The following is a 144,179-nucleotide window of genomic DNA, read 5'->3' as shown; positions in this document are numbered from 1 at the left end:
AAGTAGAATGCAATTAGATGGTGTGGAGATCGTGACTTATAATAAGAAATGCGTATTTGGTCTTTGACCGTGTTTCTGGCACAGAGATCCTAAAACCCTTGGAATTTCTTGTGAGGGGAGCGGTAAAGGTGTCTCTTGTTAGGTTAATGAGGTGACTTTTAGACCTCACCTAAGGATGGGGACTGCTTGCCAGGAAAACTAACCAGGTGAGCAGAGGGCAGGAACTTTCAGTGCCACCCCCAACCTCTGGGAAGGGAAAAGCAGCTGGCAGTTGAATCAATCACCAATGGCCAATGATTTAATCAATCATGCCTGTGTAATGAAGCCTCCATAAAACCCAACAGGATAGGGTTCCAGGAGCTTCCAGGTTGGTGAACACGTGGAGATCTGGGGAGAGTGGTGCACTCAGAGAGCGTGGAAGCTCTGTGCCCTCCCCCATACCTTGCCCTATGGGTCTCTTCCATCTGGCTGTTTCTGAGTTATATCCTTTTTATAATAAGCCAGTAATCAAGTAAGTAAATGTGTTTCCTGAGTTCTGAGAGCTGCAAATTAATCGGACCCAAGGAGAGGATCATGGAAACCTCTTACGTACAGCCAAGCCAGTCGGTCAGAAGGGTAAGTGATAACCTGGACTTGGGACTGGCCTCTGAAGCAGTAGGGGCTGAGTGCCGGCCTGCAGGGCGGAAGCCTTCACCTGTGGGCTCTGATGCTCTCTCGCTCAGGCGAGAGAGCATCAGAATCGAGTTGAATTGTAGGACACCCAGCTGTTATTTGGGAATTGCTTGGTCATGTGGGAACACCCCTCCCCTGATACACACTCAAACATGTTGAAATGAGGTCCTGACTATTAGATGGGGGAAAAAATGTCTGAGCACTTCTGCAATGGAGAATTATACAGCACAGCTCAGCCTTCAACACTGTAGAATGAGGAACCCCAGCTGAAAATTGGCACATCTCTGCAAAAAAACCGAAGGCCCTCTGTCTCTTTGAAAATTCCTACTGGTGAGATGGCCAACGAGGAGCCGAGAAGGTGGGAGGCAGCAGCTAGACACCCTGAACTCCAGCACACTAGCTGATCTGGAACTGAAGGAAGGAAGGAAACTATTTTTGGAAGCTGGTTAAATGTAAAAGTCAGAGGCACAGATGGAAACTCTATCTGACAGCATCCACGGTGTTCTCAGGAAAGTTCCCACTGGCCACGACAGCCAACTGTTGAATATTTAGGAACTTTTATGAACCTGTTGTTAAACTGTTGGCAGCTTAAACTCAGCCATGGTGGAAGTATTTATACCACAGAAATAGGCAGAAGCCACAGACCAAGGCTTTGTGATTTTTTTGTTCCAGAGATCTAATTTATCTACACACCACTGGGCATGGGGAGTAAAGGAATGGAAGAGAGTCTGTTAGAATGAAGGCAATGTTCCAGCAGGGAAAAAGCCTCAACTCAGAGGAGGACAAGCAGCAAAAAGGGGGTGCAGGGGCTGGCCCAGTGATATATGGTTAGTGGTATAGTGGTTAAGTTCACGTGCTCCACTTCAGCAGGCGGCCTGGGGTTTGGGGTTCAGTTCCTGGGTGCAGACCTACACACTGCTCATCGAGCCATGCAGTGGCAGTGTCCTACATACAAAAAAAAAAAAATAGAGGAAGATTGGCACAGATGTTAGCTCAGCAACAATCTTCCTCAAGTAAAAAGAGGAAGATTGGCAATAGATCTTAGCTCAGGGCCAAACTTCCTCACCAAAAAAAAAGGAAGTGTAAAAACAACCTTACGAGGTAGATATTTTTCCCTTAGGGAAATTTTTCAGCTATGGCTCAGACAGGTTATGTAACTTGCCCAAAGACATACAGCTAATAAGTGCCAGAGTTAGAGTTTGAAACCAAGTGTTTCTGGTTGTAATACTTGTTTTGTGTTTTTTTTTCACTCTGCCAATAACAGATGAATGAATAATTGAAATGGAATTACCTGTTCGAAAGTATCTTTGTAGGCTCAGTTCTATTGGCTACCTAAAAAGTTCAGAATTCGTGAGTTAAAATCACATCTTGCTTTTGGCTTGAGATCCAATGGCTTTGTTTTCACAAACCAAATACACCCTCAACAGACGCAAATTTGCTATCGTGAAGGGTTTTCTAGTATGTCTAACTCTGCGTGTACGATCCTGGAAGCCAATTCCAAAGATGGGGTTTGAGAACACTTTGATGTTGTGCCTGGCGTGGCGCCTAACTTCTCAAGGAGGCCCACTTTCAAAAGCAACGCTCATTTAGGGGCAAAAATCCTGGTACAGTCAGTACCTCCAGGGACAGGATGGTGACTTTGATGGGGACGCCTGGCACTGGGAGTCTGAGTGCTGCCATCTGTCTGTCACTCCCAGGGAAGCCTTGGCAGGTGTCTCCAGGGGGCAGGGAGGCGGGGAGGCTGGAAACTCACCAAACTTCTGTTTGCGTTTCTTTGACCAGGGACAGCACTTGTGGGACAAGTATTATTAGGATGACCTACCTGGATTTAGCTAGTTGGAATAAATGAAAAACCTCCTCGGCTCTCATAAACACCTCTGAATTTTGTACTAAAGACTCTGCACTTCATCTGTAATCAACATTCAAACACCAAAACCCAGTAGATGGAAGTGATGACTCATTTAAACAGCACACTCACTGATTTCGAAATAGAGCACGGGCCTCTCTGCCCACATAAAACTCACTTTATTTCCCCGTTCAGGATTGAGAGGCATCAGGTAACCGAGGCCTGAATGTCAGCTCGTTCTGGTCCCTGCTCAGGGTTTCACTTGTGTTGAAGTGAGGAGTGGGGTGTCACTTGCTGGTAGCACTGCTGGCTCATTCTCTTCACGGGCGGCGTCTCCAGCTGGCTTGACTCTTGACTGCAAATAGTTCCCCCCATTTGGGCAGGGCCTTTCTTCTGCAAGGTTTATTAGGGCCAATTAGCTCCGCAGAGGGCATTACAAAAATACCCACAGTGTAAATTCAGGAGACACTTCCCTTCAAATGGACGATGTTCTACCAACAAGCTGTAACTCACCCGGAGCTATGACGGGAAATTCTCAGGCTTCAGGATGCAGCCTGCAGCCCTCCTTCTTTTCCCCAGCTGCCTCTGGATGCATCCCCGCCACATGGATGCGGGGCAGACAGGCAGACGGACTGGAAAGCAGTGGGGCACTGTGCCCTATGGGAAGGGGATAAGTGGCCTGGAATTACCCACTTCTTGGGTCTAATCTAACCTAGATAGTTGTGAGGCTTTCCACAATCCTATTTACATATTGAAACTGTCTCAATAATTTGTGGATACTCATCTCTTCTGGAACGTTCATGACTAATTTGTCTCGGTATCTCTATGTAACCGAGACGGAAGGCTTGGCTTTACCCATGAAAGGATTAGTCACTTCTAGAAATAAGGATACAAACAGCTTGAGGAAATAGATTCTGTGACACTCAAAACAAGATCACTGAGAACTGAAACGTACACCAGTGAAGCACATCACGCCACATGGCACACGCCATCTAAGTGTCATTCCATCCGCCCACCTCCCTACCAGCAATATCAACAATGAACAATGGAGAAGAATGCATGTGGTGTGGTATCATTGACGTGTCCTCTTTCCAGCTAACCAAGATGGCATCACTCACGGATTCTTTCACTCAAGATTCATTCATTCATTCATTCATTCCTTAATCTGACCCAACTCCCCATTCCTCCCCACCCCAAACCCCTTGCCAGGCTCTCTGGAATTCCCCATCTCCTCAGTGTCTTCTCTAAATCTTCCCTTAACTCTTCGACTTAACTGGAACCTGGCTGCCCCTCCCGAAAGGACGTCTTGAGTCCTGTGGCCTCTGGGGGAGGGGCAGGGCACGGGCGCAAGAGAAAGTTGGAGGTGAGTCAGCAGGCAGGGGATCTCGCACTGCTGCTTCCACATCACTCTTTCTTCCTCCCACGCTGTCATTTCTCTCTCTTCACTGCTGTTGTCCACCAGCCCTCATTCATGGAGGACCTGAGTCAGCTTACCACCTTCGTCCCCTGTCACCCATGTGGATGACCGGCTACCCAATGGCCAATCAGATACTGACCTCCCCACCACTAGGGACCTCTCCCTCCCCTCCACCTCACCCAGCACTCCCACAGCCCCACCCTGTAATTGCTAATAACTGCCCCACATTGCAAGTCTCCATTTCTAGCATCTTCTTCATGGCCGCCACACCCTGTCCTCCCAGCTCATTTACTCAGCATCCCCACTGATGCAATTCACTCCCCTCCTAACACCTCCCCTCCCCTAGCCTCAGCACTTTCTCGTGCCGTCTCTTCATGCCCCTCCTTCATCATTCTAACCCTGAATTCTCTGCCCACCCCTGGCACTGTGGTACTGTACCCACCTGGCTGAACCCCAACCTTGCATGGATCCAGCCGTTTGCCTGCTCCACATATTTGTCATTGCCAGAGAAAATCTCTGACCCAAGCCAACTAGTTTCACCCCAGTCCTTTAGGACCAGCCTCAGGGACTCCCTGCTGCTCAGCACCTGGCCTCGTTCTCTTGGGGTTGGTTTTCATGCTCGCGAAGCAATTTCATGCTCTTTCCCATCCCACGTCCCACTGTCAGGGATGCCTTTACCTCATATTTTACATGTGAAACATGGAAGCCATCAGAGGGAGCCTCCCCCAACTTCCCACCACCCCATGGAAACGTGTACCTGCACAGCCCATCCTGCTGTCCTTTCCCCGGTGCACTGGGCCACGTGTCTCACTCGCTTCCTCATCCTCGCATGGCATCCTGCTTCCCCACCCTCTGACTGGCCCCTCTCCCTCACCGCCGCCTTCTCCCTCACTGCTGGATCATTCCTTGCAGCGTAAAAACACAGTCTATCACCTGCCAAGCTGAAAAAACACTCACCCAGGACACCAAGTACCTCTGCCTCATTTCTTCTGTCTCATTTCTCTGTTCCCCTTCACAGCAGAATGTCTCCAAGTTGCTGTCTCTACTCACTGTCTACATTTTGGCACCCTTGCCCCTCAATCCACACCTCTTCCACTCACTTCAGCCTGACTATTGTCCCCCAGCTTCACCAAAACTGCCCTTAGGGTCACCAATATCTCCATATGAACAAATCCAATAGACACATCCTCCTCCCCATCAGTGTTGCACACATCTGTCCATTCCCTCCTAATTGAAACACCCTCCTTCCTTGACTTCCTGTCTTCCTCCTGCTGCATCTCCCACCAATGTCTTCACGGTGTTTTCTGGCTTCTCCTCTACTGACCAACACTCAACATTGCATCACACATGGGCTTGGCCTGGGCTCTCGCCTCTTCTCCAGCTACACTCTCTTCCTCGGTGATCACATCTGGTCTCTTGGTTTTAAATACCTTCTATACGTCAGGGACTCCAAGAAGACGTCTCTAGCACTTGCCTCTGGTCTCCATATTCGTATATCCAGCTATCTCTTTGGAATTCCCACTTTGGTGACTAGGAGGCATCTGAAATGGAATATGACCAAAATGGAGCTGTTAATCTCCTCTCCTCTCTGGGAAAACAAAGCAAGACAGACAAACACATTTATTCTCTGGCCTCTACAATCCCACTCTCAGGTCTGAGTGTCCACGGGTGCCTGCTGCCAAGAGGACATCCTGGATGCTCAGCTCAACTGATCTCAAGTGGTTACAGCTTTTGAAGGGAGAGGTTGAGAGGAAAAGCACTTGTGGTCCACTAAGGTGCCATGCTCAGCTTTACTCTCATCCAAGCCTTCAGTATCTCTCTGGTCTCCTGGACTCTAGCTACCTATCCTCTGCCGTGCAGATCTAATATGTTTGCCTGCCCTGCAACCCCCCACCCTTCTCTGTCAGCAGCACCCCCATTTCCCTATGGGGAATAAGCTTAGTCTGCCTGTCCCAGCTCAGGGTGACTCTACTCCCCAGCTACATGACAATGGGCAGATGACGTAAGTATGGCCAACCAATCTATTCCATTTCCTTGGGAACATGACCCAAGCCAGAATAAAAAGACAAAACTCTGGGACTTTGGAGTTACTGGAAAAGTAAAGTTCTCCAGCTGAGAGTCCTGATGACATCGTTTGAGCCCCTGGATGCAGTTAGGCCCCAAGTTATTTCTGCACCTGTGTGTTACGGGAGGCAATAAATGCCCCACCTTTATTTTTACCTAGACCAGTTTGAGTTGGGATGATTTTGTTCACAGCCCAAAGAGCTCTATCAATTCATCAATTCTTTCATTAATTCATTCACTCACCTACCTACCAGGTACTACAGAGCAATCTATCTGCTAGTGACTTGTCTAAATCATGTCACTGAAACCACAAATGCTCCCCTCTCCCTACCCTGTTGCCTATGGGATCAAGCTCTGGGATTTATAATCTCATAATTGGGCCCCATCTGATCTCATTTCTCACGACTCTCCTTAAATGAACCCACTACACCAAGCACACCAATTATAATCCCCTTCAAAAAGCATAGTTATTCCACTTTCAACCCCTTCTTTGCACACTCCCCATTTGATCTATCTTGACACCTCTTTGTTGAGGAAGGAGCAGAAGAGACTTTCAAGGAAGATGCATTTCTGAGGCCACCTCTTCCCACCCAGTGCTTCCCACCATTTGTGGTGAAAGACCAGGTTGAATCGATCTATGCCCTTTGGTTCAAGAAGTCCACGGATTGCTTGTTTGGACCATGCAGCAATGTCAAACTGCTCTAAACGTTTCTAAACTCTTGCTCTCAACATCGGTACGTGTAGCCTCACAGCCCAGTAACAAGTAGCAGAGCACACTCTGAGTAGCAAATCTAGCCAACTGCTTTCCCAGGAGCATGGTGCCTTTCTCTCCAACCTGTCTTTCTCAACCCTGTCCTATGTGGGTAGCCACATCTGATCTTGGAGTCCACATGACTGGAGAAATGAACAGGGAAGCAGGGAGCCAGCCCAGAGGAGACGCCAGACTGACCAGAAGCCTGGCAGGGGCACTGCCAAAACAGTGGGAAAGCAACACTCTGCTGTGCAGCCTCTTGCTCCCAGAGCCAGTGGCCACTGGCCAGGTCAGCTCTGTCACCGACCAGCAAGAAACCGCTGATTCAGTGCCAAGGGCCATTGGATCTCCTCAGAAGGATGGATCAGACCACTTGACGACAGAGGTCAGACCAATGGACCTTGAACCAGGGGTTAATAGCCTCTGTCCAGTAAACACTTCAAGTTTCATTAGTTCTTTCAACAAATGTTTATTGATTGCCAGGCCCTGTGCCAGCAAGCAAGATAGAACCAGGCCCTGTCTCCTGCTAGTCGGGAGACAGATGCCTAAACAAGAGTTCACATGGACAGTAGAGGGTGGGTAGACAGAGAAGAAGAGGGAGACAGAGAGCCCAGTGGGCTGTTTCCCATGCTTGTGTGGTTGGACGCTGCAAGGGAGGTCCTTTGCCCCAAGCTGGCCTGGCCCATTTCTTGGCATCAGGGCAGCTGATCCTTCCAGGTGCCCCTGGGTTAAGAAGCAAAGGAAAACCTGTGGGTCGGCACAGAGTTCTGCACCTAAGGAACTGGAACTGGGGCAAGCGGCAGCATGGGCACAAGAGCCCTCTCCCCACTAAATCCTCCTCCTGCCCCCTTTCCACCTGCCATTCTGTCCTGTAGCAGGAAGCTGATACTCTGAGCTGGGATCTGTCACTTCCCCAGCAAACGTCGGGAGGCCACAAGGAAGACAATGTTCCTTCTCCATTTTGAGAGGCAGCATGGTGGGATAGAAAATACCTAAAGATCTGGGTTCAAATCCCAGCCTGGCCACTTGGTGAGGATGACATGAGGTGGTTGAGAGCTTAGACTCTGAGCCAGACTGCCCGAGGCCAAATTCCAGTGCTACCACATACTAGCTGTGTCACATTATGTCACTTAACATTTCTGTGCCTCAGTTTCCTTCCCCATAAAGTGAGGAATCACCTAAGTACCTGCCATGAGTTTGTCAAGAGGACTGAGGAAGTGAATTCACAAAAAGTACTTAAAACAGAGCTCAGACAACTGTAAGCACTTGATTATTGTTAGCTATGTTAATTACTGCGTGTTAGTTATTGTTAGCTATTGTTAGGTTATTATCCTGACTCACAGGGATACTGAAAGAATTAAGTGGGCTAATCAGTGAAAAATGTTGAGCAGGTGCCTGACAAATACTGTTGTCCTTTCTTCCACATTTTTCTGATAAGATCCAGAACATGTGGAAGGCAGACTCTGCCATCCCCATCATCCCAGTGGGCACAGGTTTGCAGTAGAGGAGACTGTCCAGGGCTGCTCCTGTTGCCCCTTGGGTGGACATCCCCCAGTCCTCTAGAGGGGTTGTGAAATTCTTGAGAAAATATCCATTTAATTTCACCTTCATGTTTACACACGACTTTTAAAAGGGAGCTTTTTGAAAAAGCAGCAGGATGGCAGAGAAGTAGAAGTTGACAGCGGTGGCCAGCCAGTCATGGGCCCAGAGGAGTGCCAAGGAAGCACCCCGGGACACCCCTGCCAGTGACCCTGGGGGCAGGTGCCAGAGGCCCCTTCTCCCTGGAACAGAACCTCCACCTTTTTCTGGGAGGGAAGCTGAATGCTGCCCAGAAAAAAACAAGGCTTAAAAATGTCTATTCCTCCTAGAATGAGAGCTTTTCTTGTTGCCTTTTCCTGGGCATTTTTGTGAAGGAAGGAGGAAAACCATCGAGGACCCCTAAGTTGAAGCCTCAAGGTTTACTGTGAGAATGAGAAGGCAAGAGGGAGAACTCCCTGGCACAACCTCCCACTGGAAAGTTCTGCCCTGCCATCTGATGGACGGCTCTGCGAGGGGGGCTGGCCGGTGTGAGGGGTCTGCAGAGGCCTCCTCTGCAGCCATCATAGCACTAGTGGGGAGGGGAAGCCCCACTGAGGGCCTTTCTCCACACAGACCCTGGAGTCACCCCCATGTGCTCCTAGGAGGGCTACGATGGACCTGGCCGTAAATCCCTCTTCATGAACCCAGATGGGCACCCCATTGTGCTGACTGGACAGTCCATTTGGGTCCGTAGGCCAGAAAAGCTCCTCAGAAGTCATTTGTTCATGCCAGCCCTCCCCTGAGCTGCCCTGCCGTAACTTGGGCTGATGTGTCCATTTAAATAGTGACCCAGCCCCTGATCTGAGCCTCACAGTGGGACTTGGTTTCCCCTCACCATCTGTCTCTGACCCCTGGCATCTGTCTGCCTCTCTAGCTGGCAGAATCCTATCACGCCTGGGCCGAGGACACCAACAGGCACCCCTGGGCTGGGCCAGCTGAGGTGAGACCAGGGGAGCCTGGGCCAGATGCCCACAGGTGAGGCAGGTAGCGGGTGATGAGGTATCCTTGGGAGAGCTATGTGGCAGGTGAGTCACTCCCGCGGAATCTTCTGGGTTATAAATAGGCCTGGCTGGCAATGATGGGAGGGAGAACAATAAAAGACCATTGTCCTTCCTGATAGGCTGTTACTAAACCATGAATAACCCCTTTGAGGGAATTCGAGTCTACAGACAGCTTCCCAGCCCCTTTCGTGCCAGGCATCAGCATTGTGAGGACACTGGTGCCTGGGAACGTGTCGGGGCTGTACCCATAGGATGACATTTAATGAATCAGCACACGAACCTGCAAGATAAGGATGCTCATCCCTGATTTAGTGATGGGTCAAAAGCCGGAGAGGTTCCCTGCCCCGGCTCTTGGCTCAGTTAGTGTTGGAACCCAGGTGCATCTACAGTGAGGCCTCTGCTCCTTCAGCCAGGCCATGGGGCTTCCCAGCCTGACACGGGGCAGGAGGGGTCAAGGAACCCCAAAGTCATCAAGCCTGGTAGTTATCCAAGGCTAACTACCATAGTCTCACCAACCAAAGAATCCACTGAGACTCGAGTACAAGGCTGGCTGTGGGAAATTCTACCCATGGAGACAAGTGGTTGGAAATCATTTAAGTAGGAATGGCTATATTAAGCTTTCTTCATCTTTATTTCCCTTTAAAACATTAAATAAAGGCTAGAGCCAAGAGAAGCTTCCAATGGGAACTAAGCAAAAGCCTGTTCTCAGCAACAAGGTCATCCTGCTTCCATTTGCCAGTGAGGGTCAGGGCTCTGTCTCCACAAGCGTTCTGGAGACCATTCTAGCAATTCCCCGGCCCACACCACCACACCCATGCCTGCTGGTCCCAAGCAGGCCTGGGATCCAGCAAGGCTGGGCCTGGCTGGGTGGGCATCAGAGGCCTCAGGAAACAGGGATGTGGTTTGACTGAGACCCCACCCTGTTCCTTGGGCCTCAGGCCCAACATGCAGGGCTGTGCAAATTCTGGAGCTGCCTTGGTCCTGGACACTGGGGACAAGCGTCGTCAGAGCCTGAGGAGAGCCTCCTCCTGGCTGGCTGGGGACTCCTGGGTCTGCTGGGCACAGATCTGGGAAAGTTTTGCCTGCTGCCTCAGGCACAGCAGGCACAGAGCCGGAGCAGGCCAAACCCCAGCTACACTGGCAAGGTTAGAAGGGCACATGATGGCCCTGCTGATACAAACTAGGGGGAGGTTGGTTTGCATGTTTTGGTTTTTTGCATAAACACTAAGCAGCTGTCTCTCCCTCCCTTCCCTAAACCAGCAGCTACATTGTGAAAGCTCTCAGTGGGGATGCTGATTCCCCTCAGGGAAGAGGGAAAGGGAACCAAGTCTGCCTGGGTGTCTGCAGGTCTGGGAAAGGGGTTTCTAAACAGGATGTCTGGGAAGGTCCTTCGTATAGCGGAGATCCCAGAGGGAGCTGGCAGCTGCTGGGACCCACAGGCTTCCTCCACAGACACCACTGGAAGCCCTCACCTTTTCCCCAATACCAAGGGATGATATGATCCCTAAGCCAGGCCTTAGGGCTGCTTCCTACCAGGGATTTTTCAAGACCTGTGGCTTCCTTGAACTCTGGATATCTTCACAAGTTAGAACCAAGTACAATTGCTTTTAGGTTAAAATGGACTTTAATCTCAACAAGTAAATCTCAATGAAATGGCTCTATTTCAGTGAATATTTCAATGAAATACCTGTGTAATGTCTGTGCACATGGGGGCTTGTCCTATGATGACTCCAAGAACAGGAACCCAGTCTCACAAGCCAAATAGCCCACAGCAAGGATCCCCCCACCCACCGCAGGCTTTCCTCTCCATGTTGGCACCTACGGCTAGAGTGAAATGTGGGCACTTTATCAAAGTTTAAAGAGGCCAAATAGGTGCCAGGCACCCTGCTGGCGCTTCTGGCCTCAGCTCCACTCGAGTTGCCAAGACAGACATTTGTCCAACAACCCAAGATGGCAGAGGACACTGACACCATGCTGAGGTCAGTGCAGTGTGAAGGGCTTGGAGGAAAGGAATCAGTGTGACCCGAACACACGCCCAGCTGGCATGCAAGCGAGACACCCATCTGCCGAGCCACTGTTTGCTCCTATGCCAAGGCCACCCCTCTTACCCTGCCAACCTGAGTCCAGCCAGGGGAATTGAGATGTGGGACCTGTCACTTCCAAATGGCACATACATTCTTCCCTGCCAACTGTCTGCTTACGAGCAACTGGGCCAAAAGCATGAACCTAATCCCTTAGGTCCCTGACAAACAGGGTGCGGCACGGCAGGCCCGTCCTAGTTCAAATGGAGCTGAATTGGGTTCAAATGGAGCTGAGTTGGCACTCCTTCTGCTGGGTTGGCTCTTGCAGGGCCTGCCTGGACCACTGGATCTTATGCTCAGGAGTTTTCTGGGAGATGCAGCACTCAAGAGACACGGCTGCCCCTTCCCACTAGTGCTTATCTAGGAGACCATGACCTGAGCCACTCATCAACTAACCCCCTTGTCTTTCCTTCTGCTTGCTTTCCCTGCAGTTCCATCCACTCCTGTGGCTGTTGACCCAAATCTGTACCTGCAGCACAGAGCCCTCTCCTGCGCCCCGGCTCGCACAGTGGCCGTTCTTCAGGACACTCTGTATCTGCTCTGCAGATGCCTCAGACTCACTAAATTCCAAAATGAGCTGACTTTATTTTCCCACATTCCATCCTGGCCCCACACCTACCCTCCTTCTACATCCTCTTATCTTGATAAATCCATCTACCCACAAGGTCAGAAATATCTACTATTCCCTACCATTACCACCTCCACCTCCACCACAACCACTGTCATCACCATCACCACCACCACCTTCACATCCACCTCTACCACTACCTCCATCACCTCTACCTCCTCCACCATCACCTCCACCACAACTACCACCTCCACCACCACCTCCCAACCAAACACTGCTTGAGCTTAGGACTAGTCCACATTAATCTTGTCATAACTGGCTCTCCATTCTTCATCTTCTCCTCTTCCCAACTGCCTACACACAGCTTTTAGAGGAACATTCTAGAATGTTCAAAACCCCGTGATGGCTCCCTACCACCTGCTCCCTGACTTACCCAAATGTGTCCCAAAAAAAGAGAGTCGATCAAATTTGGAAAATGCTGGGCTAAGAGTTTAAGTTTCAGTGAATATTTAAATCAATTTTCTTTATTGCAAGGTTTATCAGCGCTTTTAATATGAATGAGCGTCGAGGCTTTTCAAGGGGAAGAAAGCAGATACAATATGTAGAGTTTCCCGAATTTCTTTAATCACATAACTTTTGCTGGGGTTTCTCAGCAGGAAGAAGAGAAACTGAGGCACCTATTTGGCTCTGGCTTCCTCTTCTCACAAACCCCTCCCTGCTATTAAGTCTCAGCACAAAGGTCCCTCCTTCCCTTACACATCTTCCAAGGTAAACATAATCACTTCCCCCCTCCACTCCTTCCTTACTCCCTTTCTAATATTATAATTGTCTACATTTCTCCTTCCCCCACTGGTCTAGGAGCTTTCTAAGGGCAGGGAACAGTAGGGATCCCCTGAGTCAACATAGTGCCTGAGAAATGGTGGTACCGGATCAGTGTTTATGCAATAACTCTTGGATGCTTACTGATCCGGGCGTGAAAAGCTGAAGCAAACCGCATGGAGTCTTTGTGTAATTTGCCCATCTCATTCCCTCTCTTCTCTCCCGCTCCTCGACCCACTGCCCCTGGAATCTGCCCCCGCCCCTCCATCAATGGAGCTCTTACTCACTTCACTAATGATCCAAATCACGACACTCGCCCTGGTATGTTTCAGTTTTCAACTGACTCACCCTCTGGGCAGAATTCTACAGAGCTGCCCCTCTGTCTTTCTGAAACACTTTCACCCACAGCCCCACCTGGTTTTCCTCCCAGTGGCTGCTCTGTCCTGGTCTCCCTTAGTGGCCCAGCCTTCTCCGCCCATCCAGTCAGTGCTGGCATTCCTTTAGGCATCGCCTGATTCTTGTCTCCTGCTCTCGGCTTTCTCCCTCAGCAGTTTCCCCTTACAACTCCCATGGCTTTGGCCACTCCATACTCTCTAATAATTCCCTCCTGATGCACCTACCCCAGTCCTTTCCTGAGCTTCCCGTCTGACCTCACCAACTACCCACTTGACGAATACACTGTGATATCTCACTGGTGCCTCGGACTCGGTATAGCCAAAATATTGACTCTTGATCTTCCCACTCAAACCTAACCTGCCCCCAGGATTTTCCAGTCTCCATAGATGGCACCACCATCCGCTGCCAGCCACCTGGCTCCCTCACCTCTACTGCTCTGCCAACAGTTAGTCCCCTTAAATATGTCCTTGTTTTTAGCTCTTTAAAAATTTTATTCTACTGTGATAAGAACATTTAACGTGAGATCTATCCTCTTAAATTTTAAAGTGCACAACACAGTGTTGTTAACTAAAGGCACAATGTTGTACAGCAGGTCTCCAGAACTTCTCCATCTTGCATAATTGAGACTTTGTGTCCACTGATTCCATTTCTGCCCCCCGCAGCCCCTGGAAACCACCATTCTACTCTCTGCTTCTATGAATTTGCCTGTTTTAGATCCCTCATATAAGCAGAATCAGACAGTATTTGTCCTTCTGTGACTGGATTATTTTACTTAGCACAATGTCTTCCAGGTTCATCCATATCGTCACATATTACAGGATTTCCTTCTTTTTTAAAGCTGAATAATATTCCATATATCCATATATAGCTCACATTTTCTTTAGCCATTCTATCCTTCAATGGACGTTGAGATGGTTTCCACATTTTGGCTACTGTGAATAGTGCTGCAATGAACATTGGAGAGCTACTATCTCTTCAAGATCCTCATTTCAACTCTTTTGGGTATACACCCAGAAGTGGGGTCACTGGATCGCATAGGAATTCTATGTTTAATTTTTTGTGGAACCACCATCCTGCCTTCCACAGCAGCTGCATCATTTTACTTTCCCACCAACAGTGTATAAGTGTTCCAAATTCTCCACAACCTCACCAACACTTGTTTTCTTCTGTGTTTTGATAACAGCCATCCTGACAGGTGTGAGGTGCTATCTCATTGTGGTTTGAATTTGCATTTCTCTGATGACTAGTGACACTGAGCATCTTTTTTGGTCCACCCATTTCTCTTGGTCCCCACTGCTGCCACCCAATCCAGACGCCCCAATCCAGATGCCATCCTCTCTTACTCAGATTCTTGCAGGAGCTTCCAAACAGGTCTCCTCTCACCCACCTTCACCTACGCACATCTCCACCCACTCTCTACACAAGCAGAGAAATCTTTCCAGACACAAGCCATCACCTTGCTGAAACCCTCCATTTCCCCCATTACTCTCAGGGTAAAAGTGAACATCCCTGGTGTGGTCCTGCCACCTCATCAGCAGTGTTTACAGGTGCGTCTCTGGCTTCCTGCCATACCAGCCTTTGTGGAACATTCTCCCGACCCCTTCCTGTTTCTTGCATGACTTACCCAAACTCCTATCTAACTCCCTAACTCCTGTGGAACTCAGTTCAAATATCACTTCACAGGGCTGGCCTGATAACACAGTGGTTGGGTGCACATGTTCTGCTTTGGTGGCCCAGGGCTCACAGGTTTGAATCCCGGGTGCGGACCCACAGACTGCTCGTCAAGCCACGCTGTGGCAGCATCCCACATACATAGTAGAGGAAGATGGGCACAGACCTTAGCTCAGGGACAATCTTCCTCAAGCAAAAAGGACAAGATTGGCAATGGATGTTAGCTCCGTGCCCATCTTCCTCACCAAAAAAAACCAAATATCACTTCACACCAAACACCTTCCTCTGACCCTTCCGTATATACATTCTTGTGACACCATGTGCTTCTCCTTCCTAAACTCACCGTGATTGTGATTAAATCCATAACTGTATTTAGAGTCTGTTTCTGCTGTCAGAATGCAAACTGCCAGAGGGTGGGGAACACATGCATCTTGTTCTCGCTGTGTTCCCAGGGCCCAGAAAGAGCCTGGCACACGGGTGGACTCGGCTGACACGACTTGAATTAACGCAAGATGAACTTCGCTTATTCAGAGGCAGCTTATCTAGACGTGTAAAAAGCAAAGCTCTTGGAGTCAGACAAACACGGCTCTACTTCTCACCAGCTTCGAGACCTTGTGACTCAGTTTCCTCATTGGTAAAACAGGGACAACGGTGCACGGGGCCTGGCACAGTGCATGAGCTCAGGGAACATCAGCCACTTTTCCTGTCAGGCAAGGCAGCAGCCTCCCCCTTTTTTGGCAGAGCAACACAAATTTATTCCTGCCTCCTGAAGGTTCAGCACTTTTAGGTCTTTCACACACGTCTCACAGAATGGAGCTTGTGCTAAGTGGTTTCCTAGGGCCCCCACAACAAAGTACCATAGACTGGGGGCTTAAACAACAGAAATGTGCTGCCTCACAGTTCCAGAGGCTGGAAGTCCAAAACCAAGGTGTCAGCAGGGTTGGTTCCCTCTGAGGGCCGTGAGAAACAATCTGTTCCAGGCCCCTCCTCTAGCTGCTGGTGGTTTCCTGGCAATCTTTGCTGTTCCTTGGTTTGTCGAAGTGTCACTGCCATCTCTGCCTCCATTTTCACAAGGCGTTCTCCCTGTGCGTATGTGTCCAAATTTCTCCTTTTATAAAGATACCAGCCATACAGGATTAGGGGGGCCCACCCTCTCCAGTAGGATGTCGACTAATTACATCTGCCACAATCCTATGTCCAAAGACAGTCACATTCTAAGGTATTGGGGGTTAGGGCATCAACTTCAGTTTTGGAGGCATACAGTCAACCCACAACAGAGCCTGTCCATGGGGTCTGAAGAGGAGCCGCGGGAGCCCTGGGGAGGCTGATTTGGCATGGCTGGCGGTCCCTCTGTGTTCAGAAGCATGCAGGCAGTGTGAGCACCCAGCGCGGCAGGTGTGAGACTGCGTGGCCAGCGTGAGGAGGTCCTCAGACCCTGCCCGGCCTAGGAAAGGCACTTTCCAACGAAGGGAACTGCACACACCTCCAGAGCAGGCAGGGAGCCCCACTACACCTCCAGTGAGGGAGCTGAGAAGGGGCCTCTCCAGGGCTCTTCTGAGACCCCCTTGCCCACTGTTCCACAAGGTGGTTCAGCCCCAGGCACTGCCCCTGCCCAGCAGGCTCCCAGCTGCCCCGGCAGGCACTCCCCTGAGGGAGGCCGTGGCTCCCACAGCTGGCCTTGTCTGCTGACAGAGCAAAGCGCTGGCCCTCCCCTCCCCTTTCACCCTGTTACCAAGATCTGAGATGAGCCAGAGCCTTCCCAGAACTTGCAAGACAAATGGGAGTGAGCAAATATTTCTGTGGCTCAGCTCAGTTCCTGCTTCAGGGTCCGCAGTCTCCACTTGGAAAGGCTCCTCCTGACTCAGAGGGGTGCCCGAGGATACACCCACGACAATCACACTGAGTTGTCAAGGCCCCACAGTCTATGTGACCTTCACTTATGGCATTTTGTCTACACTGAGGCAGCACAGGGATGCCCCTGAGGCCATCCCTTGGGGTTAGCTCATCACAATCATGACTTCCCCTTCCCCTCCCACACACGTCCAGGCTCCTCAGATTTACACTGGTGCCTACAGCCGGTGAGCAACACCCCGGGCACACAGCAGGTGCTCGATAAGCATTTCCTGAATGCCAACCAAGCTCCCAATGGGCATGTCCAGCTTCAGGCTGGAATTATCTTTAGCTGGCCTCTCTCCCCAACTCCCCGTCAGTGTCCCCCACCAGGGTGCCTGCAGTGCAGCTGTGCAGTCACCTCAGCTGGAATCCCTGACCCCTCTCACAGCCCATCCACTAAAGGCCTCTGGGGTCTGTACCCCAGTCTCCCTCAACCCCACCTCATCTCTCCATCCACACAACCTCCAGTCTGGCCCCACTTGTCTTGCCCCCAGCTTGATGACTGTCTTCAGTCTCCTTTCCACTCCAGTGGGCTCTCTCCATCGTATCTATCCTCCCCTCTTCCTCCACAGCCCCAGGGCAGCTCTGATCCCTGCATCTGATACCCTGTTTGGATGTACACAGTCTGGCCTCCACCTGTCTGGCCATCTTCCCCCGCAGCCTTCCCCATGCTCTTCTCTCTCTGCCTCAGCCACACCAGTCCGCTTCCAAGTCCCAGATCATGCTGTGCAGTTTCCACCATTGTGCCTGTCCCCATGCTGTTCCTTCTCTATGGAACCCTCTTTCCCCAGTTCTCCAGCGGGTGAAACTCCTATTCACACTGCAAGACCCAACTCCAACGTCACTCCCTGTTAATTGGCCCTGATCACCCCATTCCTTTATCTCTCCTCCCAGAATGAGTTGGACACACGTCCACTGTGGCATTTGTCACTCCACGTTGTGATTCTTTGTCAGTCACTCCCTCCCATAAGAGTCCCAAAGTTTCTCAAACTCCAATGTGCACAGTCACCTGGCAGCATCATAGAAAGGCAGGTTGCCTGGCTCCATGCCCAAGATTCTGAGCTGGGGGCCCAGGAACGTGCCTTTTCACAAACACATCAGGTAGTCTTGTTGCAGGTGGTCCTTGGGCCCTGCCATGATACTCATGGGTTCCAGGAGGGGGGACGCTGTCTTATTCAAGGGTGAGTGTCCCCAGCTCTGGCTTAGCACCTCTCACATGGAATGACAGGAGAGCTGAGTAGGGGGTCCTTGGCTCACATGGTGACTGTCCCCCTTCTACCAACCCAGGGACTATGACAAGCCCCTCAGCCCCCCTGAGGCTGACTCCAAGCTCCACCTGGAAACAGGAGACCACCAGGCCCAGCTCACAGAGCTGTGGGGAGAACTGAAGAACATAAAAACCTCAAGCACAGCTTTTGGACCCAGTGCATCCTCAGTGAACATAGCTGAACCTACAGCAACCAGTGCTTCTTATGAGTTTCCAGAAGTGCTCAGGCCTTACTCCAGTCCTGTCATGGGGTATCTACTTGCAACCAATCCTGGGAGGAAAAACCTCCTTCCTTCTTTGGAGTCGATGGAGTTTAAAACTTGTCCTGCGTTCCCCTAGGTCTCTTGCCAAGTTTTAGGAGGGCGGGCGTTAATGCATAGAGATGAAGGCAGCAACAGTTCCCAAGAAGACAAAAGGTAGGAAGTGTTTCCAGCACACTGCGTGTCTCTGTGATGGGGACAGGCCATGGGGTGAGGACCACAGGAAGCAGCAATGGCCCTGGGCCTGAAACGCTGGCCAGTGGAAGTGCAGGTGGTCAAGAGCCAGGGCCTGCCTGGAACTCGGCACTTTTGTCCCTGATTAAGCAACCCCAGTTGGATTTGGCCCTGCATGCATCTTTGGGCTGTCTCACTCATATACTAAGTCATTCATTTGTTCATTGACGCTGCAAATATTTAGTGAGTGCCTGCTACATGCTATTACTGTGCTAAGCCTGGGGATACAGGGGAGACAAGACGAGCCTCTACACAAGAGAATTTACAATATTTGGGGGGACAGATAAGCAAGCAGGAGCAAGGCAAGATGGTAATTTCTGGGATGAAAGTAAATAGAAAGTTCTAGAAGGACTTGAGAGAAGGCCTACCAAGATGGAGTCTCGCCTTTGCCTGTAAACTGGGATAGAAGGGGCCAATGCTGCAGAAGCCCTCATTTCAGAATCTAGGCTTGTCTGGGCACCATATGCTGCCCTACCTCTCCCAGAGCAGACCAAGCTCTCTGCAAGCTTATCCACTGGTCCCTGAGTCCATGGGCCTGTGGCGGGTGGGGCTGGCCAGGCCTGCTCAGAGAGGGCAGAAAAAGCACAGAGGAACTGAAGTGCCAAGAATTGGAGATGGGGACCCTTGCCCCTCTGACACAGACTCAGAGGCAGCTACCCTGGTTACTAACCAATTTCTTGAACTAGTTCTTGCAACACCCACTGTCTGGGAAGGGCTTCCTCTTGGATTCCCGCAAGCACTTTGTAATCTGTCTTTAAGAAACATTTTACCTGAGCTGGTTCTGTTCATTCATTTACTCAACAAAGTATGTATTGAGCATCTGCTGGGTGCCTGGCACAATTCTAGGTGCTTGGGATGTGTGAGGGGACAACTTTAACAACAAAGACCCTGTTTGCACGGAGCATGCATTCTAGCAGGGGGAAACAAACAATAAACAATAAACATAATAAACAGGTCAATTATACTGTTTGCAGAAAGTTACAGGTGCTAGGAGGAAGAGAGTGGAATAAAGTGAGGGACTGGGGGCCTAGAGAGTGGGGAGCCAGTTACAATATTCAATAGGGTGGTCAGCAAGGCCTTGTCGTGCCGCTGAAATGGGAACGAGGACTTTAAGGGGTCTCCGTGCAGATATGTGAGGGCGGGGAGGGTACGACTGGCAGAGGGCACAGCAAATGCAAAACCCTCACGAGGGAGCACTCCTGGGATGTTTGAGGGAAACGTTTGAGGAAGAGCAATGTGACGGGCTAGAGCAGGGTGAGGGAAGGGCAGGGCTGCGGGGAAGGAGACAGAGGAGGTAGGAGGCCTGAGGCCGCGGCAGCCACTAGAGGGCGTGAGCAGAAGAATGTCCCTGTGTGACCCGTCTCTAACACAATGGCTCTGGCTGTTTTTTGAGACTGGATGGGGGAGTAGAAATAAGGAGGCTGGTTGGACGCTATTGCACAGTTCGGATGTGAATTGACGATGCTTCAACGAAGAGGGGAGCAGCAAGCCTGGGGAGCAGTGGGCATTTCTGGGTCTACCCTGCAGGCAGACCCACAGGGTTTCCTGACAGATTGGACATGGGATGTGAGAGAAGAGAAAAGCTGAGTGCGAATGGGTTTCTGTTGCTTGCAGCTGAAAGAGCTGAGTCCTAAAACTCGTTTCCTGTGTTCTCATCAGAACTTCAAGGTGGGCCTCCCTAAGCCTGACTCTCCGCTGGGCTCAAGGCCTCACAAGACACTTCCTCAGAAACCACCCACTGCCCCAAGAGGAATTAGAGGTGATGACTAAGCCAAGGGATTGAGTGAGCTCGGCCGTGTTTACACACAGAAACCTAGAATCAGAAAGAACAAAGGGTGTGAATGAGAAATCCAGGAAATCGACTGTGGACCCAGGAGCGTGTTTGGGTTCAGCACACTTTCCCATACACTGTCAGCAGCTGCTAAGCCAGCCCTCAACTCCGTGGCTGAAACATCTAAGACCACACACATCAGTCTATTTGCCACAACTGTGCTGGTGTCATGGAAACAGTTGATACTCACCTCTCTACTGTCCGTGAGCTCCCCTACATTTCCCAGCCTCCCTTGCTATTAGCTGAGGTCACATGACTAACTCTGGCCAATAGACTGTGAGCATTAGTGATGTGCTTTCCTTGGAGGATGAGCTATAAGAAGCAGTGTGTATCCTCCATCCCTCTCGTCTCTGGCTACAGTGACTCGGGAGAAAATGGAGAGAGCATGGACCCCTGAGTCCCTGAGTGCAAAGAGCTCCTGCCAGCTCTCATTGGACCTTATATGAGCAAGAAATAAACTTTTGCTTAGAACAGAGTTCACTTATTGCCACGGTGTGGCATAGCCTTCTCTGATGAATACAACTGGCCAAGGACTTTAGAAGCAATTTAGACAATGACAAGAATAAGTAATGTTCACATACTACTTCACAGTTTAAAAGAGCTGTTGCTCACTCATTTGATCCCCACCTATTCCACGAACTAGGGAGTTCTGTTTGAATATCTTCACACGTTCAGCTTCTGACCAGCTGATAAAACAGTCATAGCAAAATCAATAGCTTTCTTTTGTAGGAAACAAAGCGGAAGAGAAGACTATTTTACCACACTATCAAAAATTAACATACACATAGGAACAAACTTACCAGGAAAAAGCAGGACCTGCTGAGAAAGCTATGCACTACTGAGGAAAATACGATAAAATTTTAAAAATGGAGAAAGACACCAAGTTTTTGATTGGGAAGATCAATGTTGGAAAGATGAAAACTCTTCCCAAATTAACTTATGTGTATAAAATACTCTCAATCAAAATCCCAAGATGACTTTCTGAGAGACTTGACGGCATTAATATAAAGTTCTTCCTGAAGAATGAAAAGGTTATAGTAGTGGAGAAAATTTTGAAAAAACAAGTATAATGCACTACCGGATATTAACACAAAGCCTATCTTTTTTTTTCTTTTTGAGGAAGATTAGCCCTGAGCTAACATCTGCTACCAATCCTCCTCTTTTCACTGAGGAAGACTGGCCCTGAGCTAACATCCATGCCTATCTTGCTCTGCTTTATATGTGGGACACCTACCACAGCATGGCTTGCTGAGCGGTGCCACATCTGTACCCAGGATCCGAACCAGCGAACCCCGGGCCGCTGAAGTGGAACATGCAAACTTAACCGCTGCACCAGTGGGCCGGCCCCACAAAGCCTATCTTAAAGCCACAGCCATCAAGAAAGTTTGGCACTGGTGGAGAAATAAATACATCAAAGAAATAGAATAAAAAGCCTAAAACGAAACCCAAGCGCATCAGTAATATAAGATAAACTCCAAAGGGATTAGTGGCAAACCCCCAAACTCCAGGTTACTCCACACATTCCCAGGGTAACAGTGGCTCATTACAGCAACATCCTCACTGGAAGGGTATGAGATGGAAGATGAAGCATCTAGAATGTGTGTGTGTGTGTGCGTGCACGTGCAAGCGCATGACTTTGAAAAATTGCCCCCATGCATACATATGTAATAAAGTGATGATAAAATGCAAGAGAATGATAAGCAGTGCAAGATATTCCTTACTTCTTCAAGGGAAGGAAGAGAGTGAGATCAGAAAGAACTTCAAAGGGCTGCCAAAGATTTGGTGATGTTCTGCTTATTAAGCTGAGTGGTGGGTAGATGAGGCTTCATTATATTGTCTTTTATCCCTTATATAGTCATTATACATATTCTTTGTATATATGAAATAACTCCTAATACATATTAAAGTATACCCTGAGGTGTATCCACTCCATCTCCAGCTATGAATCACTGAATTAATAAATGAGTAATACAACAATAAAAGAACTCAAAGCAGTATAAGTAGTATCCAGGACTCATCATATTTTGCAAAGGAGTAGTGGCAAAGACTAGGTCTATGTGCATCCAGGAAAGCAAACGAGGACATAACCTTCAGCGCCATCCCTTCTCCCCCCAGCACGTCTCCCTCCCCACCCCACCGTACAAAAAGGCAGAGACTTCCTATCCATCAGCAATCACCCCTAACAACTGTCATGGAGGAAAAGGACCATTCAAAAGAACACCAAACAATATTTTTTAAAACTCCCATAGGAAAAAAATTATAAATTCCATACGAAAAAATATATACAAATTCATTGAAGAACATTTTTAAAAGCCTGAATAACTCCACGATCCTCGTTGGAAATGCTCAGTTATATAAAGGGATAGAGACTCCCCCAAATGATGCACAAATTAAATAAAACCCCATGCCAAATCCTATAGGAAGCCTATGGAATGTGAAAAACAATTCTATTTAAAATAGATCTGATAGAATAGCCAGAAATGTTTGAAAAATAAGAAAAAGGAAAGGTTCTTGATGTAATAAGATATCAAAATATTCTATAAAGTTATAGCAATTAAAACATTGTGCTATTGGTACCAGAATAGACAAATAGATGGATGGACAAGAACAGCAAGTCTTGGAAGAGACGCATGATTATTTGGGAATTTAGTACGTGATAGAGGTGTCATTTCAAACCAGCAGAGACAGACTAGAATGTGCAATAAATGAAGGTGGGATGACTAATAGTATTTAAAAATAAACTGCTTAGGGGCTGGCTCCGAGGCCGAGTGGTTAAGTTCACGCGCTCTGCTGCGGCAGCCCAGGGTTCAGATCCTGGGCGCGGACATGGCACCGCTCGTCAGGCCACGTTGAGGCGGCGTCCCACATCCCACGACTGGAAGGACCTGCAACTAGGATATACATCTGCGTACTGGCGGGGTTTGGGGAAATAAAGCAGAAAATAAATAAATAAATAAATAAACTGCTTAGATCCCTAATAAACCACTATATATAAAAATAGAATCCAGTGGATTAAAGAATCAAATGCAGAAAAATCAAATTATGAAAATATTAGAAAAATAAATAGGGACTTATCTTCATATTTCATATGGAAAAAGTCTTTCTAAGCAGGATGCCAAATCCGTTAGCCATAAAAGAAAACACTAACAGATTTAACCACCTACAATTTTTAAAACTTCTATACATTGATGACATCATTTGTAAAGTTTAATGATGAGGGAGACTCAGGGAGAAAATATTTATAACATGTATGGAAGACAATGTTCAAGTTACAAACTATAATGAATTTCTAAATGTTGATAAAAGAGAAAAAAACAGCCTGGTAGAATAAATAGGCAAAAGATATTTAAAAACAATTTACAGAAGAAATACAAATGGTCGGTAAACCACGGAAGTGCTGCGCATGGAAATGCAAATTCAGACAATGAGATGACATTTTAAAATCTGCGAGATTGGCAAAAATTTTAAAAGGTTGAAAATAGCTCTTGTGGGTTAGAGTGTGAGAAAGGGACCTATCATACGATGTTGGTGGAGTGCGGAGGAAGGACTGTCTTGTGGAGGGCCTGAGTGGTGCTCATCAAGGGACCACTCTCTGACCCAAACTCTCAGTTAGGGACACAGCTGACCCGAATCCTCACGCCATGCACAAGGCCACACGTTCAGGAAGGTTCCTTGCAGCATCGCTGGTAATAGCTAAAACTGAAAAAATTTAAATGTCTTTTGGGATGAGACTGGAAAAATAAATGATGGTGTATTCCTACTATGACATATCATGCCACCCTTCACAAGAATGAGTTGCTTCTAGACGTAGAAAAGTGGGTAGAGACCAAAGATCTATTCTTTATTATTATGATTATTATAAATAATAATTTATTTAAATTTTAAAAAGGTCACTTGTTTCAAGTTATTTAAACTAAAAAGGAAATCATTCATTTCAAAGATCTATTCTTAAATGCAAAAAATACAGCATCAAAATAATACATTTATTATGACCCTTTTGCGCAAGTGCAAAAAAAATGTATTATACAACAATGAACTTGAATGGTTCTCACCAAACTATTACTCTGGCAAGAGAAATGAGATTGGGGATGAGGTGGGGATATTAGATCTGCAATGAAGAACTTTTACATGTATTAATCTATACTGCTGCTAAATTTGACAGTTTTAAAAGATTATATTTAAAATATTAAAGATCAAGAAGTACAGAATTATTTCATTTTAGTTTTTAAAAGACAAGGCTTAGGCACACATAAAAGAATGAAAATTGACCATTCTTTTTCACCATTCACAAAAATAAACTCAAAATCGATCAAAGGCCTAAAGGTAAGACCTGAAACCATAAGGCTTCTAGAAGAAAATACAGGCAGTACACTCTTTGACATCAATCTTAAAAGGATCTTTTCAGACACCATGTCTTCTCCAACAAGGGAAACAGTAGAAAGAATAAACAAATGGGACTTCATCAGACTTTTCAAGGCAAGGGAAAACAGGATTGAAACAAAAAAACAACCCACTAATTGGGAAAAAATATTTGCAAGTCATATATCTGACAAAGGGTTAATCTCCATAATATAGAAAGAACTCACACAACTGAACAACAAAAAATCAAACAACCAGATCAAAAAATGGGCAGCAGGGGCCGGCCCCATGGCCAAGTGGTTAAGTTCAAGTGCTCCGCTTCGGCGGCCCAGGATTTTGCCAGTTCGGATCCTGGGTGTGGATGTGGCAACGCCCGTCAGGCCATGCTGAGGCAGCATCCCACATAGCACAACTAGAAAGACCCACAACTGAGATATACAACTATGTACCGGGGGGCTTTGGGGAGAAAAAGGAGAAATAAAATCTTAAAAAAAAAATGGGCAGGAGACATGAACAGACATTTCTCCAAAGAAGATACATGGATGCCCAACAGGTACATGAAAAGATGTTCATCATCACTGATCATCAGGGAAATGCAAATCAAAGCTACACTAAGACATCACCTTACACCCATTAGAATGGCAAAAATAACCCCAACAAAAAGTAACAAATGTTGGAGAGGTTGAGGAGGAAAAGGAACCCTCACACACTGCTGGTGGGAATGCAAACTGGTGCAGCCACTATGGGAAACAAAAAATTAAAAATAGAAATACCATATGACCCAGCCATCCCACTACTGGGTATCTATCCAAAGAACTTGAAATTTCACAAGGTTGTAAACTATCATAAACTCAATAAAAATTAAAAAAAAAAAAAAAGACAAGGCCTAGGGCCTGGCCCTGTGGCGTAGTGGTTAAATTCGGTGTGCTCCACTTTGGCAGCCTGGTTCATGGTTTCAGATCCTGGGCACGGACATATACCACTTCTTAGTCATGCTCTGGCGGTGACCCACATATAAAGTGAAGGAAGACTGGCACAGATGTTAGCTCAGGGCTAATCTTCCTTAGAAAAGAAAAAAAAAGACAAATACTCAAATACATATACAGCAGTCCTCACTTTGTATAGTAGCATGGGACCATAAAAATGACTGGGCTGAAACCATGCAAAGCAACCTTAATAACCAAAGGAGAGAATACACTCTACACTTCCTCTGGGGAAGGAGCAGGGACTGAGTCTTAAAGAGGGCCTAATACATTTTTCTCAATATACTGCTGTGTTATTGGATATTTGACAGTGATCCTTGGAATCTTAAAAAGAAGAAAAACACATGCAGAAAAAAGGAAAGTCATCTGACAAAAATACCATTGTTTTTCCAAAGAGATATTAAAAACATATATAAACAAAAATATTTCATTATATTGTTATTTAATTATCTTTATTAGATTTTTTAAAATTATGAAGTAATACATGTCTGTAATAAGTGAAACAAGCCAAAGATGATAAAGAAAATGTTAATATTCCTGGACTTTATTTTGTTTCATTTGTTTCTGATTTACTTGATTTCTTTACGCCAACTGTTAAAGCAGTTTTAAAGTAAATTGTAATAAACTGGTGAGGCAAACCACTCCCCCCACACCATTCTTTTATGAAACGTTTTGGGATGTTCTCGGATTTTGTTCTTTTATGTTCCTTATAAAATATATTTGCTCAGTCCCAAGGTGTACCATTGGAACTCCATTTAGAACTGCACTTGATTTTTGTTGCTATACAGTTTTGTGTTCATATCTAGGAACATAGTAGGTCTCTCCAACAACTCCAAGGTGTTATATCCTTTTTTCTAGATTCATTTCTATGAATTTTTATCACTAATATGAGTAGGAGTTTTCCATTTTCATTTCTAACTAAATTTTGTTAATTCAGAGAAAGGTTATTGATTTATATATATTTACCTTGTATCCAGTGAGCTCATTAAATTTTCTTATCAATACTAATTTTTTAATTAATCTTTTGGATTTTCCAGACATCCAATCAATCACAACTGTACATAAAGATAACTTTATTTCTAATATTTATATTTTTAAAATTGTTTTCTTTTTCATCCTAGTAATAAAAGCACTTAGTTTAAAAAATTAAATGATACTAAAAGATTTATAATTAAACACAGAATTTTTTTGCAACACTCACTTTTGATTCTGAATCCTCAGATGCAGCCACTTTTCTCTCTTTTAGCTATTTCTTCTGACATTTTCACAATACCGTATTTCTAAATGACATGTTTGTCATTTAGACAAGCATTAGACAAGTCATTGACAAGCATAAATGACTACTACCTTCTTTTTTTCTTGGTTTATATACTATCTTTTGACTTCTCATAATGGAAAATAAGAATTTAGCTCTCTTACATGACTCTTCACCCACATGTATATTCCCCATTATCCTAATAATAATTTTGTCACGATAAATCAATTTTCATATTCATAAAGTCAAGGCTATATAAATATTTTCTATAGATGAGCCATACACATAATGATTATGACCGTCTTTCCTTTACTGCACAGCTTTTCTTTTCCCTAGAGTTTATAATGGCTTTAGTTTTTTCTTTGTTTCTTTTATATGTGTGTGCATGTGTGTTGTCGTTATTATTTTGTTTTGCTCAGTTATTCACTACTATCACTTATGGATACGTTCTCCTCTAAATACATTTAAAGACACCCAATAATCTATCAATTTTATTTCTTTTTTAGAGATCTCTTTCCTGTGGCGCTTTTTCTTCCTGCTCTGAATGGGCCGGCTTCTCTGAGAGCCAATCATATGGCTGTAATCCCGGACCTCCATTCACATTAGCCTTTCACAACAGCCCTTTGCCTCTCAACTGTGTTTTCTGTCCATTTATTTCCAGTTGTTCATTGTCTTTCTCTTTCCTGCTTTACTCCCTATAGTAGATAGAAGGTAAATTGTGAGAAATAGAAGGTCATTCCCACTTGCTTGAAAAGTTTTCCAGCGAAGAAAGACACATGAACCATTAGCCAAAAGTGGCAGAAGAGAAGGAATTGGCTGAAAGAGAGAAACTGTGGTCACCGAAGATAAGGAGACAATACACAGGAACAAGTTCCCAGAGATCATGCGTGGCCGAGGTGGCTTTGGAAAGGGAAGTCTTGCCGCAACCACTCACATGGCGAGCGGAAAGATAGTCTCCGTTTCTGGGAATTTGGCAGATTAGATTTGGGCCAATGCTCCCGCAGAACAGTTAAAACTGCTGGCTAAAATAGAAGAAGCATTTCTTTAAGCATTGAAAAGTTGGCTAAATACTAGATTTATTAGATTTGCCTTTTGACAGCCAAAAAGGTCAATTAATAACAATTTCTTATGTTTCAATCTAACAGTAAAGAATTAACAGGACAAAAATCTAGGGGAAAGAGGGAACCCCCCCCCCCCCCACACACACACAGAAAGGTAAGAGCAATACTAAAGTTGCTTTTGCTCCAAGAGCTTTTGTTGATCCAGGCAAACTTGAACTTTGATTGGTCCCCTAATGGTAAGAGGGGCAAAAGTCAAAGGTGAGGAGATAATAGGAGAATCTCCTCACATTAAGCTATGAACCTGAAAAGCTGTACCCTCAGAATCAAGAGGAATAACTAAACGAGAGTTGCTGAGGCACTGAGCAGACTGCGAGGGGAGATTCCCCTGAGAATTTGTAATCATAACTAGGCCTTTAATGGAGATTTGCATCCCAAGTTCACATTTCTAGGATGGTGCCAAAATAATCTCAAATGTGAGCTTAGTTTAAAGTGGTTTTGGCTGGTAGTGACCCCAGGCAACTTGCAGAAACAGATGCAAATCCTGAAGGAAAGCACTTCACCCACAAATAGTTCCTCAAGGACAATGCGCAGCACACAATAAAAAAGACCTAACCTCATTCTTTTGCATGTGGATATCCAGTTTTCCCAGCTCCATTTGTTGAAAGGATGATCCTTTCCTCAATGAATGGTTTTGGCACCCTTGTCAAAAATCACTTGAGCAGGGGCCGGCCTGGTGGCATAGTGGTTAAGTTCGCATGCTCCACTTTGGTGGCCTGGGGTTTGCAGGTTAGGATCCTGGAGATGCATCTAGCGCCGCTCATCAAGACACAATGTGGCAGCATCCCACATAAAACAGAGGAAGATGGCACAGACGTTAGCTCAGTGATAATCTTCCTCAAGCAAAAGGGGGAAGATTGGCAAGAGATGTTAGCTCAGGGCCAATCTTCCTCACACACACTCATAAAAGTAAAAAAATAATTTGATCATATAACTGAGGGTTTATTTCTGGGCTCTCTGTTTGATTCTATTTGTTTATATGTCTGTATTTATGCCAATACCACGCTGTTTTGATTACTGTAGCTTTGTAGTAAATTTTGAAATCAGCAAGCGTGAGTCTACCATTTTTCTTCTTCTTTATCAAGATTGTTTTCGTTATTAGAGGTCCCTGGAGATTCCACATGAAATTTAAGCTGGGTTTTTCTATTTCTGCAAAAAAACATCATTTGAATTTTGATAGGAATTGCATTGAATCTGTAGATTGCTTTTCAGTAATATTGACATGTTTATAATATTTAGTGCTCCAATCCATAAACATGGGATGTGTTTCCATTTATTCATGTATTCTTTAATTTCTTTCAGCAGTGTTTTGTAGTTTTCGTTGTACAAGTCTTTCATCTCTTTGGTTAAGCTAATTCCTAAATATTTTATTTTTTTGAACTGTTGTAAATGGAATTGTTTTTGTAATATATTTTTCAGATTGTTCATTGTTTATGTATACAAATGCAACTGATTTTTGTGTATTGACTTTGTATCCTGCTACTTTGTTGAATTCATTTATTAGTTCTAACAATTTTTTTGTGGATTCTTCAGGGTTTTTTTTTTTACATATAAGATCTTGTCACCTGCAAACTGAGATAATTTTACTTCTTCCTTTCCAATTTGGATGCCTTTTATTTCTTTTTCTTGCCTAATTGCTCTGGCTAGGACTTCCAGTACTCTGTTAAATAGAAGTGGTGAAAGCAGGCATCCTTGCCTTGTTCCTGATCATAGAGGAAAAGCTTTCAGTCTTTCACCATTGAGTACAATATTTATTGTGGGTTTTTCATATATGGCTTTTACGATGTTGAGGTAGTTTTCTTCTACTCCTAGTTTGTTGAGTGTTTTTATCATGAAAGGGTGTTGAATTTTGCTGAATGCTTTTTCTGAATCAGTTGAGATGATTATATGATTTTTGTCCTTCCTTCTGTTGATGCGACATGCTATATTGATTGAGTTTTATATGTTAAACCATCTTTGCATTTCAAGAATAAATTCCACTTTTTCATGGTGTATAATCCTTTCAATATGCTGCTGAGTTCTGTTTGCTAGTATTTTGTTGAGGATTTTTGCACAAATGTTTGTAAGGGATATTGGTCAGTAGTTTTCTTTTCCTGTAGTGTCTTTGTCTGCCTTTGCTATCAAGGTTATGCTAGCCTCAGAGAATGAGTTAGCAAGTGTTCCCTCCCCTTCAATTTTTTGGAAAAGTTTAAGAAGGATTGGTATTAGTTCTTCTCTGAGCATTTGGTAGAATTCACCAGTGAAGCCATAAGATTCAGAATTTTTTGTTGTTGGGATAGTTTTGATTACTGATTCAATCTCCTTAATAATTATAGATCTATTCAGATTTTCTATTTCTTCATGTTTTAGTCTTGGTAGGTTTTGTGTTTCTAGGAATTTGTCTTTTGCATCTAGGTTATCCAATTTCTTGGCACACAGTTGTTCACAGTCATCTTTTATAATCCTTTGTATTCTTGTAGAATTGGTAATAATGCCCCCACTTTCATCTCTAATTTTAGTAATTTGAGTTTTCTATCTTTTTTTCTTAGTCCATCTAACTAAAGGTTTGTCAATTTTATTGATTTTTTTTTTGAAGAACCAACTTTTGGTTTCATTGATTTTTCTCTATTGTTTTTCTGTTCACTATTTCCTTTATCTCTGCTCTAATTTTTATTATTTCCTTCCTTCTGCCAGCTTTAGGTTTAATTTATTCTTCTATTTCTAGTTCCTTAAGTTATAAAATTAGGTTGTTGATTTGAGATCTTTCTTGTTTTCCAAGGTAGGTGCTTATAGCCATAAATTTTCCCCCTTAGCACCACTTTCACTTTATACCATAAGCTCTGGCATTTTGTATTTTCATGTCCATTCATCTCTAAGTATTTTCTAATTTTCCTTGTGATTTCTTCTTTGATCCATTGGTTGTTCACAAGTGTTGTTTAATTTCCACAATTTTGTGAATTGTCAAGTTTTCCTTTTATAATTTATTCCTAACTTCATCTTGTTGTGGTCAGAGAAGATACTTTATATGATATTTATCTTTCAAAATCTATTGAGACTTAATTTGTGGCCAAACATATGGTCTATCCTGGAAAATGTCCCATGTGCAAGTGAGAAGAATAGCTGTTGGACGGAGTGTTCTGTATATGTCTATTAGACCTAGTTGGTTTAATGTGTTGTTTAAATCCTCTATTTCCTTACTTACCTTCTATCTGGTTGCTGTATCCATCACTGTGAGTAGGGTATTGAAATCTCCAACTATTATTGTAGAACTGTCTATTGTTCCTTCAATTCTGTCAGGTTTTGCCTCACATATTTTGACTGTCTGTCATTAGGTACGTAAATGTTTGTACTTATCATAACTTTTTGCTGTAAAACACTTTTATTAACGTGTAATGTCCTTCTTTGTCTCTTGTAACTTTTAAAAATTTTTTCTGACGTTAGTATAGCCACACTTGCTCTTTTTTGGTTACTATTTTCAAGGAATATCTTTCTCTTCCTTTCACTTTCAACTTGTTTGTATCTTTCGATCTCAAAAGAGAATGTTGTAGAAAGCATGTCATTGGATCATATGTTTTATCCATTCTGCCAATCTCTGTTTTGATTGAAGAGTTTAATTCATTTGCATTTAAAGTAATTATTGATAAGAAGAGACTTCTGTCATTTTGCTATTTGTTTCCATAATGCCTTATAGCTTCCCCCCCTTCATTTCCCATGTTACTGTCTTCTTGTGTTTAGTTGTGTGTGTGTGTGGGGGGGGGGGATAGTTTTTGTTTGTAGTGAAATGTTTAAATTCCTTTCTTATTTCCATTTGTGGATTTCTATAGCTATTTGCTTTGTCATTATCATGGGGATTACATTTAACATCCTAAATTTATAACTCTCTAATTTGAATTTATACCAGCTTAATTTCAATAACATACAAAAAGTCTGCTACTTTACAGCCCTATCCCTGTCTCTTTTGGTTGTTGATGTCACAGAATTACATCTTTATACAATGTGTACCCAAAAAGGATAAACTAGTAATTCATTTAAATGCATTGGTCTCTTAAATTATGTAGAAAGCAAGATTTTAGGTTACAAACAAAAGTTATAGTAATACAAGCTTCTACACTGGTGATTTTTTTCTTTAAATGTATTAGTCTCTAAAATCATGTAGAAAACAAAAAGTGCAATTACAAACCATTGTTACAATAATACTAGCTTTTATAATTGCCCCTGTATTTACCTTTATTGAAATCTTTATTTCTCCATATTGCTTCAAGTTACCGTCTAGCTGTCTTTTTATTTTGCTTTGCAGGACTCCTTTGAGCAATTTTTGTAGGGAAGTTCTAGTGGTCACAAGCTCCCTCAGCTTTTGTTTATCTGGGAATGTCTTAATTTCTCCTTCACTTTTGAAGGACAGTTTTGCCAGATGTAGAAGTCTTGGTTGACAGTTTTTTCTTTTAGCATTTGAATATATTGGCATACTGTTTTCTGGCCTCCAAAGTTTCTAATGAGAAATCTGCTGATAGTCTTATTGAGGATCTCTCATACGTGAGGATTCACTTCTCTCTTGCTGCTTTCAACATTATCTCTTTGTCTTTGACTTTTGAAAGTTTGATTATGTGTCTTGGTGTGGGTCTCTTTGAGTTCTTCTTACTGGGAGTTCATTGAGCTTCTAGGATGTTTATATTCATGTGTTTCATCAAATTGGGGAGGTTTTCGCCATTATTTCTTTCAAATATTCTCTCTGCCCTTTTCTCTCTCTTCTCCTTCTGGGATGCCCATGATGCACATATTGGTCTACTTGATAGTGTCCCACAGGTCCTTTAGGCTCTGTTCTCTTCTCTTCAATCTTTTGCCTTTCTGTTTGTCAGACTCCATCATTTCCATTGCCATATTTTCTAGTTTGCTGATTCTTTCTTCTGCCTGCTCAAATCTGCCTTTGACTCTCTCTAGTGAATTTTTCATTTCAGTTATTTTACGCTTTGCTCCAGAATTTCTTTTTGGTTACTTTTTAAGTTTCCTTTATTTTTATCGATATTTCCATTTTGTTCACACATAGTTTTCTTGACTTTCTCCACACCTTCCTTTAGTTCTTTGAGCATTTTTAAGACAGTTGTTTTAAAATTCTTGTCTAGTATATCTGTCATTAGGTCTTTTACAGGAACAGTTTCTGTTGATTCATTTTTCCTTTGAATGGGCCGTACTTTCCTGTTTCTTTGTATGTCTTGTAATTTTTTGTTGAACAATGAACATTTGAATCTAATAATATGGTAACTCTGGAGATCAGATTCCCCCCTTCCCCAGTAATTGCTGCTCTTTATTATTGTTTTTGCTTATTATTTTTGGCTTTATGCTTGCTGTAGGCTGTGTCTGTGTGGAGGATCAGCCTGAGTTGTAAACTTAAGCTTTTCTCAGGTCTTCTATGAGACTTTCCCTGGGCATTATGGTCACTTTTTAATTTTCCCCATATATGCAGTTGTTTTTAAATGTCCTAGTCTTTAATGTCTGGCTCCCAAAAGTGGGGAAAGCAAAAAGTGAACAGGGAGGAAAGGGCACTAGCTTTTTAAATCTTCTGGAAGTCACTTCACCCAGAGGGGGGAGGGGCTTCCAACAATGGGGGAGGTGCAACACCAACAGCTGCCCACCTGTGACTGCCCCTTTATGATCAGCAGCAATCAGTGATCAGAGCACAGATCCCTGATATTTGGAGGACAGTGTCTTTTTTGCTGACCCTGGCTCCTGCAAGCTTTATGCAAACTATTCCAGAAACACATGCACAGCTGCCTGACACATGGTTGGGGGTGAAGGAGAGGTAGCTGTCACTGTGCTAAGAGATGAAATTGATCAAAATTAACTGCAATTTACCATCCAAGTCTTCCTCTGGACATTGTAAGTCTTCAACAGACACAGACTCCAGAGTTCCAGAATAGTTACATCAGACAGATTCTGCCAGCGTAATTGTTGTCTGGGTGGTGACACAGATTCCTGGTGGTTCCTACTCTGCCATTTTCCCAGAATCCTCCCCTAAACTCATATCTTTTAACAAAGGGTCAGAAAAAGCCAAAGAAAGAATTTTGGAACTGGAAGTTAAGTCAGTAAAAATTATCCAGAATGAAACACAGAGACACATAAAAAATGGAAAATATGAAAGAGAGGTTAAGACATATGGAAGATGGAGTTAGAAGACCAACAAGCATTTAATTCGAGTCAGAGGAAAGAAGAGAAAGAGTGGGGAAAAGTCAGCATTTGAAGAGATAACTGCCAAAAATTTTAGGAACTGATGAAAATTTGGAATATGTTCGTGGGTGGTGTTCCTCAATAAATACATAACAAAATTTGTTCTGCTGTCATATTATTGTGGGTGTTAGCAGGACTTGGGAATTTTTAACTTTCATTAAGCCAGGATCACATCACCCCACCCCATGAGTTAAAATCCAGTATCAGTGTGATAATGTACTGCAAAATCAGGCCCGGCTCTGGATAGGAAATGATGATTTACAGCCCAGCTGAAATGGAGCAGATGAGGTTCTTTAGAACACTGATCTCAGGTTAGGATTCCTTTGAATTCTCCCAAAAGAGCGATGAAGTTTCATTTTTAAAAATCAGTATTATTGATGAAAAAGCATAACTTCCTCAGAGGATGAAAAACAAAATCCCACAAGGTTCTACATCAATAACCTAGGCCAAGACTCCAGAAAAAATTCACATGCTCTGTCTCATCATGAGTTACAATCATTGTTCTGGGAATTTTCTCAGGGGCTTGGCATCTTTCCTTATAAACAAAACTACATATCATTCTTGGAGCTGTCCAAGAACTGGAATGCAAGCAATTGCAGCATCTTTTCCAGGCCAAAGAGTGATGCCCAGTGGTCCCAAAGGACAACTAGGGATTTGGGTTTGACTTTGCACTCCCCAGTGGAGCTGCCCCTGTTCAGGACACGTATGGAGAGAGCTATCTTCTCAGACCTCTCCAATCTGGCCCCAGGTATCTCATGCATGGACCTCAGAGGGCTTCCTCCTCTACCTCAAACAGCCTGGTATTTTCACTGCCTGGAGAAACAGGCTAAGGTTTCTGAGGACCTATTAGTTTGGACATGAGATCCTTGAGATCTCTGGATCAAGTACCCAGGGCTGGTAGAGCGTGTTCCTTGTTCATAAATTAATTCTGGGATGAAGTTTACAAGATAAAGTTTGATGACCTCTTGGATAAAAGATTGTAGGCTCAGAGATAGTTTAAATAAATCAGGCTAAAACAGAAAAGAAATAATCATCTGCAAACCTCCCAGTCATCTTTCTTCTAGTTTTCCTCACTCCCTTTCTTCTTTCCGCTCTGTTAATAATATTAGGGTAGGGGCCGGCCTACCCTGAGCACAGAGCCCTGATCCCTCTGGAGATGGATTAGGGAGCACCCTACACCTCTGTCTTGTTATCATCTCTGCTGGTTGTGGCATTGGATCCTTTCTCATGTGCAAACAAGACTGACCACAATCTGATAGGCAGCAGGTAACGCACAGGTGTTCTCAGCTCCCTTGACAGTCTTCTCTCATTTGAGTTTGAGATCTCCCCCTTCTCAGTTTCTCCTCCACTCTAGTTCTTCCTCCTTACTGCCCCCCACACTCTTCTTTGCTCATAAACCTTCATTGATTTCTCGTTGTCTTGAGGATCAAGGCCAAACTTGTTCCTCTGGCTTTCAAGGCCTTCCCCAGTCTGATCCTAAATCCCACTCTGATTTTCAACTCTCATTTGCTCGAGTTGTTCTTAACCAGGGTTGCCCTAGAGAGTGTTTGGAAATGTGTGGAAGTATTTTGGTTGTCACAAGGATGGGGTGGTGACTGACATTTAGTGCACAGGGTCCAGGCATGCAAATTTCCTCCAATGCCCAGGACAGTCCCATATACTGAACAATTGCCCCATCTTGATGCCAGCGGTGCCCCTGTTGAGAAATGTTGCTTGATTCTGGCAAGACTTGTTCACTTTCCAACCATCAAACCAGTGATGTGTGTTTGTCCCTGCTGTTCCATCCCACCTGGAATTTCCCTCCTTTCCTCTCTGTTTATTTGAGTTCTGCTTATTTTTAAGGTCTGACTTGCTTGGATGTCCCCCTGAAGCCATTGTGCCCTCTGAACCTTCAAAGCCACCATCATCATCTTTCACTGAGAGGCTGACAGGGTCTTGTGAAGGACGTGGACCCAGGAATCTCACCAATCAGAGTTTGAGTCTCATTTCACCACTTTACTCATGTGGCCTTGGAAGAATCATTTCCCCGGCCGAGTCTAGTTTCCTCACGTCTAAAGTAGAGGCGAAAACAGCACCTACCTTAGAAGGTTTTATGCAGATTAGATGCTTGCTACATGGTAGGGTAAGCTGCCTGCAGCGTCTGGCATGTGGTAGGAGCTCCATTAATGCTATATATTTTTTAATTCCTTTCGATACCATATGCATATTCAGTAAACACGTGTGGAGTTGACATTCACCCTAAGACTGTGGAGTTAAAGCACTAGGTCCCATCATTCTAGACAAAGACTGTGTAGGCAGAGATTCATTTTTATTCAGCCACATAAAGAGACTTAATACGTGAGCAACGGAGAAGTAGCAGAGGAAGAGAGGCCCTAGGAGCCAGCATCCCCGAATCCTGACTTTTCGCTGATGCTGAGTGCAGAGCTGAAGCATGGGCTTACAGAAGCCCACTGCCTGAGGTTTGTGCACAGCCTGAAGGAGAGCTAAGAGCAGAAACAGAGACCTATACATCTCAAGAGGGCAGTGCCTACTCAGAAGTCCTGGGCACCACAGAATGGGAGTGAGACGCTGCCCCTCTGACACGGAATGCCACTGCCAAGACGCCTCCCAGCTTCTCTCAGCTGCTCTCTCCTTGCTCTGGTTCTGCACTATGAAACCCTCAGTTTCCTGGGAGTTTCCCAGCTTGGCTTTGCTCTATGGCCTGAGAAACATCATTGTCTCCTAGTCAAGGAACAGCAGATGTGGAGTCAGATTACAGCTTGGCCACATTTATCTCATGACGTAGGGTGTCACAGATATCCAGGGAGGTGTGTGAGGGTGGAGGCCAGGCTGGCCCGGGCTCTCCGACTTGACTCTGAAGCCCAAGTCCCCACAAGCTGTGCACTGTTTCTCAGTGAGCACTCGGGGGCTAGCTGATGAAAGCTGAGGATGTGACTCACTCAGTAACCGTTAAGAAACGAAAGTTGATGAAATTCCTGGTAAGGGATAATGAAGAGTGATCTTGCAAGAGAGGGAGCCCTATCCAATCCCTCCTGAAGATTCCCTACTTCAAAGTTAGCAACATCCCAAAAGTCTAAGAAGATTCATCAAAAGGATTCCAAACCTCCTAGAGAAATAGTTCATGCACGAGACACTCAATTTGTTGTGCTTTAAAAACAAGAAATTGGTCCCAAGAGACATGCGTCAATAGACTGATGGAGCAGACTGCACTGTCCTGTGTGGGGGAAGGAGAGAGAAGGACTGGACCTGAGGCCTGGCTCTGCCACACTGAGTGACCAGAGGGTTCTAGGTACCTCACACAGCTTCTCTGGGTGTCTGTCTCCGTATCTATTCCAGTGAGAACACTGGCCTACAAAAACTGCTTCTGTGATGGTGATGATCCAATTACTCAATGGACTTTTACCCCAGGGATTGATAAGTAGTTGGAACGATCATGTTGGTTGCTTATTTTGCTGCTGGCCCTTCCCACAGAAGACTTCCCACCCATCATCCACAAAGCCACCTTGAGGATACCCAGCTCTCTTTGGTCACCCAGATCCACCTGAGGGTCCTCCATCTACCCGGGTTAAATGTTATTGGCCCTGGGCTCTGCCTCAAGCTCCGCTTCTGACTCTTGTTGTCCGTCAATTAACCCTCTGGATTGCCCCTTTTTTGTGTCTCCACTGATTCCGCTCCAAGGCCCTGGCGCAGGGCCAGCTCTATCAGGCTCTGGGTTGGGGGCCTCAGATGGCACCTGTGACCCAAAGGCCAGAAACAAGGAGCTGCAATGACTTCTGCTGCCCACACTCCATCTGGCAGTGGCTGGTGTTCAGCCAGAACGCCCAGGTGAGAAGTGACAAGCAACTTGGGTTCCTGTACTTGGAGGGAAGGTGCTGTGACCTCCTCAAGCAGAGCTGGGAATAGAGACATGATTGTGCAGTGTGCAACAGAGGGGCCCATCAGAGGCTATGGACCGAGAACCACAATCATTTGCACTCCTGGGAAAGATATCCAAAAGCGAAAGGCTGAGTAGACTTCCCTGGTCAAGCACAAACACACAGCCTCCCTCCCTAGGAGCGGGAGAAGCTCCAGCTTCAGTGTGGAAAAACATGAGTCCTTCTCAAATGCATCTCTAGCAACACAGGCAAGTGTGCTCCTGTCAAGTGCTAGCTAGACACTTCCTGCAGGCCCTCAAACTTCTTGCCTCTTTAATTCAGAGGTTTCACTACAGGGAAAAAACCTTAACAAACTGGAGCATAATCAAAACGTTAAACTCATCAGGTCATTTTTGTAAGGCTCTCCTGTAACAGGAAGAGAAATCACACTAAAATCAACTCAGGTCAAGGATATACTTAGAGCACAGCAATGACAACCATCACAAACCAGAATGGTCCTAGCTCTTGTCTCCACTGGGGAGGCAGTCTTAGAATGGCGGCCCTAAGGCCATCAGATCTGAGAGGAGCCACCCCAACCATCCACAGAGAGACTCACTTCTGGAGGCTCACTGGTTCCCACGGTGGAGAGCAAACACACGCATTTCAGACTGTCAACAATGAAGGAAATGGAAACGTTTCTCTGCTTAATCCTCAGTGAATTAGACAATTTTATTAACTGATTTTTGAATATCTCAAGCCCCACTTGAATATTCTGCTGAAAAGACATTTGTAACAAACACAGAGTATTCACACCCTGCATCTTGACAAAATCAGATACCTCAAATCCTTTTTTGGAAATGAGATAGAGAAAAAGGGAAAGTATAAAAATCCACAAAACAATGCGGAAAAGGGGACATTGTGTTAAGCTACTCTCTCATGACCCTTTGGAGGCCTGGAAAGGTTACGTGTTCTCAGAGTTGTGGCATTGGCCACCCTCCAGAATTCGAGAGGCACCTCGAGGCGTTTGGAAGAAAGCAGCATTTGGCTAGGAAAAGTGGTACCAGGGGAGGCTTTCTGTCCAGGAATTACAAGGAAAGTAACAATGTTAATCAAGTGTCTAGAATTGGCTTTGCACAGGCTGTCTATGCAACAATTGGCAAAGAATATTTTTCTGTTTATTTGCACAGTTGACAAAAAATCCTTCTTCTCTAGGATGCTTTAACCTCTTGATCTACTTGTTCTTAAATTTGGGGAGGTCATAGATTCCTCTGAGAATCCAATGACTAAAAATTCCTGTTGACATACAATTTACAATGAATTTGAAAGGACCCCGAAGTCAATCCAGAGACCTTGCTCTGGAACCTCTGTGCTAAAGTGGGCTCCATTTGTGCCCCATGAACTAAGGGTGGGTGCAGGTCCATTTCCCAAGAGCTTCAATGTCAGGGGCCCATCTTCTCTGGGAGCTGATGGTAACATTCTAATCATAAGCGAAGGACCTTAGCAGTCTCTAGTTGGCCCTGTGAACTCACCATACCCACTGGTTATGGTGGAGGCATCAGTCTTAACCTGTCCAAGGCCATTTCTCCCAGGGGCTTTCAGGCATTTAAAAATTACTGACTGGCATGACCAGCCAGGCAGGTATAAGCCAGGACAACCTAGCAGTACTCAAATCAGGGACTGTCCCCATTAGGTTTCATTCTGCAAATGGTGTGTAGGTGTGTGTGTGTGTGTACATGCATGCACACCTGGCAATCTCAGGCAATCTCCGTGGCCAGTTGGAGTAATCTAGGCTCAGGTCTACACCTGAACCCATTCTTCACTTTGGAGCATTTCCCTAAATGAACTGTGGAAAAGACCAACAGAATAAGCAATTTAATGATTTGGCCCAGAAGCCAACCGTTATTACCTCCCTCACAGCCCTTGGGCTCAGAGGAGTCCTATGGCCTTGCCTAGGGAGACTGGAAAATGGAACCTCCCGTGTGGTCTGACAGAGCAGAGTGTTGGATCCAGACAAGCTCAGGAGCTCTCCTCCACACATCCAGGTAAATCAATGTGCTCAAGGTCACCCATGTAGAAAGGGCTCGGCCGAGATTCCAGCTTGGCTCTGTGGTATTCAGTGTCTATGCCTCAAATCACAGTCAGAATGAGGTAGGGATCTGAAAAGGGAAGGTATAAACAAATCAGGTCCCCGTTCTGCATAATGAGCCTAGGGGCACCAGGAGCTGTCTCATGCTGGGAGATCACCTCCCCTGGGAGATTCTGGGATCTGCAGGCCTCCTCCATCCTATTCTAGGGGCAGGCAGTTAACAACATCCCCTCACCTGATGTTACCCATGTCTTGGAATTCTGGCCATAAGATAGGTAGATTTTCATCTGACATGTGACTTGGGAACACGCCACAGTGACCACATGCCCCAGGAGCCCCCTGGTGGGTTTGAGGTTAACAGTACAATATCTCAGTCAGATGGAGCTGCTATGACAAAATACCACAGGCTGGGTGGCTCAAACAACAGACAGTTATTTCTCACAGTTCTGGAGGCTGGAAGCCCAAGATCAAGGTGCTGGCAGATTTGGTTGCTGGTGAGAGCCCACTTCCTGGCTTGGAGACAGCTGCCTCCCTGCTGTGTCTCTACCTGGTAGAGAGAGAACGAGCTCTTCTTAGAAGGGCATCTCGAGGCCCTTGCCCTCACGACCTCATCTAAACCTAATTACCTCCCAAAGGTCCACCTCCCACTACCATCCCACTGAGGGTTTAGGACTTCAATATATGAATTTAGGGGGTACACAAATATTCATTCCACAACAAAAGTTTAGGTTTTATGGCACTCAGAGCACGTCTTCCTGCTGCCCTGAACCTGCTGCAGGCTCCCTCCCCACGCGGGGGCCAGGGTGGCAAATGGTGCATGATCCCCTTTCCCTGTGGCTTCCTAGGAAGAGTCAGAAGGTCAGGGAGGCAGTGAGGGGGTGGTAAAGGGTGGCTTGCCTTAGTTTTGATGTTTGGTGGTTTTGGACATAGACCCTGAGCTTCCATCCCAACACTTGCACACAGCTGGGGGCCCAGGCCTGAGCAGCCCAGTCTTTGTGCTCTGGGCCAAAGAGTAGCACAGGGATCGATCTTGGGGCCATGTCTCCGCAGGCACATGTAACACAGCAGCACTTGGCGCCCACGGCAATGGCTGACTGGGGCCCTGCGTGGGAGCCCTGAACATCACTGAGAAGGGTTCGGAGTTAAGCCTCTGTCCCAGGCTCGTGGACTGGCTGCCTCTCCGCTACACCTGGTTCCATCTTTGCTCAATCTATTCCGAGAGCACATTTACAGTCAGAGGCCCAGGTTCCTCAAGTCCCAGGGCTCTCTCTTATTTCCCTGATAGTCTACTCCCTCCCTCACTGCTGCCGTGACATCTGCCCCTGGGAACCTGGCCGGCAGCACAGATCGTTCCCGCCAGACAGGCTGGCCCGGGGAGAAGCTGGAAGTTTTTATCAGTAATAGGGCTACCTTCCTCCCTTGCATCAGCATTAAGAGGCTGCACAACCCACTTTTCCTGTAATTTGCTCTTCCCGCTCTTGTAATCCTGAGCTCAGTGATGTAATTAATGCCTCTGTGTCCACCGCTTCCTGCAAGGATTTCTTTGGCAGGCCACGTCGAAGCCTGAGGCCCACCAGAAGGTTTTCCATTTTGTTCATTCCACGTCTCTCTTTCTGTCCCTTTTCAGATCATCCTGAGACTCTCTAAATAAAGCCAGAGCAGCAAACTCTTGTCTTTGGCTCCCACTGTTCCAGTTGAAAGTTCTCTCCATTTCCCCATGAACCAAGAAGCTTCATGTTGACTATCTCTGAGAAATTCTTACTCAGTTGATTACAACATTGCTGAACTTTTGGCAGAACATATGTTTATCCATTTAATTATCATTATTAAGTTTCTCTCCCACTCAAATTTTTGGCTTTACGTATTATATCATTTTTGGCCGAGTGTGCATGACAGGGGCTGGAAGGGTATACAGAAGAGTAAAAAGATACAATTTACTCCTTTTGATTACCATGCTGTGGACTTAAACCTTTGCTTTCTCTCAAGGACAAATAGCTAAGAGCTATCTGTAGCACTAGGCAAATACTCCTTTCTTTAAACCAATTTTATTTTGTTTCCAGAAAAAAGTCCCTTCCATTGTTTCTGCCCTCATCAAGTCTTACTCATGCCTCAATCACTTCCTACTTGGGTTATAGATAATTTTTGTTTCACGACTGGTCTAAAATGATGTCTTCTGAATACCCCAGAAGCCAGACAGACAGGAGCAAGATTGATTCTGGGCTCTGGAAAATAAGATATTAGTCATCTGCTTTACTCACTTGTGAAACATGGGATTAAAATCCAAATTGCTTGTCCAGATTTCCAAAGTTTTCATCATCCCAGTTATTCCCATAATTCAAACCCCAAATCTACTTCACCTGTTACAGATGCCTTCCTTTCCTTGGTGCATTTGTGGGTGACCATTTCCAGGCCACCGCCAGGGAAGACAAGAGAGGAGCTATGGATGACCCTTCCAAGAGAACCGCAGGCCTGCCCACTTTCCCACCCAGATCCAGGGCTCACTTGCCTACAGGCCCACCTGTCTCCAGGGGAGGATCTGTGGCACCACTTCCAAGGACCCTCTGACCCTGTGGGGTGCCCAAGCCTGAAAGGACCCCACATTTGGCTCTGCTGTAACCACCATTCCCTAACACACTCCTTCTCTCTTTTGCTCACCACCATTCACCACCAAGCTCCCCTGCTCTAAGCCTGCTTTCCAGAACACAGGCGCCAGCCCACAAGGCTGGAGCTGGGAGACAGTCCATAATGCCCAGGGGCCACATTCACTTAACCTGGGCCCACATGGTTGACACATCTCCCCGTGACTGGGATCCTGACAGTCTCTGCCTTCTCTTTCTCCTCCAGTAAGTGACCCTGAGAGCAGCCTTCTCCCACCATCACCCACTTCCCTCCAGGCCTTGTCCCTGGTGTGGCAGAGATGGCTACGTGCACACCAAACTGTGTGCTCCCCTGCCCGGCTATGGGGTGGTCACTGGGAGACGGCCCCACCAGGACTATATTTCCCACCTCCCTTGTGTCCAGACAAGGCCATGTGACTAGTTCTTGCCAATGGAATGGAAGCAGACTACAGATCTTCACTTCTAGGCTGGGCTTCTTAAGAAGCAGATGTGACTGGCCCATACTCTTCTCTCCATGAAACAGCAAGTCAAGGGCCTGAGGGATGGCAAAGATATGATGAAAGGGTCCTGGCCCCTGACATAATGTATGGAAGAAAGTCACCTGTTACCAAGGATGCCTGCCTTGGACTGTTTCATAAGTGAGACATGAAAGTCTATTGTGCTAAACCCCCAAGAGGTGGGGGATGGTTTGTTACAGCAGCTTGTGTTACCTTCACTCCTCCAATGGCCATCTTTGGCTGCTTCCCCTCTGGAGCTCACTCACCCTCCCAAGGGACTAATTTCCCCACAGCAATTGGCACAAGCACTCTGACAGCCAGAGGTAGCAGCCGTTTGGAACCTCCAAATCTTCTGGTGATATGACTTCTTCTGTCCCTTGGGGGTTATCCCATGTCAGTTTCTCTCTCCCGAGACATCCCGTGGGTGCTGCTCACGGTGCTGTGAGGAGGCTGGGTTCAGCCCCACCAGGGGCCAGGAGAGGTTATTGTGGGGTCAGTTCCCCAGGTGCAAATCTGCAGCCTGATGGTTCAGTTACCCAGCCTGCCTCTACCTCAGTTCTCGTACCTGCTAACCAGGATAATGAGATCCACCCCACAGGCAAACTGGGAGACTTTCAAAGGATAAGCTCCCCAAAGTACCTGGAGCACAGTGAGGGCTCAGGAAATGTTAGCTCCGTTCCACCCCACCCTCCTTCCCAAGGAGGAAATTCAGACAGCAAACCTTAGCTGTCTGGCTGAAATCACCTAGAGAAGCAAAGAGGGGAAACCCCCTAAAAACCCAAGATGGCCATCCAGACAGGGCAGGCACTTCCAGCTGGGTCCTTTCTGCTCTGGGTGAGCTCAGCAGGCTGTGCAGCATTCCAGGGAGGTGAGCCAGGGCCAGTGGTCCAGGTGGCCTGTCCTTTTCAGGAAGGCCACCCCAGGTCAATCAGGACTGTTCATCTACCTCCCAGGCCACGCCAGGAGCCTCAGAGGGGGCCACAGGTGCTGTGTGAGAGCCCCTGGGACTCCTCACACTACACCTAGGCCTGCCTTGAGACAGGAAGCAAGCTGTCCCAAGAGAAAGAGTTCTTTAAAGCAGCCTCCGGTTGGGGGGGGCAGGTTACCTCCCATCTTGGATGCAGAATCCGCATTGACCTTTTATTTATGTGGATGCAGTCCTGGGCTTCTCTCTGGAAAGCCCACAGCTACTTTCCTGCCAGCTGCCTGACAAGGAAGGAACACACTGCTGTTTCTCCTGGACGGGCTCCAGTTCTCCCACCCTCGGGCCGCCCTCCCCTTTCCCGCCCTCCACATTTCTTTGTGCACCTGGGCAGCCCCACGGGGGTGTCCTAGGAAGTGCCCCTCACGCCCTGAACTCAACAAGAGCATCCGCCGGAACCCAGGGGCAGGCGCCTCCTTGTCATCTGTCGTCTTTCAAGGTTCTGGCCTTTGTCGAAATCCTCCCGCCAGTACATGATGCCTCAACGCTGCTTTCCATAAATCTGTTCACTTCTCCAGAAGATCAGCTCTCAGAGAAACAGCCAAGGAACCGGAGCCCACTGATGTTCCTGACAATACGGAAGAGTAATTCAGAAGCTCTCATTTAAAATGGAATCAGATACTGTAGGATATGTTGACCGTCTACCCTCCATTAAGTGCTGACAACTTCCCAAGGTCAGCCAAGGGAAGCCCACTTTGGGGGAAAGCTGATTACCGTTTTTAAAGCCATGGAGCTCATAGGCAGAATCACCATTTCTTTATATACAGGGGCACATGGGGAGCTCAGGAGGGTCGTCGCCCCTCCCTTCTTATCAGGAAGGTCAGGATCCAGGAGTAAGAGGAGAAATAAAGACATCGCCTCCATTCTTGCCTTAAAGAATGCTTCATTGAGGCAGCTCTTCTCAAAAAGACCGGCCTGGGCACACTCTGTGGCCAGGAGCTGAGAACATCCTAAGGCCGGGTTCCAGAAGAAAAAGGGAGAAGCCAACCTCCAACGGCAGAGGCTGACTGTTGCCTTTCTGGAACAATGAGCCCAGATTCTCTTCCAGATCTGCATGGCAAAATCAGGAGCACTTGTTGAGTTTGGATAGAGGAAACCCTTCCTGTCCTTTTTTCTCTGCAGATGAAGGCACTGTCTCTAGCACCCCAAGGCCTCCAAAAAGGCCCACACTCCATCAGACCTCCAACATTAAAGGGGTGGTTCATGTTTTAAGCAGGAAAAGGGAGAGGAAAGCAGTGTAGACTGCAGCTCTGCATGGCAGGGGTGAAGATGAAAGGGGCTGTCAAGAGTAGAACCAGGGGAGCCGCTCTCCCAGGGCCCCTTAGTTGCTGTGGGACCATTGGTAAAGTCTTAACCACAGCAGGGTCCCCGGGACTCTGACCCCTGCCTGCCCAGATGGCCCCCAAGTGACTGAGATGTTTAGGGAAGCCTCCATAATAAAAGATCTGTTAGAATCCATCATAAAAGATTCCGCAAAGAAACGACATTTGGAGTTTGAGGCTATCCAATACCTAGGCTGGAAATGCCAGTTGCTTCTAAAATCACAGACCCAATCCTTCATTAAAATATCCTTTCCTCCCTGACAATCACATGCTAGCAAGTGTTTAAAGCACTGGCTTTATCAATGCCGCAAAGTCATCAGACTTCAGAGTTTTTTGATGAAGGCAAAATTCTCAGGTGGGTCCCAAGTAGTTCAATAATGTCAACTGCTTCATTACCAAACACCAATGAAAGAGAAGGGCCTCATTTTCGAGGGAAACGATCTTGATTGAGCAGATCCATTGCTGTGGATTTCCCAAGGCTGCTGGCCTGCTCCCATCCCTGGGAGGCACATGTCAACCCCTGAAGGCAAGACCCGCCTCTGAAATGCTTCCAGACAGGGGTAGGAATTTATACCCCAGACGACTCTCTGTGTCCCTAAGTGGAAGCTTTGGCCTTGCACCTCAAGTTTCTCCATTTGCAAATGACACAGAGAGGACATTCTGAAAGGACATGCCCAGCGGGTTTGAAAGAGGCTAGGACAAGTGTCCCCGTGGGTATACTTGTTGCACGAGGCATGGCAGTTAGAAGGAAAGTGGGGTGCAATCCCTTGTGCCCATGACACCATCCTCACCCCCATGTCCTGGACAGTCTTTTCATCTCTGTCCCCCCGAATCTGATGATGATGTGTGAGGGCTTCTAAAGAATGGATTGTGTTGTTGGGAGTTGCCTTTGCAACATTTTAATCATCATTTCTTCACCAAATGTTATAAGACAATGGTCATTGTTCATCCATTCTCCTAAGAGCTCTGTGTTAAGCACCAAGTGCTAGATGAACAAGACACACAGGGCTCATGTCCTTGAAGTTCACGGTCTGGGGTGGTAAAGTCCCACAAGCAGGCACTAAACAGGTTCCAGAGGTCACCTCATCCAGGGGTCAGAGAAGGCTTCAGGCAGGATGGGAGCTCTCAGCTGAGGCATGCAGGATGTCCAGGATTGGACCAGGGGGAGAGAGAGTCTGACGCAGGGTGGGGACCCAGGCCACACCGTGCTGCTGCAACACCAGATGCAGAGATGGTGAGGTGAGAGAGGCTGGCTGTGGGGAAGTGGCTGGGATGCAGCTGAGAGGAGAGCTGGGCACAGGCCAACGAGGAGTTTGAACTTCACCCCAAGGGCAACACCAGGACACAAATCTGGCATGCGAGTGCCGGGTGGGTCAGCTATGGATGTCATCGACTCTAAGATGCCATCAACTTTAAGCCACAATCCATTTCAGAAATGTTGAAATGTGAAAAATTATACATATTAGAAGATGAGAAGTGGAAGGCCAGCCTGTCGAATGAAGAAAAAATAATATCAGTTCAAAGCAACCCAAGGACCCGAGGTGTGAGGCGGCCCCAGGGGAGTGCAGGGTGGCAGGGTGAGGCGAGGAGGCCACACATAGCACTACTCGGGGAGGCAGGGGACAACTGTGTACCCCTTTGTTCCCTTCCCTCAACACTGTTATCCAGACCAAACCAAATAAAAATAAACCTCAAGGCCTGACAAAGTAAAAAATAAAATCTAGAAAAGGGATTCCTGAGTGGGATATGGAGACAAAGGGAACCCGTGTTCTTTCTGAGGGGGACATTTGTGCATATGAGGTCCCCACCTCCCACCACAGAACTGCCTTTCTAACCCACAACTCAACAGCACCCCCAAACCGTCCCCTGCTCTGTCCCTCCCCCCATGAGGCAGTGGCCGTCCTGCCCTCCCCCGCCACTCAGCATTCACACACCATATTTCCCCATTTACATTCTACCTACATTTTAACATTTCTGAAATCACAATGCCTCTCATTATCAATGTGTACATTGAAGGTGATGGTGTTTTTTTTGCCTGAAAAGCCATTAAATTGATGGTGCAGCTTATAATCATTTACAATCTAGAGCCTTAGATTCCAGAATATTTAGTAATCCATGGGCCCAACAGATCATACTATTGTGACTGTGTGACGTTAAAAAAAATAGGGCACTTATGCTTTTTAAAGAAATACTGCGGTCTCCAACTGCTCTCCCCTTTGTGCAGATGCGCACAAAGAACCACTAATAAACAAATTCCAACTTCTATTGGGTAATTCTTTTTTTTTTCTGCTTTATTTCCCAACCCCCACCCCCCGCCGTACAAAGTTGAATATCTTAGTTGCAGGTCCTTCTAGTTGTGGGATGTGGGACGCCACCTCAACGTGGCCTAACGAGAGGTACCATGTCCGAGCCCAGGATCCGAACCCTGGGACGCCGCAGCGGAGCACACGAACTTAACCACTCAGCCATGGAGCCGACCCCTGGGTAATTCTTAAAAAGAAAAAAAATTGAGTATCTGGATGGTTACAGGAATTAGAGTCACAAATATTTCAGGGAATGCCCTCTGCACCCACACTTAATAGTATGACTTGTGCAGAAGGAGAAAAGACCACAGCAGAGCAAGGCTTTGCCTTTGGCTGCCTGTAGTTTGCTTAGCTTGCTGGCAGTCATTTGATTATGCCCCTTGACCCACAGCATCCTAGTCATCTTCACAGTAGCCCTGTGACCACTGTTTGGATGTGGAAACTGAGTCTTGGGGACCAAGAGGGCTACGTGACGCCATGCAGCATGGAAATGCGTGGTCAGGACTTGAACGCAGGTGCATCTAACTGCACAGAACTAGAGATTCTCAAGGAGCACGGCACCCATGATGCGAATCAGCTTTCCTTAAAGCTCTTCCAGCAGAAACTGGCATGCGTGATTCACTGCCATGCTGCAAAGCACTTGTCTCTTCAAGAGGGGTCCCTGGGTAGGGGTCAGCTCATGAAACCGTTTTCTTTCTTTCTATCTCTGCCCCCAACTATGTGCTGGGAATGGCCCCTTGGCAGAGCTCATCACTTTCTGGTGCCTTCGAGATATTAAAACAGTGAGGTCCAGGCTGAAACGTCAGCCTCCTGCCCAGCTTGCCTCAGCCCAGGCCAACCAGCACTCCTCTGCCCGGAGGTGGAGGGACCAAGAACTGTCTCTCCTTCACCCCTCCACCTGCCCCCCTTCTCCAGCCCTAGAGGCTGGGGCCAGGGCCATGATCAGGGATGTGTCAGGACCACCCTTCTGTCTGGTCAAGGACCTGGAACAGGGGAGGCGGCCTCCACCTTTTCCCCAGCCCAGTGTGTTGTGATCCTGTAAGTCCTCACACAAATCTCCAACAGGAACAGGTTCCAACGTCTAGGTTGTGTGTTCTCCAAACTCCATCTCATGCTGTGTGGGCTGGTGGTCCTGTAACTCAGCAAGAGGCCAGCTGGGCAGACAGTACTGGTCCCCCTCTCCTGGACACCCTGCGCTCCGGGAGGAATAACCAGTGGCCACCTCCCTCACTTGGCTAGCGGTGGGGAAATTACAATGGCTGCCCCCCCCCCACAAGGCTGCCAACACAATCTTCACCTTTCCCTCCCACCCCAGGTCCTCTTTTCCTATAGACTGAGGGACAGGGCAGGCGGGCATGTAGTGCCAGGACACTGATGGTGGTTGGGTGGTTCTGACGGCTCTGGGAATCCTTCAGGGGGCTCCCTTTCTCATGTGGAAAATCCAGCCTTCCATTTGCAGGTGTGGCCTTGTGCCAGAGTCCAGCGTGGGACTAAAGGGAAAGTCTCCTGACCTTCTGTTACAAAGGAGGGTGTGGCCTATGTTCATTGCAGCATTATTCACAACAGGCAGGAAGTAGAAGCAACCCAAGTGCCCATCGACTGATGATTGGATAAAGAAGATGTGGTATTTACTTACATACACACACACACACACACACACACACACACAATGGAATACTCAGCCATAAAAAAAGACAAAATCATCCGATTTGCAACAACATGGATGGACCTTGAGGGTATCATGTTAAGTGAAATAAGCCAGACAGAGAAAGACAAACACTATATGATTTCATTTACATGTGGAAGATAAACCAACGTAAGGACAAAGAGAACAGTTTAGTGATTACCAGAGGGGAAGGGCATTAGGGGGTGGGCACAAGGGGTAAAGGGGCACATTTATATGGTGACTGACAAATAATAACGTACAACTGAAATTTCACAATGTTATAAACTATAATGACCTCAATAAAATTTTTTTTAAAAAAGAAGGGGATGGGGCTGGCCCTGGGGCATAGTGGTTGATTTTGGTGTGTTCCACTTCAGTGGCCCAGGTTCACAGGTTTGGATCCCAGGTGCAGACCCACACTACTCATCAGCCACGCTGTGGTGGTGACCCACATATAAAGTAGAGGAAGACTGGCACAGATGTTAGCTCAGGGCTAATCTTCCTCAGCAAAAGTAAAATAAAATAATAAAAAGGAGAACGTCAAGTAGCCGGGGAGCAGAGCTCACTCTCCTTGGGCAGTAGTTTTGAAAGGCGAGCCCTCGCCCTTTCCCTCTAAATCCAGCATCCAAAGACACTGGGGAGCTTGACTAGACCAAGGAGGCCATAGACAGGTGAGGTTTAATATGGTGACTCTCAGGGGCTGAATTGTGTTCCACCCTTCAAATTCCTATGTTGAAGTCCTAAATGCAACCTTATTAGGAAATAGGGTCTTTGCAGATTTAACCAAGTTAAAATGAGGTCAGTAGGGTGGGCCCTAATCTAATATGACTTATACAACAGGAAAATTTGGATGCAGAAAGACATGCACAGAGGCAGAATGCCCTGTGAAGATGAAGGCAGAAATCAGGGTGATGCTTCAATAAGCTAAGGAATGCCAAAGATTGCCAGCAAAGCACCAGAAGCTGGAGCAGAGGCCTGGAACAGATTTTCCTTCACAGCCCTCAGAAGGGACCAACCTTGCCAACACCTTGCCTCAAACTTCCAGCTTCCAGAACTGTGCAACAATCTCTCTCTGTTGTTTATGCCACCCAGTTTATGGTACTTTGTTATGGCAGTCTGAGCAAACTAACACAGTCACCAACATCCTGGGTTCTCCAGAAAAGTTACAATTCCAAATGTTCTAAACCTTGGTCCTCATAAGCTGTCAAAATCTTCCAGAAGTTCAAATTTCAGCTAGAAGATATTCTTTCCCAAGCTGCCTCCCAAACTCCCAAATAGTATAAAAACCCATTGAGGGACCATAAGTCTTGATTTAGGGTTCCAAAAATCTGGACACCACATGTGTAGATCCATCCACAAAAGCGTGCCTCATTGGGCTCACTTTACCCAGCAGGGAAGCAACCACGCTTTCTCCTGCTCTCCAAACACACGTGACAGCATCGGTGCTGAGCTCACCCCACTGAGGCCCTAGTGCCTACAGACCCGGCCGACTCTCAGACAGAAGGCTTGAAGCCCTGAAAGCGTGAGCCAGCGTGCACAGGTAACGCTCCTGGCATGGGGGTGCCAATTCCTGCTCTCTAACTCCCTCCTCCACATCAGCACTGTGAGCACCCACAGGAGGCCAGCCGTATTTGAAGCACACACACGGACCTCCAGAGGGTTCCTTATCATATGTCACTGTCTGTCTCTGCTGGAACACATCTCAACCCTGCTGGCTGTGTTTCGATCCACCACAGTGACACAATTAGGATGGTTCTAATAAAACCAACAAGTAGTTTTCTCGGGGTGTGGGAGGGCATGTCTAGAATACTGCAATGCTGCTTTTATGCACCACGAAGTTTCTTAAGCAAGAAACCATGGGTTTTTGGTTGGGTGGTACTGCTTGGTTTAGATGTGGAAGCTGGGCTTTCCCACTGGTGCTGCCTTTCACTGGACGGGCTGACAAAGAACAGAAAATCCCTGCAATGTGAGTAATGCCAGAGAATCCACCAGAAACCTCAGCAGCCCTAGTCTAAGCGGAGAAAATGATTCACAGCGAAATGTGCCAAGATGGCTTCCATCAAAACCAAACCCACAGTGGCCTGTGCTTTGAGGCCCATCACCTGGGCTCTGGGTGAACCGTTTAGAAACACCACAGTAACGTCAGCCAATGGCTCAGTTAGACCAAACTCAGTGCTGTTTGGCCTGCAGAGAAGACTCTGAGAGTGTCTAAGACAGACAGATGTGGGCCGCCATCCCACCTCCCCTGCTTCCCTGCAGAGTGACTTTGGGCAAGTCACTTAGCCCCCTATGCCTCAGGTTCCTCATCTTCACCCTGCAGTAAAAGAGTATGTACCTCACAGAGTCACTATGAAGGGTTAAATGAAACAGAGTACACAGTAAGCAGGCACATACACACACATACACGCACCCATGCGCCAGCACTGCAAACAGTTTTCAATGATCACAGCTTTCAGGCCGTCAGAGCCAGCAGGGCCCGAGGAATCATCTGGTGCAGGGGAGGAAGGGATGGCCCAGAGGAAGGCTGTGCCTGGAGGGCTCAGGGCAAAGCAGACGCCAGCACTCCGGCCTCCCCCAACCAAGGAGCTTGGTGCCTCACAGAGCGGCGCTTCTACACATCCTCACACTTTCTCTTGATTAGACCCCGATAGTTCCCGTCAGGAAGGACAGTTTTCTTTAATACATGAGCCTCTCATTACAGGAAGGAAACAATTTTAAAATGGCATCTAGAAGTGGTCACTTAGATTAGGTGGGAACATAGGGACATAACGACTCTCAGTCCTCCACTTTCCCACCCACATTTCTGTGAGAGTTTTTTCTGGGCATGGGGGGGTGTGTGTTTAAACACAAACAAGTCTGAGTCAAGAAATTAAAACCTAAGGAAGGGAATTTTCAAGTGGGTCTCCCCAGCTCCAACTCTGTGGGACCCACCAACTCAGGCCATCTATTTACTTTGTTACTCGGTTGTTGGCCTGAGAGATGAAATACGGGATTAGAAAGAGAGAAAGGAAAAAAAGGAAAAACCACCATGGTGTAAAGAAATAAGGAACAAAATCCTCCATCCAAACCAAAACAAACAGGCCAGCCAGGCTTCCCTCATCCGCTGGCCTGCTCCCTCACCTCACTGCAACTGAAGTAAACACAGAGGGAGGAGGATGCGAGTCGGATGCAAGTAGCATCACCACACACTGCTAGTTCCTGGAAGGGACACAAGCAGTTCCCAGCCTCGGCTCAGTGGCCAGATGTTTTCCTCATTAAGGCTTTCCTAGGGCAGAAGTGATTCTTGCCTGTTTAATGCTGGAGTAGATTAGTAGTCTTGCTCAAGGCCTGGGAACTGTCTACTTTCAATTGCCCTTAGAGATGAAACTCTCAAAACATGTTCTAGTCCACAGCCTCATCTATGAAACACACTTCCCAAGAATGTTTACCCTGAATCCAGCCTCGCTACCAGGGTGATCTCCAATTTACAGGAAATACCAAAGGTAGATGAACAAGCTAAATGACACCAGGAATAAACAATCACACAAATCCGGATTATGGGACATTCTTCAAGGCAACTCTTCTGGATTCTTCAGTCAATCTCATGATTTTAAAAATAAGTGAAAAAATAAGGTAGGGGGTACTGCTCTAGACCAAAAGAGAACAAACAGCCACAACCAAATACAATATGTAAACCTAGATTAGATCCTGATTAAAAATAGTATCAAAATAGTTATAACAGACATTCCTATGGCAATTGGGGGAAATTTGAAATATGAACTAGATATTACACTAGATTATGGAATTACCCTTATTTTCTCACGAATGATGTTGGTATTATGTTGATATTGAAGAATGTCTTTGTTCTTAAATACAGGGTGAAGTACTTAGGGGTGAAGTATCATGATGTCTTACAACTGACTTTTAAATGGTATAAAAAAGATATGTATGTTATGTACACATAGAGATAAAGCAATGATGTTAAAAACTTCACAATTGGATCTGTGTGAAAGTATTCATTGTATAAGGTTTTCAACTTTTTTGCATGAAAATTTTCATATTAAAAAGCTGGGGAAAGAAAAAAGCGAAACAAAAATAAAGAGAAAAAATAAAAGGGAAAACATTTTGAAAACTAAAAATCAAAAAATAAAAGTTGGAGAAAAATTCATTGTAATTAGAAGCTATGCATTCCACTACTTTATCATCTGAAAAGCACAGCGGACAGAATATTGCTGGCATGCAGACATGCACGATTAAACTACTACTGATGAAACAGGAAACAGGAGATTATAAAGTCCCAACGCAGGGCAGCAGTGACTTCTCAGGAAGAGGGGGGAGCACAGATGTTAGTGAAAGTGATTGTTAGTATTCTAGTTCTTGGGTTGTGTGGAGGCTTGATGCCTGTTACATACTATTAACAAATGAATAAATAAAGTGGGAGAGGGCCATGCACAGACCGATGACAGTAGCTCAAATATCAAGTATGAAGAAACACTGCCCATTTCCTGTATTTGGTTATGTGAATGAAGAGAAACTGTTCTCATGTTGAGTCTTCAGTCCTCTGGACACTGAAGCAAAACAATTATAGTCATTATGTGATGTTTCCATTTATCCACCTATTTATCCATTCCACAAATATTTACTATGAGTCTGCTATATTCCCGGTATGTAGTGTGTGTGTATATGTTTACTAAATATACTTATAAATTTATAAATATATATATATATATAATTTACTGAGGGTCTGCTGTATTCCAGGTATACAGTATGTGTATATGATATATTCAAATATATGATACATATTTACTGAGGGTCTGTACATTCCAGGCACATATACATGGCTCAAACGCTATGAAGAAAAACATAAAGTGTACCAAGGGGGTTGGGAGTAGGGAGCCTGACCTTTTGGCCAAGGGCCTAGGGCCGAGCTCTCCAAGAAGGTGCCCTTTAGGCAGGCCAGGAATGACTGAGCAAGCTGCCATGTGTCCTTGGGAGAGGAATATTCCTGGCAGAGGAAGAGTACGTGCAAAGGAAGGTTCTGGGGCAGGAGTGTGCTCTGTGTGTCATGGAACACTGGAGGTCATTGCAGCTCCAGTGAAGGGATATGGGTCAGAGGTTTTGAAGCCACAACCAACACTTCAGATTTGGTGTGATGGAAGCAATCAGCGTGGTTTTAGCAGGGAAGCGACATATCTGACTTGTGTTGCTAAAGGTTAAACCTGAGTGATTCCCTTGAGCAAGTGAACCTGAACATTGCTCTGTCCATGAAGGCAGGCGTGACATTCAAAACACTGAACAACTTGCAAGACAAGGGCACTGACCAATCTCAACTAACGCTGGTCTGCACAAAAGAGCCAGGTGCTGGTGAGTCCCTGTTGGGGCAGGGGGCCAGTTCTGGAGCTGCTGGATCAGCTGAGGTCGAGGAGGTCGAGGAGGGCTGGGGCAGTGAGGGCAGGAGCCACTGGAGGGCTCAGGGAATGCCTGTTTGCCCACCTGTATGGAAGTAGTCAATATTTGACAAAACAATGGGTAAATACACACCTGTATAAAGATAAAATGAATATAAATAAGACTAAATCACCTCTGTCCAAAGTAGCCAGGATTCAGTTGGAAGTTTAAGGAAACCCAACCAAGGTCATCAATAAGCAGTCCTACTTCTTCCCCTGCTCCTTTTATTTATAGGAAATGCAAGAATCCATCCATCCATACATCCACGCATGCGTCCATTCACCTGTCCGTCCACCTATTCGTAGTCAATAGTTTTTGAGCTGCTGGGATGTATCAAGACTGTTTTAGTGCTGGGATGTATCAGTGAACAAGACAGGCAACATCATCATCGATCTCAGAGAGTTTATATTTTAATGCAGACAGACAATAAAAAAATACGCATGAAGCAAATTCCACCCTGAGAAAATAAAAGCTCTTGATGATATAGTGGTTGGGAAGCAGTTTAGATACTTTTGATTCTAGAAGAAATCAGAGAGAAATAGACAATATAAAAGAACTAGGTCCTGCTATATCCTCAGTCCCTAGAGAAGCACCTGGCACGGGGAAGGTGCTTAATATACATTGGTTGAAAGAGAAAACGAATGTGGAATATTATTTAGCCATTAACAAGAATTAGGTATATCTATATATGGTAATATGAAAAGGTCTCTATGAATAGAGATAAGCTACAGAGAGATCATTTTTTAAAACTAAATGTACACACAGATTCACAGAAAAAGAGCTGGAAGAATCCATGCTACATGGTTAATTCTGGGAGGGAAAGAACAGGGGTCTTCACTTTTTACTTAATATATATTTATTGTTTACATTTTAAGGGTATATACTTACTTTGAAATAACCAGGATTTTTCAAAATATGCACACAATGATTATACGTATCAGGAGGGGTGACCTGGAAATGGAGCATGGATACTGGTGAATAATTTGATGCAATCATGAAAACAACGCCAAACGACATTGCTTTACAGGTGATGATCTTCAAATGTTGTGGCATAAGCTCCCTCATACTCAGTACCATCAGCCAGGCTCCCCGACACTCCCCGGGTCCTCTTACATGTCCACGGAAATACATGCATAGCGCATGTTACATGTATTATCTCAGAAACGAGGGACAGATGGCATAAAAACAGAAAATAAAGAAAAGTATTGCAAGTTTCAAATTACAGCATCCTGGTGGCATCACTGAAATAAAATTACCAGGATCTACTGGTATTTAAATAATCCGTATTTTCACCGTGGAGGAAGATTGACTGACTCAATGAACTCTCAATCCATGTGAATTCTGTTACTGGTATACGACAAAAAGAACTGGAAAGGATGAGGCTGCCCTTCTTGTTTCTCACTCTAGAGAGACCTGCTGCCTGTTGGGAATATCAAAAACCTAGAAACAAAGGCATCCTGTACAGATTTCTGTGGCAGGATTAAAATACTAACAAGTACACCCTCCCTAAATTCTCCCGGGCAATGGTGGCCTCAGAGCCCCACCATGGACAGCTGCACACAAAAAGATGGGTGGGTGGGACGCCGGCAGGAGCGCGTCCAGGGGTGAGGGCTCCCTGACCCTAGAGCCTGAGCAGGAGAATCACGTGGCCCCAACTCTTAAAAGACCCTGTAATTTTTAGTTGACTAATGGAGGGAAAATCAACATGTGAATCACCTTTCAAGTATTTAATTTAATTAGACAAGGAAAATGAGGCTTCTTTAAAATTCTTACTTGGTATTAACTTCTGTCGCAAAGCAGCCTAGCGTAATTGGTAAAAGTGAAAAAGTGATTACCGAGGCTTAAGCTTATTTATCACAGCTGGTGCACTTATACAAAGTGAGCTCTATGGTGCTAAACTCTCCGCCAGAGCAGTGCAGACCCCGGAGCATGGATTCCAGTCTTTTCATCAACCACCTCTAATAAGCCGAGGTAACAGGTGGGTGGGGAGGGGAGGAAGGGTATATTAACAAACAAACAGCCTGTCTGTTGCCCCAGGCCCCTGTTCTTCCCCCTCTGTCTTTGCTGTACCTTCAGAATCATAGAGGGTGGCAGGGCAAGGAGCCCTTAGCTCATCTCCTCTAATCCTTGGCAAATGACTTGTCCAGTCACACAGCCAGTTACCAGCGAAGCCAGATAAACACAGGCCATGTGACGCCCCCGTCACAGATCTTCCCTGTCTTTAGCACGTTAGCAAGCTAGTCAGAAAGAACGTGGAGCAGGATCCCGGAAGCCAAAATTAGAAGCGTTCCGCAGCAGCCTTTTGTGTGGCTTTTCTGTGGCCCTTACTGTTTTCCATTGCCTTAGTAATTTTTGCTCATCTTCTCTTCTCTCCAAGGGTTCAAACATTTGGAAGGCAGGTTCCTGATCCCATTCCTCCCTGATAACCAGAGGGCTGACAGCAGCACGTGGTAGGCGCTGGATACAACTGTGTTGAAAGAAAGAAACCTTGCCACATTAATAACCAAGCTAATTGATGAATTTTAGGAGTCAGGTTCCTCAACTCAAATAGATTAAAACTTCTACGTGAGTGGATGTCTACAGTGTGCCAACCTCTGTGCTGGAATCCAAAAGCTGAGAAAAAAACCATCCAGCCCACAAAGAACTCACAATCAAGCAGGCAAGAAGACTATTTTTTCTTTTCATTTTTGTGAAAAATATTAAATAAAGGCTCAGAGAATAATAGCACAAACACCCATGTACTCACGACACAGACATCTAAATTTTGTCATATTCATATGGTCTCTCCCAACCCAACCAACAGACAAATGAAACCAATATGACAGCAGGCCAGGAATCGTGATCCTGGACTGCTAGTCAGGGATTTGGCCTCATTTCCCTTTAGAGAAATATTTAGTTAGGCAAATTAGGAGATATAGGGGTTGGAGAATAAGACTGCTGAAATCCTCCCAAGGATTCAGAGACCCAAAATATTTCATGAAGCACCTTCGCCTGATGAAGGATTTCTTGCCCCCTCTTCCTTACGTCTCAGCAGGCTGCAGCATTGTTAGAAGGAGGCCACACAGCTGACAGGGGCAGGCAGGCTGCCTGCAGCCACTGTCCTAAGACGAGCCTGGCCAGGCTTTGGAACTGGGGTAGGCTGGACCTCCAAGGGGAAGTCCCTTCAGATCCCTTGGGAACACCACTACTGTCCTTGCCACATGTGTCCCAACCTGCTCCCCCATCCCCAAGGCCATCTGACCCTCGAGACTGGAACCTTGAGAACACTACTCACCACTCCTCCCAAGTCCTGGGTTGCGTGTTGTGGCCCATCGTACCATGAGGAGAAACTGTGGCCACTCTCTCTCCTTCAAGTTGTCTGTTTTTCCATTTTCCAAGGGGAACGATCAAAACCCAGGAAATTGGATACATCAAATATGTGCAGTTTTTTATACAACAATCATACCTCAATAAAACTTAAAACTTTACATGTTAAAACTTAAAAACATACCTTAAGGGGCTGGCCCCGTGGCCGAGTGGTTAAGTTCGCGCACCCCGCTGCAGGCGGCCCAGTGTTTCGCTGGTTCGAATCCTGGGCATGGACATGGCACTGCTCATCAAACCACGCTGAGGCAGCATCCCACATGCCACAACTAGAAGGACCCACAACAAAGAATATACAACTATGTATCGGGGGGCTTTGGGGAGAAAAAGGAAAAAAATAAAATCTTTAAAAAAAAAACCAAAAACTTACACCTTAAAAAAAAAATGGTTAACTGATTCTTCCTTGTAGCAGGTAGACTCCAGCCAGTGATGACTCCATGTTGGTGGCTCTCAGAGTGGCTCCTGGACCAGCAGCAGCAGCATCTGATGCAAAGCTACACTCATGTCTGGCTGATTGATTTTTTTCTTACAGCAGGTAATACCAGCTTAGTCCCCAAGAAGCCCAGGCTGCATCCAGGGGCTGGGAAAGCATTTGTGGGTGCTGTGGGTCCCTTGGGCAGCTCTGGTGAGCTCAGACTGCACCCAGCCTGAGCTGGCAAGGTGTCTTCCACCCTCTGTCAGCACTTGGGGCAATGCTGCCCATGTTTCTTTCCACCTCTGGGACACACTGTTGGCAGCCTACCTTGCAAGCAGTGCCAAGGCACTTGCTGGCCACAGCAGCTCGAGTCATTTCTTTCCACCCCCGAGCAGGGTGGCTGTCATTATTAATGTTTGCCATATTATTTACGAGCTGCTAAACTAGGTTGAAGAACAATAATAGCAGAATAACGAAACGACAGGCTACTGATTTTGTCTGTGCTCAACTTACATTAAGTAGTTGCAAAAGATAATTGGTGACATAAAGGCCCAGACGTAGAGTCAGCTTGTAATGCGGCAGGGGAGGTTTGTGGTCTTTGTTAACACACACAGAAGCATTCAAGGCTGGCCCATAAAATAAGGAGACTCATTTTACATGTGGCTTCTGAGAAGCACTGGAACTACTTTATCCACAACTCATGGACAAGTAGGTAGACGGTTTCTGGAACATCTCATAGTAACTATTGGATTTTTCTCTTTTTTTCTCCCTCTCTCTCTTTTGCCATGGAAGAGCCTAAATTCCCAAATGCCTAAATACCCAATGTTCTGAGTGCGGTCTCTGGACCAGCAGCATCCATATCACCTAGCCACTTGTTAGAAATGCAGATTCTTGGGCTCCCCAGACCTGCTGCATCAGACACTCTGGGAGCGGGGCTCAGCAATACTTTAACAAGCCCTTCGGGGGATTCTGATGCTCACTTAAGTTTGAGACCCACTTGTACTAATGTATACAGTGGAGTACCATCATTCCACACTCCAGGAATTATGTAATTTTTGAATTTAGAACATGCAAGTCCTTGGCCAAACACAGCCCTCCCTGATCTCTACACAGCTTAGTGTCCCCACGTGAGCGCTGCTTCTTTTCTCCCAGTCAGCTCTCAGCCATCATCTGGGCTCTTGCTGGCTGGCTCCTGAATGCTGGCACCATTCTGGTCCCTCAGCATAGGCACTCAAAAAAAAATCTGTATTGAACGAGCAAGCAACCCTTGACTGGATCATTTCTGCACTTTCCCAGGATTTTGTGACCATGCTCAGTAAAGAACACAAGAGTGGAGCCTGTGAGCGTTCTCCAGGGAATCTCCCCTGCTGAGCTAAACTGGGGCTCCGCTGTGTCAGGAAGACCAAGGGCCTCCTCTCAGGAGCTTCATTATACACTTCCCAGACGTACAGTCTGACTGGAGGAGTATCTCAACCTACATACCATGCGAAGATGAGCTTCTACTAAGCAGTCATTTTATTATTATCCATTAAAACAGAAGGTGATTAAAGCACTTTTTAATTAAAAAAATTATTAAATGGAGGAAGAAGTAATGGTTCGTCTCAGGTCAGGTTTTTGTTTTTCTTTGAACCCTCTAATAACTTCCTAAACATCAAGTATTTCCATGAAGCTAGCCTGTTACTTAATTATAGGCTTTATGAATAAGTGCTTCTACAGAATTCTCAAAGGAATCACCAGGATCTTCATACAATACAGGGTTTAGATGTTCCACACCAGAGCCTATATACTAGCCCTTTTATCTCTTTTTTTTTTTTCAGAGTGGCACCTGAGCTAACAACTGTTGCCAATCTTTCTTTTCCTGCTTTTTTTCCCCAAATGGCCCCAGTACATAGTTGTATATTTTAGTTGTGGGTCCCTCTAGTTGTGGCATTTGGGATGCCGCCTCAGCATGGCCTGACCAGTGGTGCCATGTCCTCGTTCAGGATCCGAACCAGCAAAACCCTGGGCCGCCGAAGCGGAGCGTGTGAACTTAACCACTCGGCCACCAGGCCGGTCCCTAGCTCTTTTATCTTAATGCACAAAGGTGTCACAAGAGGATGCAATGAGGAGCTACACACCTTGGGGAGCCAGCCTGGCTCAAAGATGAGGCAAGCGACAAAGGCTGTGAACCTAGGAGCCAGCATTCCCGCCCTGCTCACTGTGGGCCACTGCAGGGCCCACTCTGGTTACAGTGACCCTCCGGGGGTCCTCTCAGGCAAGTGAGCACCCTCGTGGGACATTCAGTGTTGCTGTTGCTCCCCTCCCAGCTGAGAGTCTTTCTTCAAAGGTAACACGGGAGACTGCAGAGGTCGACGAAGGAAGCACAGTCGACTAACAGCACAAGAGCCCGGAGCCTGGCCTAGCATCACCACCTGCTGCGAGCCGCCTGCAAGCCCTCCCACCTTTTCTGGTCTGCGTGTCCTCTCCTCTCCCTAAACTGCGGCACAGGACTCCCCAGTTCTCTTCTAGCTTAAAAACTCTGTTCCCTAAGAACTTCTCGTTGAGGACAGATGTTCAGGAACCATGTGGAAACAGTTAAGTGAGGAAATGAAGAGAAAGGTTGGGGAGAAAGAGGGCCAAGGGAGCAGACTCAGAACCCTAGCCCAGGAGGCAGGAGGAGGTGTGCGCTCCCACCCAGGCACTGGGTTCAGCGTGGCGCGCTCGCGACTTCGCTGGGGCCCCAGAGGCGGGTCAGCGAGCTGCCCTCGGCACTGGGCCGGCAGGGAGACAGATGCTGGGGAACCACCAGAGGTCAACGTCCTGCTTCTGGATGCCAGAGGCTTACAGACCCCTTTGACAACTGGACAGTGCCCCAGACCCTCCTCCCTGGAACGGTCACAGGTGCACGCATACATTCTGCACACCCTTAGAGGGGTTTCCTAGGTTCTGCATGACGAACCCTGAGGAACACAAGTACGCACAAGACAGTGGCTGATAAGTGTGATAACAGAGGCAATAAAGACGTCCGGGGGAGCCCGGGGAAGGGGGAGTAAGGCCAGTTTGGAGGCTTGGGAAGCATCCCGGGTGAGAAGGCACGGAGTTGGGGGGGAGTGAGGGGCACTGGGGAGGGGGCAGAGCCTGACAGGCAAATTGGAGGGGGAAGAAGACTCAACCTCCGCCTCTTCATCTGTGAAAATGATCAAAATACCTACCTCGCAGGGTGGCGGTGAGAATTACATGGGAATATATGTAAAGTAGCCTAACAGAGTACACACATGGACAAATCGATCGTTGGCTCCCTTTCGGTGTTTTACCTGGTGCCAGGGCTTTGAAGGGGCTAGCACGCGGGCTCCCTCACTCACCGAACATCTGAGGCCACTGACTACACACAGGTGTTGTTCTACTGTTGGGCCACAAAGCCTAATGCCAGATCCCTGCCTTCCAGAGGCAGTTTCCCTCTCAGGAAAAGGAACTGCAGGGCAACCCCTCCAACTAGGAGAGGGACAGGGCCAAGGGACAGGAGGCTGGATGGGAAGGGCATTCTCACAACTGGAACAGGAATGCCTCGGAGAAGCCATCCCAAGAGGTGGCCCCAATGACCCTCTTGGGTGAGGGCTGAGTGCCCAACAGGACAGACACCCCTCCCCTGCTCTCCCTGGCTGCAGAACTACCAGCCCCTCTACCCCTCCTTCCCTTAGTTTCTCACCCCCTTCTGGACTTGACGAGCCCACGTTCCTATGAATGCCTGGGCCCTTAACACGGAAGCTGTCCTCACAACACACAATCATAGGTGACCTTTCTGTGCAGGCCCCACAGGCCTGCCTTACCTCCCTGCAGAGGAGAGAGCCAGCTTCCTCCCCAGTATGTTGCTTTTATCAGAACCTCATCCCTGTTCATCTAAGGCTTTGATACTCACTCATATACAGCCACCCCCAGAGGGGGGTGGGTGGTAACACACATTTGTGACTTACACATTACAGGACAGATAAACCTGAGGACAGATTTAATAGGTATCAGGTTAACGGTGAGTGTTCTGAACAGGCTGCAGCAAAGTTACTGCTTCCCAGGCCTACAGTGGGTGTACGACACGGTGGCAAAGCTGTGCAGGCCCAGGCAAGGCAGCGTCTCTCATTCTGTAAAGGACTCCAGGGTAAGCATGCTACTGGTACCAGTTCGGCCTGTCTCAGTTCTAGGCTTCTGCTGCACCTTGGAGTTTGTCACTGGACCGTAGCTGTGTATCTGGCCCATTCCTCCCAGGGCCGGCTCTCCCCCACAAGGAGTGGTATGAAGCAAGAGATTTTCCTCTCTCCACTGCTGGTATTACCCCAGCAGGGAGGCCCTAAAGTACTACACTTCACACCCTAGAAACACGTGCCAGGGGTGGGGAGGTGGTGGTGGTGACTTTCAAATCTCTTCTGTATTAGGTTTGACAGGAAGTTCGAAGGGAAATGACCGCCTTGTTATTGACGTGTCCACTGTGAGTTTAACTATGGGACCTCAAAATGTTCTATGGGTAGTATATTTGAGTTGACAGCACTTTCTGGAATAAAGCATCATTACCTTAGTCTCAAGGGCTGACGAATCAGGGTAAACTAACAATATGACCTTCTCCAAGTCAGCAGCTAGACTCAGCCCACCACATCTAAACAAACAAGTCTTACTTTCTACTTGCCAGAGATAATGACCTAAAGTTCTAAGAAAATGATAGATTAATTCATCAATCAGCTTCTTACAAAGAAACATCAGGAGAAGTCTCCAGATAAGAAACATCTATTTTAGGTGCCAGCCCCGCGGCCAAGTGGTTAAGTTCGTGTGCGCCACTTTGGCAGCCCAGGGTTTTGCTGGTTCGCATCCCGGGCATGGACATGGCTCCGCTCATCAGGCCATGCTGAGGTGGCGTCCCACATAGCACAACCAAAGGCACTCACGGCTACAACATACAACTGTGTATTGGGGGGCTTTGGGAGAAGAAGAACCAAAAAGAAAGAAAAAGACTGGCAACATATGTTAGCTCAGGTGCCAATCTTTAAGAAAAAGAAAGAAACGTCCATTTTAAAGTGTGTATAACAATTAGTTGTAATCTGATACAAGAATATTTATTTCTAAGACAGAATAAACAGGTTCCTCCCTCTACTCCTCTGCAAGTCTCTAACTCTTAATGGAAATATCTATTATGAATGTGAGGTATTATAAATATGATGAAAGGATGGTGGTTTACCAGTCTCTTAGGTGCCTATAATGAAAGCTGAAAAAAAAAAGCTAAGTATGAATGCCACTGGCATCTTTGTGCAGACTTGTACATTCAGTTATTCAACCCATCTTATATACACCATGCAAAACAAACATCGGATGATGGGCAGTAATTGCTATTGCCACACTCACCAGGCTGGCACTGTAGCTCCTAAGGGTGCCCCAGAATCTAAGCTGTTTCCTTTCAGTCAAGATTATTCAAAAAGGCAAGGTGGAGCCTAAGACTGAACTCTCAGAAAACATTTTGTAGGAAATTGGAGGCAGTTTCATGGCTGGCGGGGCTTTAAATCCAGGAAGCACCTGTATAAAATCCTGAGCCTTGCCAACTCTCGCCAAAATGTATCTCATTCCCGTTACTCTGCTAGCAATGGGTCAACTTCTGTTCCATGGAAAACAACTGACGCGAGCGAGAGCAGAGCCACCCTAATCTCGGGATGGCTGAAGAGCGCAGGGTTGAAGAGGCCTGGCTTCTATGCCCTACACCACCAGTCATTACGTGCACAGCCACCGAATCACTTCAGTTCTCAAATGTACAGCTTTCCCACCTGTAAAAGGAAAGGTTTGGACCAGATTAATTCATTTGAAAAATAATGATTGCACACCCACTATGTGAAGGTACTGTGCCAGGCAGGCACTACGGAGGGAGAAATGGTTAAAGAAAAGAAGGATCGACTACGCCAGTGCTCTCCTACTATTTAAAAAATGCCATTCATGCTGTACACGAAAGAGTGGAGAAGAGCACATGGGGTGGTGATGGGCCAGGGGCTCAGTCCCAGTTGCCGTCTAGCTGCCCTGAGAACTGAGAGCTCAGTCCAAGCATAGCTGTAGGGCTGGCCCTGTGGCCAAGTGGTTAAGTTGGCACACTCCACCTCAGTGGCCCTGACTTTCACCGGTTTGGATCCTAGGGGCGGACCTGGCACTGCTCATGAAGCCACGTTGAGGTGGTGTCCCACATAGCAGAACCAGGAGGACCTCCAACTAGAATATACAACTATGTACCGGGGGGCTTTGGGGAGAAGAAGAAAAAAAAAAAAAGATTGGCAAACAGATGTAAGGTCAGGGCCAATCTTTAAAAAAAAAGAAAAAAAGCACAGCTGCGACCCATGGAGACACACCAGTGAGCTGGTGCTCCCTGTCAAGAAGCTCTAAGCTGGACATGCATGGAGTGTCCCTGCCTCAAGGGGAATCGTAATCCTTCAGAGGCTGAAGGTGCTGTGGGAGCAAAGGGAGGGAGACTCCTGGTAGGCAGAATTCCCTGTAGCCAGAGCCCAGTGATCTCTTTGGAAGCATGCCATCATGGTGCCCACACACAGTTGATCACGTGGGTCCGCTGCCCAGTGACTATGATGGAAGGGAGGGTGGAGGGGTGGGAGCAGGGGGACAGGGAAGGAGGAAGGAACAGCAAAAGGCGATACTGGCAGGAATTAGGAGGACTCTACTTACCTGAGATTTGAAGCTGGGAAATGCTGATGCCGTCATCCACTTGGCCCTGGTTTCCTTGGAGGTTTGAAGGATCAAAGTTACTAGCTGAGGACCAACTGCCACATGTACCTAAAGTTCTGGAAAACTGATTCTTTCAGCATATACTGTTTGAGACTGAGGCAAACAAGACCCAGGATCTCTCCTCAAGGAGCTCGCTGTGCAGCAGACTCATAGCAAATGATTTCTTAACAACACCAGGAACAAACCAGGAAGAAACGCAATTTGTTCCTCTCTGGTGCTATCCAAGATGGAAAAAGGGTGTAGCCCAGACTACTTTATTAGCAATTCCTCCGAAATGATATTAAGCTATATATCTACCAAGGTAAGGCAGGGAAGAGAAGCAATCCAGGAACTCTAAAATCGGCAAACAAAAGCAACTTGGAAAGGCTGAGGCTGGACCTTGGGCATGTTGTGTGTACCTCACTAAAGGGTTAAGTGGCCAGAAGTAAGAGAAGGCAAATCCAGAAAACCTCTAGAGAAATATAAAATGGTCATGTACAGTAAGTCTATGCCCTACAAGTGTCCTTTTTTTTTGGTAAAGAAAAAGAAAGCTGAGCAGTGACCTGACCCAAAATTATCTGAGGAAGAAAAGCAACATTAGCTCAAGACTGAGCAGCAAGAAAAATATGACTGCGTTTGCCAGATAAAATAGGAAATATTTGCAGCTGGATTACCTCCGTGTCAGTCACAAAGGGTCAGTCTACACGCCACATAATTGAGTTTCTCAACATCAACGGAATCTCATTGTCCACATTAAGCCATCTCTTTTCTGATTCATAAAACACTATTTCACAGAAAAGTGAATCACTTCATTACTACTTAATGTAACATAAAATAAACGACATTTGTATTAATTTAAAAACAATTTCCAAGTTAAAAGGACACACAAAAAAGGTTCTAAGCGTGATTTTTAAGATGTTGGAACAAATCAAGATTTAATTTAAAATATATTTATAATAACTACAAACGATTACACGATTTTTCTTTTAAAGGTCATATCTGCAACAGAAGAGAAATAACTTGCTTTAATCTGATCCTTTACTCCTAGTGGTTTATGGGTCTTCAGAACTGATAAATCACTTAGCTCGTGGAAGCACAACTGAAACTCAGCATGAGGCCCTCTGAGCATAAGCGAATGAATGAAATGGAAAGAGCACATCGTAATACTTGGTGTAAGATGCTCCTGCAGGACAAGAGACCAAGCACAGCCAGCAACAGCACCAGTTCAGGGTCTTATTCACACACTGATGATCGGATCTTCTGCAAATCGCCTTGGTCTTTGCCAACGGGATTCAGAACGTTAACCGTTGCTCAGGAATCAGAGAGTTCTTCTGGAAGATAAATACCTACAAAATGCACCATGATCTTAGAGAAATAAATTACAAAACTACGAACACTATTTACCAGCAGCGTACAAGAAAAGTCACAAGATCCAGTGGCGCCATATGCTGGCTGACCCCTTGTTTTGATTATCCAAGACTTAAGAGACCTTACAGGTAATGACAGAATAACAAATGATAGAATCAACGGCAAATTACCTTTATATCATAGGAGTCTATATCAACTCAAGCCTAAATATCAGTACTTGCCCGTGTATATTTAAAGTCTTTCTTAGTGTTTAACCTAATATAAATTTTAACATCAAAATTTGTAAGATGTGTTAAGAGAACACAGTTACTTTATATTAGACAAATACAAGCAGATGATATGAGTCTCTTCTTTCATCTTTGAAACTCAACCACATGAAATGTGGAAATATTTTTTTATCAAGTAGATAATCTGTTTTATCAATAGCTAGTAAGCCATTTTTGTAAACTGTCTTTCAGCTGAAAAAACAATATACTACTTACATCATATTGGAAAAGGAATGACCTCAAGATTTCCAAGCAACACAGCTATTTTTCACATCTGAACTCCCCTGCTGATCATTAGGAATAGTTTCAAATGTCCCATTCTTGGCCTTGGACAAGTCTGCAACAAGGTTACAGTTGAGAAACAGAGAATTTCTGCGTGGGGTGCTAAATCGTCTGTCCTCCCTTTTCCTTAGCACACCACCATTCATATTAGTTTGAGGTTTCTCCTGAATCGAGCTCTGCTTATGTTATACAGAAGAGTGAAATCAAAGTTATTTCACTTCTACCTGCTGCAGGCTAATAAACTACCTCAAATTCATTGTTTTAATGGCATTTACTGTTCTGTACTTAGAAATGCTGTGGTCCAAACTCTGTCCTCAGTCAACGTGTGGCAGGCATGAGGCAGAGGTGAATAGGGCCCAGAAGGCTCAGTGCTGGATCAGCACACTCAAGGACGCAATAGTCTAGTCTTTTGTTAGTTGGTATTTGCAGAATGCATTGGGGGGAGGGGGGCGGAGGCAGGCGGAGGAGGGGGGGGTAAGAATTGCCTTATCTGATCTAAAATGGTACTGATCTCTGTTTCACACTCTTACACAATTCCCAATTATCCAAAATGCTGATGAGTGAATGACAGATTTTTGTTTCTTTTCACCAAATAGCTGGAAATATTAAAAAGTTAAGGCAGACTAGAAATAAAACACAATTCCAGTACGTTTTAAACCAGATTTAAGTTTTTTTTTAATTCAAATTGACCCAAAGCAAAACTTACATTACAAAGGAAGAACAAAATACATTATGATATAACACACTAGGAGTTACATGAAAGCTAAATTTGTGGGCAAAGGGCCTCATCCCAATCACATTCTGGGCTAAAGAGCAATTCTGCAGGAAAGTTAGAATCTCAATTTGCGTATGGTCCACTCTGGTAATTAAACTACACATTCTTGTCTCTTAGGGTGTGCATCTGACAAATCACACTAGACTCCCTCATGCTCCAGATGTGTACTCTTGCTACTGGCAGAACAGTGAATTCTCTAGCGGAAATGCTGTTCCAAGCGTGACTGATAATGAATTAAAAAACAAAACAGTCAAGTCCTCCAAACTAACAAGCGTGGATTATTCTGTAGTAAATAGTTTAGAAATATGAGAATTAAATAATCTAAAAAACACTCTTACTCTGCTGTACATTTATAAACACAAATATTTACACACAAAAAAAATTCTTCCATTTCCAAAAGATGAGGTTTGCAGTTCATTAATGATCATAGTCGTTTATGAGCTGGTTTCTTTGGTGTACTTGCCAAATATATTTTTATAAAGGTTCAGTAATAGGCTTAAATAATAAATTTCAAAAGAAACATAGAAGGATCAGTGATGAATTTGATACTATTCTGAACATTTCAGTCAAGATTCTGGAAAACCAAGCAGTTGATTTTCCGAAAATACTTGTTCTCTCTACTCATTATGGGACCACAGAATGCTTCTCTCCAACCAAATGCAAATGTGGACCTATTTTCCATCCGTTACCAACTTCGAGACATTTTAGTTATTGTTAAATGATATGTGATTGGGATTTTATTAACAACAAAAAAATCTTTTTTAAGCTTCCAGATAAATCAAACCTCAAAGAATAAATAATGGAATTATATACTTCTTCATTAAATAGAAATTTCAATTCCAGGAAGAGCTCTCATAATTTTTTTCTGAAGTCACAGCAGCAATACAGAACAAAGAATTTACCTTAATCTGATCTTTTTACTTGGAATTCCCTGACTCAAACTCAGTGGCTAACTTAGTTTGGAAACCTTTGAATGGTTTGGGAAAGAAAATCATTCTAGTAACTGAATAAATTAATGCACACATATGAGGAAATAAGCCCTGTGTGAACAGAACATTAATATTACTGCTCAGAGTGCAGGACCCCGGGGCCCCTCCCATCTCCTTGTCTCCCTAGGCCTCGGGTTTTAGGGAGAAGTAACACAATTCATTTCTGGCCGTGCCATGTCCCTGATGCTGCTCATGTGTCTTAGCTCTGACCTGGGTATGGGTTTAAAGAATGAGAACACAGCATAGCTCCTATCTTCACAAGGGACTCTCCTTGAAGATAACTTTTTGGAGGTATTTTTATGGGGAAAAAGACCACCCATTTCTATCCATCAGACTCCAGTTACAGTTTTGGGATGGTTACAAACTGGCCACACTCTCACTGGCTCCCTGCAAAAGAGTCTATGTACCCCATCAGCGATCTCCCAAATCATCCTTTTTCTGAAGCTCCCCGTTCTTCAGAAACATGTGCACTGCCCAGGCACAAGCAGATCAGATACTCCGATGCCACAGCCACTCTGCAGCCAAGAGAACAAACTTTGTGATCGAGAAAATATCACTGCTCGCTCTGAGAAAAGGGAAAGCCAGAGTAGACTCCTAATTCTGCTTATTTATATTTTTCAGGTGAAATAGTTTTATACCTAATGACTGAGAACTAGAAATTCAGACAAGAGAAGCCCTTCATCTTGTAAACTTCTGATAACAAGTTTATTACCAGGGTGTAAATATTTTGAAATTTCCCAAAGCACTAAGAACAATACTAGGATATTGAAAAGGTTCTTCTGAAACTACTATGATGACAAATCAAACACAGAACACATCTCCAAGGGCATCATCATCGATCCCTGATGCCTCTGGAACCTTTTCCATTGTTGACACTTTATCATATCCATGTTTACACTGCAAACATATGCCCAATCAACCCAGAAAATAAAATAACTGTCCCAAAGAGCTTTACTGTGTATAACCGTAAAATAGATAGAAAATGTTTAATTAGCATATTAGGAATTAACCAGACATACAAATGTGCACCCATTAGAAATTTTACCCTTTAGAAATTTTTTTTAAACTGGAAGAAAAGAACACCACGAAACCGCCTCAAATTATTTAACCATTAAAGCCAAATGGTTTAACAATATTTTGGGCTATTTTTAGGGAATACTATACCACCAGAATACGAAATTTTCTGCTTAAAGTGAAGTAAAAGACAAAGCTTAAAATGGAAATTGCAACTGACATACTAAGGTTGTGCAATTAAAATTAAAGTGGCTGTTGCTGTTCTCATGGGCATGTCAAAGCCGGCTGTAGAATGAGGAACATCAAGTGAAATAATGGATAAAATACACCAGAAGGAGTATTGCACTGGAGGCACTGTTTTAAAAACAGAATACACTGGCTTTATAAAGTTATTTTCTTTCCCATTAATTTTTTTAAAAGCACAATTCAACTAGAGACAGAAGTTGAGACCCAATGTCTCTGGGTAGTGTACTACAGTTGTTAAAAAAATAAGTTAAAAACAAGAGCACACCAACAGGAAAGCAGAGGTACTGGATTTATGTCATCTGAAAGGTACGTTAATTAGGAAAACAACAGTTTGAAACAGCCAATTTGTACTCATTAAAAATGACTGAGGCGACAGCACTATTTTAAAAAAATTTCTTAGGGCATTTTCCAGTAGAACCCAGGACCCCCTCTGGGTGAAACTGTGCCTCCGAACTCTAACAAGTGCTCTGTTGGTTTATAGTATCGCGCACACCGATGAAACCATAAATTTGGAAAGGGTAAATTCTCCACTCCGAAACTGCTCGTGTCATTTTGGAAAAACAATTTTTGTAAATGCAATATTGTATACAAAGCTTGGACCTCTTAAACTTGGACCAAGAAACCAAATTAAGACCTTCAAGCATGTGGTGTGTGTGTTTATATATATAAAAAAATCCCTCCCCTACAATGAAAACCAAACAAACAAACAAAAAAACCTAAAAGTGTATACCTGCTTTCTGACTTCACAGCAAATCAGAAATTGCATAGGATATACTTTGTGCAAGGCAAAAAGCCTTTTAAGTATCTGGAATATAACTCCTAATCTTGCTCACAGTTCCGTGTATATCAGATATCATCAAATTTGTGTTTTAAGTAGTCTTTCATGACCTTGGCAATTGGTAGTTCATCAAGTAGCTTTAGGTTTTGAAGGCCTATACACTGTCGAATTTTAATTCGGCACAGGTCCTGCAAGTTTCTGGGTTGTCCTAAAAAGACAGAAAAAAGAAAAGGTTACAAAGCACAATACTGAAGGTGGGCTTTTAGGTTCTGAAAAGAAATGTTTATTTCACTGGGAAGTGTCTCTCTATGGACTTTACACACAAAGGATTAGAGAGACTCCTACTAAGAGGATGCGTTTTGGGTACCTTCATGTGATGTCTCAATTAACCCTCTTCACAACTCTGGGATGGTTGATATTTTCACCTCCATTTTACAAAAAAGGACACTAAGTATCAGGGATTTACATAAACTGCTCAATGTCAGACGACTAATTAAGGCTTTTTAGACCAGGACTAAAACCAGTTCTGATCCTAAGCCTGCTAGTCTTTCCTCTACAAATCAGAATGCTGGTTCTCATCCTGGCTAGGCCTCTGAACCTAGGCCTGGAGAACCTGTGCGAGCAAATCATTCCTCTGGGCCTCAGTCTTTCCACCTGAAAAGTGAGGGGACTGAACGAGATGTTCTCTAACGTGGCTCCTCCTTTCAGTTCACTGGGTAGGACACTGGAACCTAGACACAGGACACGATCTCTGGAGAACTTTCCCAAACGACATCTGCACCTGTTCACCCAGATTCTGGACAAGGCAGAATACTGGCTGTCAGGACGAGGTGCAGATGGAGGGCAGGGGAAGGGGTGAAAAAAGAAGCCCAAGCTATTCTGAGTCTGTCTCTTTAAACCTCAAACCCTGGCCATCTATCTGACAATAACCTCTGCTATATCCCAACTCAAAAAGACATATCACAAAATCCAATTTCTTTCACTTTTGAATACTTTCCCAAAACAATACAGATGACCACAAACACAAGGAAAAGTCCTAAGCAATGGTGCCCCGGTAGTGTTTGGATTCAGATTAAGTTCTGCTTTCATATTAAATGGTAATAATAGTAAAAGATAACGTATGTTGAATGCTTACTCTGTGCCATGTATTCTTATAAGCTCTTGACATATACTAACTCATTTAATCCTTTTATGAGGGAAGTACTTTGATCATTATCCCCATTTTACAGACTCCTTACATCTCAGAGAGATTAAGTAACATGTTCAAAGTCAAGTAAAATGCCATACTTCAGCGGTTCTCAAACTTCTTGGTCTCAAAACCTCTTTACACTTTTAAAAATTATTAAGGACCCAAAAGAACTTCTGTTTATGTGGATTATATCAATAATTACTATATCAGAAGTTAGAAATTTTAGAAATACTTAATTCATTTAAAAATAAAAACCCATTACATGTTAACATAAATAACACTGTTATGAAAATAACAGGATTTTCCAAAAATAGTAAGAAGAATGGCATTCTTTCATATTCTTGCAAAGCTTTTAAAGGTCTGGCATAATAGATGGTAGCTGAATTCTCATATTTGCTTCTGCATTCAATCTGCTGTGATGAAATGACATCATCTAGTCTTTGGAAAAGTCCACTTACACTCATGAAAGAAGGAATGTGAAAAAGACAAACAATGTCTTAGTACTATTATGAAAATCATTTTGACCTCAGATACCCTGAAAGGGTCTCAAGGAACTCCAAAGGTCTCTAGGCCATGGAGAACCACTGCTATACTTAGTACTTCATCCCTTACTTGAATTGTACTTGTTTGTAGTGATGACCTTTATTCAAAATTAAGTAATTCTTCACAAATGAAAAAGGTTCCTTAAAACTCAGACCTCAGTTCTGTAAAACACATATGAACACGTGCTGTCCAAGAGTTAATATATGGTCTCTTAACAGAAGCACGGCAGAAGCTACTGCTTTCCTAGAAACGTCTGTAAACTAGGGGCATGTATGTGTATCTACAGACGTCTGTACAAGGATCTGTGCATGGCTGTGACACACACACTCTTGTGTCTCTCAGCAAGACTATGTTTTCTCCATCTTCCAGAGCTCTGCTAAAGGGGCGCTTCATTAGGGGAGATGAGGTCAGGTTTCCATCAGATACTCAGAGCTCCTTCCCACTATAGCACTAAACAAGGTTGTGATTTTACATCTATTTGGTGATTACCTACCCATGCCCATCTTCCTCACTATACGACATGTTCCATGAAGGCAGGACCACATCTGGCTGCCAATGTAAGTCTAATGCCTAACACAATACTCAACAAATACTAGCTGAACGAATGAATATTTAACAGGCTTGTCTTTAAAGTATGAAACAGTTGACTCATTGCAAAACACATCCATGTCAACAGCAAATCATTTTCTAACCTGTTTTGAATTATTTTTCATCACCATTCATGGGCTACCATTAGGAAGAGAATAAATTATCACCGTCATTTTCAATAAACGCTTATAGTATTTGATCTGCAAATGCAAAAACCAGAATATGAATTACACGTGAATCTTTTTTTAAAGTAAAGAATTTGACTTTCCTAATAGATGGCAGCTTCTTTTCAAGTATAATATTAATAAAAAGAATAACCATGATGTGTTCAGGCAAAAAACAGATAAGGATAAAGTTGACATATGTAAGTATACATGCATACCTAAATCAAAACATATCCTCCAACAAAGTAGAAAAACTAAATTATTGGAATTTGCTTAGCTAAGGAAAAAAGAAGGATTGAGACAAAAGGTTACATAATGGGGATTTTTTTTGCGGCAGAATGCACTCTCCAAAAACGGCCACAATACGGCCTATGCCTCATGCTCCTTTTTACAATGTGACTGGATACTCCCATCATTAAGAAATGGAGCCTAGCTTTCCTCTGCTTGAAACTGGATGACCTTGTGACTATGATGGAAATGATGTTATATGACTGCTAAGTCATAAAAGGTGATACGACTTTCGCCTGGTTCTTGGGACATTCACTCTTGGAACACAGCTACCATCATGCCACAAAGAAGTCCAAGCAGTCTATAAAAAGGAAGTGAGGACACTGCCCAATAGTCCTGGCTGGGCTCCCAGTCCAGTGACTCCAGACGACCCTGCCTGAAGCACAGAAAATAACTGACTATCAACACTTTAAGCCACTAAGTTTTGCAGCATTAGATAACTGAGTGAGATTATGGGACCTGGAAGTAGGGTGTTGCCATCAAAAAAAATCTAAAATATGTGGCTTTGTCATTGGGACCAGCTTGATGGGAAGGGCTTTGAAGAGGCTCTTGGTCAGGGCTTAAAGGAAAGTTTTTAAAATGTTACTAGAAGCTGGAGGAAAGGGGAACCTTTTATTAGTGGTGGCAAATTTGGCACCACTGTCACCTGCAGTAATGTGGAAACTAGGAAAAGCCTTAATGATCTGCTTAAGAAGATTCCCCAGGCAGAATATTGGAAGTGTCACTGGCTCTCCTCGTTGTCTATGATAAAATGCAAGAGAGCAAAGATGAGCTAACAACTTTCATTCAAGGGACACAACTACAGAAATACTACCATCCTCATAAGTCATCTCTGTATGGGCCTTTCCAGGGAAAAATGCACTTTTCATGCCTATAAATATGGGAAAGTTTTACTCAATTTGCTACTAATTTTTCTTCTCCTTAAGCAGTGTGCAATCTTTTAATATTGTGGGAGCAACTGATCGTTCAAAGATTTCTTGACACTGTAATTCCCGTCTGCAGAAAGACCCTTAATGGTAGAGGCATATCACAGTGGTTAAAGCTTCAACCCTGGAGCCAGCCTGCCTGGGTTTGACTCCCATCCCGGCCCCACCACTTAGAAGCCGTGTGGTCCTGGGGAAGCTACTTAAGTCTCCCGCCTCAGTTTCCTTATCTATGAACTGAAGATAACAACACCTACATCATAGGCTTTCCAAGCATAAAAAGAGTTAATTTCAGTAAAGTGTTTAGAATAGTACCTGGCACATAGTAAGAGCTATATAAGTATTTGGTAAATAAATGTTAAAATAGTAATTTTTAAATAACTTTAAGGATAATGTTTACTTCTCCTTCCAAGAAAAGTAGAGAGCTGCTTCTTGGAAGCTGAAGAAGTCTCCATCTTTCTGGTGTTAAGATAGTAAGAAAACTAGTTGACAGCCTAACAGTAAAGGAGAAACTGGTAATCCATTACTGGAAAAGAGTCCTGGCCAAATTGATGGAAATCGTATTCTGGAAATCACTGCATGACCTGAATCAAGCAGAAATGTGAGAACTTCAATAACTGTAGAAAAAGATTTGTAGTGATGAAGTAAGGAATGTCATTCATTATACTACTGCTCCACAAATATACAGACATTAACTCATCCTGCCATGTAGCGGCACTGAGTGAAAAATGGGCTAAATAATAGAGTAACAAGGAATTGTCATTGTAATTACTGTTATTTCTAAGACTAAGGAGCTATTTTTCCAGGAATATCATTTTAGGAATAGAAGATTAATACTGAAAAAGAAGTACTTATTTTCTTGTCAACACATCACTCAAAAGTATTTACTGAGCACCTACTATGTACTAAAAATGCACTGTCCCCAAGATCAAAGGGGCAAGGGAAGAGGAGGATGCAGTGGCAAAGGAAAAGGCAGAACAAGAGACTAAAGGGAATGAAAGCAAAAAGTCAACACACATGCACACAACTTTTGCTAGATGTCTTAGAAAATCACTCCTGCCCCGTTAAGTAACAAGTGCCTTGTTCATGGGACTGTAACAGAGGAGACCTGGGGACACCTCACTAGAGAGTGTAATTTAAGGAATTATAAGGACTTTGGGGGATGCAGAAACACTACAAGGCATTCATACTAATGAACTACAACGGAATTACAGAGTAGTTCAAAGAGTTATGAGTCTTTCCATTTGGTAAAGAAGCCCATCATTAGTAATAATTGGGCTGGTATAAAATAGGAAATCAGCTTTTGAAGGGTCTGGTCTTGTATAAAGTACAACAGCAGGGCAGCATCATAACTTAGAAAATTAAATATCTGAAATCACCTCATTTTGCCATTGGATTACTGCATTTATGATAAACGAAACGTATTTATTTGGATAAAGTATTTGTAAAGGTAGACAGAGAAGCAAAACATTTTTACATAATCAAAGTGAACAAAATGAAAGCAAAGCAAAGTTCCAGGTTTTCCTTTGGAGGAGAGAGGGGGAGAGACTGGAGGTGGAGGGGAGGGGGTCAAGAAGCAAAAAGGAAGATTTAGCCTCCTCTGAATTGCTTTATGCAATCTGACTTGTTCCTTTGAGCACTTCTCATCTTAGGTCAACATCTGGACTGGCCTCCCAATACCTCTTTGTTTTATCTCAGCTCCCCATTCTAAAATTCTACCATAAAAAGAGTTAATCCCTTTGCTCTTGCCTCTGAATTCCCTTCACAGGGACTGAGCATGGAATGTGTTAAACAAATATTACTTTATAGAACAAAGGCAGTTTCTAGCTCACCTTAGAATAAAAATTATGGTACATAAAATAAAAGGCGGGGCCGGCCCTGTGGCCGAGTGGTTAAGTTTGCGTGCTCCACTATGGCGGCCCAGGGTTTCTCTGGTTAGGATCCTGGGCGCGGACATGGCACCACTCATCAGGCCACGTTGAGGTGGCGTCCCACGTACTACAACTAGAAGGACCCACAACTAAAATATACAACTATATACTGGGGGGATTTGGGGAGAAAAAGCAGAAAGAAAAAAAAAAGAAGGTTGGCAACAGTTGTTAGCTCAGGTGCCAATCTTTATCAAAAAAAAAAAGGCTACTCCAACTTAACTCTTAGAATCCAAAGGTATACAATATCAGCCTTGATCACATTTATCCATTGGTTACATTTTTTCACAGGCAAATGAGCTTTGACTTAGATTTTCCACTTGCACTAAGCCAAACAAAATCATATACTGCTTCCTAACAAATAACAAGAAATCTCTAGAAGCCTACACTAAAAATAGAAAGTAATTCAAAATACGACGAAAAAAGTACAGAATAAAGTAATACTTTCTATATCAAACAACCCTAAAATGTGATGTAATTTGACACAGAACTGCACACTATTTATTTATTTCTAAAGTGATTTTAATAACTGGGACTGAAAAACCTGATAAGACTACAACGTAGATGTCTGGCAAAATCCTCAATTAGAAAAAAACAATAATTGAAAATAGCCTCAGTTAAATGTGTTACACAAATTACTTCTCCAAAGAGTTACACTAGGTAACACTGTTTTGGCCAAGTCATCCTACAAAGAAAAACCAAAGAAACTGATTAAAGAAGCATTTGAGAAGAACACAGGAGAAGAGGCAGCTGCCATAGAGATGTTGTTTGATGTGATCATCTGCTCACATCCCTGTCGCTGTGCTGGATTTAGCTGAGAAAGCCACAGCCTAAATTTCATTTTCTTAAAATTAAAAAAAAGGAGTCACGATTTGTATTCTTACTTTTTTAAAGTTTGAAACTTTGTTTAAAGTTTAACTTCTGCAACTAAAACACAGTCCTTGACTATTACTGCAATTTAAACAGAAACATATTTCAGGTTACTGCAACTTTCAAAAACAGTATTCTTAAACACCTGTGATTGATGCGCTAGAAAGCAACAAACTTAAGTACTTGACAGATTAAGTCTCCCAGAAAACAGTTCACCCAACTCAATTCCCATTTACCTAATCTTTTTCTCTTAGAAATATGAGCCATTTAATTCCCTGAAAAATACAAATCAAAATACAACCCAGTCCTGCCTTTTACACACCACTGAACATACCTAGTGGTTGCTTCGTCTTTGGAAAGCATCTACTAGTAACAAAGTTCACTACGTCTACTCAGACTCCTTTGGATATTAAACACAAACCCAACTAGCATGTTCTCTGCCTTAAGAGTAATCTATACCAGAGCACGCCACAGGAATAAAAGATGCTGTGTAAAAGTATGCTTTTTAACTACTGTACAAAGTTAAATGGTTAATTTACTCAAGGATGTCTTGGAACCTCTGATATGCTACTGTGCATGATGAATCTCTGAAACTGGGATCTAGAATCCAGGGTCCTAAATGATTTGAATAATGAATCTGTTTTCCCCCTATAGCATCTGATAGAACCACAATTTCATAGATACACTTCAGGAATCATTTATCTCTACAGATTTCAAGTAGTAAATATGTTGGCATATGGCAAGCAGTAATTTAAAACATTTCGTTTTATCCACACATTGTAACTGCGAACAGAAATATGTTAGAGATTTTAGAATTTCGTGAATCAAGGCTAATAGGGTGTCCTTAAAAATTTGAATGTAGAAGTTGTCCATCACTAGGTCTCAACTTTTTAGCCTTAGGACCTCTTAAAATTAGAGGACCTCAAAGAAGTTTACGTAGGTTATATCTATCTATATTTACTATATTTAGAAATGAAAATTCAGAAATTAAAAAAATATTTATTGATTCATTTAAAAATAACTAATAAATTCATTATCAGTTGAAATAAATTTTTATGAAATAAAAGCACTGCTTTCCAAAACAAAAAAGATTTCATGAGAAGAGTGGCACCATTTTACATTTTTGCAAATCTCTTAAGGTCTGGCTTCATTGAAGACGGTTGGATTCATGGATCTGCTACTGCATTCCATCTGTTTCAACATGCTGTCTTGATTGAAGTAGCTGAAGAAAATCCAGCTCACTCACATTTGTACTTGGAAAAGGAAGGAATCTTTTAATAGCCTTTTTAGATAATCATGGATCTTCTCTGATACTCCATCAAAACTCGACAAGTGGTGCTTTTTAAAGGTTGGCTGCACCGTGGAATCTGAAACCAAACCAATGAACTTTTTGTACTCTTTCACATCAAAATTCATTGGTCTATCTTGCCCTCTGAACGGATCTCTTACTCATGCGTGATTTTGTAACATGCATTAGTCGTTGATTCATTAGGTTATGCAGATCTTCCAAATGTTGACTCATTTCATTATACGATATCAAAAAGTCACTTTTGTTAATATCTCCACTGGTCTCAAAAAAGTCTTTACATATTGGGAAACCGTCAAGTAAAGTGGCAAATACAAGCTTTTCAAAATTCTGATTTTCACTTGAAAGCTCCATTTTTATGACTTGCCGTAAATACTGTCAGTTGTTTTCCTTAAGGTGACAAGTGAACTTTACGCATCTTCAAGAAAACGTCTGCCAAATATCCAAGACTAAATAGCTATAGTTTGGCTGTCAGTCAATCTTTCGGGTAAAAATGGTGTTCCAAGAAAAAAGCTGCTGGTTCAGCTCAAACAAATCACAGAAGTGCTTTTCCTCAATACAATCATAGCACTTCAGTATGCAGTAAAAATATTCTCAATTTCCATCCTGCAGAATATTAAAAAGGTATACACTCAAAGGGATTAAGATTTAACCAAATTAATTTTACTACATCATCAATGACGTTCCTAAATGGAACTGAAACACCCTTCACTGAGACTGCCAGGTGGTGAAGAACACGACGATTAGTGATGACTAGTACCCTAGGGGTCGACTTGATCGATGCTGAAGCCCCAGCAGCTTTACCCACCACTGCTCTTACACCATCAGTGCAAATGTCAGTGCAGTGAAAAAGGCAAATAACATTTTAGCATTGTTAGGAAGTTAGTTTCGACCTCATGGGCACCTAAAACAGTCTTGAGGACCCCCCAAGAGTTCACACTATGAAAACCACTGTTCCACGCAAATCAAAAAAATCACATCAAATCACAAGCAGCAGGAAATCATCCCCTTTAAGAGTGGATACTGGTAAGAATTTTAAAAAGGGAGGGACCCCAGGGCCTATGGTCTAATACCCCCATTTTTCAGAGGAGGAAACTGAGATTCATGGGGCAGGGGGAGGCTAAGAAGACTGCCCACATTTATTAGGCAAGTCAGACACTGGGTCAAGAGCCTATCAGCTGCTCTCTCCACCACAGATGTGGCTGATGTAACAGCACCTCCGCCACAGGCACAGCTGAGAGATCTTCGGTATGCTGTTTGGGAGATGTGTGCCTCTAAATTCCGGTGGGCAAAACACTACCCAGCCCAAGGGACCTTGGATAGGATATTTCTCACATTCAAGTAAAAATGGAGCTGGTTTCTCCTCCAACATGTAAAGATCTTGGAAGTCATCACTCTCATCCTTACGAGAAGAAAAAGCTGAACAAACTCAAAATCAATAACTTATCTTGGGCAAAGCTCCATCACAAAATCTGGAGAGAGAAACAAACCCAGAGAGTCACAGCTGAGATCTGTGTACCTGGAGCAGAAGCCGCTGGAGCCACAAACTGGTAGCAACACTTAAATAGCAATTTGGACGAAGTGCCAAAGGCTGTGTGTGGACTAGCCTGAGAGTGATGGCCACAGTCTTAGGAAGACCCCACACAATCTGAGTGTTACTTTCAGGAACCCCACCAGGTTCTCACAGTGAAGAGTCAATAAAGATCCCCTCACAGCCCTGGACGGCGGAAGGTAAGACTAGCCATTATGGTATAAACCCAGAAACTTCTTCACAACAAAGGCCTGTTCTCCAAGGGAAAAAAACTTTACCAGAGTCTTATCCCACCTGGAGAATGAACACTTCTCTGATTCGAACCCCCTTAGTCTTTCTATCTCAAGGGGTATGGGGGACGAATAAGCAAAGCCAAGAAACACTTATGAAGATCACACCCCAGAGACACAGGCCCACCGAAAGATTGAGATCTGATCAGAAGATTAGAGACCGCTGGCCTCCCCGATGCCTCCCCACCACACCAACAGGGCTCCAGTGTGACATCAGGTGACAACGGTGGATTATAGCTGAAAGAGCTGTAAGATGCAGACTCTTTCTGAGGAGGAGTGCCGAGGGAAGCCTAAAGTTGAGAGGGGGGGCAAAACCAAGGAAACTGGAGGAGTCTGAAGCCTCCGGCACTTACAGCTACAGCAAACATGACACATGACCCCACTCCAGCCAGATTAACATAAAACCTGACATTAAAGGTCTATTTACCTCAGTTCCTATTACCCGATACATCATGTCTGGCTTCAATAAAAAATTACAAGCTATGCTAAAAGGCAAAAAAAAAAAAAAAAAACAGTCATAAGAGAAAAGAGATGTTGGAATTATCAGACAGGCAATTTAAAATAACTATGACTGCTATGTTAAAACTAATGAAAATATTAGCTGGTAATAGGAAAATCTGGCCTATCTAATGCCCTAATGAAACAGCAACTCTGCAGAGAGAGTTTCCACAACAGTGAGTACAGTGAAGATGCCACCAGCAAATGGAGGGACAGGTGACAAGCTGATCCCTCCAACAGCCCCGGACATTGCTGCTTGTACAAGTCTTTGATTCCACTTTGTCTTTCATATATTTCCCTCTTCTACACGAAGGGCAAAGCCTGACACTTAAATGATTTCCTAGGCAGGCAGCACAACGTGGCACCTTTTCTACAAATAATCCAGCCAATCAAACATGGAAGCTGCCTCCTTTCAAGAGACATTCTCTAGCTGGGAGCCATTGCATCTACTGCATCTACTGCTATCTCTACTTGACTGTGCTCTCTAAAACTTTCCTCCAATTTCCACACCATTTGCACAAGGAACTGTAGGTGCCAGCTCTTTTCAGTCCTTCCCCTTCTCCTGCAGAGGTGGCTGGCTGAAGAAAGTCCTTACCCACCGCACGCATAATCTGTGCTTGACATTCAGAAGTGGGTTAAGGTCTTCACTACTTCTCCATGAACAAAATTCCAGGCATGCAGATGAGTATAATCCCATCTTTTTTGTCACCTTAAGATTAAAAATTCTTGATAGTCACTGCGTGAGGTTCAGCTTTCTCATGGAATTTCTCCATTTCTTAAAAGATTTCAGATTCTGAATGACTCTTTCTTTCATACATTGACTAGAGGAGTTTGCATTGTGGGGCAGGGAGATGTTAAGAGAAAAAGAGCACTAGATTACAATCTGATTCTTCAGGGTGAGCTCTATTCTTTTTTCAGGTGTACATCTTATATTTCACCTTCTGTATAGACTACATTGTGTTCCCCTGCAAAAGTCTAGTTGCCATCCCTTACCGTATACATGCATCCCTTTATCCCTTTCACCCCTCCACCTGCTCTTCCCCCCTGGTAACCACCAATCTGTTCTCTGTATGTATGTATTTGTTTATCTTCCACGTATGAGTGAAACCATATGGTATTTGTCTTTCTCTGTCTGACTTATTTCACTCAGTAATACCCTAAAGGTCCATCCACGTTGTCACAAATGGCAAGATTTCATCTTTTTTATGGCTGAGTAGTATTCCATTCGTCCACACCTCCTTCATCCATTTGTCCGTCAATGGGCACTTAGGTTGTTTCCAAGTCTTGGCTATCATGAATAATGCTGCAACGAACATAAGGGTGCATATATCTTTTCGAATTAGTGTTTTCATGTTCTTTGGAAAAATACCCAGAAGTGAAATTGTTGGATCATATGGTAGTTCTATTTTTAATTTTTTGAGGAATTTCCATACTGTTTTCCATAGTGGCTGCACCAATATACACTCTTGCCACTCTTATAAAATATAGTATTGGAGGTCCTAGCCAGAGCAATTAGGCAAGAAAAAGAAATAAAAGGCATTCAAATTGGAAAGGAAAAAGTAAAACTGTCACTATTTGCAGATGACATGATTTTATATAGAGAAAATCCTAAAGAATCTACCAAAAAACTACTCGAAATAACAAATGAATACAGCAAAATTGCAGAGTAGAAAATCAACATTTAAAAATCAATTCCATTTCTATACACTAACAACAAACTAGCAGAAAGAGAAATCAAGAATACAATCCCATTTACAATCACAACAAAAAGAATAAAATACCTAGGAATAAATTTTACTAAGGAGGTGAAAGACCTCTACACTGAAAACTATAAGACACTGTTGGAAGAAAAAGAAGATGAGACAAAGATATAGAAAGATATTCTATGCTCATGAATTAGAAGAATTAACATAGTTAAAATGTCCATATTACCTAAAGCAATCTACAGATTCATTACAATCCCTATTAAAATTCCAATTACATTTTTCATGGAAATGGAACAAAGAAGCCTAAAATTTATGTAGAACAACAAAAGACTCTGAACAGCCAAAGAAATCCTCAGAAAAAAGAACAAAGCTGGAGGAATCACAGTCCCTGATTTCAAAATATACTACAAAGCTACTGTAGCTATCAAAACAGCATGGTACTGGCAGAAAAACAGACACACAAATCAATGGAACACAAGTGAGAGCCCAGAAATAGAACCACACATCTATGGACAGCTAATCTTTGGCAAAGGAGCCAAGAACATACAAAGGAGAAAGGAAAGTCTCTTCAATAAACGGTGCTGGGAAAACTGGACAGCCACACGCAAAAGAATGAAAGTAGAACACCACGCACAAAAATTAACTCAAAATGGATTAAAGACTTGAATGTAGGACCTGAAGCCATAAAACTCCTAGAAGAAAAAGTGGAACAAATATGCTCTAGGACATCAGTCTTAGCAGTATCTTTTTGAATATGTCTCCTCAGGCATGGGAAGCAAAAGAAAAAATAAACAAATGGGACTACATCAAACTAAAAAGCTTCTGCCTGACAAAGGAAACCATCAACAAAAAGAAAAGACAACCTAACAATTGGGAGAAGACATTTGCAAATCATATATTGATAAGGGGTTAAGATCCAAAATATGTAAAGCACTCATACAACTGAGCAATTAAAAAAAACAAAAAACCTGATCAAAAAATGGGCAGAGGATCTGAACAGTCTTTTTTTTTCCAAAGAAGATATACAGATAGCTAACAGGCACATGAAAAGATGTTCAACATTACTAATTATTAGGGAAATGCAAATCAAAACCACAATGAGATATCACTTCATACCCATCGAAACGGCTATAATTAAAAAAGACAAGAAATAACAAGTGTTGGAGATGATGCAGAGAAATGGGAACTCTTGTATTATTATTTAACCATATCCTCAGGGCAAACTTTACTTACAGAATAGTCTTCCTAGCAATTTTAATACTGTACCTCTTTTAACAACGTTTTCTTGGGCTTGCCCTTCTCTTGTGCATAAATGTTCATTTTCTTTTTTGAATTGGGGAAACATTACTACAATCTTCTGCTCTGTTTGGCTAGATAATTCTAGCCCATTCCCATATGCCAGAGCTTTCGTTATCCTCTTAGCTCCATATGGTGTTTGTGCATAGGCTATGTACAAGTTATTCTACTTTAATTAACTGCATGCATTTACACGACCCTGAGAACAAGAGTCTCCTTAAATCTTGTGCCCTGGGCACCTCATTTGCCTCGCCCAAGTCCTGGTCCTGGTGCAAGGGGTGGTTTACCTCCCGATCCAGGGCCCTCGGCCCTCAATGGACCTCCATCAGAATGTCTGCTACCGTCTGTCGTCACTACCATTTCTACCTGTCATCAGTCATATCACTGTTCCCTCTGCTGTTGTCCCTTTCACTTATTTGTGCCACTCTCTCTTATTTTTCTATCAAGTGAAAGAACAAAAATTGGCTTCTCTAGCTAACCAGGAAACATCTTTCCTTCTGCAAGATGATCTTCATTCTTCAGGTATGATCTTTGGCTCTTCTTAGCTGTGTTTATTGTTCCAGGGCACAAAGAAGCTGCTCCTTCACTTGACTGGCTTTCTGAAGGAGACCATGTTGAGTTCCAGCCATTCTAAAAGGCAGAGATTTCTGGAAGTTTGGCTGTGGGTGAAGAGTAACGACAGCTCTTCGTGGCTTCTCCCTCTATTCATGATCAACAAGGTACCAGTAGATACTATCTCATAACTAAGCCATTTGATCTGCTTTGTTTTTATACAGTGTATATCAGAGCTTTTATGGCAACATTTTTAAAAAGCTACAGTAGCTTCTAGATTCCAGGATTATGATTGTCTTGAGCTCTTCCAATTTAAATAACCTGCTTCTAGTCAAAAATGGTGCAACGAATAGTAAAGTGGCCCTGAATAAAGACCACTATCTGGCACTTCTCCTGTCCTTACACCTCAGGAGTCTGAGTTCTCAGATTAGAAGCCAACAGCTCGGTGCCTGGAGCTCTGGTGTATGGTAGTGTCAAAGGCTGGAGGAGCTCACAGATTTGATTTAAGGCTGCTCCCTGAACTACCCAACCTTCTTTCACTTTGGTTTTCCTGAGAGAGAGCTCAGGAGAGAACCCCAAAGGGCATCAGCTACAGTTGGTCCTTCTAGCACCTAATTACTCACTAGGAAAAGAAAAATCTAATATATATGCACAGGTGAAACAGAAACACTTAATTTGCTTTTGGCAGGAAACACCACTAGAGAGTCAAGAAGTAATGAATTATGTTGAGGCATCTGAAGACAAAAGATAACCGCTGCCTTCAAAAGACAGATGGTCCTTCACTTCTGAAAAACATACAAGTCTGTTCAACCAGCATCTTTTATGGATGCAATCAGCCAACCCACACTTACTGAGGACCTACTAGGTGCATGGCTCCACTCTACATGCAGTGGAGAACTCCAACACAAAGAGACAATCTGTGCCACTTTTTCCATCTGCTCTTAACTTTAAAGGTCCATGTGAATCTTTTTTAACTCAACATCTTGCTCTCCAGCAACTCTCTGTGATGGAACTCAGTAGCTCTGGGGGCTGGGGACACAGGGGCAGCTCCTCCACTCCCCTGGCTGTGGGTCTCCATATACAGACTATACAACAGTCAACAGAGTTGAAAATCTGAGGCTAGGGTAAAATAAGAATCTCAGGGATTCACTCTGTTGGTAGGAAATCAGCCCTTGCTGTTCACCCACCCTCATTTAATTACGTTATTTTAAAGAACACATACAGCACTTAAAATGTGCCAGGCACTGTTTTATATGCACTATATATTAGCTCATTTAATCCTCACAACAAGCCTATAAGACAGATAAAATTATTCCTGATTTTGAGGCACACAGCAGGTAGGTACCCCGCCCAAGGTCACAGCTAACAAGTGGTAGAGTTAGGGCTGGAGCCCAGGTAGTCTACCTCTAGTCTATGCCGTTAACCACTGAGCAAATATTTAACAAAAGGGACTGGGGCATTTATGTCCGTAACATGCCTTCCTGAAGGCAGCCGTACTAATTTAACCAAGAGTCTCTAGGATAGAAGTTAAAGCAACAACAATTGCAACAACAAAAAAGATCTTTAGAATTTATTAAGATATACTTTATAGGCTACATACCATGATAGAATCCTAACTTCAAGAGTAACCTTCTCTTTTGCAACACCAGCACCCCTAACAGTCTATAAATGAAGACTGCTAGAAAATTTGCTGAGAATCAGCATTTGAAATTTCACTACAATCTTTTCCCGAAATGCGTCCTGGACCTGAAGAGTCAGAGTACGCTGGTGAGGAACCAGCACAGACACATCTCCATCTTAGGGTATGTGAGTGCGCCTCAAAAGCTGTTTGTAAGAGACCACCTACTACAAAGCCCAAAACACCTCTCCCAAGGCAGGGAGATCTGTGCTGCAGAACACGAGAGCCACTAGGCACTTTTGGACACTTAAATTTAAATTAATACAATGAAATAAAATTAAAAGTTCACTTCCTCAGTAACACGAGCCACATAACCAGTGCTCAACAGCCACCTGGGGCTAGTGGCTCCCATACTGGATATACAGAGAGACCATTTCCATCATCACAGAAAGTTCTGTTGGGCAGCATGCATGAGTGAGACCCTCAGTGTGATTTCTTTTTATGCTTTAGTATAAATATACTTAGTGGTAATGATTTCATCTTTTCTTATGAATACACAAAATTCAAATTACACTTCATTTCCTCATAAGATTTCTACTCCCAAGTTCAGTTCCAAGGGGGAGAGTAGATTATTTACAAGCAGACCAAGTAAACTCCTTAGCCCCCAGTACCTGGTACCCAGAATGTATTTCTTCTTCCATAATAATGACTGAAAGGTAAAAATCGGGTGAGGAAAAGGGAATTTATTACAAAGTGCAGCAGACAGCAAAAGCAAAGATTTTGTTTATAGACTTTAGCTTCATGTTGGATGTTAAGCTCTGAAACATACACTCAACTTGTTGTAAGGAAGCCTCACAAGAGAGCGTGGCTATATCCACACAAACTAATAACCCCATCAGAAAACCAACAGAACATGTGTACCACTAAACAAGGTGGGCCAGACACTTCCAGGCTTTAAAAACAAAGTGCCCACACAAAAACAGGTCAGATACAACGGAAGCCGTGTGGGCCAGGGACAGTGGCACCAAATTTTCCCCTGATAGCAAATCTTTTCTTACAATTTCTAGCATCCTTAAGCTGCATTACTAGGATATTGAAATAAATAAGACTGCTGTTTCATTTCATGTGGGTTCACATGTAATAAAGCAGAAAAGCAACAATAAAACATGAACAGCCCAGCAATAAAGCACTAATTCTAGGTACTTCCACAGCTATGGAATCGAAAATCAAAAATTCTCCTTCTAACCCTTCAATCTGAAGTCCATGAAAGCCTGGGAAGACAATGTTTATGACCAGTAAAAACTGCCTTTCCCTAACAAAGATCTTTGTTAATTTTAAAAATCTCTTCTCTCTGTCCTTTCCTCCGTTTCTTCTCTCACCATGACTATCTACCCATATGACTTTTAGTAACACAATTAAATTTTTGTGAAATCTTGTGAAATAGAGCTTTCTTTTTATTTCAGATGAATGAGGTATTACTTACCAAGCAGGGCTAATAGGAATCATTAATGCCTGGTCATTTTAAGTTGTAAAAATACCTTAAGCTCCTCAGAAGATGCAAATTTTTTTAAAAAGTGAAATAATAGTAATAATTAAATTACATACTTGTGACTTCTTGTAAGAAATCCAAACACGGTCGACTACTTCCAGAAATACTTATTGAAACAGCCAATGGGGTCTGCCCTTCATAGTTCCGTGTGTTCGTGTCCGCTCCATAATTATACAACATCCGTGCACAGAGCACATCATCCCTAAGGGCAGACAAATGTAAAGGAGTCTGTCCATCTTCTAAGCGACCCAAGTTTGTGTCTGCTCCTCTCTGAAGGAACATTCGGCAATAAGAGTGGTTGCTTTTGATCACAGCATATCGCAACAGGAAACCGTTCTGAATGTCGATGTTGGCATTGTGGTCCAGGAGGATTTTCACACAGCTTGATCTCTCTCGGATAATGGCGAGCTGAAGTGGCGTTGTACCTTTATCACTCAGTGGGTCGACCTCAGCCTTGAACTCTAGTAGGAGTCGGACAAATGAGTCCCTACCGTAGTGAGCAGCCACATGGAGGGGAGTCCAGCCATCATTGCTTTTTGCATTAATGATGTCACTCCTGTATTCAGATTCTAACATCAAGCGTGCGATCCGGGCCCGGCCGTGCATGGCCGCATAATGAAGAGCAGTGAAGCCTCCGATTAAGTCCTTAACTGTGGGATCAGCTAGAGTTAAAATCAAAATGAAAACATTAGCAGACTCTAAGACAAAACAACAAACTCGACCACGGCAGAGCACATTTTAGCCAATTCTCATATAAAATGTGAAACTATTAAACATTATAATGAACATCAACTACTTCTTTTCTCAGTTTAATTGAAGTATAGTTTTAATGGAAAATAAATTCTAGGAGAAAGGTATCAAACCTGGGTTAATAGAACGAGAAGGACTTACAAAATGTTTCAAAGATGTATAGAAAACAGAGTTCAGGTCACCACATCCCCTCTCTTTGCTGATTTAACCAACTGCTTTTGGCTACTCAACTCCTTCATCTCTGTCTTGTTTCATGTTTCTGTTCTGTTTTAACTTTTTGTTTTATTTTCTCTTGTGCTTCTTCTTGGTCTTAAGGAGAAGCATGTGTAGCAACATCTGCTGTTCTAAATTACGGATGTACTGTGGTCTGGCAGACTGTGTTGTTTTAGGATGTATTAGGTAAAAAAAAAAATTTTCTGTGGTCTGTAAAAATTGCAAAGCATGTAAGATATATGTTAAGTGATCTGGATAAATCATGTTTCCATAAGATAAAAGTCTATTTCAAATTCTTAGTTTTACAAGAACTTTGGACTTTGTAAGAATTAAACAGCACTTCGTGTGAAAAATTGGGAGAAACCTCAGCACTGTATAAATAATATTTTCTAAAACAGTTCCAAAACAGTCTCCTAAATTGACTGATTTCTGGGAAAAAAAAATGTTAAAACAAAAAAGAAACTACAAGGATTATATGCTAGTGACTCAAGTCACAAACTTTTGTCGCCTGCCCCAGATCTTCCCTGAAGTCCAGGGTCAGCTCTGCATGGCTCTCACCCCACTGGCCTTCCTGTGGAGCGGGCAGAACAGGGGCAAGAACTGCTCCCCCATACTATGTCGGTCACTTCCTGGAGGCCAGCAAGTCCAAGTGAACATAAATTGGTCAGATCTAACTACCCAGGATTAAAACGCTTTCTTCTTATAAAAGTCACCCTTAAGTTTTTGTTTGCTCATTAAAGAGAAAAACTCAAAGTGTCTGTCAAGCAAACAAAAAAATTTCCAAAGCTGTATGATTAAACATTTGTGTGCTGTTTAGTAAAATGTTATTTAGTTCTAAAATATATTATGACAGCTAGGTTTCTTAGAAAAATCTGAGGCAAAACACTACCTGTAAAATAATAATACTATGGAGAACAAAACTTTCAGTTAAGTAGTTGCTAAGGAACCCTATAAGAAATAACATTTTTAAAGTAAGCTATATCAGTTGGATTTATAAAATGATTTAATATAAATTGACAGTACACAATAGTAATATTACTTTTATCCATTTAAAGAAAATAAGGGTATCATACCTGCCTTGGTCTTCACTAAAAGAAAAATATACAGTACCTATTTACTATGTGAGTTAAAAAAAAAATGAAGGTAAGGACATTTTAACAAAGCACTTTGCTGCCATCTACTGGTAAAGCATGAACATGAGCTACTAATGTTTCCATTCGACAGGACGCTGAGCCCTCAAGTCTGTTTCGGATACCTCACTTACCTAAAGGACACTAAGTGCAGACAGGCAAGAAATCTAAAAGAACTCCTTCCATTCAAATCAAACAGTAAATCTTGCCAAGATGTCCATTTCTAATCTATACCTGACTAATCAACCGCTTCCAGACATTCTCTCTTAATCTGCTAGTGAAATTTAAGAATACCTTCTTTCACTTCTTTCACCTTTCATACACCAGGGGTGCCTTTAAATGTGCCAGCCAACATTCCTATGTGCATCCTATAGTTGTGCTAATTGACAGTAAAATTAAAATCATGTTACATGAAATTGGACTTGCATCTTTGGTTTTCCACTTTAGGTCTTTTTTAGATTCTACTTACATTTTGGTGCTATGCTGAGCTAGAAAAAACAAAGATTAACAAATCATAGCAATGATCTGCTTAGTCTCAGTAAAAACCATTAAAACACAATGTCTGAGCACACACTGGAAACATAGCACAGAACCAAGAGCTTTAGGGTAACAACGCATAAAATCTGTATAGTTACTATCTGTGAGGAATGAACAAATGGGAGATCGAAGACAAATGAAAATACAAATAAAAATTAATTTAAGGATTATTATTAGCCAATGTAATAAGATAAGAAAAAGATCTCACTTGTAACAGCAAGAGTAACTATAAAAAACATAAATACAAATTTAGCAAGAAATGTGCAAGGCACATACAAAGAAAATTTTGAACTGAACTCACTTCATGCATATCTGCTCAAATGTCCCTTCATCAGAAACGCTTTCCCTGAACACTAAGATGGCAGCCCCACCAACCTTCTACTTTGTCCCCACAGAAACATTTCTTTTTTCCAGGTGCAACCTATTTTAAACAACTTGTAGCATAGTCTGAAGAAAACCATTTAAATATATTGAAAGATTTGAATTTATCAATAAAAGTAAATAAACATTCCCTAACAATATGGTTTCTTTTTTTCCAACATCTTTATTGAGGTACAATAAAATCCACCCATTTTAAGTAAGTGTACAGGTTGATGAACTTTGACAAATTGTATAGAGTCATGTAACCATCACAACAATCAAGATATTTCCACCATCTCAAAATGTTCCTTCCTACCTCTTTACAGTTAATTCCATGACCTGATGCTGGGCCTCAGGCAAGCACCAAAGTTTTGCCTTTCTAGAATTTCATGTGAATGGAATCATATAGTATGCAGACTTTTGTGTTTGACTTATTCCACTTAGTGTGATGTTTTTGAAACTCAACCATGTTGTTGTTGTATCAAAAGTTCATTCCTTTGTATTGCTGAATAGTACTCCATAATATGCAAATACAATTATCTATTCACCAGCAGATGGACAATTGGGTTATTTGCAGTTCGAGGCTACTATGAATAAGGCTACCGTGAACATTCATACACAAGTCTGTATGTGGATATATATATTTCCATTTCACGTGGGTAAATACCTAGGAGAGAACTGCTGGGCCACATGTTAAATGTACATTTAACTTCCTAAGAAATTGCCAAACTATTTTTCGAAGTAGCTATATAGTATTACATTTTCACCAGCAATATATGAGAGTCCCACCGTTCTACATCTTCACTAATACTTGCCATCATTAGTAATTTTAACTTTACCTATTGTAGAAAGTGTAAAGTAGTAACTTATTGGGGTTTTAATGTACATTTCCATGATGACTAGTGATACCTGGCTTATTTATGTACTTTTGTAAAGTGTCTGTTCAACTCATTTACTTATTTTTATTGGGCTGTTTTTCTCATTACTGAGTTTACAACTTAATTGTGTATATATGCCCTTTGACAGATATGCTTTGTAAATATTTTCTCCTAGTCTGTTCTTGCCTTTTCATTTTCATACTGAGTCTTGAAGAACAAAAGTTTTTAATTTTGATGAAGTCAACTGTCATTCTTTTCTTTTGTTTTGTCCTTTTTGTGTCCTGTTTAAGAAATCTTTGCCCAACACAATGTCACATGGATTTCCTATGTTTTCTTCTAGAAGTTTTATACTTTTAACTCTTATGCTTAGGGCAATGATCCATTGCTAGCTGATTTTTGTGTAGAGTGAGGTCAGATCAAGCCTCACTATTTTCCATATAGATATCCAGTTATTCCAGCACAGTTTGTTGAAAAGACTATCTTTTCCCCAATGATTTATCCTGGTGTCTTTGTCAAAAACTAATTTACCACTCAAGTGTGGCTCTATTTCTGAACTCTACTGTGTTCCATTGATCTAAAAGTCTATCCACGCACCAAGCCCAGATTGTCTTGATTACTGGAGCTTCACAGCAAGTTTTGACAGCAGGTCACTATGCCCTCAACCTTTTTTAAAGCTGTTTTGGCCAATAAATTTTAGAATCAACTTGTCAACGTCTTCAAACAAGCCTGCTGGAATTCTGACTATAACTATACCGACTCTAAAAATGCAAACCTCTCCAAAACAATCTAAATAACATCAATTCTTTGAAGCCATGAATATGCAATATCTATTTTGTTTAGGTCTTCACTAATTTTCCTCACCCATGTTTTATAGTTTTCAGTGTACAAGGCTTGAACATCTTTCATTAAACTTATTACTAAATATTTTAAGTTTTGTTGCTCTTATAATGAATTGTTTTTAAATTTCATTTTCAAAATGTTAACTGCTGGTATAGAGAAATAAAACTGATTTTTGTATATTGATCTGTGTATTCTGTAATCTAGCTAAATTGACTTTTTAGTTCTAGTACATTTTTGTAGATTTCTTACAGTTTTCTACATACACTATTATGTTCCCTACAAATAAAGACGGTTTTACTTCTTCCTTTTCAATCCATAGGACTCTTCTTTGTTGTTCTTCCCTTATTCCAATAGCTAGAGTCTACAATAGAACATCGAACAAAAGTGGTAAAAGCAGATGCCCTTGACTTGTTCCTGTCTTAGAGGGAAAGCATTCAGCAGTTCACCATCTACTGTGATGTAAGTGGCAGTTTTTCACAGCTGCCCTTCCTTAGGTTTCAGAAGTCACCTTCTGCTTCTGGTTTGCTGAGTCTTCAGGACGAGTGGTTATTTTACATTATCCCATGCATTTTTTCCATCTATTGAAATAATCATTTGGTATTTACTTTTGTTTTATTAATATGGGAAATTACCATATTGGTTTTCAGATGTTAAACAAAACTTGCATTCCTCGGATAAATGCTACTTGGCGATGATGTAATACTCTTTTGTATATACTGATGGATTGGATCTGCTAGTATTTGTTAAGGACTTTTCTATCTATTGTCATGAAGGATACTAGTCTATAGTTTTCATTTCTTGCAAAGTCTTGATTCCGTTTTGTATCAGGGCACTACAAGCCTCATACAGTAAGTTTGGAATTGTTGCCTCCTCTACCTTCTCTAAGAATTTGGGTAGTATTGCTATTGTTTATTTCTTTAATATCTGAAATAATTCAACAGAGAAGCCACCTGGGCCTAAAGTTTTCTTAGTGGAAAGTTTTAATTATGAACTAAATTTCTTGGATAGATATGGGGCTAATAAATTGTTCTATTTTTTTCTTGGGTCAGTTTTGGCAATTTGTGTCTTTCAAGGAATCTGTCCAATTCTTCTAAATGTCATAAAGGTGTTTATTATATTCCTATTATCCTCTTAATGTCTGTAGCATCTGTAGTGAAAACAGTTTTTCCATACTTGATTACTAGTTTTGTGTTTTTTCTCATTTTCTTCATCAGTTTAGCTGGATTTATCACTTTTATTGATCTCTTTGAAAAGCAGCTTTTGCTTTCTGGTTTCATTTCCCCATTTCCAATTCCATTGATTTCTTTTCTTCTTCTTATTTCATCCCTATTTTAACCTTGGGTTTATTCTAGCAGTATATAAAAACTGTTTCCATATACAGTCTCCTTTCCTCTCCCTTCTTTTGTGCTATTATTGTCATATCTATTACATCTTTATGTTAAAAGCTCAATAACAGTTTTATAATTAGTTTTATGTTGTCGTCTTTTAAGAGATGACAAGCAGGGAAAATATATTTATACTGTCTATTGCAGAATGGTTCTAAGGAGGCCCCTCTCATAATCCCTGCCTCTTGATGTTCAAGTCTTTGTGTAATCCTCTTTTCTGAGTGTAAGTGGGACCTGTGACTTCCTTCTAACTAACAGAATCTCTCAAAGGTGATGGAATGTCACTACTGTGATTATGTTATGCTATATGAGGCTCCATCTTGCTAGGAGACAAACTATAGAGACTCTGCTTGCTGCCTTGATGAGGTAAGCAGCCATGACGGGAAAGTCCACAGGACAAGAATCTGCAGGTTATCTTCAGGAACCACAGGCAAGCTCCAGTCACCAGCCAGTCAAAGGCTGAGGCCCTCAGTCCTAAAAGCACAAGGAAACTAATCTGCCAACAACCTGAGTGAGCTTGGAAGTGGGCTCTTCTCCAGTCAAGCCTGAGAACAGTCTGGCCAACAACTTAAAACTGTGAGGTAACAAATCTATGATGTCTTAAGCTATATGTTTGTACAATTTGTTACACAGCAACAGAAAACAAATACACTGTTTTTTATATTTACTTGCATAATTACCTTTACCAGTGATCTTTATTTTGTGTGTGAATTTCAATTATATGTGGCCTTTTTCTTTCAGCCTGAAGGACTTCTTTCAGTACTTCTTGTAAGGCAGGTCTGAGAGCAACAAATTTTCTTCATTTATCTGGGGACATCCTTATTTCACTAACATTTTTTGAAAGACAGTTTAGCTGGATATAAGATTCTTGGTTGACAGTTGTTTTCAGCAATTAGAGTAGGTCATTCCACTGCATTCCAGCCTTTATTTCTCATGAGAAATCAGCTGTTCATCTGATGGAGGATTCTGTAATGAATCACTTCTCTAGGTACTTTCAAGGTTTTCTTTGTTTTAGGCTTTCCACATTTTGACTATTATATGTCTAGATGAGTTTATCCTACTGGGAGTTCACTGAGATTCTCAGATGTGTAGCTTAATCATTTTCATCAGATGTAGGAAGTTTTTGGCCATTATTTCTTCAAATATTTTTTCTGCCCCTTCTTCTCACCCTCTCTTTTCCGGCACTCCAATTATGCCTCCCACATATGTTGGTATTCTGATAGTGTCCTACTGCTCTATGGGGCTCTGCTTATGTTTTTTTAAATTCTTTTTTCTATATGTTCCTCAGACTGAATAATGTCTATTGATCAATTTTTAAGGTCAGTGATTCCTTCTTCCACTAGCTCAAATCTGCTATTAACCTCTGTAGCGACTTCTTCCTTTTAGTTATTGTACTTTTCAACTCTAGAATTTCTTTTTGGGGATATATATACAAATTCTATCTCTTTATTGGTAGTCTCTACTTGATGAGTCACTGTCATATTCTTCTTTAACCCTTTGACCATGGTTTCCTTAGTTCTTTGAACACATTTATAATAGCTGCTCTAAAATTTTGTTAACTGAGTTTAAGTTCTGGGCCTCCTCAGAGATACCTTCTGGTTATATTTGCTGTATATGAGCTGTAAGTTCCTGTTTCTTAGCATGTCTCAGTTTTAGACTACATTGTAGCAACCCTGGATTCTGATCCTCACCTGTCCCAGGTGCGTTGCTATTGCTGTTTGTTTCAGTGAATTGCTTATACCAACTCTATATAGTCTGTCTCCCAAACAGTATGCATCTGCTTATGTCTCTGCTCTATTGTTGTTGTTATCATTATTGCAGCTGCTCCTAGGAAGAACACATTTGGTGAAAATAACTTATGTTTGGCCAATGACTGGTCAGAAGTGGTGCTTAGGCATCTTCAGCCTGTAAGCTTCCTCCCTTTGCCAAAGGGATATGTTTATAGGTTGGGGCACACATTCAATAATTAGGTAATCTATAAGTGTGCCCCAGCTCTCATTTTCTGGCCCCATGTTCAGCTAGGAATGAGTACATAACTGGGATCCTCTCTTAAGCAGGTATGCAACCTCCGAGATTCCCAGGAATACGGAGAAGCATATCAAAGCCCACATGGCTGTCTCCTTTACCAGGTCTGCCACTGAATGTGAGGCTACTCTGCTGCTTGCCACCAACCAGAATCACAGGCTCAGGCAGCTGTGTTGTTGGCATTTCCAGATCATTTGCTAACTAGATCAAGCCCACAGTTCTTTTCAACAATGCTCCAGGCATGGGGCATTTCCACTGAGCTCCAAAATCAAGTCAGCCCTCTCTGGCAGCAAGAAGGCTGCCAGCCCTCATGATAATGTGCTAAAGAGATTGTTGGGGGGTGAGAGGATAGATGAGAGCAGCCATTTTGGTTTCAATTTTTTTCTCCTTTCTCAAGTTTCTTAAGGTAAAAACTTAAATAAGTGATTTGAGATCACTCTTTTCTACTATAAGCATTTAAAGCTATAAACTTCTCACTAAACACTGCTCTAGTATGTCCCACAAATTGTGATACACTGTATTTTCATTATCATTCAGTTCAAAAGAGTTTAGTTTCCAAATGACTGAGGCTTTCCTACATATCTTATTGTTGTTGATTTCTAATAAAATTCCACTGCAATCAGAGAACATACTCTTATGATTTCAGTCTTTTAAATCTACTGCGACTTACTTTATTGTCAGCATATGGTTTAACCTGATGTCCATATCATGCACACAAAAAAGAATGTATATTCTGAAGGTGTTGGGTGCAATTTTCAAAAATACCAATTAGGTCAATGTGGTTAATAATGTTTTTCAGGTTTTCTCTAGTTACTGATTTATCTAGTTGTTCTATCATTTACTGAGAGGTGTTAAAATCTCCATCTATAATTGTGAAACTGTCCATTTCTCCCTATCTAAACTTTTTGCCTCATGTATTTTGAAGCTCTCTTACCAGGTGTGTGCACATTTTACGATAGTTATTCCTCCTAAAGAACTGTCCCATTTGTCATTGTGCAAAGTCTCTCTTTGGTTCTGGTAATAGTTATGTCTTGAAATCTATTTTATATGATATTAATATAGCCACTCCAGCCTTCACATGCTTACATTTGCATGGTACATCTTTATCCATTCATTTACTTTCAACCTATCTGTATTTTTAAATATAAAGTGTATCTCTTGTAGGCAGCATATAATTGAGTTGTCTACTTACCCTTTTTGTTTTTTTGTGTGAGGAAGATAAGCCCTGAGCTGACATCTGTTGCCAATCTTCCTCTTTTTCCTTGAGGAAGATTGTTGCTGAGCTAACATCTGTGCAAATCTTCCTCTGTTATATGTGGGACGCCACCACAGCATGGCTTGACTAATGGAGCTAGGTCCACGCCCAGGATCCAAACCCATAAACCCTGGGCCATTGAAGCGGAACACAAAAAGTTAACCACTACGCCACCAGGCCAGCCCCTACTTATCCTTTCTGACAATTTCTAGCTTTTAATTGGAGTGTTTAATCCATTAAAGTTTAATGTAATTATTGGCAGTTTAGATTTACCATTTTACTATTTGTCTTTCACTTGTCTCCTCTATCATTCCTCTTCTTCCCTTTACTGCTTTGTGGTTGTTCTATTAGAACATTTTTAGCATTCCATATTACTCTATTGACTTACTAGCTGTACTTCTTTGCATTATTTCTTTTTACTGATCACCGTAAGGGTTGGAATATACACACTAACCTGGTCAAAAACATTACCAGGACTTGTACAAAGGTACTATTATGTGTATTCCATTTGTGTTTAGAAACTCAAATACTTTTGGACGTTACAAAACCCTAAAAGCAGGAAAGTCAAAGTGTGCAAAATATATGTATAAGCACTGTACCCTAGTCCACTCTACATGTGATTACTCTTTTTAAAAGTTTTGGAAAGCACTGAAAGCAATTAGCTAAGGGGCACAGGCACAGGCACACCTGGAGGTCTATAAAACACTTAGGCAGTGTGTCCTAAGTATTAACACAGGAAAGAAGAGCAACAGTGAGGGAGGCAGAAAATCTAGACAAACACCTAAACTGTTGCTAATAATTCACCACAGAATCAACAGTTGGGGGGCCAGCCCAGTGGCACAGCAGTTAAGTTCACATGTTCCACTTCAGCAGCCCAGGGTTTGCCAGTTCGGATCCTAGGTGTGGACCTATACACTGCTTGTCAAGCCATGCTGTGGCAGGCATCCTACATGAAAAGTAGAGGAAGATGGCCATGGATCTTAGCTTAGAGCCAGTCTTCCTCAGCAAAAAGAGGAGGATTGGCAGCAGATGTTATCTCAGGGCTAATCTTCCTCAAAAAAAAAAAAAAGTGCTACAGAATCAAGAGTTGGAAAGTCAGATGGTATAATGTTTCCAAACAGGATGTCCCCCCAAAATACTTTTTCATTAATGAAAAATCAAAAATTTAGAAAAGTAGCAAGGCAAAAAACAGCATCTCCTAATAACTACTGTCAACACTGATCACAGACTTTCAGCTTCTATACATCTTTTAAGATTATACACAATCATAATCATAGTCTAGTTACTTAACTTTTTCTCTAGATTTGGGCACTGAGAATGCCTCCATTTTAAATATATATATAATGAGAGGTGAGATTTTCATACAAAAAAAAAATTCCTGCATTTAAGACTGCTTCCTTGGAATAAATTAACACAAGTGAACTTACTGGGTGAAAAGATCTTCCATTTCTAAGGGTCTAATATATACTACTTACTAAGCTGCTTCCACAAGTGTTTTTCAAAAATTCCTCCAGTCAATGTCCCTGTTTTATCATATTTGGGATTACCACTTGCAAAATCTTTCATTTCTGAAAAGCTAAAAGTAATTTCTTACCATTCTGCTATGGATTCTTTGATTACTCCCTTATCTCTCTTACTTATTTTTCTGTGTTTCACCAAGAAGACTTTACCCACAGTATCAAGAGGACACCTGAGATGTTTTGCTCAGGTTCTTCTGGGGATTTGCTTTATAGACTTAACCTCTAGAGCTTCAGCTGACTGCCCTTCAGGTCAGTTTGCACAGACACTGAATCTGAAGATAAATATGCACTAACTAAGATATGGTCTCTTCATGTTACTTTCTTGAAATGTCCAACATGGTCTTAGAATTTTTAGGAAGATTCAAAGTGAGAAAATGAAGATAATAATAATAATAATGAGTTCTTAGAATTCCCACTCTGATAATAGAGACTCTTCCCGTAACTCGAATAGCACACTAACCTGGTCAGAAACATTACGAGGATTTGTACAGGGCTACTATTACATGAATCACATTTGTGTTTAGAAACTAATATCTTTGGACATTATGAAACCCTTAAGTGTTCATCATTTTGACTAGGATGTTTGAAAGTAATGCAGCAAAATATCATTTATCAGCACAGACCAATGTTTTATATCTGCGATGTCTAATACGGCAGCCAGTAAGTCACATGTGGCTACTGAGCACTTGAAACATGGCTGGTGTGACTGTGAACTGAATTTTTTTAATTTAAATGTAAGTAGCCACATGTACTATCGACAGCACGTGTTTAGATTAAACTAGGAAGAGAGGCTTGCTTTTGTTCCTTTTGGAATACAGTTATCCAACTCAAACTTGCCCATTTTCTTAGTGAAACTGGGTTTCTCCCAGAGTAGCAGCAACTATGGCCTCACATAGCTGTTCCCCAATCAGGTTTCCCCCGTGGGACCATAGCACAGTCACAGGCAGCCTCTTAGCTCTGAGTTTCATGAGCTCTGTGTGATCAATCTTCAGTGGTTTTACAGCACAGGTATATAGATTTAACAGTGGTAAGATCCAATCCTTTAATATACCTGAGATAAAGAATTTTTAGTTGGATAAGTGGCTTGTACTACCTATGCCCCATCTTTTAAAAACTGTATTTGGGCACTGGCCCCATGGTGTAGTGCTTAAGTTCAGCGCACTCAGCTTCAGTGGGCTGGGTTTGGACCCCAGACATGACCTACACCACTCATCAGCCATGCTGTGGTGGCGACCCACATATGAAGTGGAGGAAGACTGGCACCAATTTTAGCTCAGGGCTGATCTTTCTCAAGCAAAAAAAGAGGAAGATTGGCAACAGATGTTAGCTCAGGGCAAATCCTCCTCAAGCGAAAAAAGAGGAAGATTGGCAACAGATGTTAGCTCAGGGCAAATCTTCCTGAGCTAAAAAAACCAAAAAAAAACAAGAAAAACACTGCATTTAGCTAATTTTCCCCTGCTCATTTGATAAATGGCAACTCTTTTCTTCCTGTTCCTTAGGCTGCAAACCTCAGTTATTCCTGATTTCTTTCACTCTTACTTCACATCCAATCTATTAGCAAACCCTGTTGGCTCCACCTTCAAGGTATACCCAGAATCTGACTACTTCTCAACACATTCACTGTTATCATCTAGACTGAACCACCAGCATCTCTTGTCTGAACTGCTTCGAAGTTTTCTGACACGTCTTCCCATTTCTCCTTTCCTCCTCTACAATCTCTCTTCCTCAGGGTAGCCAGAGTGAGCCCTTAAGTAAGTTTCTATCATTCTTCAGTTGAGAAGAATTAAATGGCTTCCTATTCTCACTCAGAACAAAGTCCAAAGTCTTTCTAGAGCCTTCAAGCATCAGCTGACTCTCTCTTACACCCCATTTGCCCCTCCCTCATCATTCTGCTCCAATCATTGTCTTCCTGGCTGTTTACTGAAAGTGCTAAGCAGGTTCTATTCCAGGGTTTTTGTGGCACTTGCTGTTCCCTTCACCTTTAACACTGTTCTCCAGATATTCATATGGTTTGGTCTTCATTTCTTTCAGGGCTCAGCTCACGTGTCACATTAAAGACCTTCCCTGAATACCATATTTAAAACAGAATCCTGTCCCTCTTTATCTCTTCATTTTTCTTCACAGTGCTGATCACCACCTGACAGCATATATCTTACTATTCTCCCCACTTGGAAATCTAAGTGCCGTGACAGTGGGGACTTGACCTTGTTCCCGTACTCCCAGCACTGGGCACAGTGCCTGGCACATAGTGGGTGCTCAGTAAATACTGAGCTCAGGGTGGACTGCCCGAAGATGAGACTGCCGTTGTGACCAGGCAGCAGGCACCACCTGCTCTTCTTGCTTGAGGCCTTGGGCCCTTTCAGTAAGTTCACATGCTATAACCAGTAAACTTTCTAAAACACGGTCTGTTTCTCCCCCTCCTCTCTGTCAAATGGCTCACCATTGTCCCTAGAATAAATAAGTGAATATGCTCCAATCATACTGAATTTTTTTCAGTTCCCCAAACCAAACATGCTCCTTTTCTTCGTCAACCCTTCACACTCAGTGTCCTATGTGTTTGGAATAATCCCACACCTCCATCCTTCACAAGAGTTCCATGAGAGTAAGCAGTTTTCTCCACTGAGGAAACTGTGCCACAGAATGGTAAGTGGGGTCAGTTACCTTACAGATAGTGGAGCTAGGATTTATGCCCATTGTCTTAACCATGATTCTGCATGGTCTGTAAGAAAACAATGCAGTTCCGACAGAGTGAGCTAAGTTTTGTGTATAAAAGCTCCCCACTGTTGTTGGGGTAGAGGTGGAAGGAGTGCCAAGGAATGCTTACTAGAGAAAGCATGGTTTGAATTGAGATCTTGAATGGTGAGACAGGGTTGGGGTGTTGGAATTGGGCTTATACTTACTGCTCAATAAATGCCGGCTATAAATCTATCCACCCACTAGTGCCACAAGGCTAGTACAAGGATTGCTCATTTTTCCATCTCAGTGCCTGGCCCAGAGCCTGGTACGTGTTAGGTGCTCAATAAATATTTGCTGAAAAAATACATGAATAAGTGATTTATAGAGGACCAACTGGCTACCTTATCTATCTATATGAATATCTACATGAATTCTCTCTCTCTCTCATGCACACAAGCACAACAGAGCGGGAGGTGGAGGAGCAAGAGAGAAGTGAATCCTTGTTTCACATAGGTTATTTTGTTCACTTTCTCATATTTGAATCTTTGACTTCATTTCACTTTAATGTCCATCACAATATATGCTTATTAACAGAAGGGGGCCAATGTGACCAGAACTTTACAAGCTTTAAAGAAACTGTGGTTTTAGGAAAAGAGCAGATATGATGAATTCAGGTACTTTTTTAATCCCACCATGTGACTGGCCCATTTTCAATCAAAATTTTTAAATAAAAGGAAAGATCAGTTTTAATCTGCAAGTCTAGGGAAGAATTATCTAAGGTAACTGGTGTTTCTTTCTTCTCTCTTTCTCATTGAGGAAAAAACAGATATGGGTTCTACCTTTATGAAACTTCAGACTAACTGGAGATACAGACATTGAATAGCATACAAGCATACGTCAGAGATACTGCGTGTTCGGTTCCAGACCACCAAAATAAAGCAAATAATAGAATAAAGCAAGTCACAAGAATTTTTCGGTTTCCCAGTGCATATAAAAGTTATGTTTAGACCATACTGTAGTCTATTAAGTATACAATAGCATTATGTCTAAAGAAACAATGTACATACCTTAATTAAAAAACACACTGTTGATAAAAAAAATGCTAACCATCATCTGAGCCATCAGTGAGTGGTAATCCTTTTGCTGGTGGAGGGTCTTGCCTCGATGTTGATGGCTGCTGACTGATCACGGTGGTAGTTGCTGAAGGCTGGGGTGGCTGTGACAATTTCTTAAAATAAGACAATGAAGTTTGCTGTGTCAATGGACTCTTCCTTTAATGAACAATTTCTTGTAGCATGTGATGCTGTTTGATAGCATTTTACCCACAGTAGAACTTCTGTCAAAATCCTCTCAAACGCTGGTGCTGCTTTATCAACTAAGTTTATGTAATATTCTAACTTTTTGTTTTAATTTCAACAATCTTAAAAGCATCTTCAACAGGACTACATGCCATCTCAATAAACCACTTTCTCTGCTCATCAATAAGAAGCAACTCGTCATATGTTCAAGTTTTACCATGAGATGGCTGCAATTCAGTCACATCTTCATGCTCCACTTCTAATTCCAGGTTTTTCGCTATTTCCACATCTGCAGGTACTTCCTCCACTGAAGTCTTGAACCCCTCAAAGTCATCCATGAGGAGTGGAATCAGCTTCTTCCAAACTCCTATTAGTGTTGATATTTTGACTTCTTCCCATGAATCATGGATGTTCTTAATGGCGTCTTGAATGATGGATCCTTTCCAGAAGGTTTCCAATTTACTTAGCACAGATCTATGAGAGGAATCACTATCCAGGGAAGCTACCACCTTATGAAATGTATTTCTTAAATATTAAGACTTGAAAGTCAAAATTACTCCTTAATCCACGGGCTGCAGAATGGATGTTGTGTTAGCAGGCATAAAACATTAATCTTATTGTATATCTCCATCAGGGCTCTTGCCTGAGGTGCACTGTGACCAGGTGCACGATCAATGAGCAGCAATATTTTGAAAAGAATCTTTTTTTCTGAGCAGTAGGATTCAACAGTGGGCTTAAAATATTGAGTAAACCACGTTGTAAACAGATGTGCTGTCATACAGGCTTTGTTGTTCCATTTATAGAGCACAGGTAGAGCAGATTTTGCATAATTCTGAAGGGCCCTAGGATTTTCAGAATAGTAAATAAGCATTGGCTTCAACTTCAACTTCATCAGTTATATTAGCTGCTAACAAGAGTCAGCCTGTCCTTTGAAGCTTTGAAGGCAGTTGAAGGCAGGCACCGACTACTCTCTAGCTACGAAAGCCCTAGATGGCATCTTCTTCCAATATAAGGCTGTTTCATCTACATTGAAACTCTATTGTTTAGTGTAGCCACCTTGATTAATTATCTTCATTAGATCTTCTGGGTAACTTGCTGCAGCTTCTACATCAGCACTTGCTGCTTCACCCGGCACTTTTACATTAAGGAGATAGCTTCTTTCCTTAAACCTCATAAACTTCAAAAGCTTCAAACTTTTCTTCTGCAGCTTCCTCCCCTTTCTCTGTCTTCATAAAATTGAAGAGAGTGAAGGCCTTGCTCTGGATTAGGCTTTGGCTTAAGGATATGTTTTGGCTGGTTTGATCTTCTATCTAGACCACTAAAACTTTCTCCATATCAGCAATAAGGCTGTTTCGCTTTCTTATCATTTGTGTGTTTACTGGAGCAGCACTTTTAACTTCCTCCAAGAACTTTTCCTTTGCATCCACAGCTTGGCTAACTGGTGCAAGAAGCCTAGCTTTGGGCTTATTTCAGCTTTCAACATGCCCTCCTCACTAAGCTTAATCATTTCTAGCTTTATGATTTAAAGTGAGAGACATGACTCTCCCTTTCAGGTGAACACTTAGAGGCTGTTTTAGGGTTAATTGGCCTAATTTCAATATCGTTGTGTCTCAGGGAATAGGGAGGCCCAAGGAGAGGGAGAGAGATGGGGTAACAGCTGCCTGGTGGAGCAGTCAGAACACAAAACATTTATCTATCAAATTCGCCATCCCACATGGGTGCAGTTCGTGGAGCCCCAGAACAATTACAATGGTAGCATCAGAGATCACTGAACAGACATCACCATAACAAATACAATAATGATGAAAAAGTTTGAAATACTGAGAGAATTACCAAAATGTGACACAGAGACACAAAGTGAGCAAATGCTGTCAGAAAAATGGCACCGACAGACTTGCTAGACGCAGAGTTGTCATAAACTTTCAATTTGTAAAAAAAAAAAACAGTATCTGAGAAGTGCGATAAAACAAGGTATCCCTCTAGTACTACAAAAATAATTCATTATGCTTGTGATAGGAGCTACAAGAAGAACACAGAGAACACTAATATCACACAATGGAGGGATCTGACCATGTCTGGATGGTAAGAGAAGAGTTCCCCGAGAAAGTGGTAAGGGAGAGTTGGCGAGAGGTAGGCCTGAGCAAGGTGAAGGCGACAGCAGTGGGGGGAGCACAGAGTGACCCCGGCATGTCCCGGGCAAAAGTCTCTGAGCTCAGTGAATCTGAAAGAACACAGAGGGGCTGCAGCTCGAAGATGCAACTGCAAAGATGTTGTAAAGGAGGCAGACAGTGCAGAGTCACGCAGGTCACATAAAGACTGACTACCACGCTAAGAGAAATGGGAAAGCACTGATGGATTTTAAAAGGAATTATTTTAATTCTCACTTTTAACAGATGACACTATTTGGAGACTAGCTGGGAGGGGCAGAGACTGGAAGCAGAAATGAAGGAGACCATTGTAACAGTTTTGGTGAGGAACGACATTTCCTTGCCCAAAGGTGTGGCAGTGCTTCCAAAGAAAAGAAGTGAAAAGATCTGACAACTATTCAGGAGGAAGAAAGTCAAAGATGGTTTCTAGATTTCTGGCATAGCAGTCATAGGCTGTGGTGCCATTTACTGCAAAACAGCATGGCTGGAGCAGCAGCTTGTGCTGTGCTGTGAGCCCCGAGTCTGGAGAGGCTGAGCAAGCAGCTGGGAACACTGGTCTAGACATCAGAAGCCAGGCCTACACTAAATACAAAGCATGTCTAAGCATCATATGTGGCCAAGGGGAGGGGAAGGAGAAGGTTCCCTCTCCTGCTAACATTTTCAATTCGATGCATGATATGCTAGAAAAAAATACTCCCTAAATCTCTTATTCTACTTGGGTAATAGGAGCAAGCAAAAAGTGCTATCTATACAAGAACAAATGAAGGGCTTCTCCAAAATATTTAATTTTGTTGTGTTAAAATTTTATATGGAAATGTAAAGGGCTAAGAAGAACATTCTTAAAGAACAAGAAGAGGAGATTTGCCCCCTGAGACGTCAAAACTTATTAAAGAGCAATAGTAATTATGACAGCATTATACTGACACAGGGATACACCAACAAACAGAACTAATGGAACCAGACATACACGAAAACTTTATATCTGAGCTGGCAGGACGCAGCAATGAGGAATAAGAGACAATTCAGGCTACCTTTATGGGGAAAAAATAAGGAATTGTACCTGAGCACCTCATATTATATACCAAAATCAACTCTGGATAGAGTGAAGACCTAAATGCCACAAAACTTTTTCTTTTTGAGGAAGATTGGCCCTGAGCTAACATCTGCTGCCAATCCTCCTCTTATTGCTGAGAAAGGTTGGCCCTGAGCTAACATCTGTGACCATCTTCCTCTATTTTATACTTGGGACGCCTGCCACAGCGTGGCTTGACAAAGCGGTGCACAGGTCGGCACCCGGGATCCAAACTGGCGAACCCTGGGCCACCGAAGCGGAACGTGCGAACTTAACTGCTGCGCCACTGGGCTGGACCCTACAAAACTTTTTAGAAGGAGATATAGGCTAGTAATGACCCTGTGGAATGATGTACAAGACACAAAAAGCACAAACCATAAGGCAAAAGAAAAATAAAATTCACCTACATTAAAATGGAGACTTCTGCCCAAGAACAACAAACACAACACCAAGAATGTGGAAAAAGCTACAAACTAGAAGAAGATTGTTGCAACATAAAACTAACAAAGGAGACTATATAAACAATTCCTACAAGTCAATAAGAAAAAGACAAGCAAAGCAGCCCAGGCTTACCATGTTATGTTTTACTCGTATGTCATTTGTGGAAAAAACGAGAGGCTAGCAAATCACGCAGGTGCAGAGCAAACCATCTGATGATGCACTCCTGCAAAGGCAAGCACGACACTGCCCTACCTGGTCAGGAAGGACACAGCCATCACAACATTATTGGGAGGACAATTTGTCAATATCCACCAAAAAAACTGTAACATTCTTTTCACTTGGCAATTGCACTTCTAGGAATTATCCAAGAGATAAGCTCACATATCTAAAAAGATCAGTCAAGGACATTCTCTGCAATACTGTTTCTAGAAGCAGAAAAATGAAAAATTAAAATGTCAAACAATAGGGGATACGTTTAAATCCATCACATCCATACAATGGAATGTGAAATACAGCCATATAGTGAGAAGGAACTATGACTTAGCTAAACTGTTAGATGAAAAAATCAAGATGTAGAACACCCTATTAACAAAAGGGGAGACAGCTAGAAGGTGAAGATGGAAAAATATGCACCCCTATATGCACAGACTCTCTCTGCAAGGACACAAGAAACCAGGAAGAGCGATTGCCACTGGGAAGGAGACTAGGGGACTGGTGCTAAAGAGCAGATGTCTTCCCCTCACTGAACAGCCCATAACACCTTTCATTTTGTTTTTAACCACGTATATGTGTGTGTTACCTTCTCAACAAATAAAATCTCCTAGTGAGAAAATTTCAGCCATTCTTAAAGATAAAGAAGAAAGTACAGTTTAAACAAATGATAGTATACCCATACTAATAAATACTATATTCAGCAGTTGAAAAGAACAGAGTAAATTTATACGTATTAATACAGAACAGATGCAGGGTTTCTTTTTTGGGTAATGAAAACTTTCTAAAATTGGTTGTGGTGATAGATGCCCAACTCTATGAATATACTAAAAGCAAGTGAATTATACACTTTCAATGGGTGAATTGTAAGGTGAATGTGTGAATTGTAACGGGAATTCTTTTTCAATAAAAGCTGTAAAAAAAAATATATAGTCATGTGCAGCATAATGATATTTCAGGTAACAACAGACCACACATACAACGGCAGTCCCATAAGATTGGTACCATATAGCCCAGGAGTGTAGTAGGCTACACCATCTAGATTTGTGTAAGTACACCTTATGATGTAGCACAATGACGAAATCACCTAATCCTGCATTTCTCAGAATGTATCCCCATTGTTAAACAACACATGACTACACACACACACACACACAGATGGGGGGCGAGGGAATAGGGTTCAGCAAACTGTGACCCAAACACCAAATGTGACCCACCACTGGTTTTTATAAATAAAGTTTTATCAGCATACAGCCACACTCATTCATTTGTACATTGTCTATGGCTGCTTTCACACTACAAAAGCAGAGTTGAGTAGTTACAACAGAGATAGTAGGGCCAGCAAAGCCTAAAATATTTACTATCTGGCCTTTTCCAGAAAAAGTGTGCCAACCCCTGATATTAAAAAAATACTAAGTTATATAGTTGAGCAAAAAACAACAGTTGCAGAATAATATGGTCAGTATATCACTTATGTTCTACAGCCACACACAACACAATATAACATATTTTCTATGAGTATACATAACAGTATTAGGAAATGATGTAGAAGGACAAGGACTAAATTAAACTCAGGTTACTTCTGGGCAGGGGTAGGCAGATAAAGACTGGGAGTTGGCCAAAGGGGACTATGGCTTTATTTGTAATTTATTTGAAAATTTATTTGTTTCAAGGAGACATTCATCTATTACCGTAGCAATCAAACCTTTTTTGTAAAACTAATTTTTTAAAAGCAAAGCTAGCAGAAGCAGAAAGTAACAGGACTAGCGGGAATAAAAAATGTGAGCTCTGATCTTGGTCTTAATTTTACTAAGTACTGCCAGAATTTTAAGTGTTGTGATCCCGTACCCACCTTTCAGTGCTTTCAGATCTTTCTCCTGGCATTTCTCTTACATATCCCCTTCATTAACTTCAGAACTGAGGTTTTCAAGTTTTAAGGTGAAAGGAGGTATGAGCAAGAGTGGCAGGGAGGGATGGAGGACAGCTACAAAGAAGGAACAGGCCAGCAAATGGCTGGATCCTGTCAAGTCAACTATTTTGGAGACATAATTCCTCTTTGAGGGTCCCTGGGACGTGTGATGACTCCCACTCTCCGGTTTAGCATCATCTTGCAACAAGTCCTTGCGTATAACCTTCATATTCCTAACTTCACATAATTCATGCCACCCTCACGAGAGCTGTTGGACTTCTAACATTTTCTGTACTTCGAGTAAGTTTGAGAGTAAGTTTGTCTAGTCCTGTAACAAAGTATACTTTATAAATGAAAGTCAATGACTGTTAATGACCAATTCAGGCCCTAGAATGGCAAACGTGGCACCTGAGTCCCAACCGAGCTGCTTCACACCATAATTTACAAAGATAATACGGGTACAAATGATAAAAGGGATATAATCCATCTTTAGGAAAATAAAGCAAATGGAAATTCAACTGAAGAAAAAAGTAAATAAGTTTAGGACAATTATTAGTTATTATTAATTATGGGAATGGACAGTTTTTTGAAGCAAAAACATAAAATGTCAAATGTAGTTTCCAACTGCATACATTTATACAAAATGAGAGCTCAGATAACCAATCTTCTTGTAGGATACCTAGAAACTGTGAACAACTCTGGAAAAGGTAAATGCTCTAAAACAGTCATAAAAGAAAGAATCTAAAATTTTTTTTAAAAGAGGCAAATTCAAAAGATAGGGTATCATTAAGGCCATGATTTTACAGGAACCTGTGCTAGGTCTGTCTGCTTGAGCAATTATCAACAGGGGAAATTTGTGCAATTCTCTAATTGTGGTACCATAGCCACTTCTGCTTTTGCAACAAAAGCAACTGGACAACCTGAAGAAGGGTCGCTTTTAGCTGAAATAACCTGGGAAAATTTGGCTGTATATAAACTAGTTACGGGGTGAGGGGCGGGCGGGAAGCACTTTCACCAAAGAGATCTTCTAAACAATCTGGTTTTAAACAAAGATCAGCATAATTAGGACGTCTTCACAAAGGAGAGAGAATAAGAAGGTGAGTATTAACAAAAGAGAGGCACCAAAAATTACATACACACGCATACATATTTTAAACTAAACATAATTTCATTTTAAGTTTCTCCTTGGGAAAAAGGCTTGCTTCCAGTAAACTCACCTCCATGTTCTAGAAATACTCGAACGCATCTTTCCTTTCCTCTTGCTGCAGAGAAATGTAGCAGGGTCCAGCCATTAGCATCCCGGCCATTTGGAGAATAGCCTTGTTCTAACATCTTTCGTACTGTGTGAACATCCCCGGCAGCCACTGCAGCCTGAATCTGCAATTCTTCCTGGAGTTCAGGGTTCCTTCGACAGTGGTGGTGTAACATCCTAGCTGAGTCCACTTTTTACAAAGGATTCATTAGGTCACAGGGATCAGCCTTTAAGGACAGGCAGAATACATGAAATTTAGAACTGCTGGCTTCTGACAGTGTGGCCATTAAACATCACAGAATTTTCCATTGCTAAACCATGTAAACCTTAGTAATGATAGTTCATACTACTACAACTAATTAATACGTATCTATTATGACCAAAACATACCAGTACCAAAACTTTCAGTAATGTCCCTAAGAATATAAAAGATTTTAAAACGCAAGCTAGGCAAAAAACCCTGAATTGCTGAAACAGGAAATTTCTTCTGCAGCCTTATGAAAACTCAAAGTAAACATCCTATGAACATAGTAGCATTATTTTAGGTAAAATGTAAGGTGATGCTGGGCAGCTAGAAGGAAGACAACAGAGAAGCCAGATGAGTACCTGTCTTAAGAGTTCAGATTTACCAAATGCACATGAAGGAAATTTAAGTTATAAACTATTCAAACATTTAGATTAGTGAGCAAATATGGAGTATCAAGTGGACAATTCATAGATATGAAGACTAAAGACCTTTAATTATGAGAAGCGGTTAAAAAAAAGGCAAAAAACTTTAGGTTGGTTTCTTCAAGTATTTCAACAATATTCTATTTTTAGCCTCAAAGGGTGGAAGGTTGAGGGGGAAAAGGAAGTGGGTGGGGTTAGCAAATTAGAGTAAAATATATAGATGATATTTACTTTCCTCTTATTTCTGTTTGTCTTTCTATCCTCCCCACTTTATTACTGTTTGATGCACAATTTACTCCTCTTTTTTTTGCCACATTTCTTTTACACTTCTCTAATTTCAGTTTTCCAGAAGTTTTACTCTATAAATATTCAAAGTGGCAAGATAATACAAAATATTTAAAAACTATAAGAATCTAAACCACCTGTTAATTAACCACATGAAAAAAATTATTTTAAAGGAAAAGTAGTAACTGAATTCTCATACTCTCTAATAGGTCACAAAAGAGGTGTGTACTCAAACTCCGTATACAATGAGATCTCCTTCATGCAGACAGGAAAAGCCCAAATTAAATGGTGACAAGCTGCATCTTACATGTGTGTACAAAAACCTTTTTAGTACATTTCTAAGCTTTTAAATACATACGGAAACCTAAAGTAACAAGCTTCTATGAAGCCATTCCATCTGGGCTAATTTTAAGGAACAGATTAGACTCATCTCTTAATTAGTAGGCTTCCATTTCTAAAAATAAAAAAAAATTATGTGATAAAGTCCTTTTGGTCTCATATGTAGGTTAGACATCTTGGGATAATCTTGTTACCGATAATAATTTATCTTACAAAACTTCTCATTATAGATTGTACGAAGGTAAACTTAAGCCTAACTCAGGTCAAATCATCACAGCTTAAGAGTCTATCAAATATCCTACGCTGTTTTATACACAGAAAATGGTTATGACAAACTCATCAGTATCACTACTAAGTAATGTAATTTAAAAATATCAGACTACTACCACAAAGAACTATTTACTCAGAGAAAAATTGGGAAATGAGAAATTTCCTGACAATTTGTTTTCTTGATAAATATGATTTCCCCAATCTCTTCATTTACTTTTTCAAATGATACTAAAATTAAGACTCCTGGCCTAGAAATTTTAAAACCAAGAATCCTTTTGGAATAGATTTTTGCTTATTTTTAGTGTTATAAAAGAAAATGTTGAAGACCATTAGAAGGAATTAATGGAAACTACTACTATATGCTCAAAACAATCATCTTTAACAGATTTTTTTTTTAATGGGATGATTATCTTCACACTTGCATGAGGCCTAGTATGCAAGAAAAAGATTCAAATAATATCAAAACAAATCCGGATTTTCTTTTGGCTAGTGCTGTGTTTAGTATACATTAGTTGAATTGAAGGAGAAAAGTAAAAGCTAAACGGATTGTCCTCTAGAACAACAAGAGATGACCAATGACCCTCAGTCACTTACCTTACAGAAGAATGTCCCTTCTCCTGATAGATGGATTGCCTAATAATCATTGTGCACATACAGCATTGTGGGGAGGGGGCTCAGAGTATGTCCAGATTGCAGCACAAATAAGCTCTCTTAACCTAAAAACAAATGAGATAACAATCATGGGAAAATTCCTAAAAATAATAAAGAATCATGGCTGCCTGCATAGTCTACCATTTGATGAGGTTAAATATCAGCACGTTGCAACAAACTTACAGAACAGAAAAGGAACTCAGACCAATTCTTAGAGAAAACAATCTCAAAACCTACATTAATCTCCAAGGTGGTATAGAATATGATTAATTTTCAGGAACTTTTTTTCCTAAAAAGCAGTTTTTTGATGAAGAGGAAAGAAAATAATAAACCACACATTTGGAATTTGGATGAGAACAGATTCTTCTTTTTGCTCTACTCAGAATGTATTTTCAGACTTGCTTCATTTGAATTGCTTTTTAACTGACATCGTTAGTCACTTGCTCTTTCTAAATAAGACTAAAATGAAAATATGTGTGCATTCAATACACTAGGTGGCTAGGGCCAAAATGAAATCACTGACAACTAAAAGGAGATTATGTCTTTAAATGCTGGTTTTTTATATGCCCATAAGGTATCACTTTAATCAATTTAAAATTGTTATTCCTTTATGCATACACCAAACTGAGTAAAAGATTAATAACAGTCTTTCCAGCTTCCCCATATGAATTCTGAAAAATTTCTCTCTACAACTAAAATAAAAGGGATCTTTCTCCATGTTGATTAAATCCTAGGTCTGTGAATTACACTAATGCTAAGAACACACACAAAGTGACTTCCACACATTACACCAGAATCACTCCAGGAATTACTCATTGGGAGAACTGTCACCCCTGTCCCAGTGGGGTGGGTGTGCCAAGCCCTCTGTCGTTTAAACAAGGAAAGGTCGGGCCACCTGGCAACCTGACGCACTACGGTGAAACGTGGCAGTCATAGGCGCTGCTGGCTGCACAACCAGAACTCTGAAACATCCAGAAGAGTACAGTCCATTTTGACTCTTTCCTCTTTTCAAACCTTATTTTTCCTCACCAAACTTCTTCAAGGAAGGCCAAAGACCTTGCCAACATGCACTTGGAAATAATATTTGATTTAAAACGCTGCCTACTACTTCTAAATAAATGAATTAGACACGATCAGAACAGCTCCTACAACGCAAACTGTAAAAAATGCAGAACTATCTTTACAGAAATGGTTGATTCTAAGACTGGGGCAGGCAATATACAAGATGAGCCTGGAGCATCTTACAGTGCCAAAAAGGGACAAAGTGCTTGAAAAAAACGCAATAATGGGGGTATATCTAAAGGACACAGGAGCCAACTAAAAGAGCTCTCAATAGCCAAGATGGAACAATTTGAACAACACACTAATTAAAGTACTATTGGATTCTAACCCAAGGTACAGAATAAATACCAATAAGACCATACTGATACAAATTACTGATTGAATAAACAAGTAAAGGGGGGAGAAGAAACAAATCTCCTGTGCAGAATTCCAAATAATTTGTGCAGATTCTCCCCGCTCAAGGAGGAGGAAGATAACTTCCTCCTCCTTAAGTGTGGACCATGCATGGTAACTTCCTTCCAAAGAGGACAGCTGGAATGGAGGGAAAGAGCAACTTCACAGTGAGAAACCTGAAAACACTACCTCAGTTAGGTGAGCATGGTTAATATCAACAGTGCCAAGTCATGTTGTAGGTATATGAGGAGAACGGCAATTTACCTCTGTCATCTTTCTCCCCAAAACCCATAACCCCAGTCTAATCATGAGAAAAATATCAGACAAATTCCAGTTGAGGGGCATTCTACAAAATGCCTGACCAGTACTCCTCAAAATGTCAAGGTCATCGAAAACAAGGAAACAAGAAGTCTGAGAAACTGTCACAGCTCAGAGAAGCCTAAGGAGACAAGATGACTAAATGGAATGTGGTGTCCTGGACGGGATCCTGGAACAGAAAAAGGACATGAGGTAAAAGCTAAGGAAATCTGAATACAGCAAGGATTTTAATAAATAATAATGTTCATTATTGAGTCAATAATTGTGACAAATGTATCTACTAATGTAAGATGTTAATAGGGGAAACCGTGTGAGGAGTATACGGGAACTGTGCACGATCTTTGTAATTTTTCTATGAATCTAAAACTACACTAAAATAAAAAATTTATTTAAAAAATGCAAACGGATGTCTCCAATGATGAGCCTCCAGCATTTCCACAAATAAACACGTGATTACTTTCCACACGAACTTCGGCCACATTTCAAGAATGAGCATCACTGGACGTCTTACTTGGAAGCGTGTCCTCAGCACCCCCTGCCTCACAGGACTCCCCCCATGGTTTCAAGCTTTAAGAATCTCTGTTCTGATTGTTGGTCCTTCCATCGACCCATCACCACTTCCACGGAGGTAGTGAGGGCAGTGGGGAAGAGGACACACAAGGTGAGGGTCGAGGAGAATGTGAAATGGTATTAATTTAATAACGTCAAGAAAAGGCTTTGTGTTAAAAGATGAAGTGACTAAATTACTTCTCTCAACAAGAAAGATGCATAAACAATAGTAACTTGTGATAATCCCACACAGGCTACTTCCATCAGATGAAGGAAAATCTACTGAGTGCTGGACACGTGCATGGAGCACTGCTAGGCCTTGACCACTGGGATTACCTCTGGGTGGAACTTTGAGTCCTGCATACTTTAAATAAATCGAATAATCCTAGAAATGTTAAGATCATTTTTCTCCTGTCTGACAATACTAAGCACTATAAATAATAACCATAGGTTTAAACCAAAAAAGCACTCTTTGCATGCATCCATCTTTACAAGAAAAAACAGACAGACATACTACACATACATGATCCCTGTCAGCCATATCCCTTAAATTATGAAGGACAATGATTTACTACCAAAACATCCTTAATAGTCCAAAGCATCAGACAAGTAATTAATTTTATCTTGGTGTTATTTTACGAGAATCTGTACTTAATAGAGTACAGCTATCCACATATATAAAAATAAAGGAAAAAAAGGCTATTGAACTTAAAAAGTAAATACGGTATCCAGTGGTAAAGGTGCCTACTAAAAACCACAGAGGAAGTCCAGAGGTGAGAATGGAAAAAAGTCTATTTCCTCTGAAGGAGTGCAAGTGTGAAACTCTGATAGCTCATGGAAGACGCTTATAAAAGAAAAGAACATGATGAGGGAGTCAATTTTCTAAATAAACATATGTACAAACTATGCTGTTTAAAATTGATAATGACTCAGAATGACTAAAACTCTGAGGGTGCAATCTTCAGAAATTCCGTTCCAGGTTTCATAGTCAGAAAAAAGAAAAAAACACACAAACAAGGAAGACTTCAGAACTACATATCAAAATGAGCCACTTCCCCAATGTCTATCATTTTTATATGAGATTTTATTGCACAATATTAACAGTGTGTTTAAATTTTACAGATTCATCTTGTCTACTGTACATGGGGTCAAAAGAAAACAATGTAGACCTCCAAGCTTTTATACTGTTAACTCTCCTAGAAACTGTAACTTTAGGAATTAAAATGTTACCATTTAATTTCCATATAGATGCCAAGTGAACTTCATTAAATTAAAAGCAAAACTTCTTGCTCCACATAATTAAATGAAGTCTATATTCATAGAATAGAGTGAACAATAAAATAACTATAAAACAAAATATGTTTAAGATCTAATATTATATAACTTTTACCAAACTTGCCCACACGTCCCCAGTTTCCTTTGGCATAAATGATTAGTCATTAATGGCTTTTTGCATATTATTTTCACTAAAAGTCCACACATTTTTTGATGAAGTGATACAAATTAGAACTGTGTTTTCAGATTTCACACAAACCAGAAACAAGATAACAGCTTGCTACTCAAAAAAGAAATAAGCATTTCTTTGCAGAATAAACAGAGATAAAGGCTGGTAAGGAAATAAAATCAGCAACTCCAAAGATATCGGCTCTGAGAAAAAAAAAAAAAAAAACCCCAATGGCTCACAAGTCCTAAGAGGGAAGATGGATGCAGAAACACTGCAAGGCCCAAAGTGTGCAACAGGGCTGAGCTGCATGTTGATGAGCCCTACTCGTATGATCAAGAGCCTAGAACCCAAAATAAAGTAGAAGTGTTATTTTCGTATCACTCAACATAGTTAGCACAGTGCTTATGTTCCAAAACAAGTAAGGGTATTAGTATTTTCTCCAAATTACTGGGCCTCATATAACACAAAACATTTATTATCATGTACAACTTATCTATAACTCTCATGAGTTCCAGCAGAAAAACAAACAATTTTCACGAAATGTGGATGAGGGAATAGAGGAAATTTTATAACTCACTTATCCAGACCCAACTCAAAGCTTAAATCACAAGTACTATAAATGACAAGGTCTTGTCAATATTATCTTATTAACCTATGTCTGGGAGTATTATCTTAGCAGCCTCATGTCAGCGTCTAGAAAGTCTGCAAGAAAGGAGACAACTATTCTACCTAGGGAGTGCCTTCAGTTGAGACTGAAACGAAAGGCTGAAAGTCAGGTATTAGATATGCCGATCTAACTTTATCTGACTCTAGACTTTTCAGGGATAGCACGTACTTCTGTGTTATCACAGTTAAATGTGAACAAAATAAAGAGATATTGTACATGTCATAACGGTAAATAATTGTGAATGGCATCACTTACCTATAAGGAAAGTAAGTATTATTCATAACTCTCTCAAGATACATCACTGAATATCTTCGATTAAAATCAGTTTTTCTCCCTCTGTGATTATAAATATATATTTGGTTACCAAATAAATAGGTGTTTTTTGATTTTTTTTTCTTTCAAAACCATGTGACTGGCAATAGAATTAACACAAAGTTAACTACCAGGGTGAAAAATGTAAACTACCTAACTGTCCATGTTGGCAAATAAGTACCCAAATTAAATATTTTAAATGTTTGGCATATCCTAAACCAAATGCTCTTGATCACGCTAATATCAGGAATAGATGTTGACAATTTATATATATTCCCTAATCTTAGAAAAATAATTAAAAGCATAGCGGATCAATGAAATATTATTTAAGCAATGAGAATGAACTGGCTGGAAGCCAGGGGAAAGCAGTGTCCTCTCTTTATCCCACATGCTTGTCTTGCCTGAGACCTGCTCCCTTACCTTCTCAGTGCTAATACCCCTGGGAAATGAAAACATGCTGGAGTTAAATCTAAAGCAGAAAAAATACTTAATTGAGAAGGCCTGAATAGAAAATACCTAATTCATTTTTACCTTAAAAACATACTTCAAATATTTTAGTATTTTCTAAAAGTCCTAAGTAATCATTAGGTATCTCTGGTGATTCACATACTGAAATAATGAAAACTGCTTTAAGTTTATAGACTTCTGCCTAGCTTTTACTGAAATGAAGCGGACCTTATAAACACATACAAAGGCTACCCCAAATGTTCCCCATGGAACGGTCATTGGTAGATACTGATTCTAAATCCCATTTAGTAGCATACATTCTCCCTTTGGTGTCCAGGTCCAGGTCTCAAGAAGATGCAAACCCTCAGAGCCTCTTAAAGTATCTTTAGCTGTATCTTGATAATTAGAAGAATCAGGAAAGATATTAATTTCTTTTTTTGTGAAAGGCAGAAAGTCCAGCGGAACCAAGTAAATCAAAGATTTCCTAACAACTTCTGCTATTTTAAGTACCTCTTTGTACCTAAAATTCCCTAAACAATCTGAGATATTAAAATAACTCTGAGATTAACAAGTCATTTTATACTCCTATTATCAGATGTTAGAAAAGTCATTCACTTGGCTAATATCTGAATTAACTCTTATATAACTTCCCTGATCATACCCCTCTTTAGGAGTTACAAGAATGTCCTAAACTTACCTTTGGCACATCTTTAGAGGCAACAACAAAATACAGCAGGAGAAATGCGATCACATGAATTACATGCTTAAATTTCAATCTAACAAATTCTCTGTAAGGGTTTTGAAATGAGAAATCTTATTTATAAAGAATGCAAAAATAAAGCCCTAGATGCTAAACACACAAAAATACTCCTTTGTCTTTAAATTTTTGAGTGTCAAATGATTAACAAGATACTATGTAAACTTTTAAGTTCTTCTAGAAAATATCAGGTGTAACAGGTACTGTTTATCTTTTTATCACAGTTTTAGGGCCCATCCACATCTGTCACACAAAAACACACAAAAGCCCGAAGAGTTAATTATACAGAAGTGCTTCAGGGATGAATACTGCTTTCATACCATTCATACTATTAAAGTACACAGATTCACTTTTACTGGGAAAAAAGTTACGTCGTTTTCTGAAACTCACACATTTCAAGCCATTACTGTACCGTCCTCTACCAAACCCTTGTCAGGTAACTCAAAAGATTTTCTGATGGAAATAGAGGAAAGCTGATAGGAAGGACTAAGAGGAAAACAGAAAATTGTGGTTTAATTAAAAAGCAGAGTCATTCAGAATTAACAAGCAATTAACGAGGAATTGAGGAATTCCTACGAGAGTAAGAGGGGCTGGGGGCGGCGCTACAAAAAGGTCTCAAAGTCTCAGAGCAGGGTAAATGGTACAGTGTACCAAAAGATAACGCAAAACACGGAAACACACTGTACAGAAAGGGGGAAACACGTTTCTGGGGTAGGGAAGTTATTAAAATGTTAAGCATTAGAGCACGGGCAGTGTTTTTGTTTTTGCTGGGAAACTGGGGGCCGGGAAAGGGCTGCATTCCCAGGTAACCACCCTGAAAATAAAGCTCTGCTTAATAAGGTAGGGGCCAGGAATAAACAATGGGGGGAGGGGAGGGCTGGCTTATTACCTTTATAGAGGATGCTGGTCAGAGGCTCTCCGCTGCTTCTCTGGTGGGTGGGCAGACGCCTTCCTGCTCTCTCGTCTCCTCCAGCCAGCTCAAACCTGCAAATCAGAAACTAGTGAGCGGTGCAGTGCCCTAGGGGCGAGCAGGAGTGGGCTCTGAGGAACGCGGAGCCTAGGAAGAGAGTGGTAAGGGCAGGCAGGAAGCAGCAGCGATTCTCCTCCTTCCCAGCCAGCCCCCTTCCTCTCAGCGGAGGTAAGTGACTTTACCTGTCTCCTCAGCTGCTGCTTCTCTTCCTCCTTTCAGCCTCCTCCACACTCACCAACTTCTCCATTGAAGAAACACCTCAGGCAGGGCCGGACACGGGTGTTCCTGATCCTCCTCGGTGCCTCACGGCCCCAGCCCGGCGAGCATCCAGACAGCCGAGCAGACTGGGGGCGGGGGGGCGGCGGTCCTGGCCGCCGGGCAGCCTCGGGGCAGGGGTGCAGGGAGGAAGTCCCGACTTGGTTTGGGGGGGGCAGTCCCGGTCTGAGGGCTCGGAGCAGGGGGCTGCCGCGCTCCGGGCCGGAGGCTCCCAGCTACGGGCGGACACGGGAGGTCTCGGGGCAACGAGGTCCCGGGTCATACAGGGTCCGAAGTGCCTGCCACGGGGGCTCCAGGCAGGGGGTTTTCTGGATGCACTTTGCACTGGGCCACCCCCGCCCCCTCCCTCCAGCACTTTGGGGTCACTGGGATGGGACCAAGCCTTCGGCAGCCAATCAGCGGCCGCACTGGAGCCTGAGCCCGGAGCCGTAAACCAGGTCCGGGGTGGGTGGGGGTGGGGGGTGGGGGCGACTTGGTTGGTTGGTTGCTTCCTTCTCTCCTCCTTACCCCAGGCAGCCCCCACCCCTTGGCTGCCGTAAAGCCGCCTCCGCATTCGCGACAGTTAGAGGAGGCGTGCCGATTGAGGCTGGGACTCGTCTCCAATTGGCCTTACTCACTTCCCCCTCGGCTTCCCCCCGTGGCTTCTGATGCTCCGCCCCTGGCGGAGGGACTCGAAGCGGTTGCTAAGAGACACTGTACGCCGAATGGGGCCTCTGCGCATGCGGGGGGAGGGACCCCCTTGTACTTTCTGTGAACTACGGCGGCTGGGAGGGGGCAGGTGTTGGCTCGAATGGTGATGCGAGGGTAGAGTGGCTAGAGCTGGATCTCTGGCAGGTACGTGGGGGGCGGCCGCTGAGCTCGGCGGCGGGGGAGGTGGTGTGCGGCCGACTGAGAGGCTCGTCCGAAGTGTTAAGGTTGGGGAGGCCACAGTCCCCAGGAAGCGAGGAGACGGGCGGCTTGTCCCGCCGCCCCTCCTCAGCGATTTTCAGACGCGAGCTCGTCTCTCGGTCCCGGAGGCCCGTTAGCTACCAGGCTGGGCATGCCTCGCCTAGCGCGGAAGAGAGGACTCTCTTCGCGCTGGCGGTGACGTTTCAAGGGCTTTCCTGCAAGGCCATCGACTCTCAAAGGTTCCTGTGAATGGAGGGGAAAAGAGAGTGGAAAATAAGGGGGATGGACATGTTTACTAAGTGCATTTATTCATTTAGCAAGTGTTTACTGGCCAGGCACTGTTCTAGCTGTTACGGAGACAACAGGGAACAAGATAGATGCCATCACTTGCTGTCGTGTAGCTTTCACAAAATTGCCAGATAGGGATAGGTTATATAAAGAAAATCAAGCAGAAGCATGCGATCTAGTTCGGTTAGGACGTGATGGGTATTTTAGATAGGTAGTCAGGAAAGGTCTGAGGAAATGTCTTTGGAGCAGCGATCTGAACGAAGAGGAGCAAGCCACGCCAAGAGCTGCGGGGAAGAATTTTGCAGGCAGACAATGTCAAAAGTACAAAGCCTCTGATGCTAAAATAACCTTTGCTGCTTACAAGAACTCCAAGAAGGAAGGCGAGCGAGCCCAGCAGAGTAAGGAGAGAGTGATTGGGAATGAGATTGGGGGTGTGGGACAGGCTGGACCTTATAGGCCATGGTAGGGAAGTTCTAGTGTCTTATTTATGTTTTGAAAAGAACACTGGCTGCTCAATGGAGAAGACAGCAGCTGAGAGCCGGCTTACTGCAAATGTGAACGGCTATTGTAGTCTTCCGGGCAAGAGGTTACATTGTTTTAAACTAAGTCACATTTGGCTACCACCAATGTCTTCAGAGAAAGGCCTACCTCATTATACCAAGGAAGTATTTCAATATATCAACTGCTTTTATGTGATAAAGTATATTAAGATATTTTGTGGCGGGTGGGGTTCACTGCAGACAGTGTCAGTTTGACCCCTGATATTTTATTCTACACTATCATTCATTTGTTCAAGAATGCTCATTTTGGTTCCTTCCACATGAGCTGCCTGTTGGCTTATGGAGGCAAACTGGGCTCAGTCCTGCCCAGGGAAGCTCTTAGTCAAGTATGGGGGAACCAAACTAGAAAACAGGTATAGACAAGGCAATGAGGTAAATACTGTGGTATAGGCTGAAGGAGCACTTGGCAGGACCCCCAATCCTGACTTACATGTGTGGAAGCCTCCCCCCCCCCCACTGCCCCCCTCCACTCCTGCCCCCGCCTGGAGCTTTCCAGGTTGAAGGTTGAGAGTGGCCGGGAGAAGGTTGAATGTGGTTTAGTCAGAAAGAATAGACTAAGCAAAGCTTGGGAATCCTTAAAGTGCAGTTTCGGACAAGGCTTGGAGAAGGCTTGGAGCTTAGTTTGCAGGGTACAGAGGTGAGAAGAGTCAGATCTTGAAGGGCCTGCGAAGCCATGTTCAGGGGTTTGGACTTTATCCCAAGGAAAGTGGAGAGATTTTTCAGGAGTAAGTGGGGGTAGGATAGGCCAAGAAACAACCACTTAGCAAGGAATGTGTTGCAGTTGTCCAGGGTAGAAGTGGTATACTGCAGTTGTGGCAGTGAGGATGGAGAGAAGTGGGGGGAGGAAAAGTCCGGGAAGATGTGCAGGTTTCTAGCTTGGGTGACTAGGAGGTATGGAGTCCATATGCTGAGATGAAGAGTGTAGGAGAAACAAGTTTGAGGGGCCATAAAATGAATTGAGTTTGTGCTGAAGGTGCCTGTGGGACTTCCAAGTAGAGCTCTCCAGGGGCATTTAGATACTTGAGTGTGGAGTGGAGAAGAGAGTTAGACCCTAACTGGATTCTGGAGCTGTTAGTGTGGAGATGATAATTGAAGACATTGAGAGTCCATGAAATTGCTCTAAGGAAAGAGGATGTAGAGGACTAAACACTTAAAGCTCCCAACATTTAAGAGACTAGTTGAGAAGAGGATCCAGCAGGAGTAACTGAGAAGGAACCACCAAAGAGACTGAATTGTCAAGGACTAGCGTGTATTTAGAAAAAGGCAAAAATATTTTTAATGGAAGGACTACATAATTATTATCTATATGAACATGTGCCTGTTTTTCTATAAAGAATTTGCCCCTTTGGCCAGCAGTTCCACTGATGAAATTGTTAGCAGAAGCCCCTTTTAAGAAAAAACTTACAGACTTGTAGGGAGAGCGGAGTGAAAAGGTGCATTTTAAAGTAAGAACCGTTATGCATGATAGAAAAGGCACAGAAGCATTATGGATTAATTATTAAATTAATATTCACATCTGATGAGCCCTAAAGATTTCTTTCCCTTCTTCTGTGTCAGGCTTTTCAGAAAATACAAATTCTGGAAAGAACATCCTTACTAAACATTTGCTTAGATTAGAAAAAATAAAAGTTTTGTTTCATTAAAAGCCGGGTTGGAAAAAAAGTTTTTAATCCCTTCTGGCTGTTTCTTTAAACCAAATCTATCTAGAAAGTATAGTATCTAACTGTATATTCAAAAGAATATATTGCCAGACTCTGCAAGCAGTTTCCAAAGAGATTTCAAGAAGATTCTGGAACAATGATACTCTACTTGGAATAAGGTAGACTCATCATTAAAAAAACTACTTTGAAAGTTAGCACATATTTTTGGATGTACAATTTCCAATTTTTTTTAGTCAGTTATTTTTTTTAATTCCATTATACTTCACAGCAATCATATTTCATAATTTTAAATTTCTGAATTTCCCTTTCTCCTTAAAGTACATGGCTGAATTATAATTAGAAACCAGTTATATTAGGGCATATTAAATGGTATTATATATTAGCAACTTTTGATGTTTCAGTTCTACCATGATTTCTCCCTGGTTTATCATAAAAACAAAATACCAACACAGAAAGTTTGGAAAACACTTATGGCACCTCAACTTTAATACAACTACCACCTTCCTTTTTGCACATTCTCTTTGTCTTTAAACACATCTCCCAAAGCTCCAACAATACTTGTGCTGTGAATTGCTAGACTTTACCTGTACATTCTGCCTAAAGGAATTACTGCTTCTGTCCTGGGAACCTTGAGTGCCACTTCATGTCTCCCATACTCATGGTTGTGGAATTGCATGAGGCTTTAGGAATCCAGCAGGGTTGCAAGAGACTTTAAGAATCGTCTAGTCCAGTGATTTTCAAATTTTCTTAGCAGTGGGACTCCAGTGTAAAAAAAATAGATTAAAAGTGGTATTTTATTGGTATGAATGTAATTCGTAAGTTTAGTTTTGTGACATTTACTAATTATAGAATTAGGTGGTTTTGAACTCCAAAAAGAAAGAGAGAGAAGGAACAGGAAACAAATAAGTACATAAATAGTTGTGGAGAACGTGTTCAGTCTTACAGCAGCCTCAGCATCCATGGGGTTCAGATAGTGTGTTTACTAAATGCTGGTTCAACCGAGACATTCAGGTTTACAGGCTTCTTAATTCGGAGGCTGGTAACTGAGTTGAATTCTAATTCTCAGCTCTTCCATTTCTCCAGCCATTTGTTTTTCACTTGAAATCCTTTGTTCAAGTTATAACAATTTTAAGATGACTGAGAGAGATAATTATATCATAACCAGGGAACGTTGTATTACCACACTTTCACAGAGTGTGCTACTCGATGATTCTAAATTGCTTTATTGAATTGGTGCTATCAAATTTGATAATTCTTAAATTATAACTTTTCATTGATTTAAAAGCAGTTTAGATTGCACAGTGTTTTTTAACAAGTTAAAATTGATTAGATTTCACAAGACATACTTCACTTCCCATTCGCTTAGGTAATATCACATTCACACAAATGAAAAGACTAATTTTACAGCATATAAATGAAGTAATTCAGGATAAATATTTATGATGTTTTAGTTCGTAAAACTCTGATTCAACCAGAATTGAGTTTATTCTCTGAGTTAAAAAAGATGATTTATCATTGGAAAACTGCCCAAGCCCCACCACAGCAACTGACTCATTTGGTCTCCAGGGGGGCCAGGGTACAGATTTTTCCTAGTGCCCAGTGATTTCAGCGTGTGATCAAGGTCAAGAACCACTGCCCAGGAGGCTGTGTCCTGGCGCTTAAAGCACTCGGTGCTGGTGGTGGAGAGAATGAGCAGTTTGTGCACTGCATGACAGCAGAAACCGTTCTAGGGACTGCAGCGAGATCCAGGGACCTGGGTGTCTAAACAGGGCACAAGAAACGCAGATATAGAGTGATGGAGTCCCATCATCTGCCTTTTAGCCTAACTCTGTTCAGCTGTACCTAGCAGGAAAAGGGAGATGGGGTAGCTAGCGAAATTCTACTTTACACCTTGGCCCCCTGGTCCCAGCAAAAAAGATACTGAAAGAAAGGAAGCTAACTGGTGGGTTTTGAGCTTCCTTGTAGCTCTTGTCCTGCTAATTTAAGGGATTTTTTTTCTTCAAGGGTAATTTTAACTTGCACTTTATCACAACCATTTTAAGATGTGACTTCAGTGCATGCAGCTTCTATTGAGCTTTGTCAGCTGTATAATACAGTAAAGACTGAATGAGCTCAGAACTCATTCCCTGCTATGGATACGACTATATTTATAATTTTTTGACATGAAATTTTTATTGTAATTTAAAATTCAGGTGTTCAAAATTATACAGCATTTCTAAAAAGTATTTGAGCTCAAACGGTACTAAAATAAACTCTGATTTTAGAGTTATTTTAGACATATACACTACTAATTGGCACTAAATGAATAAAGTTAATAAATTCTCTGGGAACTTGACTGAAACAGTATCTTCAGTCATGAACACATTCAATAAATATTTATTAAGTACCTACTGTGTATCTGGCACTCTGCTAGAAGCTGGGGAAGAAGTGATGAACCAGATACCTCTTAAGAATTTATAATCTAGGTGGGAGACACATACAAATCATAGCACAGATAATTTAAAGTACAATTGTGACATATTCTGTGAGGCCGAGCAGTGGTGCTGGGAGACTAAGAGGATTTCAGGAGGACCTGTCCTTGCCAGAGAAAGTCTTTTTTTAAATTTATTGAGATATAATCAACATATAACATTATATGAGTTTCAGATGTACAACATATGATTCAATATTTGTGAAATGCTCAGCACAGCATTGTGAAATGATGAGCACAGTAAGTCTAGTCAACATGTAATACCACACATAGTTACAAATGTTTCTTTCTTGTGATGAAAACTTTTAAGATCTACTCTGTTAGCAACTTTCAAATATGCCATACAGTATTCTTCCTGTAGTCACCATGCTGCACATTACATCCCCAGGGACTTATTTATTTTAAAACTAGAAGTTTATACCTGGTGACCACCATCACCCCTTCTGCCCACCCCCCACCCCCAACTCTGGCAACCACCAATCTGTTCTCTGTATCTATGAGTTTGAGTTTTTGTTTGTTTGTTTGTTTTGTTTTGTTTTAGATTTGACGTGTAAGTGAGATCATACAATATTTGTCTCTCTCTGTCCTATTTCACTTAGCACAATGTCCTCCGGGTCCATCCATGTTGTCACAAATGGCAAGGTTTCCTTCTTTTTCATGGCTGAATAATATTCTGTTTTGCATGTGTGTATATGTACACAACATTTTCTTTATCCACTTATCCATCAATGGATTCTTGGGTTACTTACATGTCTTATCTATTGTAAATAATGCTGCAGTGAACATGGGGGTACATGTAACTTTTCAAGTTAGTGTTTTTGTTTTCTTCAGATATATACCCAGAAGTGGGATTGCTGGATCATAGGGTAGTTCTATTTGTGATTTTTTTGGGACCCTCCATACTGTTTTCCATAGTGGCTGCACCAATTTATATTCCCTCCAGGAGTGCACAAGGGTTCCCTTTTCTCCACATCCTTGCCAAGCTTGTTTCTTATCTTTTTGGCAATAGCCATTCTGCCAGGTTTTGATTTGTGTTTCCCTGATGTTTAGCGATATTGAGCACTTTTTCCTGTGCCTGTTGGACATTTATTTGTCTTCTTTAGAAAAATGTCTATTCAGATCCTCTGCCCGTTTTTTAATCAGATTGTTTGACTTTTTGCTATTCAGTTTATGAGTTTTTCATGTATTTTGGATATAAACCACTTATCAAATAGATGATTTGCAAATATTTTCTCCCATTCAGTAGGTTGCCTTTTCATTTTGTTGACGGTGTCTCTTGCTGTGCAGAAGCTTTTCAGTTTGATGTGGTCCCACTTGTTTTTTTTTTCGCTTTTGTTGCCTTTGCTTTTGATGTCAAATCCAAAAACTCATCGTCAAGATGATGTCAAGGAACTTTCCATTTATGTTTTCTTCTAGAACTTTTATGGTTCAAATCTTTAATCCATTTTGAGTTAATTTTTGTGTATGGTGTAAAATAGTGGTCCAGTTTCATTCTTTTGCATATGACTGTCCAGTTTTCCCAGCACCAGTTATTTAAGAGACTGTCCTTTCCGCATTGTATATTCTTGGCTCCTTTGTTATAAATTAATTAACAGTATATGCATGGGTTTGTTTCTGGGTTCTCTATTCTGTTCCATTGATCCACGTGCCTGTTTTTGTGCTGATACCATACTGTTTTGATTCCTATAGCTTTGTAATATAGTTTGAAATCAGGAAGCCTGATTCCTCTAGCTTTGTTCTACTTTCTCAAGATTGCTTTAGCTATTCAGCATCTTTTATGGTTCCATACAAATTTACAGTTATTTGTTCTATGTCTGTGAAAAATGACATTGGAATTTTGATAGGGATTGCATTGAATCTGTAGGTTGCTTTAGGTAGTATGCACATTTTACAATATTAGTTCTTCCAATCTATGAGCACAGAATCTCTCTCCATTTATTTTTTTCTTTTTCAGTTTCTTTCATCTGTGTCTTACAGTTTTCAGTGTACAGATCTTTCACCTACTTGGTTAAATTTTTTTTAGGTATTTTGTTCTTTTTGATGCAATTTTAAAAGGGATTACTTTTTAAATTTCTCTTTCTGATAGTTCATTATTAGTGGATAGGAATGCAACAGATGTTTGTATATTGATTTTATATCTTGCAACTTTACTGAATTCATTTGTTGGTTCTAATAATTTTTTGGTGGAATCTTTAGGGCTTTCTATATGATATATGAAATATTTCTATATTTCATGATATGTCATCTGCAAATATTGACAGTTTTACTTCTTCCTTTCCAATTTGGAAGCCTTTTTTTTGTTTTCCTTACCTAATTGCTCTGACTAGGACTTCCAGTACTATGCTGAATCAAAGTGGCAGGCGTGAGCATTCTTGTCTTGTTGCTGATCTTAGAGGAAAAGCTTCCAGCTTTTCATGATTGACAGTTGATGTTAGCTGTGGGGTTGTTGTATATGGCCTTTATTATGTTGAAGTATGCTCCCTCTATACCCACTTCGTTAAGAATTTTTATGATAGATGAGTGTTGAATTTTTTCAAATGCTTTTTCTGCATCTATTGAGATGATCCTATGATTTTTCTCCTTTATTTTGTTAATATATTGTATCACATTGATTGATTTGTAGGTGTTGGACTGTCCTTGCATCCCTGGAATAAATCCCAATTGATTTGTGTATGATTCTTTTAATGTATTGTTTACTTCAGTTTGCTAATATTTTGTTGAGGATTTTTATATCTATGTTCCTCAGTGATATTGGCCTGTAATTGTCTTTCCTTGTGATGTCCTTGTCTAGTTTTAGTATCAGGGTAATGCTGGCCTTTTAAAATGATTTTGAAAGTGTTCCCGTCTTCTGTTTTCTGGAAGAGTTTGAAAAGGAAGGTAGTAATTCTTCTTTAAGTGTTTGATTGAATTCACTGGTGAAGCCGTCTGATCTTGGACTTTTGTTCATTGGGGGGTTTTTTAATTACTGATTCAATCTTCTTACTACTAATCAGTCCGTTCAGATTTTCTGTTTCTTCATGATTTAGTCTTGGTAGGTTGTATGTTTCTAGGAATTAATCCATTTCTTCTAGGTTGTCCAATTTGTTGGCATAGAAAGTCATATTTAAACTTAAAACAAAAGGAAATGTGAGTGGAAAAGCTTTCTGGGCAAAGGGAACAGCATTGTATCAAGATCCAGAGTCAAGAAGGAACCTTTGAAGGTGACTAAATAAAGGACTATTGGCATCCTCCTACTTGAATTGTAGAAATGTCTTCGTCACATAAACCCTGTACTTCTTGCGAATCTTTGTGTGTGTGCTACTTTGCTGAGGTAGGGTAGGTAACCTTATTTTATCAACTAAAAATCGTCTTATCTCTTTGTACAGTATACAGAATTCAGGAGTTCAGTAAAATAAATGGTGCTGTTGTCATGTCTATAGACATTCCTGAAACTCTACCCTGCCACTGGTGGTAGGTTCTTTTGGTAGAAGGCAGGAGTAGCGGGGGAAAGGGGCATCGACTGGTAAAAGGGAATGACTAAAGAGACATTTCGTTCTGAAGCACCACTTAAAATGTAGAACCGTATTTTAGCAACTAAGAGTATAAAAGTTTTATTTTTTATATTAATAGCCTAGAGATTGTCCATTTAAAAAAAATGCTTAGCATTAGCACAGTATAATATAAACCTAATGAGCTTAGATTCCGTATCAGTAAAATCAAGTAGATTGGCCAGTGGTCATTAAAGAATAGTCCCCAGTCCAGTTCTTGGGCCCTCCCTAGATCCACTGAATCAGAATCTCTGGGGGAGGGCCCAGCCATCATATTCTAACAAGCCTTCTATGGGGTTCTGAAGCTAGAGTGAGAACCAGTGGTCTAGATCATCTCTGAGGTTTTTTATGTTACTAAAATACTATGATTCTAATGTCCAGCACCAATCTGTACTATGTAAAAACAACGTTTGCCTTTGGAGTGATCAGTTTAATAGAGCCATCTGAGAAAGATACATGTGGGTTTTTTCTATTGATCAGGTTTATGTGAAATGCTGCAGTCCCTCTGTTACTCCAGGCTTCTGAGAAGAAAACTACTTCATTACTAGCCTAAAAGCAATACGTGCTCTTCATGAATTTATCCAGCAGCACCATATTTGCTGATTCCTGCATTCAGGCCAATTAAAGGTGAACTAGGATGACCCTAGTCAAGTTAGGTTATTGAGATGAATGTGACCTCTTGCTTTTGCACTGTTCCCCATCTTTGAGACTGCGCCCTGCCCCGCTTTTAGAGGCCCAGCATCTGTTAGCTGGTGCTTACTACATTCCTTGTCAAGAAGCTGGCATTGCAGCATTATTTACAATAGCCCAGTTATGAAGACAACCTAAGTGTCGATGGATGGATGAATGGATAAAGAAAAAGACAAGCAAAAAAAAACAAGCTCATAGATACAGAGAACAGATTGATGTTTGTCAGAGATGATACGGGAGGTAAATAGGTGAAGGAGGTCGACAGGTACAAACTTCCAGTTATGAAATAAATAAGTCATGGGGATGTAATGTATAGCATGGTGACTGTGGTTAATAATTCTGTATTGCATGTTTGGAAGTTGCTAAGAGAGTAGATCTTAAAAGTTCTCATCACAAAAACAAATTTTTTTGAAACTATTTATGATACAGATGTTAACTAGTCTTACTGTGGTGATCATTTTGCAGTATATATAAATATCAAGTCATTATGTTGTACATCTGAAACTAATATAATGTTATGTGTCAATTATACCTCAATTTTAAAAAGGGAGTCTGGTATCCAGTGTTTTATATTTGTGACTGTCTTAACTTGCCACCCCTGAAAAATTGGGAGAGGAGCATTGTTTTTTCTCAAAATAAACCATGTTCATTCATTTTTAAAAAACAACTTTACACCATAAATAGAAACGCAAAGAAAAATACAAGGAAGGAGTCTAGGGGCAGGTTCTGGAGTTAGTCCTGCCATGTGTTGTCATGCTTAACCAGGCCAGCTGGGGCATAGGAAATACTGACAGATGTTCACTGGGGATTATACGGGGACAGTCACATTTAGTTTAACCCTCTCAGCATCCTGTGAACTGGGTACCATCATGCCCCTTGAACATAAAAGGAGACTGAGGCTTGAAGGGTAAATTGTCCTATGGTGACCCTGATGTGGTGGAGCCGTTTGGCTAGATCCCAGATCCCAGGCTCTTGCCAGTGTTTCACTTTGACAGAAAAACACTTTTAAGTATTACCTTAATCATGTATGTTAAGTCTTTTATCTATGACTTAATTATCAGGCTTTTGCTTCATGCTGAAAAAAAAATTCTGACCTGTATCAGAGTCCTATGGGCAAGAATGGAATAAGAGAACAATTTACAAATGTGCAGCAGGATCTAAGTGTTCTCAGTGTTTCAACAGCAACCTGGAAACTTGTTAGAAATCAAAATTATTGGGCCCCCATCTCAGAATTACTGTGTCTGAAACTCCTGGGGTAAGGCCCTGCTGTCTGCTTTTACGTGCCTTTCAAGAGATTCTGAGGCAGCTAAAATTTGAGCATCCTTATTCTGAGGACGTGAACAAGGGATGGTCTGCCCCAGGGGCTAGTAGCTGCCAGTGCCTGCTCTAGGCCTAAAGGCAAGTTGAAGAAGCATTTCCTGAAACTTGGAAGAGCAGCCTTCCTTCCTTCCCAGCCCCACCCATCATCTGTTGGATCCCTTGGGGCCCAAAGAAAGGTGCAGAGTAGAACTAGCAGGGCAAGGGACGGTGTCCCGAACCTGACCTGCCATTTGGAAGATATCCCTTCCCCCTCCTTTCAATAGGGAAGGGAGGTGCTCTTGAACTCATAGTTGATCAGCTTAACAGCCCTAGTGGTAGACACGGATGGGCGGAACCTCTGTATTAGAGTATTTTCACCGCCCTCAAAGTCCTCTGTGCTCCAGCTGTTCATCCCTCCTCCACCCCCCCACCCCAAGCGCCTGGCAGCCACTGATCTTTCTGCTGTTGCTATAGTTTTGCCTTTTCCAGAATGTCATATAATTGGAATCATGTAGTATGTAACCTTTTCAGATTGGCTTCTTTCACTTAGTAATAGGCATTTAAGTTCCTCCATGTCTTTTCATGGCTTGATAGCGCCTTTTTAGCACTGAATAATATTCCATTGTTTAGATGTACCACAGCTTATTTATCCATTCACCCGCTAAGGGACATCGAGGTTGCTTCCAAGTTTTGGAAATTATGAATAAAGCTGCTATGAACATCTGTGCACAGGTTTTTGTGTGGACGTAAGTTTTCAGCTCCTTTGGATAAATTACCAAGGGGTGCAATTGCTGGAATGTATGGTAAGAGTATATTTAGTTTTGTAAGAAACTGCCAAACTGTTTTCCAGAGTGAGCACCAGAGGAAATTTGAGGCGTGCCACAGGCTTTGAAATTAGACTTTCTAGGTTCAAATCCTGACTCCGCCACTTAACAAGCTCTATAACTTAACCTCTCTGTGCCTTAATTTCCTTATCTGTAAAATGAGTGTGATAAATAAGTACCCACCTCAATAGGTGGTTGTGAAACTATTACTCAGAACAGTGTCTGGACTTGGTAAGCATTCAATAAACTTTAGCAATTATTATTTCTAAAGCATCAATTTTATGTGAAGATGGGTGGGAAAAAATATATTATTTTTATGTTAAGACACACGTGGTTCTGTTAGGAATAGCATGCAAAATTCAGTTCATTTATGGTACTTAAACAATAAAAGAGAGAATTGAGGCAAATTTTATGCTTGTAATGGGTACCTCCTTAGGCCCCCTGGTAGGAGAATTCACTCTTCTGCCAAGAGGCATTTTCTGAAAAAAATTCTGAGAAGCACTGCTCCTTTCTTGTCCTAATTAGACCTTTCTTGGTGTTGGTTTCCTTTCCAGGCTAGACAGATCTCTCACATTTATCCAGTATAGCAGGCTTCAAAACCTCTCAGCATTCTGAGCACCCTTCCTTCCCCAGATACTTTTCTTTGTCAGTGTCTCTTGAAAGCTTGGTGTCTGAGGCGTATAGCTTCTTCCAGACCAGCTGGTGATGCAGCTTGAGATGTACCAACCTTGTAGCTCCCACTTCAGGAAGAAATGTCCGTCACATCCCCTAGTTCATTTTTTCAGGATTTGTCCTTTCCTTTAATACTTTGTTTTTTCAAAAAACCCCAAAACTACAGTTCTCAGTTGTCTGTGGGCTGCCCACAGACACTTGTTTCAGGGCAAGTTTCTTTGGCCAGAATTAATATTTTAAAAGACATTGTAATTAGGAAAGATGGATGCTTAGTCACAATAGAGCAGCCTGGCATGATCCTCTTCATTCATTTGTTACCTGCCTGGCATTCATGACCCCTAATTGATGCTTTTGTTTTTTTCTCTGTCTGTAAAGGATCTTTTTTTTTTTTTTTGAGGAAGATCAGCCCTGAGCTAACTACTGCCAGTCCTCCTCTTTTTGCTGAGGAAAACTGGCCCTGAGCTAACATCCATGCCCATCTTCCTCTACTTTTATGCGTGGGATGCCTACCACAGCATGGCTTTTGCCAAGCGGTGCCATGTCCACACCCAGGACCTGAACCGGCGAACTCTGGGCCGCCGAGAAGCAGAATGTGCGAACTTAACTGCTACGCCACCGTGCCTGCCCCTAAAGGATCATTTTGAATCTGTATTTCTTAAACTTTCTAACTTTTCAATCTGATTTCTCACAACAGCTTTTATCAAAGAACCTGGGTCTCACCTGAAATTTTCCCATTTGCCCCCTGAAATGCTTGCTTGCTTGCTTATTTGTTTATCTATTTATTTCTCTATTTATTTCTTTACTGACATTCACTTTAGTTTTTTGTGTTGAAATGGTTGAACCATTTGAAATGGCCCCTTTTGTAGGTCAAAAATAGTTGGATAGCAGCAGTTTTATTCTCATTTGTGCTAAAATGTAAGGGCTTAAGATTTATAGAAATATTATTGGAAGTATTTTTCTTGCTATAGCATTGAAATAAAAATAATTCCGTTTGTAACTGAAAATTATAATAGAGTTGAGCATATGATATTAATGGAAACTTAAAATAGTCTCTTGTCAAAGAATATTTGACATATAAAAATGTCAGTAGTTTTATTGAGAAGAAATGTTATTGTTATAACTAAAATGTAAAGTAAAATAAGTACAATGGAATTAGACTCTCAAGTAGAATATGAAAACTAATTTCTGGTGTGTGACAGACAAAATACACCAGACAATTAAGGAGATGATTTTATTTAGGCTATCACAACAGAGAGAATGTTCGTTAATGGGAAACCTCTCAAAGAAGGAGAAAACATGGGTTTTTATGAAACAAGGGAGGTCGGTGACGAAGGGTAGAGGTGGGTGCTATCTGGGCATATGACCCTTCCTGGTTGGCCCCTTCTTGCACACTGAAGGGGGCAGTGCTACTTAACCATCTGCTTTCTGGAAGCACAGGGCTCAGGTAAAGTTTAAGTGTCAAGGTTACTGATATTTAGTTACATTTATAAATCCTGTGGGATGCACACCACAGTTTGCAAATAAGATTTAGAGAAAATTTACCAAAAGTTTTATTCATACCTTTAAATTGAAATCTGTAGGTTTCTTAGTATTTATATTTCGGCACTAGAGGACTAAAACAGGGCCGCTTTGTCTTGTTCCTCACAAGATTAGGAATTGAAATTCCTTAGAAGCTAAGCAAGGGGAAGAAACCAATGGAGAGGGAGGTTTAAAGACCAAGGGCAGGTTAGTGGACTGTGTTTTGGAAGTGAGACCCAAAAAAAGTGACAGCCCTCAGAGTTCTCTTCCAGTGAGAAAAGACGTTAAAGATGGGCAGGGCATTTATAAATGGGTCGGGGTAGACGAGGGAAGTCCGTGGGTTTTGTTAAAGTATGAATCTTAAGAGGACAAAATGTTGACCCTTAAAAAAGGAACATGTATCAGTGATTTTGCGTAAGTCTTGAATTAATGAAAGAACTAGGCAAATGTCACAATTGTTTTAAGGGCAAAGTTAAAGAACTATGAATGTATATGAAGTAAAGGAGTGTTGAAATGAGTTTACAAATAGAAGCAAAACTGGCTTTTCTCACTGCAGGGAGGGTTGCCCCTCCACCTGGCAATTATTTGCATCTCTATAGGCAAGAATTATTTGCATTGCTATCAGTTATCTACAGTTTACAAAGGTGTAAAATAGCTCAAAGGCAATGAAAGGACTGAGCCCCATAGGATCAGTTAATTCCTAGAGGTTCCAGCTTTCCATTGAAAGGATATTCTGTAATCTGTTTTGCTTGTGCCAAAGTCTTAAATTTTTCTTAGCCATGCTTGTTCTATAGTAACTACATGCTTCCTCTAATATTCAGCTATCAGTTGATTGCCCATATTTTCTGCTTTAAAAGCCAGATCCTTCTCCCCACTCTTCCTGGTCTCTGTCATGTTCCAGGTGTGTGGGTCAACCAGAATGTCTAAATTTGCGTCCCTCTACAAGTATCACGTGCTCAAGTTTGGATTGCTTTTGCTTAACATCTTGTCTTTTTCTTGGGATGGCATTTTAAAATTTTTTATTTAATGTTATGAGTGGTAATCAAGATTTCCTTCTGCTACCATATAGTTTTAAGGTGGGAATTAATCAGCAATAACCATAATAGTTAGACCACATAGCAGTCTAACTGGGTTTTCATCTATAAGTTGAAGGTGAAGGTTAATGAATCTGAGTTAGCCTGGTGGGTCTCCACCTGGGTCGTTTTGCCCCCTAAGGGAGGTGCTACTGGCATCTAGTGGGTAGAGGCCAGGAATGCTGCTAAACTTCCTACAGTGCACGAGACAACTCCCTACAACGAAATTAATCCAGTCCCTGATGTTCGCAGTGCCAAGGTTGAGAAACCCGGACAGCCCGGTTAACAATTTTAGAGGAAAGGGGAAGTTTCTGCTGTGATAAAATTAAAAATAATTTTATGGTCTTAAATCTGTATGGAAAGCGTACATTTCATTTTTATGATCTTAAAATAATGTTCTTATTACCAATTTTCCATTTTAGAAATTAAGCAGTCAGTATTACCTTGGGAGACTAAATGATTAAGTGGAAACAGATGCCTTCCCTTGTAATATGATGTATATAACACTTATAATTTTAAAATTATTTTTCTATTTTAGGTTTTACTGAAGAAACATCTTAGAGATTCGTCACATTTCTAAGATTAATATTCACACTTTGGAGTTGTCAGCCTTCTTATAAAATATATTTTGGCAATCAAAATGAAAAGTTTCTTTGAAGTTTTAGAACACTTATACAAGAAGGTACTTCTTGGAGCCACACTTGAAAATGACATCCATGATTACATCTTTTATCTGAACCCTGCATTTTCAGATCAAGATTATTCTACAACTGCCTCAGAATGCTCAAACACCTTTGGTGTCCAGGGCACGCGTGAGCCATCCTCTGTCAGTTTGGCTACCATTTCTGGAGCACCTGTGTGTTTGAAGAGACACTCTGAGATGGGCAGTGCGCGAGAAATAATGCTTCTTCAGTTAACAGTGATCAGAGTGATGGTGACCAGGATATTGTCTGTCAAAACAGAGTTCCATGCAAGGGAGAACTACAGAGAAATAATTAAAATTCTTTTAAAGTCATCTGACATCGATTCTAAATTAGTAAGTCATTTGTGTTTTGTGGGGTTTTTGTGGGTTGGTTTTTTAAGATCTAGATTTTTTTAAATAAAAAGTTTTTAAACCTTCAGCAATAGCGGGTAAATTTTTTTGTTTTCTTATAGACCTGTATGTTCCAAAACTCAGATAAATTGTTGTCTCACATGGCTGCCAAGTGCCTTGCATTACTTCTTTATTTCCAGTTGAGAGAAAAGGTAAGGTAAATAATCAAATTATGTTCTTTCTTTTATAGTTTCTTTAAAATTGTTCTCTGGCATTCGATTTTACCCTTCATATATTTGTATTAATAAAATGTTGACACTCACATAATAACTTGTGTAAATCCACAAAAGTGTAAGAATGGAATAATATGGTGACTTGTGTCAAGGATAACAATCTTAAATACGTTATAAATCACTGCAAATCAGATTCTTAACCCCAATGGTAGGTTTCAAGTGAGAGAGTCTGTAATTTTCTTCACGTTCTCAGAGGAGTAAGTAGGTCTCCTTCCACCCCTCCAAAGAAAGGTTTAGGAACCCCTGCTTGAGACCAAGCCCATTTTCACAGATTTAATATAAATAAATTCTAAGAGTGATATTTGCACTAGAAAATCTGGAAAATGAGAGAAGGTATAAAGAACAAAATAAAAATTACACATCATTTCACTACCTAGAAACAACCACTGATAATATTTTCATGTTCCCTTTTGATTCTTTATTTCTATGGCATCTTGATTTCCTGTCTTAAAGAATATTAGGATAATTGTGTCCTATTTGTTTTACTAAATATTATCATACTTTTTTTTTGCAAGGGAGTAAACAATGTTGTATAGAATTGTATTGTGTATAATAGGTAATTTGTGATTGTAAAGAAAGATGGCATTATAACGTACTGATGTTTTTAATTTTCTCACTCATAGATAACATTAAGCAATTCCTGGATTTCTTTTTGCCAAAAAAATCTTTCTGAATACTCTGAAAGTGATAAAGTAGTATACTGCCTCTGGACTCTTACTGCTATAATAAAAGAAATCTTTAAAGATACATGTTCACAAAAAACAGGTATGAATTATGTTCCCCCATAAACGATTGTCATTATCTGGCTCCCAAGGAGCACTACATTTATAACAAAGAGTAAAACTTATTTTACAACGTCTGATCTGTCTTGAAGTATGAAGAACTAAGGAATCTTGCTTCGTGTTTTTTCATTGAGGATACCTTTCTAAAAGAAAAAGTTATAAGGGAAAAAATGAAAGCTTTTCATTATTATATATTCCTTGCATGGTCTGATGCTGTTGATACTTGTAAAATGACTATTAACTGTGCTTATTATCTATTAAGTCTGTGTATCTTCATTTGTTCACATTAGAGGTAAATAATCCAAATCCATTTTTTCATCTTGTAAAGTGATAATATTTATAAAAATTGAATGTAAAATTGGGCTTTAAGAAGCCTTTGTTTTTCCTGTTGTTTATAATTACTATTTTTATAATTTCAGAAATTCTAAAGCAGTTCCTGACTCCTTTTCACACTATTTTTGAAGTTTTTTACAATTCCTTGTTTTCTCAGCATTTTGAAAACCACCAAGATACTTCTAAAATAATAAACAGCTTGATATGTTTCCTGGAATTGCTTGAACTTCTTATAGCCTCCAGAATCCACCTGAAGTTACATTTCACTTGCCAGAGGATTTTATTTTTGAAACCTTCTTATGTGCTAGACGTTATTACCTGGCCTGTTCAGGCTTTTGTCAAAAGGAAGTTCATCGTATTCATCAAGAAGTGCCTTCTCCGGAAAGTGGGTGAAGACCTTTGTCAGGAGTGGGTCCCTGCCTCCGTGCTGCCGGATCATCATTTACATGTGGACTTGTTGGCTTTAGCGGATGCTGTTTTGCAAGCTGTCGATTTGGGCTTATTGAGGACGTTGTCTGTCCATGGAAAACCTTCCTGCTTTGGAGGTGATGAGGTTCAGCCTGGAAGTGAGCGTGTCCCTGGTCCAGATCATGTGATCCTTAGAGCAGCGAGCTTACTTATCATTAAATCCTTAGAAATCAAGTTTCAGAACTGTGCTTCAGCAAATGAAATGAAAGGTAATTCTTCAAACTCGTTTTGTATGTTTATCTCAGGACTATAATTCCATTAATTTAAGCTACATGTTATCATAGTTAATTTATTAAATTTTCTTAAAAAAGAAAAAGAACTAGAATTACCTTAAGAATCATGTCAACTTTTTGTGGACTAAACTGAATTTATATTGCATAATTAATGACTAACATTAAAAAAAAGGTGCTGTTGAGTCACCTCAAAGTAAATGATATAAGTCGATTCATATTCGGACATTTGTAGTATTTCATCCATATTTTCCTTCATGAAATTGGTATATCTACTAATGTAGATTATTGCTACTTAGGAATTGAATTGAAACTAATATGTGAGAAGTTATATTGACAACAAAATTGTCACATATAATTTCCAGGATGTTAACTGAGAGTCCAAAGATAGCTATTTAAAGTATGATACTGAGTTTAAGTGTTGGGGAAGACATGTCCTCCATTTCATTTCAGAAAAATGAGTAATAAACGTCTCTGAAGAAGCAGTGTGTAGTTCAGGGAAAGGTTTGAATTGTAAGCGGTGTGACTTCCTTGAATTGCTTTGGATATCATTTAGCTTATAATAACTATGTATCAGATATAATCCTGTGCAGTTATAATGTACAACACTAGGTGGCATGTGTTATATAATTCAGAGTTTTAAATTGCAGTTAAAATGCCCCAAAACCTTTTTGATTTTTGTGCTTAATAGTAGTGCTTTCTTTTATTGCTTTAAACAAAATTTTTTCTGTTATTTTGAAGGCAAAATTATTTTTGTGTGATTGCACTGTTGCATCTCATGACAGACAGCTGTGGCATCCAGTGAAATGATTTCTGTTGTCTGCCACTCATTCATTTATGTGCTTTTAGCAAGAATTCACATAAATTTTATCTCTCAGAGATAATTACTTATTTGGCAGTTGTGGCAAATAGACTGGCTGTACATTTTAACTATATCCTCTTGAGTGAGTCACTTTTTCTCTGAAACTGTTTCCTAACTTGCAAAGTAAAGATAATCCTTGACTCATAGACTTTTTGAAAAATGTGAATTATGGTAATGCATTTAAAGTACTTTAGATACTATAAATTTATATATAGGCAAGATGTTAATGCATTCAGTAAACTGTTGCCTACTCTTTGAAATTTGCATTTTTTTAAGTTGATTTACAGAGGTTCATGTCTGAGTTACTGACCTTCTTAAAGCCTCATCTTAAGCCCTCTCTGCAATCACACAGTCAGTGTGAGTGGTTGTCTAGAGTCTTCATAGAACAAGACGATGATATGCTGGAGGCTGCCAAAGCGTCATTGGGCATCTACCTAAAGTTGACCAGGTCAGTATATTTTAAAGTAATTGTACTAACTACATGCCAGGGAAGCAGAAAATGTTTTTAATAATGCGCTGGACGTATTATTTACTTTCCGTCATTAAGGGGAAAAAATCCCTAACAATCCTGTGGTTTCCTTATAAGTTCCAATTCCTTTTTTCAACTCTGCCGTACATGAAAATGAGATTGATTTGAGTTTTCATTATGAACACTTGGCTGGCTAGGCAGATCTAGGGTGGTAGAACTAGACTAGGACTAGAAAACAGGGGTTTTGGTTCAGTCTTCATCTGTTTTACCTGTGTGATCAGGAATAAGTTAGTACCTTTCTCTGAATCTGAATTTAATTGATGTTTAAGGACTCTTCACCTCTAAGACTAACTTTTCTACATTGAGCTTCTTTTTTGCCTTTTTAAAGGTGAGTGTAAACTTGTAAATAATCAAAGGAGCTGTTCTAAATTTTCATTTTATTATACAGTTGAACTGGGGCTGATATTATCTTGAGGCAAATATCTGAAATTGGTTATGAAGTTATGTTACTGATGACATTTTATGCTGGTCCTATTTGTGCTTTATTAAACAGCTGTACTTGGGTCATATCTTCTTATGGCAAACAATCTGTAATTGGTTATGAAGTTAATAACTGATGACCTTTTACGCTATTTCTGCTTCTGCTTTATTAAAACCCTAAAGTATTTGCTTTATTTCCATTTCTTTCTTGGCTTCAGAGGAAGGGATTTCTTACTAACGATCGTTGGTGCACTGTTGTGCTGCCAGTTCTTACTTGTATTATGACACTGCTGGCAGTGGCTGCTTTCAGACTCTAAGTGTTTGGGGCCAATTTTCAAAAGATTCTAATCAAGAACACAAAATTGCTGCATGTGATTTGAATTAGGCTCCAAAACGGTCAAATACAAATTCAGTCTGAAAATGCACATGCCTATTAGAATATGTCTTAGTTGTACTCAAAGCTGACTTCTTACTCCTCAGGAAAGAAGAAGCATCTGAATTAAACTCACTTTATATGTGAATTTCTAACTTTCTTAACTTGAGTTTGGTGTGTCAGAGAGCCATGCGTTCATGTCTATGTATTTTTTTAAATGTAATTGTATTGGTTAAGATGGTTTGGTTGTAAATGATAGAACCCAATGCAAAGTAGTCTAAGTGAAAAAAGGACTTTATTGGCTCTTAGTTGGGAATTCTAAGGATTCAAGTTGGCATCAGACATAACTGTATATATAGAGATTCCAATCATGTAATTGATCATTTCACTTTATCTCACAGCTCTGAATTCATTCTCAGGCAGGGCCACTAGCAGTGCCTGGCTTACAGCAGCCTTACAGTTAGAATATTTAATAGCTTCAGCACAAGTCCCAGGGGAGCTCTGATTAGCTCACTTGCGTCACAGATTCATGTTGTACCAAAGTCAGTGGATTTTGTTTATTTTATTGAGTCATATTTGTTTAGAGTTTGTGGAGAAAGAGATTGGTTTGAAATTTTTTCTTTTAAAATAATTCATAGATTAAAAAGTTATGTGATAGGTGGATTTGTGGTATATGAATTATCTCTCTCAAAACTGTAATTTTTGTAAAAAGTCATTAATCTGGGGTCTCCATTATCCTTATTTTTAGAGAACATGAAGCTACTGAAAGCTTGACCCAAGAAAAAGAAATGTGGAACCATCACACACATGAAAATGGCTATAATCCACACTGTATTTTCTTATTCTTATTAAAAAATATAGGATTTGATTCTACAGTTCTTCTTGACTTTTTGATTTCATCAGAAACCTGTTTTCTTGAATATTTTGTTAGGTACTTAAAATTGCTGCAAAAAGACTGGGATAATTTTTTCACCATTTGCAAGAACTTTGACGTAACTGAATCTAAAGACAGCATGAATATTTGTGGTTGTATCTTCTCACTTGTCCGAGACAGAAGCAGCAACCAAACAGAACCTAGTCCTTTGGCTGCTCTTGGTAGTCACAGAAATGCTCATGCTTGCATCTCCTGGGTTTCTCATGCTTCTTCTGAGCCACTGGACCAGGTAGTGATGTCCGAGGAGACCCATGTTACGCTCCAAGCTAATGGTCTGTCTCCCCCACGAGCTTCTCAAAGTCTGGTAGATTATGACAGCTCTGATGATTCTGAAGTAGAATCCACAGACCAACGTTTATCAAGTAGTAAAACGACATCTTTACACCAAGAAGCAATGAAGAAAATTCAGGACACGGTTGGAACAAGTAGGGATAAAAAAGAAATTAGCCTGGAGCCTCCATCAAGGCCTCTGGTTCCAAGAGAATCTAATACTCCCTTCTCTGTTGATTGCGACATAGCCCCAAATAAGATTGTCTCTGGAGTGGGAATATCTTACAGAACAGTAAAATGCTTCGAAGAGCTACAAGGTGCCATTTACCGTTTGCAGAAGAAAAATCTTTTCCCATATAACCCAACAGCACTCTTGAAGTTGTTAAAGCATATTGAGGCAATATATAATCAAAGTATGAACCATTTGTAAAACAGTGGCATTTTATTTCCAGGAACTGTTTTTTTCTAATATAAATTGTGCCTTAATGAGATAATAATAAAGAAAAGAAATCTGAGAAGGGTTTTCTAAATCAAGGCTTTCGTTTTGCCTTTTGGAAGCAGCCTAGTGACTGAAAAAGATCTATCAAATGACAAGCACTCAATACTGTTGTACGCCACTTGAAATTTATGATAGTTCAAACTTACACACACAATTTGCAGTGGTTACTATATTAGTTTGCTAGGGCTGTTGTAACAGATTACCACAGACTTGGCGGCTGAAAACAACAGAAATGTGTTCTCACAGTTCTGGAAGCTAGAAGTCCAAAATCAAGGTCAACAGGGCCATGCTCTCTCTCAAGGCTCTAGGGGAGAATCCTTCCCCGCCTCTTCCTGGTTTCTGGCGATTGCTGCCAACCCTTGGTGTTCCTTGACTTGTAGCTGCATCGCTCCAATCTCTTCCTCCGTTGTCGCGTGACATTGTCCTTGTTTGTGTGTCTGTATCCAGTTTATTCTTAGAAGGGCATTGGATTAGGGCCCACTCTCATCCGCTATAACTGCATCTTAATTTGATTACATCGACAAGGACCCTACTTCCAAATAAGGTCACATTCACAGGTTCTGGATGGACATGAATTTTGGGAGGGACACTGTTTAACCCAGTGCAGTTATTGTGTCCTCTGGGGTATTTACATGTAATGTGATATGTAAAAAGTTTAAAATCTTAGGTTTTTTTTTAAGAGAGGTGATCAGGTCTATGTATATGTATGTATATGGTTTATGAACATGAGTCTAATTTTTAAAGAAATTTTAATCACTAGGTAATTGTCCTATTTAAAATTCTGATATGAATAATTATATGCTGTCTTTTTGACAGGAGACAGTAAAGTCAAGTTTTGATATGTTTATTGAGTTTGTATAATAAGAACTGCAACTGTATTGTGCTGATGAGTCTGTCATTAAAACACTCTGAAATGTCCTTAGAGTATTTTATAAATGATCCTTTTGTAGAGAAATATAAGGAGGACTGAACCCACCAGGCATTAAAATATATTTTAAGGCCGTGGTAATCAAAACAGGCTCGTCCTCATTCATGTAGAAATAGAAAGATCAGTAGAACTAAACAGAGGATTGCTAATTAAAATTTTTAACAATGAGATGCTAACATTAACCAAATATAAAAGCAGAGGTCAAACAGTTTAGTAACACAGTTGGGGGTATACATTGGGGCAGTTTCTACATAAATTAAAAAGCACATCAAAGAATGTATATTCAAGGATGTTCAATGCCATGTTGTTTGTAAAAGAAAAAGACTAGAAATATGTGGTTAAATAAGTCATAATATATATACGCAGTGGAATAGTATATGCTTGTGGAAAGAGTGAGCTGTATCCATGTTTATAGATATGAAACATCTGCAGTAAAGAACAAAAGTGAATATACTGGGCTCCCATTTGTTTAAGAAAAGAAGATGGGGCAGGAGTAATACACATATATATACTTTTGTGTGTTTATAAAATATTTATGTAAGAATATATATGAAAGTTTAATAGTAGTTGCCTGAGGAAACAGATTTGAAGTGGAAGTTTTGACTTCTCATTATATAGCTTTTTCTATTATTTATTTGTTTTTAACTGGGTACATAATTTTTTTTCAGTGAAAATAAACTTCTAAGGAAAGAAAAAGAAAACAAAACCAACCTGATTCTTTATGTTCCTAAGGGTACATAAATGCTGAATCCATTAAAAGTCATGCTTATACAGATGTGTATTTGACCCATGTTTCTCTATAAGGTTAATAAGGAAGCATCGTCCCCTTATTGTATGTAAAATGAGGAAAAGGCAATCTTACACATATGCTGAGTGTCGGTATTTCAGAGTTTCTACATATATAACTGATCCTTGGGTGTAAGTCAATTCATCACACACTCATGAATCCCTACTTTTGGTGAAGGTGACTGACAGTGGCTATGTGGTAACCATCTTTGGCCATTCACAGTATCCGAGAGCTGTTCTGAGTTAGTCCGTAACGGAATACAAAACTAGTAATATTTGCACAATTAATTCCCAGTCTGTAACTCCACCTCTTCTCCAAGTAAAAGCATATGCGTGTCCAAGTGAGCACAATATCATGAATCTAATTTATTGCTTTAACTTAAAATATAACAGATGCAGCAAAATACACATAAAAGTATACAACTTGATGAATTTTCACAAACAACATACCTGCAGAACCAGTACCCAGATCAGAAAACATTACTGGCACCCCAGAAGTCCCCCTTGGGTCCCCTTCCAGTCACTATCTACCCGTAAATGTAACTATCCTGAATTGAGACAACATAGGTTAATTTGCCTTATTTTGTCTATTATAT

At 42.0% G+C, this 144,179-nt stretch overlaps 2 protein-coding genes across 7 annotated transcripts; one reads left to right on the top strand and one right to left on the bottom strand.

Moving 5' to 3' along the window:
* Positions 1 to 68,075: 68,075 nt before the first annotated feature.
* ASB7 (ankyrin repeat and SOCS box containing 7) lies at positions 68,076 to 120,087 on the bottom strand. 4 transcript variants are annotated; one of them, XM_070620250.1, is made up of 7 exons: positions 119,280 to 120,070; positions 119,017 to 119,111; positions 116,867 to 116,947; positions 112,122 to 112,243; positions 109,930 to 110,191; positions 88,123 to 88,728; positions 68,076 to 71,435 (listed from the first exon to the last, which is right to left on the bottom strand). In XM_070620250.1, the coding sequence occupies exons 5-7, from the start codon at positions 110,138 to 110,140 to the stop codon at positions 71,296 to 71,298; spliced, it is 957 nt and encodes a 318-aa protein (XP_070476351.1). In that variant the 5' UTR covers positions 110,141 to 110,191; positions 112,122 to 112,243; positions 116,867 to 116,947; positions 119,017 to 119,111; positions 119,280 to 120,070; the 3' UTR covers positions 68,076 to 71,295. The 4 variants fall into 4 exon arrangements, with proteins under 4 accessions (XP_070476351.1, XP_070476368.1, XP_070476342.1 ...); XM_070620267.1 differs by having other exon boundaries at positions 119,333 to 119,779; XM_070620241.1 differs by lacking the exon at positions 116,867 to 116,947 and having other exon boundaries at positions 119,280 to 120,087.
* On the top strand, positions 118,853 to 143,572 carry LINS1 (lines homolog 1). Of its 3 annotated transcripts, none has more exons than XM_070620230.1 (7): positions 118,853 to 118,967; positions 135,382 to 135,879; positions 135,999 to 136,088; positions 136,793 to 136,934; positions 137,371 to 137,961; positions 139,121 to 139,292; positions 140,915 to 143,572. In XM_070620230.1, the coding sequence occupies exons 2-7, from the start codon at positions 135,484 to 135,486 to the stop codon at positions 141,798 to 141,800; spliced, it is 2,277 nt and encodes a 758-aa protein (XP_070476331.1). In that variant the 5' UTR covers positions 118,853 to 118,967; positions 135,382 to 135,483; the 3' UTR covers positions 141,801 to 143,572. The 3 variants fall into 3 exon arrangements, with proteins under 3 accessions (XP_070476331.1, XP_008533690.1, XP_070476311.1); XM_008535468.2 differs by lacking the exon at positions 118,853 to 118,967 and adding an exon at positions 119,022 to 119,265; XM_070620210.1 differs by lacking the exon at positions 118,853 to 118,967 and adding an exon at positions 120,028 to 120,207.
* The last annotated feature ends 607 nt before the right edge of the window (positions 143,573 to 144,179 follow it).

The sequence above is a fragment of the Equus przewalskii genome, chromosome 1 (assembly GCF_037783145.1).
Source record: "Equus przewalskii isolate Varuska chromosome 1, EquPr2, whole genome shotgun sequence".
In the NCBI taxonomy this organism is placed as follows: Eukaryota; Metazoa; Chordata; class Mammalia; order Perissodactyla; family Equidae; genus Equus; species Equus przewalskii.
This window is presented reverse-complemented; position numbering and strand designations above follow the sequence as displayed.

Coding starts and splice junctions, on each gene's coding strand:
- ASB7 (XM_070620241.1), bottom strand. CDS start 110,140: ATGTTACACCACCACTGTCGAAGGAACCCTGAACTCCAGGAAGAATTG. Junction 88,729..109,929: donor AGTATTTCTAGAACATGGAG/GTGAGTTTACTG, acceptor TTTTAACTCTAG/CTGATCCCACAGTTAAGGAC. Junction 71,436..88,122: donor TTTCTTACAAGAAGTCACAA/GTATGTAATTTA, acceptor CTGTCTTTTTAG/GACAACCCAGAAACTTGCAG.
- LINS1 (XM_070620230.1), top strand. CDS start 135,484: ATGAAAAGTTTCTTTGAAGTTTTAGAACACTTATACAAGAAGGTACTT. Junction 136,089..136,792: donor ATTTCCAGTTGAGAGAAAAG/GTAAGGTAAATA, acceptor TCTCACTCATAG/ATAACATTAAGCAATTCCTG. Junction 139,293..140,914: donor ATCTACCTAAAGTTGACCAG/GTCAGTATATTT, acceptor CCTTATTTTTAG/AGAACATGAAGCTACTGAAA.